Genomic DNA, 139,034 nt, shown 5'->3' with positions numbered 1-139,034 from the left:
GGGTTTAAAGTGCAAAATATCAGTGTTAAGGGTATTTAGGGTGTTCACATCCATACTCTGTGAACATTGTAAGAATATTTGCATGCACCCAATTGGGGGGATTGTTTTAAAGACAGCCTACAATTTAAACACAGTTTATCTGATGTGGATGTAACCCCCCTTAAATTATTTCATTTCAAATCTGATCAAGATAAAACTGTCTAAATACTTACAGACAGCAACAACATCACTAGTGTACTAGTGGACTGTACTGTTTTACAATAAGGAAATATTTGTCTGTAACTAATATTTCGTATTATTTAACTAGTAGTTTAATTGTAGAATGCTTAATACGGATAAATACTGGGGAGCAGCTCTGTGAGGAGTTTAGCGCCGCCTATGATGATTCTGATTGGTTTAAAACTGCCATTAAACAAGAGCACGTTTTCCTCCAATCCCCGAATGCTATGTGGAGTAGCCAGACCCTCCTTCAGCGTGCTTTGGAGGAGGGTCTGGCCAAGCAAGACAGAGCCAGGATAGCTTTTTCCATCTGTTTCCTGTCTTTATGCTAAGCTAAGCTGTTTCCTGTCTTTATGCTAAACTAAGCTAACAGTCTCTTGGCTGTAGGTAGCTCACATATTCAATGGGCAGACATGTGTTATCAATCTTCTCATCTTACTCTCAACAAGAGAGCAAATAAAATGTAGCTTTAGCTTCCAAAAATGTTGAAAGTTTCCTTTAAAGGGATTTTTAACATACAACCCACACATGCTGCCGGGCTGGGAGAAGACTGTCTGACTGTTACACTGACAGGCGCGGCTGACAGGTAGTAAGGTCTGCAGTGGTTGTTCCCTGGCCAGCAGGGTGTGGGTTCACTTCCTTTGCCAGCACTGTGTCAAAACTCTGGCACAGAGCTCCACGTCCTCTGGTGGGTGGAGATTGTGTGTTGCCTGGTGATGAAGTGCCCCGTCATTGCAGATGAATGAAGGAGGGGATAGGAGACTGAGAGTGACATAATAGACATCATTTGAGATGTTTGTAAGCATCAATGGGTGTACACAAATGGAAAGATATCCAGCATGTATGAAGGTGCTTGTATTTGTGTGCACAGGCACATGGGTGTGTGCACTTTCCTTAATCACGGATGGTCCCTTCTATTGTAAATCCCTCCAGCTGACAGGAGCTTCTGGTTGTAGTAATTGTCTTTTTATAGCCACAGACTGAGGCGCCCCTTGACCCAGGGGAGTCTAACAGACAAGCACTTCAAAATCACCTGCTAGTCAGTAAAGAAGAAGCTTGCTAAATGATGGCAAAGGAAAGTGAAAGAGGAATAAGTTCTTTGGGGGGAATTTAGGAATGTTAAAATGTCATTGGTCCCTGAGGCCAATCAGAAAAAAAACTCACACAAGTGGCAGTAGCCACTCAAAACGTTACATAACTTTTGTTTCATTTTGTTTCTCTTGAACTATACTTATCTGACTTTTGGCCCCCGTAAAAAAAAAAAAAAAAAAAAAAAACAGTCTTGTATTGTTACTGAACAGAATAGTAACAAGATTAGACCTGGCTCGGCTTTGTGTGTGTAATAACTCCACCTCTGTGGCATTCATAACACAGGCCTGGGTCCCAGTTAAGAGGGAAAAAGGATAAAATAAAGCAGCGACAGCGCTCTTATCCGACTCTCCCCTCCCTTTGCCTTTCCTTCCTGCAAAATCAGATCTGAGCTCTGGCCTGTCTCTCCACCCGGCCCCCCGAGAGGGTGGCTGTCTGTCCTCAGCACTTCCTTCTCCATCCTCGGCAGCACAAGTGGCGTTAGGGCTGTTGCGTAACTACAGGCCAAAGGCACGATGTTATGAGGTCATCTCCCTGTGACCGACGTTATGCCTGCCTACTCCTCTCCAGCCAGGCTCAAGCTGCTCCTCCCTTCCTGAATGCATCTTGTGATGTAGGCTAGTGAAAGTAGGTCTGAGTCTGAGGTTATGTCCTGTTACAGCTGGCGCACATACAGGGGTTGGAAACAAATACATTGAGGCCGTTATGTCATAAATCAACGCACACAACAAATATACAATTTACCTTCTGACACCGTCTCAACAAAGATGAAAAATGAGAAGTGTCACAAAGTTAGCATTTATGGCAGAGCTATTGTATTAACCTCAAGTATTAATGTTTTAGACAAAGTGCTTGTTGCCTTTGATTTTTGCATCTGATTTTTGACATTTTGGGATTTTAGTGAAATATCTTGACAATTATTTGCGATGAACTTTGGTATAGACATCCATGTTGCTGAGAGGATAAATCCTCGTTACTTTGGTAACCTAATTTTTCCTTTGGTGCCACCACTGTGCAGCTTCTCAAAGCAGCCAGCATGGCTGTAGACTCTTCAGTTTTGTTTTATAATTACTTCTGTCACTTTTCGTACGTGCAGTGGAGTGCAACCCCAGGACTGCTTTTTTTTAAATGTGCAGCATTGTCCACGTTTGTATGATTCTTTGAGATAACAAAAACACACAAGAGATTCCTGGAGATAGGTCCTTGAGGCAGTGTAATGCCACCAGCAGGAGGCTATGACTGTAGGCTTTTTTGCTGTGCATACAAGTATGTCCATTTGGGAAAGGAATTGACTTTAGACGTGGTCTGACGACACGTCGTACAAACTAGCTCATTTCAAGAACATCGAACCCAACTGCCTGCCACATAAATAATAATAATTTTCTTGTGTACTATTTCTACCTGGGCTTAGGTCTGACTTTAACAGGCCAAGAAGAGGAAACATTACATTCTGACACCTTCCCACAACTCACCCTTTATCATATAACTTCTCTGCCTGCAATCTCTGACAATATAAAACGGTGTCTTTGTGCTTATCAATCAAGGCATCAGTGAACTCAAACAGGAAATGCTTTTTAAATGACCACGCTGCCCTTGTACCATAACGCTGTGCTAACCAATTAGCTGCCAATAATTACATGCTTGTGTGTATGTAAGAAATGGACCCTGGCTCTGAGCACAGTTATTAGTTTTGTTTAGACCGTGAGGGGGGACAAAATCTCAAAAGGTCTCTTTGAGAAGCTCCTCAGGTGCATTGTGTCATTGAGGTCTGTGGCCTTATCTGATGAACTGTGAAATAAAGCTAGCATTCTGTGGACCACTTCAACATTTCCTATTGCAAAAACTACAACATTTTGTGCTGTAGATGATCACGACATAGAGTGGAGACCAAGTGGCGCACAGAAATGGCGATAAGCATCAAATTGCTCCCATCAGCGACAAAACTGTCTCTGTTTCTCACAATTTGTGGCTCTGGCCATGGTCCCCAGAAAAAGGGCGTCTCTTGAAATGGAGCTGAATAAGATACATTATGTCAGTAGGCAATAGAGAAAAAGCTATCACAGCATTTAGGTAAGGAATGACAAGTGGTCAAACCATTTAACATCTATCTTGGTATACAAGTTTAATGTGTGAGTGGAGAGTTTTCATAACTTTTGCTTGGCTCAGTTCATTTGCCATATTTTTATACTCCTAAATGAGTTTTTATAAGGATCCTAAAAATGAAGTACCTCCAGAAAAAGAATTCAGTAATGTGTGAGCAAACAACTAAAATCACTTCCAACACCTAAACTGAAATGAGAGAAGCCACACAGAGTTTCTAGTGGGCTTGGATAATGTGGGCACAGCATATCCCATGCATACTCGATGAAGATGCTCCATCAGCATTCTATCACTGGTCAGTGCTGCTATTTTTCTGTCCTGCCACTGCTACTGAGCCACTGTGTGTACAGTTTAAGATAAAAGGCTGCTCCTATCTGTGGGCAGAGGGTGTGTACACCAGATCAGCACGCACATTATCGTCAAGTGAATATTTACTCTCTGGCCCGGTGCCCTGGCTTCTCTCTCACAATGGCATGTAACATGCTTTCTCTGCCTCCATGCTCACTGAATGTGTCCCAACACTTTGATCCGTCAAATGTTCACATTCCTGTTGAGTTTAATTCAATTTTCAGAACATAACCAGAGCTAGGTTGTATATTGTCAAATGGACAAGCTGATACAGTGACAGCATTGATACTTTGTGGAGCCAAGTGTAATAGTATTGCTGGCAGTGTCTACTGTGACATTATAATTTAGGTAACACCCTCATTATGGCTAAATGGGGCTGTAAGAGTGACATAATACTACAGAGACCCTCAGCTCAATGGAAAACCCCCTCAACAATGATCTGTCCTTAACCCACAGTTGTGTTACTGTACGTCCCCAACACCTGCTGCTTTTTTTCACACTTCTAAACATTTTCCACATTTGTCTTTTCTCTTCATGCTTTTCTGCTGCCTCTATGCTGCCTGTATTTTCCCCTTTCTTGTTTGTTTACCTGTTTAGTTGTTATCATTTCAGTTTCCGGGTCCTTCCTCCTTTCGTACAGTGAAAACAAAGTGCTACACTGTAAGAGAGAAAGAAACTAAACCGCTAAACATTTCCATGGAGATGAATTATCTACATTCAGATCTCAGCCTGACTGCCACAGTGAGTTGCGCTCTGTTTTTTTAGCATTCATTTACACCAGCCTGGCACAGGGACCTAACAGTACAGCAACAGTGATGTTGAGGATGATGAAGACAATAATAATGGTAAGAGTAATGGAATACTACTTTCAGGTCTGTAGCGGCTGCTTACGCACGCATCCGAATGAGTCACAGGGAGGGGAGGGTCCTCCCTCCCTCTGCAACTTTGTGGTGAGGTATTAAAATAGTGAGGAGAAAAAAAAACTGGTTTGACAGACAGTTGCACAATCTGGATTATTTGCTATGGAACGCAGGGTTAATCGTGCTGGATGTGTTGATAAGGGGGAATGCATGCACATTACTGCACTGTATATATGAAGAACAATTAAACAGGCAGGAGTTGAGGAGAAAGTTGAAAGAAGAAGGGATAAAAAACAATATGGTGTTTGGAAGAGAGGATATTTTAATCTAATCCACCCTCAGGTTTTGCTTTGTTCTTTTACATTAAAGGGGTATTATTTTCATAGTTGTGACAGTCATTTCAATCACTTATTTTCACATTGTACCCACCAAAGTGTTCACTAAGATCTGGGAACACTTTGATATTTCTACAATGCGTTCAGATGGGGCAAGAAACATTTAGAGATCAGGCAGGTTGTGGACGAGCCAACTGTTAAGCCAAATATTTAAACCACTTTATTTGGAGGCAAAACATACAGCACACTTCAAATGTTGGTAATGTGTCGTAAGTATGGTAGGTATGTTTACAATGGACAATAGTCCAGTTGACTAAACCTAACCTGTATAAGTAGAAAATGTTAGCATGCTAACATTTTCTACTTTCTGTTTTCTAAGATTGTTAACAAGGCAAACATTACTGTATATGCTTAACATCAGCATGTTTGGCATTGCTGTTGTGAGTATGTTAGCATGCTGATCTTAGCATTTAGTCTAAAAACAATCTCACAGAGGCCTCACAGAGCCGCTAGCATGATTAGGTGAGTACAATCTTAATATTACCCATAGAGTTAGCCAAAGCTGGGAAAATAAGACAAATAGACAATAACAAATGTGGTGTTAAAAACTGGAATTGTCTTTTAACTCTTTGAATAACCACAAACATTTGCAAAACATTATTAGTATTTTGTTTTATGTTCAAAATCCTCTGGGGCCGTCTTTAACCCAGATGGGAAACAGAGGTGAGCTGCTCCAAAAATAGCTTTATGTCTTCCCTGTGGTGGTTCCCAGGTCTGTGACAGAGGAGTGAAACTAACACACTAAACTATAATTGTCTAAGGTATATCCAATACACTGCCGTCTATTCATACGTCTCTTTCAGACACACACACAAGCACATGCAGAATGTGGAAATGAGGATACTCATAGCTCCTGGGTATGTGTGAGCTCAATAACACAACCGTTTAGTCCTGACGGCACTTCAGTCACAACAGGGACACACACTGTGGATTGTTCATCTCTTCACCGTGGAGTCATGCACTTGTTTGCTCTGTGCAGGAAGGAGCCCCTTACTTATTTAACAAGAAAACACAAATACAAGGCCGGCTGAATGAGGCCTTTATTGTTAACACTGGTGTGCTTTAAATAGCTAAGTGGCTGTTTCTTGCTGTATGTGAATGTGGTGACACTGGTGCTGAAGCCTCCAAGACAAACAAAAAGTTGTATTTTTCCCTCTGCATTCATAGTGCAGGTGTGCACGAGTGTGTGTGCGCATATGTCTACATTGTGTGCATGCCCAGGTCTCACTGGCTTTTTGTAAAGTTCCATAATATGTCGACATTTCACCACAGCACAGTATCCCGCATCACATTTTCCCTGGGACAGATGTAGCTAGCTCACGTCTGCCATGTATGTGAGCAGGCATACATACTGTAGCTTGGCATTGTGGGGTAGTGGAATAAGTCCACACACAGTCTCACACAGTCAACAAGCTGGACAGCATCCACTCTGGCTGTAAGGTCTATAAACCAACGCAGGGCAACAAGGTCACATAGTTAGAAACACAACTGCTGCGTGAGTCACACTGGTTCTCTTAAAAGGTCTGGTGGCTTGAGGTATCGTTGGAAAAGCACACAAAGCCATCATGTTATAATAAAGCGAGAGAAAAGTTTGATGTGTTTTTCAGATAAGTATCCAAATTATTTCGAATCTGTCAACTGATCAAAGCATTGATTGAAAGACAATTGTAAAAGAAGTGATTTCTCCAACAAAACTGGCACCTCCTCAGGTTCCAATTTGGCGTGTTCACACAAGGAAAATGGCAACTTTACAGCACGTTATGCTTTCAACACTGCAGCTTGTGGAGGCAATGACCAGCAAAATACGTCAACATTTTTTACACTGTCTCATTCACCATCTCACCATGGACCCTCAACTGACATATTCAACAATGGTGTCTGATTACCTGTCTTTTCTTGAAGGTTTTTGGCATCAGTTCCTCATTTAGTTCTTGGGTGTGAGGAGATCCACTCTACTCTGCTTAAAAAAAGGGGGGAAAGTTGAATGAGTACCACTGCCAAGATCTGCTACAGTTACAGCTCACAGTCTCCTCCCATGGCAAATATGCCACTAAACGGACATACCTCAAATCACAATGAGTAAATTGGGCTTGGATGCAAAATTGCAGGCAAAGTCAAAGGCAGACAGAGAAATAAAAGGGGCTTTAGTCACAGTAAATCAATTTGTGGTTTAATAATTTATTTGTCCATCTCTTAGAGAGGGAAACATGTTAATATTGTTAAATATTTGTTAAAGCTTAAAGCTCTAAAGCTCTTTTTCTACCAGTATCATACACATTCATTAGTCTTCCTATGGAAGTAGCTAAAAAAAACAGACAACTGAGGTGACCATGATCAAGTTGCATCCCTAACCCTAACCCCCTAACCCTGCTTTTTCCAATGTTGACAATACATTAAAGAATAATGAAATAGTTTCTACTTCTTTTCTAGGCCATCTTTACACAATTTACCCAGTTTCCCACCAAAGAATATAATAAATAAAATCTGTGGACAAGAAACACACTATTTTGAGTGTTAAAACAGACGTACATGTATTTCCACTGATGGCCAAGCTTTAACAATTACCATGCTTTTGTCATGTTTATGGGCATTTATGTGGAATGTTTTGCCAGGGGAATCCTAATTTAATTTTATAAGAACTTCTCAGTGTTTTTTCTTTTTCTTTTTGCCCCTCTAGCCTATTTGATTACAGGACCATAGCCTACAAGCTGCGTCATGAATGTCATTAACAGTTGGTGAAATTACTTTAATGCCTTTAAAGTGCACTATTGATCGCAGTTGGTATGAAATCAGAAAGCCTCTGATGTCTTTTCAAAAATGCCTGCAAATGAAGAGTGCTCTGCTGATGTCGCACATTTCCCATTTCGGTTCTAAAGAAATCCATGTGAACCTACTAATTTAGTTCACTTCTAACAGCCAGTTTTCTTTTCAGACTCTTTAAATCCGTGTGTCTAATGAACTGCGTGTAGTAGCTCTCGCCTTCTCAGTCTCTGTGTGTGCACGTGTGTGTGTCGTGTTTATGGTCTGTATTGGAACTTTACTTTGGCTCAAACGAATAGCTTGACATTTTTGGAAATAATATGCTAATTTGCTGATACCACTTTTGTACACAATATATGTAGCTGGAGCCAGCAGCCAGTTAGCTTAGCTTAGCATAAAGACTGGAAACTGGGAGAAACAGCTAGCCTGGCTCTGTCCAAAGATAACAAACCTGCCTACCAGCACCTCTAAAGCTCACTAATTAGACTAACTAGTAGTACTTTCTTTCCTGGCAATGAAATAGTCTGCCACGTAAACACTCCTTAGTTTTTAATTAACAAGATATTACTTTGTTTAATTGTGAACTTTAGAGGTGCTGGTAGATGGCTTTTGTTTCCCTAGAGAGCAAGGCTAGCTGTTCCCCCTGTTTGCAGTCTTTTCCAGCCGGTTAGCAGCTAAGCTAAGCTAACCAGCTGCTGGCTCCAGCTACATACATTATTTAGCATACAAGCATTAGGGTGGTATCAATCTTTTCATCTAAATCATCTATGAAAGTGAATAGGCATAGTTCCCAAAATGTCAAACTATTCCTTCAAGGGCATTCATTAGACTATCCTAAAAAGAATATCCAATATAATATCCATTAGAGGTGTGAATCTTCACTGATCTTTTGATTCGATTACGATTATCAGGCCTTCGATTCGATATCTCGATGCATCACGATGCGTCAAAAAACATTTTTCTATTAAAGCCATATAGGATATTTGACTTGACAAACTTGCATTGTCAAGTGCAATGCCCAAGCTGCAATACGTAACTTTAGACTGGAATGATGAAGTGTTTGGGTTAATTTCTTTAAAGTAGCTACCACGAAGGTTTACCTATTTTGGATTAGTCATATACCACCCTACTTTTAGCCAGCAAATCTATTGTGCTGTATTGGAATAACTGACCCCAGACAACCTTTTAACAAAAAAGGTATTGTTTACTGAACAACAACTTAAATGTACAAATAATATTTAGCTGTTAGATTGAATAACAAAAAAAACATAACACAAATCACACCTTTCAAATATGCTAACTGCAATATTTCTTCAAATGATATTACACACAACTACCCCTTTACCAGTTTCTCTATCAGTTTCCACTTAAAACACTCCAGCTACACAAAATGATTCCTGCTTACAGCAGTTTCAATGTAAAACTTACTCAAACCCTGTTAAACCACTGTGTTAACACACACCTACCCACCCACACCTACCCACCCACACACGCCGAGAGAAAAAAAAAAAAGTTGCGTGCCGGATGGTAGCTCATGTGGACGTGCAGCAGGACGTTATCTTCAGTGAAGCAAACACACAGAAATCCAACTTACAGTTAGCTGTTAGTCCAAGAAACACAGCTCAAACAAAAAAACGAAAAACAGTTACCAGCTACGGCAACGTCCTCTTCAGCAGGGAAACACGCTGTCGTCCTCTCCGGTCCAAAATCAGCATCCTCCGAATCAGCAACTCTCCGCCGTTAGCTCCAACTTTAGCTAGTCCGTTAGCTCCAACTTTAGCTAGTCCGTTAGCTCCAACTTTAGCCAGGCACACTAGCACGTTTGTTCTAAACCACTGCTGTTGGACAGGAAAAGTGCCGTAGTGTAGCTACACCTCCTCAGCTTCATTATTCCACTTAGATCTTCTCCAAGCTAACTATTCTAGTGTCTCTCGATGTTTCTCAGTGTTTTCTTTCCTCTTTTCGATTTGTGATTCTCTCCACTCTCCCGTATCTCCGCTTAGCCGTTTTGCGTGTGTGTGTGTGTGTGTGTGTGTGTGTGTGAGTGTGTGTGTGTGAGAAACGGGTTAGGCTACTGAGAATGTTATTTTACATTTGAATGTTTATGCCGCGGCCGGAAAATTAACGAGCGACGTCATTGGGTTATAATCGATTATGGTGGGCCACTGCATCGTTGCAGCATCGTCAATGTCCGCATCCCGATGCATCGATTATTTGATTAATTTCATCACCTCTAATATCCATTAAGTTAGACATGCAAAGATAATGCTTTCACCACTTACTTTCCACTGCCAGCTTTAAGTGTCTTTGTGATAAATGGCATGGTATCCGATTCGTACAATGAATATAAATTTGACCAAATAGGTTAGTTTTATGACATTTCATAGTTAAGTATTTCATTGAGCCAAAATAGCTGTAAATGTAAGAGAGAGAGCGAGAGAGAGTGAGTTAAAGAGTGGAGAGAGGGGGGCTGTTAGTTCATGAGCTGGTGGCCCATCTGCTTTGAGTTACTAACCCCCCTCCTCAATTAGACTCAGCATGATGTCAATAAAATGTCAGACTGGAGAAGCTATCACTTAAATTGGGCCTGTCAAGTATTGTTCTTTCCTCAGCATTCCAGCGGGGGCGATCAGTCTGAAATGATTTGTAGTTTGATTAAGGTTACCACAATGTGCCATTTCTGATTTGATTTGGGCACTTGCTTGAAACGTTGCCATAAAAGTTGTTTGCCTTTTACAGGGGGTTTAGATATATATAGATAGATAGATATATAGACAGATGTAGCACACAACAGTTCCAAATTGTTATGCAAATTATATTTTACACTGATTTTCCTAAATAATCGATGAATAGGCATTAGGGTATAAGTCGAATTTCATTGAACAAACCACCCAATGAAAACAGTATTTTTTTTTTCAAAAATAAAAAACTCAAAATGCACTGTTCCAAATTATTTTGCACAACAGAGTTTCAAAACATTTTATAGGTTGTAAAGAACTGAAAATGGTAATTTGCTGAATTTGCAGCATTAGGAGGTCATATTTACTGAAATCAAAAGCTATTTCAATCAAACACATTTTAACAGGGCAAGTTGCATGTTAACATAGGACCCCTTCTTTGATATTTTGATAGATTCATTAAACTTGTGAGTTTATGGAGAGTTTCTGCTTGAATTTCTTTGCAGGATGTCAGAATAGCCTCCCAGAGCTGCTGTTTTGATGCAAACTGCCTCCCACCCTCACAGATCTTTTGCTTGAGGATGCTCAAAAGGTTCTCAATAGGGTTGAGGTCAGGGGAGGATGGGGGCCATACCATGAGTTTCTCTCCTTTTATGCCCATAGCAGCCAATGACACAGAGGTATTCTTTGCAGCATGAGATGGTGCATTGTCATGCATGAAGATGATTGTGCTACGGAAGGCACGGTTCTTCTTTTTGTACCATAGAAGAAAGTGGTCAGTCAGAAACTCTACATACTTTGCCAAGGTCATTTTCACACCTTCAGGGACCCTAAAGGGGCCTACCAGCTCTCTCCCCATGATTCCAGCCCAAAACATGACTCCGCCACCTCCTTGCTGACGTTGCAGCCTTATTGGGACATGGTGGCCATCCACCAACCATCCACTACTCCATCCATCTGGACCATCCAGGGTTGCATGGCACTCATCAGTAAACAAAAAAAAAAAAAAAAAAAACAGAATAACAGCAGCTCTGGGAGGCTATTCTGACATCTTGCAAAGAAATTCAAGCAGAAACTCTCCATAAACTCTCAAGTTCAATGGATGCAAGCTTTTGACTTCAGTAAATACATTTATGTTTCTACTCTCTTATTGCACTGCAAATTTATTAGGAGTTCCCTGGTTTTAGCGACGGGAGTTTCCCAACAAGATTGTCTCCTCTCTCCTACAAACCATGCATCATCCAGCAGCGCCTATGTGCTGATATCCAGAATTATTATTGTCAATTTAAAATTCTGAATGTTTGCACCGAATGCAGGCATGTTCTCAGAGAGTCAATCCAGGGCCTGAAAAACGGTGATCCATGGAAAAGGTCACACATTCCCCACCACTCCCAGTGGGAAAACAGGAGAGCCCACACCTTCTCAGGAACACAGAGTCCAGTTACCCTGAAATCTGACAACAATTACCACATGAATTTTGGCATATTATAAAGAAATTTTTCTGCAGACCTCCACTCAATAGTGTTTAGGCATTCTGGAGATCATATGTAGGCTATTTTGTAGTTTTAACAGTAAAAACTATCCATTTATAGTATTTAGTCTTCAACTAAATCTGTTGGAGAGCTCAAACTTCACATAACAGAGTGCAATGATACGCAGGCTTAAAGCTCTGTAAATCACAAACTTTAGACTTTACGTTGATATAACTAAACCGCCAAGCCTCTATCAACATTACATCTCAAATTCCAATACGCCTCACGAACATAAAGATTTAATCAAGTGTTTTGAAAATGTGACAGCCACGGTTTAACAGCAGCGCAATGAGAGCATAGACGACCTACTAGCTGCCTTTGAATCAATGCCAGAGCGCTCTTAAAGGTTTAAGAATGCTGGTGATTGCTGTAATTGCTGTGCAGCCAGGGTCTGATACAGACTCATACAGAGAAATAAAAAAAACGTTTATACTCATATGTTTCTATAGGAACCTCTCTTAACATTGTAAAGATGTGTTCTTGGTTTACTGACAGCCAATACACTTAGATTTTATGGTACAAGCGTGACGGTAACAGTTTGTGTTAAATTAGATTGTTCTGTAGCTCAAGTTCCTCTAGAATATAATTTTAGAAGCCATAGATACAGGGGTGGACAAAATAATGGAAACATTTTAAGATAAAGCACTATATTGTTAATATCGTCTGTGGTTACCACATGTTATCATGAGTTTTGAAATTCTTCCTATTACAAATTATTTCTTCTGCACCTGCACTTTAGACACAGATGACTTGGCTTCCTTGGAGCTCTGTTAAGTGTCCCCTATTGCGTCAAAACTTTAAAAACTCATATCAAAGAGCCAGAACTCTTCTATAGCTATATCTGTACAGATGCTGCTGACTGGTAGTTAACCTTAGATGACCCATTTAAGCAGCGTTTGTAAATGTGATTAAAGTACCACAGGACTTAAGTTCTTTTCCATGTTTACATTATGTTGTCTACACCTTGTGTATAGATGGTACACACAGTATCTCTGCCTTATTTATGCAGACGCCTCAACCATTTGGGCTGTGATAATAATAAAACAATAAGTATAAAGCATGAAAAATCAGGTTGAGGGGTTGAGTAACTTTAAGCTCAGCTAATACATTTTAATGAATCCAAGATAACCAGAATTCACAATCTTTTGATTATTTTTCCATTACTAATCCCTAAACACGCAACTTTGAAGTTATTTCAAAATACGTGTTATTAGTAAGAGTTTTACAAAAGCATTATATTTCAGTTTGACATCCCATGGATTAAGAAATGTTATTACCCTCGAGACTTATTTCATCGTAGGGCTGATTCCTCCCTGAATGTGAATCCTGCTTTTTCACAGTTAAAATACACTGCACGCTAAAAATCCAAATGTTCCCAGTTTCGGTCACTATAGCATTGACACAATACAGAGTTAACTTAACCCAGTATCCATGGGTGGAAAACCAAACAACAGTGTTAGTGTTGTTTTTTGATATTACTGTTTTTACCTTAAAACTGCCACAAATGTATCCTGATTTGTACAAAACTGCAAAGGATACACAATAATAAACAACCAGTAACAAATAGTGACATTTAAGTTTAAAAGGAGCTAGTGTAGAGTTTGTGTTCATACCACGTTGATCAACATGTGTGTTTATTAGACATCCAACCAATGGTTTTATGTGTATTTAAACTAAATTAAGGCTGACATATTCTACATGCTCTTCTATTTAACTGACATGTGTCCACTGTGGATGTAGTGAAGCAATATAAATCAGTCAAACATTACAGTCTATGACGTGGGGCTGGTACTTATTTAGCTGGTTGTGAGGTTAGTGCAGATTGAGACATGAACTAGTCCAAGTTTTCTGTATGTCAACAAGGTGAGCTCATGGGAAGTCCCTGATTCTCCCATGTCAGACAGACAGAGAAACACGTTTTCTTCAGCTCTGGCAGCCCAAGTTCCAGGCTTTTACTTTTTAGAGGCTTCTAATCCTGGCAGGTCCATGGTCTGACGTCACAGCCCTCCCCACACCCTCTGTCTGCCGACGTGCCGTACCCACACTCTCATTTCCTCCGCAGCTCACGAACACCAATCTCTGTTCTGGTCCTTTTGGCTTCTGACGTCTGAGGATCTGATTAAAACGGACTGCCTCATCTGGCCAGCTGAGGGGGTTAAGCTTTGGAGAAAGGCGGTGCTGAGTGAATATGTGGGCTGGTGTGGGTATGAGGCAGCCAACCAAGCTCCCTCTACTCCCCTCAATCGCTCTTCCCCACTTCCCCGGTCTCTTAGAGCTGCATCACGTGACCAGGAAGTGTGGCTCCCCTCCATTTCCCCTCGTGACAGAAAGGAAATATTGTTAACAGAGGGGGCCGGCGCTGGGCTCTGTTACGTCGCTGGTTAAAAATAACTGGCATATTTAAGGTTGCCGAGGAATCCCAGGGCAGGCAAAGGCTGGACAGCCTGCCGCCCGGCAGGAGCTCTCTCCTCGCTCCCAGTCTGTTTCTCGCCAACTTCTCTCTCTCTCTCTCTCTTTGTTTCCTCTTCTAAACCCATTTTAGGCCCTGCAACATCACCACCCCATACCTCAACCACATTACCCTACGCCTGTGGAAGCCCACCACTAAATTATATGACGTGATGAATGCCCAGTGTTGGTTGGTTGCATCCCAGCCTGACCCTAGCTCCGTCCAGCTATAGAGGCTCGGCTGGGATTGTCCAAAAAAACAGCCCCCACTGACTCAGATGCATACCATCACACAGCTGAACTGTCAACCTGTCTGTTAACATATTTTACCTTTTGTAAAATAATTACAAAACTATTTTGTCATAAAAATGATCACTATTTCACGGTGATGATTTATATACAAAGCTCTGCTTGCTGGTGGATGTCTGAACCACAGTAACCAGTGTGGTGAGCTCTTTGGCCTGTATCCATCAGGTGTTTTTAGATCACAGAGCGTTTTAGATTATTATAAATGAAAATGTCAAGCAGTCCTGGTCAGTGTAATGACTGTAGAAAGGCACTTAAGTGATGTTTTAATCAACCCGCATCGTTTGTGTTGTGAATGTTGTACATATACTGAAAGTTTCTAACTTTTAACTATAGCTTTACACTACAGCCATACAAAACATGATAAATTCATTCATAAATAATTTTTCAAGCAAAAATGCCAAGCACTCATGGCTTTCCAGTTTCTAAAATGTGACGATTTACCGATTTTATGTGTTTATATATCGCTGTTTTGATTGCATATCTTTTGGGTTTTGGATTGTTGGTCGGACCAAACAAGCACTTCGAAGTTTTCACCATGAGCTCTGGGGAATGGTGATGGACATTTAACTAAATGATTAATTGATAATAAACAATAATCATTCATTGCAGCCCTAGAAGTTTGTGTTGATTTAAAAACCTGATCAACAGCATGTTATTCATTATGAATTTGAACATGCCTTAATATTAGTGTATGAACTTTGAACAGATGTTGGTGTTAATTATAAAAGCAAAATGAGGAGTTAGATAATGGACATAAGGGGAAATGACATGTTTAATTACAAATAGCTGTCTTTAAATTCTTTCTGAGATTAGGAATTATGACTCTATATATATATATACACACACACACACACACACACACACACACACACACACACACACACACACACATTAGAGCTAATGTGAGGTGGAGTGGAGGGAAGTGCAGCATGGAGAATCCAAAAAAGCTTGACTCAGCTTTCATGAATTAAGGAAAGAATGGAAGCTATGTTTTAATTACTGAACAGCATCTGGAAGAGAGCACTGAAAACCTCAATATCTGGAGTTATGATCCGCTGGTACTCATATTCACTTGGGTGCTATCCAGGAGGGGGAACTTTAATGAGAGACACCAGTGGAAACCGTGTCAGTCACATGCACACCAAAATACTCAAGAGTTGTGTGGAGTTATTTGACTACTTACACTCTATTTACATAATATCAATGTTGACAACTGTGGGACTGGATTATCAACTGTGTTTGATCTTGATTTGAATATTACCATAACCACATATTATAAGAAAATGTGACGTCTAAAGTATCAAGTTCGTACTCAAGTTACCCACAACATTACCAAAATCTGTCCACATCGGATTATTGCAGTCATGTCACCAATCGCTTTAACATAATGTCAATATCTGGAACTGTGTAACACCTGGAACTATTTAGTGTAGGTAGGATATTCTCAGCATTGCATCCAGTTAATACTGTAAATGTTGCATTAACATATTCCACACAAGGGTTTGGTGTGAGTTACTAAAATAATCATGACTTCATTGTGTCAGGAAAAGCACACAGTGGTGTCATCTTCTCTTCCTTTATCTCTATTCTCTATTCCTCATCTCTCTCATTATTGCGATGCAAAGCACCTCAGTTGTCAAAGTCAAGCCTTTGTTTTCAGGATCATTTTCAAAACCATTATCTCCCACCATAAAGAATATGGCTATAATGACACAGCTGCCATTGTGTTCCTACCTGATGTAGAAAGCAGGTCTTCAAGAACAAGACATGTAGTTCAAACATTGTAGGTTTAAAGCCATCACTTCTAACCATGCAATTGGAGATAAAGGGCAGTACACATATTACTGTTTGGATACTCGTTAGATTAAGTGTTACTGTTAATATATCAAACAGTTAATAATGAGTTGCCCAACAGGATACACTTTCCATTTACAAAGTACCATTGTAGTCAATAGTTTTTCCCACCAGCTTTTGTTTGCCAACTAAAGAAACAGGCATTCATGCAATTAAAATGTTTGAATGAAGACACAACATATGCTGACAGTAACTGCGTCCTGTTGAAGTGACGGCATGTTTGTTGACATGCCTAACAGACAAGATCCTGATGCAGCAGGATCAGTGGCGAGCGCTTTGTTTGCTCTTGCATTGAACTCTTGAGTCAATGTGTCTAATTATGTTGAAGAGAAAGGTTTGTGTTAGCTCGCTAGCTCTGAGCAAACACTGTCTGAACCCAATTCAAACTCAACACTGAACAGCATTATAATGTTCCCATGTAAGGTACATTTTTTTTCCTCATACAGAATTTGTATAACGATACTGTAGTGTTAAATTAAGTCTTTCTTATGGGGCTTTTGATAATGGCCAAGAGTGCAATTTGCAAGGGAAGACAATAAATATATCAGGGTTGCTTGCTATAATATTGTTGTCCCCAACATCTGTATTAAGAAACATTACACTAAAATGTAGAAACACAGCAGCTCAAGGCCTATCTATGTTTCCTATAAATGTCTGACATTTGTTTCAAGAAAATAATGTGTTCAAGACTAATTATCTTTGAGAATGTTGGCTATGCATAACTGATATGTCTGCTATGTATGTGCATATACTATGCTATGTGCATATACAGTTTGTCTATACAGTACATAAACCTGTATAATGTAGACATATATGCTACTTGTGCTGCCTGCTAAATGATATCCCTAATTAATTAGTAAAACATAATATAAAGATATTATAATAATGTATGAAAACACTTTAATCTTGCTTTGCATCAATAGTGGAAGAGGTATTCAGATCCTTTACTTAAGTAAAAGTACTAATACCACACTGTAATACTCTGTTACAAGTAAAAGTCCTGCATTGAAAATGTTACTTAAGTAAAAGTAAGTATCATCAGGAAATGTCTGCAAAGTATTAAAAGTAAAGGTACTTAATGCAGAAAAATCCTTACATTTTAGAAACTGGAAACGATCAAAACTGTACTGTCAATTACCTAATAGTTTAATCGGCTAATTATTTCAGCTGTAGGCCTACTTGTTGGCTATATTTAGCCTACAATTAGGCTATATGTATCTATATATATTGTTGGGTAGTTAATTTATAATAAAACCTATTTTATAAACTGTTAAACTATAAACTGTATTTAGTATGCAAAAAATTTAATTTGTAAAGTAACTAAAGCTGTCAGATTAATGTGGTGGAAGAAAAGTACAATATTTCCCTCTGAAATGTAGTGGAGTAGAAGAAGAAAGTGCTATGAAAAGAAAAGACTCAAGTTAAGTACAATACCTCAAATATGTATATAAGTGCAATACTTGAGTAAATGTACTAGTTACATTCCACCACTGTTTTCAGGTGCGTGCATGAATTGTATGGGGATTGACTTCTATTGCAATCCAGTGATGCAATGTAAACCCAATGTGTGCCCACAATACTTTGCATAATTACCTATAAGCTCTGGTAAAAATCATTGCACTCATTTAGGACATCACTTGCGGACAAACAAGTGGAGCAAAGGCAGATGAATAACAAAATGTTATTGTTTAGGATGAGTTTTATTTTAAAATTGTTTTAAAATAGCTAATGCAATAGACTACCCTTTTGGCCATCCATGTGGATGCCCATGCCTGCAGGTGACCCTCCCGGCATGATTAAAGAATACTCGCTGTTATCCCCATCTCTGCCACTCTGAAAAGATGAGCTTCTTCACCCACATTTCTCAGGGATCACAGCAGAAAAGATAGGTGCCGTTGCTATGAATACAAACAAACTCTCTCTCTCTCTCTCTCTCTCTCTCTCTCTCTCTCTCTCTCTCTCTCTCTCTCTCTCTCTCTCTCTCTCTCTCTCTCTCTCTCTCTCTCTCTCTCGTCCCAGCCTTCCCCATGTGCTCCCTCCCTCGCACTAATGTTTTTCCGTGGTTGTTGCCGAGCAACGAAGGCGTGTCCAGCTCTAGTGATTTAAGGATACCTCTCACGCGGTTTTCTCAGTTCAGGCTGCCGGTCCCTACATGGCTACAGGCGCAAGGGGTTCCCCCGTACGTCGCCTCTCTGTCTTCCCGTTCAAAATTGCTTTAACGTTAAAAATTAAAATCTGCCTGGCTGCTTCCACCCGGCTCGCCCATCAGTGGCAGCATGTACTGGAATGTAGTATAGCGCGCGACGCGGAGCAGAAACTTTCCCCGGGATACTGAACCCAGTGCAGTCACACCGAAGAGCAGCCGAAAGGACTCCACCAACCGATTCTCATAGATGAGGTGTGGACCTTGAGCAACTTTTGATAACATTTTGTCTGATGCACATCTACTTGTGGACTATAACCGACTGCGCTCGCTGTTCCAGGATCACTCCACAAGGATTTACCATATTATCTGTTTCATTTCAGGCAACCTCCAAATGACGTCGAGATGGCTTTAGGTGGGACGCTTCTGCCATCCATATCCACGTTCGCCAGCGGACCCACTGTCAAGAGTAAATCCATAGGAAGTGCCAATTTAGTAAGTAATGTTAGTCCATGGCCACTTCTTATTACTACATACGGAAGCAAAATAGCCGTAGGCATCAACGAATCTGTTGGGGAAAATATGCAGCTTATTTACAGTGTGGTTGTTTTGTGTCGCTCCCATGTTATTATGGACACAGTCTGGGCTTGACACCATGCTCTACTGGCGCATGCACCAGTTTACATAGGCTACTAGAGAAAGCGCCATGGGACACTGCACCCCTCCTAAGAAAACATCCTGATTATTATGATTATTATTATTATGATATAATTATTATATTTATTAAGAATGGGTTGTTTACACATTGATTGCAAGAATCCTCTGATGGCTGTCTGAGCTTACTTACCTATGCCACCACTAGTGCTTTCCAATGCAATTTCTTTGTGAGTGAGAATAATCTGTATTCTAGGAAGTGCTCTGTGCCAAGGACACTTGCTGCACCAGACTGAGCTCCGGAGCTGAGCTGTCAAAATAATCACTCCATTACTGATCCTGCTTCTTTTCTCCTTGAAGCACTGACTTTTACTTGTATCTGATGTCCTTATATATTCAAAGCAAGCACTTGTTTTTAAGTAGGCCAGGACAAGTATGGTTTTCTTGGCTACTGTTTGTATCTTATAAACGGTAACACGATGCAAAAAAGCAGCTTATACGAGTAAAGCCATTAATGCCTCTGTAACTTTCCTCTAGAGATGGAAGGAGGAGTTGTCCCATCTTAAGAAACCCAGTGTGCCAACCGGAAGCAGCTGCTCTGACCCAGACCATCCCACTGCAACCAGCACAACAAGCCCCGGCATGTCCAAGAAAGACACAGAGCCTGACCTGGACTTGGACTACGACTTCATTCTGTCTAACTCCATTTTGCAGCAGCAGCTGCAGCTGCAGCAGCAGCAGCAGCAGCAGCAGCAGCAGGAGGAGGAGGCCATGGCATGCATCTCTGGCCAGACCCTGTCTTCTTCCCCCAGCTCCTTCTCTTCATCTTACCCTCTCCCCTCCCCTCAGGGCACTGCCAGTGAGCTCCTTTATACCATCCCAGATATCAGTGACGTCTCGCCCTCTGGAGGCTTTGTGGCAGAGCTCATGAGACCTGAGTTGGACCCGGCATACCTCCACCCCACCAGCCTCCACGGCAAGTTTGTGGTAAAGACAACAATGGACATGGGAGAATATGGCCTAGGCGTGAACGTAAGCAAGGCTTGCGTTACTGCTGTGTCAGACCCAACTCCTTCACGTGCCTCACCGTCCTTTGCATGCCACAGGATAAAGCAGGAGAACCCCAGTAACTGCACCATCTCGCAGCCCATGGACCTACACCTGCCTGGGGTAAACTCCCAGGGCCGAGGGAGCCAGCAGCAGCGCCCATGCCAGTTAGAGCTACATGGCTTCCCTGTTGGAGGGAGATCCATGACAGGCGGCAGGTTATCCTCATCCTCTTCCCTCTCCCCAGACCATCCTCTGAGCCGGGAGCACCAGGTTCTGGGACACCCCCACTCTCAGATCCCTCTAGCTCCCCAGGGATACCACCATAGCTCCCCACAGGGCTACACTTCCTACCCTCAGCCATCCTCTCTGCAGTACCAAGGTTAGAGCACATTTCTTTTTTCTCATTATTCTCTTGTAATCCCTTGTGGCTATTGAGTGCTGTAACTTAAAACTTAAAAACTCAAAACAGACTAAGGGATCATACAACATGAATATAAAGTCCACAGAGTCTATTTAAATGCATAGTATATAACCTGTAGGGATTTAATTATACCGCAAAAACGTAAAAGTATTGAAAACTGCATCTCATGGTCTTTAAACCAGCCAAAAAATATATATGACATTACCAGATGTTTAACAAAATATACAGTTATTTGGTTGTTTTCATAGTATTAGTGTTAATTGTCCATTGTTGTGCCCTTTTGCATTAACGTTTACAATATAGTAATTAGAAGTTGTTTACAAAATTTGGTGTTTGTTCCAAGCCTTTTACATTTTTGAAGAAGGCTGATGTTATCTTTTGCATCTTAAAGTTGATGAAAAAAATGATTAAGGACATTCTGCAACTTCTACTCTATATAAAGTTTGCTCTCTTTTATTTTCTCTACACATGTGGCACCATGATGATGACCATGATCGTTTGACCCCACAGAAAGCCTCATGAGCTCCAGTGGGGACTGCTTGCCGGAGGAACCAAAGCCTAAACGTGGTAGGCGCTCCTGGCCCAGGAAGAGAGTTGCCACACACACGTGTGACTATGTTGGCTGTGGGAAAACGTACACAAAGAGCTCCCACCTCAAAGCACATCACCGCACGCACACAGGTATGCAACTGTATGTTAGATTGTAAGATAGTGTTACAAGATAGTGTTTTTTTGTCAGCCATTTATATTTGGTTTGAATTAAATGATGTCACATACAGGTAGCTTTCTGGATTCTCATCAAGAAACATATTTTTTATTTACTGTTTAATGCGTTTCATACTGTTTTCATTGTTCAGAGCTAATTATTATCTACAACAAGCACGTCACAGTCAATTATTGAGTCATGAATGGGGGTTAGGTGGGTGGGGGATGGGGAAGGTGACTTGTTTGGCAGGTGCGGTAAAACCGGTTGATACTGATCCCTGCTCAAATACAAACCCCAGGCTGATTAGCATGGCCTTTATACACCAGCTGTAGGACAGGACGGACCTCTTTTCTCCTCAAGGTGGATAAGGTTGGGCCAGTCTAACCTTGGGGTCAGCACTAACTGCTCCATATGTGTATTGTTTTACCATCAAAAGGGGAGAAGCCTTACCACTGCGACTGGGAGGGCTGCGGTTGGAAGTTTGCACGTTCGGACGAGCTCACACGCCACTACAGGAAACACACCGGCCACCGGCCATTTCAGTGTCAGAAATGTGACCGGGCCTTCTCGAGGTCAGACCACCTTGCTCTCCACATGAAGAGACACTTATGAGACTTGGCGATGGATGAAGGCTCCAGGGAAAAAAAAAAACAAAAACATATGTTAACAAGAACCCTGAACAAACTTGTGACCTACACTTTTTAGAACCATAATTTGCCTTCAAGCTGTTGTCAAGCAACAAGACAAGCTGTGGTGTTCACGGCAAAAACAGCATTACTCCCTCAAGAGCCTAGAATTTCTCTCAATCCCGTCTTCGCACACTGTGCAGGTGACTTGAAAAGACCTCTCAGTCAGGGTTGTAAACTTTTATGAAAGGGACCAAACTGGAATTTGTCTTATTTAACCGACAAAACTTGGAGGACCAGGTGCCAACAACTTTTAACTGGAAATGTATTTTTGTCAGGGAAACCAGGAGCAACAAACATCTCCAGAGGCCTTACACCAGCAACATGCCATATAGGCTCGGTTATCATCTACACACTGTTCAAAATACTGTTTTAATAAATACATCTATATTTATATACACATTTCACCTGCAATGCCATTAATTTCAGGTACAATTTTAATTTATACAAAATGGTGCTGAGTGACTCTGAAGGTTTTTTTTAAAATTAATATTAAAAAAAAGGTACCAAAGATTAAGGAAAATATACAAAAGGGTGAAACTATGAAAAAAGTGCCATATGGTTGTTTGTGTATTTCTTGGAAACATTTCTTCCACAATCTGACTTAAATCAGGTGAACACTTCTAAATGGTGATGGCAATCTTCAATGCACTGCAGTTGCAAAGTGCAATAATTTATGAGACATTCGTATTTTTGTATTGAATGAGTAACTCTGAACAAAGATTTTTTGTTTATAGCCAAAATATGTAATATAATCTTAAAATGTGTACATTTGTAAATAAAAATGCTTTGTTATTGTTTTGTATTTTACACTATAATAAAATAAAACTGTATTTGAAATGAGGAAACAACAATGACCTGTATACTCTTTTTACCCTATCGACATCATCACCCTATTAAAAACAAAACAAGAAAACATTGTAGATTTCCCTGGCAGTGTAATGGAGAAGCACATTTAAATGGCAGCAATATCTCACAGTCAGCTCACACACAATATCCCCCCCCTGATAATAGCGATTATCGCCGCAGGCAAACTAACACAATGTTGCCGTTTTAAAAAGATTTCCAAAAAAACACACCGCTACAATGTCCTGTTTCCATGGGGTTCTCTTTCCACCTGTCAGTGGGAAGAATGGGGAGGATAACTGAGTTACTAGCTGACATTCAAGGGTGACACCAAATCTGACTGCCACTCTGTGCCGGAGCTGAAGCTCTCGGGTGCACCATATGAATAAAAAAAATCAAGATGCTACAGTGAGATAGTTCCTTAATATGTTTTTGCTATATGATTATGCATCATGTATGTAATGTATCCAGCTACATACATTTTTCAAATAAACATGAATGAATGCAATTACAATCCTGAAACCCTGCTTTATGCTTAGTGTCCACTCAACAACTGAGTTACTTACACAACACTGGAAGGTACCCCATACAAAGTTTGTTAACACTGCAATAATTGCATATGCATATTAATGTATGTTTAAAAAAAAAAAAGAAATGTTTTCCCCACAGAATTCTTTACAGTAAATATAAGTCATGATTGCAGTTCATTAAACATGTAGTAAATCATTTTGTAAAAATATGATAGCACTTTTTGATAAGTAATACTTTAGAAGTTTCAAAATTGATTAAAAACTTAATGTGTTTAATTTCCAACTGATAGTTAGAAAATATCCTTTTTTTTGCTCATACCAAGAATGTGTTACACCCCCACAAAACATGACTTGGAATTTATAAATAGTACAAATAATCGAATAAAACAAGGAATGAAATGTTTAGTGACACTTTTTTTTTTAAACATGAGAGCCTATGTTAATGTGTAACATTTGTATTTATAAAAAAGGCCACAAGGTCTTAAAATATGTATTTCAAGTGTGTTTAAAGTCGCCGGGTAAACAAGGAAAAACTATTATTTTGTGATTTATAAAGGCTATTACTGCTATTGGTTACAAGTTATAAACCTTTTATAAAGTGTCTTATTAAATGGGAACCAAATCAGCTGACTGCAACACCAGCATGTACTTGAACTGCTTATTAATACACAGCAAAAGAAGAAAAAAAAAAGCATGCCTGATATTCAGTCATTTTGTGGTTTCTTCAGGCTGGCAAATGGGGCTTACTGTTTACAGTGTTGAAACATGTTGTGGTCTATGTTGCCCCCTATAGGTTCATTCAGTTTTAAGCACTCTCAAGGCTCTTGTCGTTCAACTTTTATTCTTAAATGGAGCATTGTAGAAAGTCCCTTTAAGGCCTTTAAAAGTAATTCTACATTTTGCAGTTCACTATTAAGCCTGAGGTAACCTGCAAAATACAAGAAGTGGTTTAGATGACTGATAAAGCTCACATGAACATGAAATACAGCCTTTATAGAGTAACACTTTTTTGTGTAAGTATATCACATGTATTGCAATACATTATGAATTTATCCTGGTCACAGTTTAGGGTTCATTGCAACAATTTGTTTGCCCTATACAGTTTTTTACGATCGCTATGACAATTTTTTCAATACTTTTAACAACTTTCCTAAACTCTTAACGCACCAAGACACCTACAACACACAATTGACAAAACAGTTTTCATGCTCAAAATCATTGTAAACTAAATTCCAACACTAATTTCCAAAATACAATAATACACTAACACAACACACTAAGTCTACCAAAACACTGCGAACATGTCCCAAAATCAAATAATTCTTCCAAAACACTAACATCTGTTCTCTTCCAACAGGAACATTTAGTCAATCATAGCCCAGTGTAATAAAAACACAAATATCAGGACAGAAACTGCATTATTTATATGTGTCAGGTCTGCTCCTTATACAATACACTATATTGTATTGATCATAGATTGTGCTTTGCACTGCAGTTTCGTTTGAAGCCTCTCTAAATTTTTGTTTTGGTGGGTTTAGTAAATGCATGCATTTTGTTTCCTTTGCTGCAGAAATTCAATTACCAAAGATGAATGACCCATCTCAGAGTAGCTTTATAGAATGTACGGTTTATTACAAAAAAGAGAAGACAGACAGAATTGTTGCAGTAAAGGCTCCATTTGCAACAGACCAAAAAATTATATCATGAGACAATACAAAATATTCAAACAGAATATGCCACAGAAAAATAAAAAAAAAATGGTCATCTTCTAATCTGCCCGGTCTTCCGCATTTGGCCACATATTCTCATCCACATCACACCTGATATCTTCTCTGGCAAGGCATCTTGGGAAAAATCTTTTGGTATGCCTTATCCACCCCTGGCAGTGTTCAGCTGTAATGTCTTGGCATGCAGCATCCATTGAAATGCTTTGCTGTATACCTACTGTATGTCCTATTGTACTTCAGGTTTATAGTGTAGTTTACTGCAAAACACTAGCCTAGAAATCTAGACGCACCAACATCTTGATGTGGGTCTGGCTTGTTAGGCTAGCAAAACACACTATGTATAGTACAGATTGCATAACCTTAGCTAGACGTATTGGTGACGGAGTTCTTTAATGCGCTCACCTTTCCTTTCAAAAGGAACTTTGTAAAGTTGTTTCATTCTGACTCCGTGTTTAGCCAGAGTCCAAGAAATGGATGTTATGCTGATTGCTGCAATGTTCCCAAAGCTACAACTCTGGACTGAATGTCCTTCAGTTTTATTTCATTGTCAGCAATCACCATGTTGACAATAGCAAGTTCCTGTTCTTCATTTAGGAGCTTTCCTCTGCCCCATGAGGGAGGTAGACGTTGAATCCTTAGAGAGACAAAATACAGTTAGGCTACATGTTAGGACCGGAGGCATACGGTCACTGTAATACACGGTAACATTATTTAACCTTTGTAGTAGGAGGAGCCCTTAGACAATATCCTACCTGTTGGTTTCTCGAAAAGTCCGGACAATAGATGCCACTGCGTGTCCCGGCTGAGATTTGGCTGTACTAGTTCACCAGCCTCTCTGTACGATAGCCCATTATGACATGGTCTATGATAGTAGCTCTTATTTCATCAGTTACCCTAGCTCTGGCCCTTCTTTGAGCACCACCACACATTCTGACTCCTCTACCTCTACCTTATCTTTGTCCAGGCATTCCTCTCCCTTGCCCTTGTCCTAGCACTCATCTTGCTCTCCCTCATGCAGGCATTTTACTTACTTTGTTGATGTTGCTCTATATTGTTCCTTTTCCACACAAGATCAGCCAAAATAGATCCTCTTTTATGTACTACCATATGGTCATGCTATTGAAAGAACCTCAACAGCTGAGTGGGTTTCCTAGATGGGAATCAGCTGTGATTGATCTATTTGCATAGCTTCAATCAGCTGTTTCTCAGTAGCAATGGAATAAAATGCAGGGGATATATTTGTGTTTCAATTTACAATATGAACAGCTGTTCACTTTGACTTTAGCCTATAAGTTAGGTTTAGAACATGATGTTATCTGTTCTGACATACAGTGTGAAAGCATTTGCAAATTGGTCAGTAAAAATCCATTGTTTTGGTCTTGGTTGAGCTTGTGTGTAAAAGAAGTTCAAGCATTTTAACTGTATGCATTTTGTGTCAAAGAAACAAGAAATGTGTTAAATGTATAGCCTACACAGACAGATGTGCTAACTGTGTTAAGAGTTTAGGAAAGTTGTTAAAAATATTGAAAGAACTGTCATAGCAATTGTAAAAAAAACTGTAATTTGGGGGTGTGGTGTATCAGGCAATGACAGATTTATTTTTAGGGGGTGGGGTTTGTGGTTTGGTGGACAGAATTTCTGAATTTCCTCTGGAAAAAGGCAAAAACGTACCAATAAAATGGATCAATTCATAATCTTGAGCATGTCAGATTTATACAGTCACAATTCCATGTAAACACCGCAAAATAGACAGCTTTCATATATTTTGAATTTGATTATTCTGTAAAAATGTCAGCCATTGCCACTAAACCCTATCACATATATGTAAACTGTATACAATCATGTTAAAATGCCTTCACATATTATGCATTGCAGTTCAGACTTCTTTACATAGCTCCTGTCCACACTCCCGTTGATTTACATGCAAATGAGGGATGTTAAATAGAAAAAGAACCAGTGCCATACATGTTGCTTGTTTATTGTGCACAGCTTTAATTTTTCAAATCTCCATTACTTGTCAACTTAAAAAAAACAGAACAATAAGAGTGCATGAATACTGTTGGATCTATCCTCCTGAACAAACCTCACTTTCAATGTGACGCATACTGCAAACTATATTGATTAACTAAAGGGTTTTTTGTTTTATCAATAGCACACAGGTGATTTCTGATGCAAAGTTGTTTTACTTTTAATTGTTCCTCCATTTTAAACTGATCACAAACAGCCTGTCCTTGTGCACAGGCTGATAATGACCCAGTGTTATAAAGAAAGGTGATTGTGCTGAATAAATCTTTTTTTTTTTTTTTTTTTTTTTTTGTAAAAGGCTTGTTGTACACATATAGTTAGCAATCAAAAAGTAGAGGAAGAAATAAGAAAAAAACTCAAAATGACGATTTAATCATCATCAAAGTTCTGTTGTAAAAGGAAGTTGGCGGCCAAGTTCTCGTTCTTCTCACAAGCAAAGTAGGCTTGTATAACGAGTCCCTCTGGAAATCCTAAAGCTTTTAGCTGGAATGGGAGAGAGAAGAGTTGCAAATTAGCCAAACATTTCAGTAAGCAAATGAAAATGTGTGGTTCATGTTTAATAGTCTCTACTATGTGAAAATATGTTCAAAAGTCACGATTTTGGCAACATCATTAGAGTTGACGCATCATATTCCAGCACGCCTAGTTAAGCAGTACTGAACTTCGGACTGAGAGTAAAGGGTTAGTGACAGCGTTGGGCTCCTCCTTACCCTCTCAATTGCCTCTTTCTCCAGTGGCGTGACCTGGATGTAGCTCATGTGACTCCCACCGGGTGCATCACCTGCTATCCCTCCAGCCCCCACAGCTCCTCCTGCTCCACCTCCAGCCGGCACTGCCTCTGGGTTGGGTTCATTCAGCATCTGGATGAACTGCTCTTGGTGGCTGCTAATCTCCTACAGTGGTAAATGAGAAGTTTAGGCATGGACTGTGGAGGCACAGAAACTATACACTGTCCCTGTGCACTTATTACTCTAAGGTGAGGCAAATATGTATTAGAAAAAAATAATTGCCTCCTATACAATTTGTTTTTCCTATACATTGGAGACTCATAAGAGACCTTTAAAAAGAAAAATCCAGATTTTCAGTCTATTATGGGTAAAACTCCAAAAACACTAGAACCTACAATTCCCAGAATGCAACTCAGAACTGTCTTTCACTAGACGCCCTGCCTCCTAAATTCTTGTCCCCAACCCACACCTCCAGTTTGTAACGCAGGCTTGTTAAAACGTTTAAGTCCCAAGTCCAAACTGAGATACTTTTTTTTTTCCCAAACTTGGCTCCCTCCAGAGCCACAGAGGACATTATACAACTGTTTTTAAAGGCTGAGTAGTACTCCTTGTGTCGTGTACACTGATCTTTATGTGTGCCTCTTTAAGTGATTTACTTAGAACTGTGTCAAGCACCCCCCACCCACCTGCAACAGCTCAGGGTTTTCCCTGCCGATCTCCTGCAGCAGGGCAGGAAGCAGGGCAGCGTTCTGCTGGATCAGCTGTCGCATCACGTGGAACTGGGGCTGATTTCTTAGGAAACTCAAGGGGTTGCCTGAAAGGACGACATGTCAGTTTAAGCAGCAAGAAGCCAGACACAGAAGGATAAAAACAGAAACAAACATTTTCTCATTGAGACTGCTGCAATATGCAGAATAGTATAGGACACTTACCTCCTCCAGCACTTGAAGAGCCAGTGTTGGCAGGAAGGCTAATACCACCTATGGGTGCAGTAGAAACTCCACTCACTGGAGGCACCACCGCTTCAGGTCCTGATGCACGGCCCGAATCTCTGCCTGGTATACCCTGAAAGAAAAGTCAGGAAATACAGTTATTTTAAAAAAACAAATCACATAATCAACATAATATATGGGTGCCACACTTTGATTGTGAGACACAGGATAACTGTACTTGTAGTCCACTTCAGTTTAAAGTTTGTGGGTTACATTTTGTCATGTACACATTTTAGGATTCTGATTATTTACTGTAGGAAGCAACCATGTAATGAATGTCACTGGCAAGCTAAAACCTACATATTAACACATTCCAAAGGCACGGTAAATGATACATGTACAAGATCCTGACCTGAGCAGGGATACTAAGCTAACCACACAGAGGTTTAACCTATCATGGATTATGTACCAATCCAGCAATTTGCTCGGGCCACAGACTAAAGACTGTTCTTACTGTGAGCAGGTACTCCACAGCTCGGTCTGGGTTGTTGAAGCTAGCTCTCAGAGCTGCTACCACCTGCTCCCTCTCGTAGCCCATGAGCATCATCTCATTCACCATGGCATCATATGATGGGCCCGTCACTTAACAAACACACACACACACACACACATTAACAGCACTATGATTGGCCACATTTAAAGCCATTTCAGAAAAAGTTGTTTTAGTATTGAGCGTAAACATATGCATTATTCATTTATTTTATAACATGGGTGTCAAACTGTCAAGGCCTCCAGAAAGGTATTCATAAATGTGTTTTAATTTGAAGAAAATTAACTAATCTTTGATTTATTGACATGGCACTTCAATTAATGACACATAAAATATCAGCATGCTGTCAAACAGAAGACATCTTGCACAGATGTTTTTAAGGTCACAGAAAACGCAACTAAAATGTATTTAATAGAACAGCATTATAAACAAAACTCACTGCATGAATCAGTTGAGCTTTGACTTTAATGCAAAACAGGGCAAGAGCATTTTAAGAGTTAGCAAACATTAAGATCCATTTCTCTACGGTGTCCCATAAAAATGAACATCTGCTTCAAATTGTGAAAATTCACATCAATGGCTACAGGAGTCATAATAATTAAGACCAACAGGATTTGCTCTCAACACAGCAATATTTGTAAAACGGAGCATATTGGCCATGGGGAACTGTGGGGTTATGTTTTGGCCGCGCCGCAGTGTCCGGCTGCTAATTGATTAAGATGCATCTATGTCAGCATGATATGGATATCCAGAGAAATAGGGTGGATCAAAATAAACGATTCATAAGTGGGCCCACAGATTTATTACATACAAGATATGGCTTAAAGGCATTGAGGCAAAAAAGTAATTTTTGTCTAACAAATTGTGTGGCATTTGTTATAAAGCTCTTATATCAGATTCATAATTACATTTCCCTCATACGTACAAAAGGAAATACAATACTGACTGACAAATTAGGTTTACAAATGCAGCCTTACCTAGATTTGAAACTGCCTCATTAATCAGGTTAGTGTTTGTTGAAGCCTCAGAGCTTCTGCAAGAGAAAACAGAGCTTGGGTGAGGCGTGATCTGCACGTCACTTCTCAAAAAAAAGACACACTGAAACCGGAGAGATAGTTAAAGGCAAACATCTACCCATCTTTACCCGACAGGGGTGGAAGCTGGTTCAGCAGTGGGAGACTGCCTCTCCTCTGGTTTGTCGTCTGTAGAGGTAGGCACTGATGTGTTTTCAGAGCTGGACGATGATGCAGGAGGCGCTGCGGGAGCTGCAGCGCTGGAAGCTGAAGTGGCAGGTGAAGGCTGCGGGGCGGCTGATGCTGTTTTAGCCTGCAAGACCATTTTTAGGATATAAAAATATGTTACATATCCAATATTACTTGAGTCCCAAAGGGTGATTGTGTTTAAGTGGTCATCAATATGTATTTTACTTTGGAGTGTCATTGCTTAAGCAATGTCTTGGTTATCCTAAATGATACTGATAAAGGTCCTCACTCCTAGGACATAACTTGAGTTTGTTTTGAATAGGTTGCTCAATTAACAACTTTTTTTTATTTTTTATTATTAAAAGGTTTATTTAGATAGGGACAAATACAAAAAAACATAGATAAGCTTTTACAGTTATCTGATGTATGTATCATGGTGTTTTTAGCCGAAGCTAATTCACAACACTTGTCCTTAGGGCTTTTGGTTAAAAATAAAAAATACTGATTTACATTATTAAAAATTAGACAAAGATGAAATAAAATGGAATGAAATGAAGAAAGAAAGTATACCGAGAGAGCACAGTGTAAAAACTAAATATGAGAGCAAGATTGTTCCTAAATTAGCCACAATTAATTAACGACTTTAATGATATGCATTAACAGATACAAAATCCCATTCGTTTATTTTTTCCAATGTATTAAAATTGGTGAAACTATTTCAACGGGGACAGCTCTGCATGAAGACAATATATCCTAATCATTGTTTTCTATACTGTCCTATTATTTTTAGTTAGTTAGTGTTACAGCAGGTAGATTTGAACAGGATCAAGACCGCTTCTCTCTTTCTCCAGCATGAGAAAAATACTCATCAAATTCTTATGTGGAATACAGCAATGTCATTCTAGGAAGATTATCTTATCTTTGTTTGGAACAAGTTAACTGCAATGTACAGGAATATATTAGGAGTAAATCAGAGCCAGGCATTGACAACACTGACCCCACTCCAAGTCAGCAGACGTGATCACTTTGTGCGCTACTTGTTCTAGCGCACCATAAGAGCCTGTTCAACAGCTCCCACAGACAGACATAATACAAGTGGTTGGCAGTGGAAAGAGAAGGTTACAAAACCTAATCATTGTTCAGTGTTAGCTCATTTTAATAGCATTCAAGGATTTTGCTGTTCTACAAATCTTTTCAACAAAAAAAAAACCTGCCATTCCCTGAAACAACTTCTAATTCACAAACCTTTGTCACCATGACGACCACAAAGTTCTTTTCATCGATTTTGTATTCTTTGAGGGCTGTGTCATCGCTGAGGACTTTCCCTGTGAAGAAGACATAATTCTATTGGCTTTACCTGGCATGAACTCTGAAACAACATGCAGGGATGCAACAATGGATGGTATCATACTTTATCACTGAATAGAAGGTCGCTGAGTGGATACATCACCTGCTTTTGTCACCACACCTGGGTCTTTTTGTTAGATTGTTTTCAATTGTGTTGTATATATTTCTGAAAAGTTGCTTTAAGTAGGTCACAAAACTCCTGTCTAAAATGCTACAATACGTATACATACTCAGTGCCTATGAAATGTATTCAGCCTCCCTTACGGTTTGATTATTTTAAAAAACGCAAAATACAGTGGTGTAATGGGGAATTTTTAAGTCTGACTAAAATCTTAATTACTCACTACCTGGTTTTCACCATATTCCCCAAGGTTTATCTATCTATCCATCCATCCATCTTTTGAAAGACATAACTGTGACTCTTGCTCAAACAAATGAAGGTGGGCATATCATGGAACACATTAACCAAGCTGCATCCTTTGCTGTAGCCTTAATGTATCTGCTTTACCTGCTAAACAGAAAATACACTGTTAACCAGCTCTACAGCACTGCATTTTTATAGCTGTACAATATTACTGAGGGTCTAACATGACATGGACAAAATAAATTAATTTAGACCTCTCAATGTAAAGGTTGAACCAATCTAGTGTGTGGACATTTACACAATGCACTAGCTACAGCAGATGTGGAAACAGATCCTTACTTATAATTACATCAGTTCTATTCCAACTTATCAAAATTTGACACAACATGATTTAGAGGGAAGCAAAGAGTTGGGCAACTTCTGTCTCAATAAAAGCCATTTAAAGGCTAAATTCAACAGTCAATAGACAATATATTCTTTTTGTTTTTCTGATCCTGTTTAAGGCTTGGCTACATCAGTTTTGTTTTTATAACACAAAAGTAGAACACACTGCATTTGCTTTCATGCTGGATTATAAAGAGTCTTTCAAACATTGAAAGAAAACGTATTTTGCCACTGGTAAGAGATTCCCTCTACCCTCCCCATTTATACAAAACAGTATAGGATATTTTACAAAATATTACAGTAAACAAAACGCTAGAAGATATGTTACAATGTATTACAGTAAACCATTAAAAAGAAAACTGTGATGCACTCAATGTAGGCCCACTTCAGACTTTAAGAGCACTGTGATACAAATCTACTTGCTTGTAAGATCTGTGTTAGCTTTCATGACAAATTTAGGCTCCCTGTGACTGCACAGAATACAACATCCTGTCAAGATGAACGATGATCCCAGTATGAGACAGGAGAAACCACTAGCATGAAGGCAAACTGTCAAAGGCAGCTTTGTAATACACATCTACATCCACCGAGAGAACACAGAATAAACGTCCTTCTCAAAAACAAAAACATTGGATAAACTATCAGACTCACAAGTACGTATTGCGGACCTCCCTAAACAGTGGAATGGGTTGCAGCACACAATACACAAATACAATAAAAACTTTGTAAGTTACTTTTTTTACTTCGACTGACTGAAAACAATAGAAGACAGTGACAAGCTTTTTTTAAATGTGAATTTTTAAGATAAGTTAAATACAGCCATAACATACATACCAGCATAAATCAGCTTTAATCCAGCCACTGAGAAATGTTCCTTTCCTTTCTCCTCTTCAATCCTCTCTTTTAAGGTCTTCACCTGTGAAAAGAATCATGACATTTTTGTGTGTTGTTGTATTTTGAGAGGCTTGACAGCAGTGTGCGTCCCATAGGTGTAAAGGAGCTGAAAAATTAAATAAAAAGATTTGTACCATAGTGTGTAGCTAATGCTGTAATTACATTAATAACGTTAACCAAAATAAAATGTTTAATTATTATTAATTTACTTAACTGCTAATGTACTGTTACAAATGTGTAGCTAATTTTAATGTGTTCCACAGAAAATGAACTGTGCTAATCAGAACTCGTTGGTTCACAAGCGCTTCAACGGTAGTAATGCTGACGTTACCTTGTCATCCCCCCCATCTGGAACGATAAGTGGGCTAAGGCTAAATGCTGACAATACAAACTACTTTCCTGACCAGTAACGTTATTTAATAAAATGACGCTAATCTGTCTCATGCCCCGCGTCAAACAGCGGCTATAACCCGAATAGTTAGTGCTTCTAAAAATATATCCGTCGTGTCTACGCAGACCCATCTATCGATCGTCTAATTTGAAATGGTCAAAAACTAATGTCCTCCGTTCCAGAACATACCCAACTCCCACTCCACCCCCTTCACAAATGCATGGTTTCAACTCTCACCGTCTCCTCTTCATCGATGTCGATTTTGAACGTCTGCTGCTGTAAGGTTTTCAAAGTTATCTGCATTTTGTCGTCAGAGTTTTTATTACCGGGCCTAGTTTAAACGTTGTAGATCCAACTTGCAAGAATCTTGTCTGTTTTTGTTGGCTCATTACAAACTGTCAGCCGCCATGACTTTTCGCCTTTCTTCTTCTATGGAATATATTTAAGCTGCAGCGCTCCTACTGGTCAGCGTTGAAGCTGCAGTGAAAATGCGGTATATACTTCTGCTGGGTAGGACCCTGTCAACTGACAATATCTTATAAGCTGATCATATGTTATTTATTTTATATATATATATATATATATATATATATATATATATATATATATATATATATATATATATATATATGTGTGTGTATATCTTCAAAATAAATAGCAACGTTGTAGTTAATTGTTGATAAATGTAGTAGAGTGTAATACCTGCCTCTGACATAGAGTGTGGTAGAGGTGTGAAGTAACAGAAAATAAAAAATACTCAAATGGATGTATTTAATTACGTTCCACCATTACTTTGATTTTACATAATTAATTAAATCCCTTAACTTGACAAGAGTTAATTTAACTAAGTGCTGGAACTGGAAAGTTTATGCAGTATAATTTCTTTGCAACACTTCCACTTTCAAAAAATATGAAGACAAATACCTCCAACACTACAAATTCTTAGTATTTAAGTATTATATCATGAAAACATAGAAAATATATATTATTTCCTTTAGCCCTGTCCACCCTAACCACCCCTTATAAATTGAATTCCTAAAAAACATTTTGTTGTCACTTATTTTGATCACAATAGTGTATTGCAAACAGGGTTAAGTTATAATGTGAGTAGAGAAACATAATAGTGAACAATAATGTTACTTTACCCTACTGAGATGAAGTAAAAAAAGATATAGCCTTTATTCATGCAGGCTATATTTGTAATGTCATCCCAGCCCCACTCTTACTCTACAGTATAAGAAGCAGCCAGAGCAACAACTCACCCTCAATCAAATACATTGCTAATATTTTAATTACATGTGATAAAAACATTTATTTCATTTTTCCTTTAGATACTGTAAATATGTTGTTGGTGCTTCTTCATCATGTAGGCTATCTCTAAAGACTGACATTGGTGAAATAAACTTGCTTCCCTTACTGAAATTAATTTAGTATGTAATGCTGTTATCACAAGTTTTAACAATCCTAGGTCCTTCAAGCATGGAGGAATTTCAACATTATCCATCCAGCACTCAATATTCAAAGGCTTTATTGACTTCTATCTCACACACTGCACAGTTTTGACTCTGAGAGGACTGTTAAGTGTGAAAGATAATATGCTGGAGCTCAATGGGGTCTCTTCCCCAGGCCACTTCTCCCTTATTCTCATATCACTCCCCCTCACTTTCTATCACTGTAAGTGGGAATCTGTTTATCTCCCACTCCTCTCAACTGTCTCTCCCTGTTCTTCTGCCACTCTTATCTTCTTCTATCCTGACTTTCCCTTCTATTGCTCGACTCAATCCTTTCTTGTCATCCAGTTATTACGACAGAAGCAGTGTCCTTGCCTGTCTTGGCCTGAGCACACATTCATCAGGCATTCCTTATGTTGCTCCACTCAGCAGCAGTGTCCTCCGTTCCCCTCTCCCCACTGTGGCTGTGCCTCTTGCTCCTGTCTCCAGGGGTCGTCAGTCTGCCATCGGGCCCCCTCTGAAGTTGTGAGCCACAGAGATTACAGTCTAATCCCTTGTGATTTAGAGATATTTTTAAGCGATGATGTTAGACATGTGAAATAAAGACATGGCCTCTTCTAAAACAGACAGGATAGGAAAAGCAGAGGCCATGTGTGAAATTGAGACTTTCAATAGAAAGACACTACACAGACTCCTCCAAGTGCTGTTTTTTTAGTGATATGGGGACATGTTGAGAAAATAAAAGGACCAACGTTGAAATATAAAGCTTGCCAATCTCAATGGCTTGTGGTATTTAGGGCGCAAGAGCCGCAGCATTTCATGCATGCACATTTCACAGACACACAAAGACGTTCACAGCACACACTCACAACTCACTCACTTACTGCAGGGTTTGCGGTTTTGGTCTTGCTGGGTGTCGAATGGAGTAGAATAGAATGAAAGAAACAGAGGGGTGGAAGGGTGTAACACAGAGTGAAGGCCACTAAGATGCCTTCTCAGTCCGAAGCTATTTCCTGTGGACAAGCTGCTGGGACTGTTATTGCTTGTTCCAAGGGCTCTGTGCTACAGAGGAAATCCTATATGTCACTGAAAATGGGAACCATGTTGCACAAAAGCTAGACTTGATGAAGACATTTCAAAAAGCATATGATCAACTTTGAAGGAGGGGTAATTAAATGTGTGAGCAACGGCATTGTTATTAGAAAATGCATTTCCACCATATTTTAAGGTTTTTAAAAAAAGTCATAGTATGTCAAAAAAAGTGAAAAAAGGTCATTGTATAGTATGTCAAAAAAAGAAATTGTACAGTATGTCGAAAACAGTCAAGGTATAGTATGTCAAAAAAGTGATTAAAAAGTCATAGTATAGAATTTAGAAAAAAGGTGATTTAAAAGTCACAGTATAGTATGTCGAAAAAAGTGATAAAAAGTCATAGTATAGTATGTCGAAAAAAGTGATAAAAAGTCATAGTACAGAATTTAGAAAAAAGGTGATTTAAAAGTCATAGTATAGTATGTTGTAAAAAGTGATAAAAAAGTAATAGTATACTATGTCGAAAAAAGTTAAAAAAGGCCAAGTATAATACAGTACGTCGAAAACAGTCAAGGTATAGTATGTCGAAAAAAGTGATTAAAAAGTCATAGTATAGAGAATTTAGAAAAAAGGTGATTTAAAAGTCACAGTATAGTATGTCGAAAAAAGTGATAAAAAGTCATAGTATAGTATGTAGAAAAAAGTGATAAAAAGTCATAGTATAGTATGTAGAAAAAAGCTGATGAAAAAGTCATAGAATAGTATGTTGTAAAAAGTGATAAAAAAGTAATGGTATACTATGTCTAAAAAAGGCAAAGTTTAATACAGTACGTCGAAAACAGTCAAGGTATAGTATGTCGAAAAAAGTGATTAAAAAGTCATAGTATAGAGAATTTAGAAAAAAGGTGATTTAAAAGTCACAGTATAGTATGTCGAAAAAAGGTGATGAAAAAGTCATGGTATAGTATATCAAAAAAGTGATAAAAAAGGCATAGTATGTTGAAAAAATGATAAAAAAGTCAGTATAGTATGTCGAAAAAAGTAATAGTAAAGTACGTAGAAAAAAATTGTAAAAAAGTCATAGTATAGTCAAAAAAAGTTATAAAAAAGTCAAAGTATAGTACATCAACAACAGTGATAAAAAAGAAATAGTATATTATGTCGAAAAACTCATAGTATAGTATGTGGAAAAAAGGTGATGGAAAAAGTCATAGTATAGTATGTTGAAAAATTCATATTGTAGTATGTTGAAAAAAGTGATGATAAATTCAAAGTATAATATGTCGAAAAAAGTGATAAAAAAGTCAGTATAGTATGTTGAAAAAAATTGATAAAAAAGTCAGTATAGTATGTTGAAAAAAAGTGATAATAAAGTCATAGTATATATAGTGTGTCAAAATAAGTGATAAAAAGTTATAGTGTAGAAAAAAGTAATAAAAAAGTAATAGTAAAGTATGTTGAAAGAGTAATAGTATAGTATATCGAAAAAAGTGATAAAAAAAGTCATAGTATTGTATGTTGTAAAAAAGTGATAAAAACATCATAGGATAATACGTCAAAAAAAGTGATAAAAAGTGATAGTATAGTATGTCTAAAAAAGTAATAGTACAGTATGTTGAAAAAAATGATAAGAAGTCATAGTATAGTATTTCGAAAAAGGTGATCGAAAAGTCATAGTATAGTATGCTGAAAAAAGTATAAAAAGTAATAGTATAGTATGTTGAAAAAAAGTGATAATAAAGTGATAGTATAGTATGTCATAAAAAGTGATAATAAAGTTATGGTATAGTATGTCGAAAGAGTCATAATATAGTATGTTGAAAAAAGTGTCATAGTACAGTATGTTCACAGACATTTTCAACACCTCGCTGAAGATGTGCCACGTGCCAGCCTGCTTCAAGACCTCAACCATCATCCCTGTTCCCAAGAAGCCAAGGACCACAGGACTTAACGACTTCAGACCCGTCCTCTGTGGTTATGAAGTCCTTTGAGCCTCTTGTGCTTTCTCACCTCAAAGACATCACTGACTCCCTCCTGGACCCCCTGCAGTTTGCCTACAGAGCCACTAGGTCTGTAGACAATGCAGTCAACCTGGCCCTCCACTACATCCTCCGGCACCTGGACTCCGCAGGAACCTACGCCAGGATCCTGTTTGTGGACTTTAGCTCTGCCTTCAACACCATCATCCCGGCTCTGCTTCAGGAGAGGCTCTCCCAGCTTGGTGTGCCTGACTCCACCTGTAGGTGGATCACTGACCTTCTGTCTGACAGGAAGCAACATGTGAAGCTGGGGGAACACGTCTCCGACTCACAGACCATCAGCACCGGATCCCCCCAGGGCTGTGTTCTATCCCCTCTGCTCTTCTCCCTGTGCACCAACAGTTGCACCTCCAGTCACAAGTCTGTCAAGCTTCAGAAGTTTGCGGACGACACCTCCCTCATTGGACTAATCTCTGATGATGACTGGTCCGCCTACAGGTGGGAGGCTGACCACATGGTGACCTGGTGCAATCAAAACAACCTAGAGCTCAGCGCTCTAAAGACAGTGGAGATGGTTGTGGACTTCAGGAAGAACCCAGCCCCACCTGCCCCCATCACCCTCTGTGGCTCCACAATTGACACTGTGGAGTCTTTCTGCTTCCTGGGAACTACCATCTCCCATGACCTCAAGATCTCAACTTCATCAAGAAAACACAACAGAGGATGTACTTCCTGCGGCAGCTGAAGAAATTCAACCTGCCAAAGACGATGGTGCCCTTCTACACAGCCATCATTGAGTCCATCCTCACATCCTCCATCACCATCTGGTACGCTGCTGCCACTGCCAAGGACAAGGGCAGACTGCAGCGTGTCATTCGGTCTGCAGAGAAGGTGATTGGCTGCAATCTGCCGCCGCTCCAGGACCTATACTTTTGACCTTTACTATAGATTGTGGCTGACCCCTCCCACCCCGAGCACAAACTCTTTGAGCCACTCCCCTCTGGCAAGAGGCTGAGGTCCATCAGGACCAAAACCACACGCCACATGAACAGTTTTTTCCCCTCCGCCACTAGCCTTACCAACAAGGCCCGGAACCCACCCTGACTCTCTCCACACTACACCTCTGGCTCTACATGCCACTGTACCTACTCTGCTGTAGCATTCCTTTTTACTACTGCTTATTTATTTATTTATTTTTATCTTTATTAATACATATTGTGTGTATATGTTTATACTTATATTGTTTATATTCTTTTTATCCTTTTTATATTTAGAGAATGTGTGACATGCGCCAACAACACCATGACAAATTCCTTGTATGTGTAAAAAATGTACTTGGCAATAAAGCCCTTTCTGATTCTGATTCTGATTCGTATGTCGAAAAAAGTCATAGTATAATATATCTAAAAAAAGGGAAAAAAAAGTAAGTAAGTTGAAAAAAGTGATAAAAAAGTCACAGTATAGTATGTTGAAAAAAGTGATAAAAAAGTCACAGTATAGTATGTTGAAAAAAAAAAAAAAAAAAAAAAAAGGCATAGTATAACATGTCGAAAACAGTCATGGTATAGTATGTCGAAAAAAGTGATAAAAGTCATTGTACAGTATGTCAAAAAAAGTCATTGTATAGAGTGTTGAAAACAGTGAAATAAAAGTCATAGTATAGTATTTAAAAAAAAGTGATAAAAAAAGTCAGTAACCTATAGTATGTCGAAAAAAGTGATAAAAAAGTCATAGGATATCGAAAAAAGTGATAAAAAGTCATAGTATGGCGAAAAAAGTGGTAAAAAAGTCATAGTATAGTATGTAAAAAAAGTCTGCAACTTCTGCTACTTGGGCGGAGTGATTTGCTCGCAGCACCTGAGAAGCCCCGTGGTGAGGAGCAGAGTAACAACGGTGCTTTTCAGGTTTTGTGCTAATCACTCCGCTGGAGTAGCAGTGCTTCGCCTTCTAAGAATATATAGAATATAGAGAATATAGTTCCCAGTATGTATACAGTTAGAATATGGCTGTGTCTGTATATACAAATCACAACATGTAAATAGTAAAATGTTGGAGTTATTTTGTCACTTATTGGGAGCAGTAGGCTAGATGGAGTCGGTTACCTCCAGGATCTGTGCTAAGCTAGGCTAGCGGTGCGTGCATCAGACAGAGTTACTACACGCACAGAGATGAGAAGGGTATGTATGGACTTATCTAACTCTGGGGGATACGGTGAATAAGCTAAAGTCCCAATAAGTCATAGTATAGTATTTTGAAAAAGTGATAAAAAAGTCAGTGTAGTATGTCGGAAAACATAATAAAAAACTCATATTATAGCATGTTGAAAAAAGTGATAAAAAAGTCATAGTATGTTGATGTTTAGCAGTTATAATGTTAACCACGTTCACCATCTTAGTTTGGAGTGTCTAACATTTGCCAATTAGCGCTGGGCTGATGACAGTGCCATCAGGTATTTGGTCATAATATATACTACGCCATTTGTACAAGTACCAACGTCTACAATATAACTCATAATAATTCTGAGCCTGTAAATAATGTTGATGTTAATAATGTGTCTTTTGAAATGTACAAATAAAGTGATTAAAAAAATACCTGTCTTTTAATCTACCGTGTATGGGCACTGGTTGTTGGAGTATGTCAGGAGACCACTAAAGTCATTAGGATTCTTCATCTGGGCACCATGAATGTCTATATTATACAGTACATAGATATAATATTTCCATCTGTACCAAAGTCATGGACCAACCAACTGCTATCCCAGAGTCATGATGCTTGCATGGTTTAACATGTTTTTTGCTCATGGACCTGCTCATGACTTCCCATGATTTGCCAAATTATACTATTTGTTTGTCCAAGATAAAGCAGCTATGGCAACCCCTTCTTACAGTAAGTATTCTGCACCTGGAGACAGATATTTGTGTTGGCTGGGTATTTGTTTAAACAGAATGAAGCTAATAAAAATGGCCAACACATATCTGCAAGTAACAAAATAAAGTACTAATTTGATCAAATTTGATGTTGGTTTCATAGAAAAATAGACAGGTGATTTGATTGGGAGAATAGCACTTCCTAGTTCTTGTTCCTTTGGCATCACTTTGCCCTTGACAGTGAAGCACTTCACTTACTCAATTTGCTATTCGGAAGCTTGCTTGTCAATGAAATGTTTGCTGATATGCATAATTCAATGATTTAATCATACATAACAGTGATATTATGCGTGATATCAAGTGTATCAAGTCTGAAAAAAATATAAGTAAAAGTGCAGCATGTTCTCACAATGTAACCCTTAACATCTTAGTGTTAAGCAAGGAAAAGTGACATTTCAGAGCGAATTTACACAATGAGTCTGTACAAAGAGGAGATACATGCAATTAACCGTTATCTGATAACTTTATTATCAAGTTAAAAAAAGACAATGAATTACAATATTTACAGAATATCCAGAGATAAATGGAATAAAATTGTAAACAATCATTCTAGGCAACATCACAACCCACCATCAGGTAATCAGATTTATATGGGAAGAAAGGCAAGAAGGAGAGATTCTAGTGTCAAACTATGACGACAACAGTCTGAAAAGAGAAATGCATCGGAAACAAACTAAACATATATACAAGTATCCAGTGTGTTGTCAGCAGAGGCTTAACTTTGGGTAAACTGGGAATATTACAGTCTAGAGACTGCACACAGTGAAGGATTCATAGTCATTTTCTATTAAAATAATCACAGAACAACAAACAATTTTGGGTTGACAGCTTCATTACCCAGATTGTCCCAATTTATCATCTGTTTACACTGGGCTTTCAAGCTGGGCAACAAGCTGCCATACAAAGCTTATTTCTACAACAACAGTTTTCAAACAGTTTTACTTTCAAAAAGACTACCGTTAGGCCTACTTGGAGCAAGTGAGCTGATGCCCTTACTGGAGTGTCAGATGTTGAATTGGACATGAGTCAGCTAGAGCTTAGAGGGATCTATGGATCGACTGAGAAACCAGATTGTGGCTAAGCCCAGAAAAGGACCAAGCAGTTTAGGTAATTGCGCCCAAAGTAACAATTTTTTTTCTTCTTCTTCACAATAAAAGCCATGACCACGAATTAGTAGAGAACTGCATCATTTTCCTTCACGTGTTTAAATATTGTACAACCACACTGCTCTTCTGTTCATTCCCATTACAGTACAAAAAGGAGATATTTTTCATTTTAACCAGACATTGTACAACAGCGTAATAATGTTGGATTGGGGACTCAAAAAGCCCTTAAGGGTTAGCTATCATCTTTAGATTTCTTTTTTTTTCTTTTTCTTTTTTTGAAATGAGAACACCTAAAAGAAAAAAAGGGTTAAAGTATCCTTTCTGAAACACCACGGTTCAAACACTTAACAAGTAATTTTGTTTTCTATACATGGCTGCAAACATGTGGTTTGCCTGGGTTCCAAACCCAAATTTCCTACTTCCATCAATGGTTCAATGTTCAGGAAAGACAATCACAGCAGCAACACAGCGGGTTTGGTAAATGTTTGGTACCAAGAACACAATACATTAATTGTGCTCCTTTACGAATTCGACATTGTAGTTATCAGCCACTTTATTTCCGATTGTTTAACGTTGCTTATTGGTCTTATTGGAATTGAATATAAATATGTCTTAATAATTGCTATTCATTATCTTATAAGGCTTTAGGGCATTCAAGCAGCAACTTCCAACAAATACAATCTCTGCCTTTTGTCAGTAATAACAATAACATGAGAACTTTGTCTAAAAAGAAGCACACATATGCAGGCTATGACAGTTGTGCCAATAAATAATTTAAAGGCTGTTTAAGTTGGGCGATTTGACACCTTTAAAAAGTAAATGTTCAACATACAGTCCCAGTGGCAAATAAACTCTATATATGTGGAAACTATTGGTTTTAGGGCTTTTCGACTTGGTTACACTTGTCTTTTCGGTGTATATTGCGTCACAACTGGACCACAGACTGTAGAAAACATGTCTGTGGCATCAGCCATAAGTTTCTAAAGGGATGTCTTGAACCCAAGATTTGAGTTTAATGCTTAATGCCAGCCTGTCAGTCATTTGAAGCCTAACAATCTGAATTTGGGCGATGTGGAGGGACCTGGATGGAGTTGAGGTAATCACCAGGGCTGACTGTGAAAGGCCGAGACATCTGTCAATCAAGCAAACATTGCTCCACACATACCCAGTTTAGCATGGCATTTCATTTGTGATGCTCACAGCATAAAAAAACAACAACACTCAGCAGCATTTATATTGCTTTCACTCCAGATAATATAGTAGTACACTCAGAACACATTATCAACAGTTTTCAGGGAATATTTATTTAGTAGAAAGTAGTTTCAATGAAAACTGCATTTTCTTTAATGCTGTGAATTAAATTTCAACCACTTCCATTGGACCGACAGAAATCTCAGAGACAGATATCTCAACCCCTTGGCAAATAAACCAAAGCTATTGCCATGGCTAAATACCACTAGACCACATCTCTTTGTACTGGTACTCACTGAATTGCTGCAATTACAATAAAGTCAAATCTAATTTCATCTAATCTGATCTTACTTAAACAATGACTGTGAAAATTGCCACTAAGACCCACATTAGAAGAAGTGAAATTAGATTTTGAGGCTATAAATTATTGTGGGAAAATACTTGATTTCCTGGTTACTTCAAACCAGCTGACCTTTTTTTAAGGCATAATATGTAACTTTTCCGCATTAAAATGTTTAAAAATGACAAGACCTATGTTATATAGTTCCAACAATTTTCAAACCCAGAGAAATCTGTAATTTTAATCAAGGTTACATTTGCGCAGTGTTGTGGTTGTCTACCAGAAGCTGTCATAAAATATTTTTTTATCCAGTTTTAAGCCACATTTTAAATATTCACTTTTTAGATCTTGCTTGTTTTTTTTTACTATATATCTTAACCGGATGAAAGATTTTAGTCATCAGACTAGATCTTCAGAGAAACAAGCTGAGTAAACGTTAGCGGCAGGTCGGCTCATAGTCCCTCCGAGACGTCCTTTGTCGCCAAACAGCTTTAGAGAAACACTGATTTTTAATGTGAAACTGCTTTATTCAGTGTTTTTACTGGTTTTAATCACCTGCTCTGTTGTTTTGGAGAGGAGGATACCTATGAGGATAATTCAGCTCCCGGTAAAAACCCGATGAACACTGAAGAAATCCTAACCGTGAGAAGCTGACTGCAATGACGTGTGGTGAAGACAACAACTCCCCTGATCCCATCCTCAAGTTACTTCATGACGTCTCTAAAAACTCCATCTCTTGATTAAGAGAACCCTTGCGGCAGAAAATTACATATTGTGCGTTTAAAGCAATTAAAGCCATTTATTGGCCATTAGAGGAACTGCATTTTAAGGCACTAGCACACTGGCTTCAACACTCAGCTGTGGTGGTCAGCCTCCTCCAAACTTTGCATTAAATTGTCATTTGTGGATGCACATACAGTATGTGCAGAGCTGGACTCTGGCAGATCCAATTGTTAAATTTGCACTGAAAAGACAAGTGTAATCTCGGTCTATTGATCACAGTGACAGATATCACGTCACTGTTGTAAAATCCTGTAGTTATATGTTCCAGGCTAACCTTTGCTATGATCAGATTAATAGATACCTATGTCAAATGCATACAGTTGTGACACATATCTCTGTTGTTATAATGATCTGCTGAGTGCATAGGTCAAATGTGATCTTGTTTAACCTGGACTACAAACATCACAAGATATCATATCTTACGGGGATGGGAGACTTAAACTAATCCCATTATTTTTATGATTTAATCAGTGAAATATCTGGACGATAAAATAGTACAGTCAAAATGCAAAGGGTGCCACAGGCTGAAGGCTTATACGTAGTATAATATTAAGGGACCTAAAATATAGCAATTTGCTACAAACATTGGGGAAATTGTCAGTATTTCTACAAATGAAGAAAACATGATTTGTGGTTTTACTAAAATAGATAAGGTGCGACTCTTTCTCAAGGAATACTTCTACACAATTAACACAAGGCTAAGATGAAAAAGCTCTACAGTGGGCCACGGTTTAAATGCTTTCATATCTTGTTTATTTATTTTGGGTAAATTTAAAGTACCCCTGTTTTGGGGGAGTGTAAAAGGTGCTTCAAATAATAAAACACTAAATTTAGTTAATCATTTTGGACAACATTCTTTATAAATAGCTTAGTTTTTATCTAGGTGGGATCTTTCACTGTAGATTTGACCAGAATGTCAGCAATAAAGAGTTCTGTTCACTATTGGTTACCAATATATTAAGATCTGTCCTAGGGGACTGCCCATTTAAAGAGCTCAGCCGTTTTATGCAGCACAATCTAATACTTAAATATGTAACACCTAAAATCTAGTAATGCGCCAACTCATAAGAAGTCACTTTTTTTTCAGTTTTAATCTTTTTGTTTCCTTTGACATCCTATTTAAAGATCCAACTCAGTGTTGATCCTACCCAATGTTATCAGTTTCTAGCACAAGAGGCCACAATCAGTTCAACCAAACTGTTGATCATTTTTGGTGTTGAGCATTTCTTTGTCTTCCACATACTGGCTTGGACTTCTCAGTGACAGATCAGCGGGGTTCCCCTCCTTGTTGCTGGACAGGTGCAATCCTGTGTCCATCAAGGCCGAGGCGGAGCCAGAGGAAGATGAAGCTGAGGCTTCTATTGTGGAGGTGGTGCTGGTGTCCATTTGACTGTTGTTTACCATCCTAGCAATGAGGGAGGGAGCAGAAATAAGTGCTTTTAATGTGGAAAGATATGAACAAACATAAGACTAAGGACAGAGGGTACAATTTTAGATATGCATATATACTGAATATATATAAAATAAACGTCCTATCACTTTCAACTGCTTTTATGAACATAACAAAATTCAACTACTAAGAACTAAACTGAACAATGTTTCACAGACATGTGACTAACAGAAATAGAAAAATGTGTCCCTGAACAAAGGCTGGTCAAAATCAAAAGTCACAGTCAGTATCTGGTGGGGCCACCAGCTGCATTAAGTACTGCAGTGCATCTCCTTCTCGTGGACTGCACCAGGTTTGTCAGTTCTTGCTGTGAGATGTTACCCCACTCTTCCACCAAGGCACCTGCAAGTTCCTGGACATTTCTGGGGGGCATGGTTCTCGCCCTTACCCTCCGATCCAACAGGTCCCAGCCGTGCTCAATGGGATTGAGATCCAGGGTTTTCGCTGGCATGGCAGAACACTAACATTCCTGTCTTGCAGGAAATAGCTCACAGAACGAGTGGTATGACTGGTGGCATTATCATGCTGGAGGGTCATGTCAGGATGAGCCTGCAGGAAGGGTACCACATGAGGGAGTAGGATGTCTTCCCTGTAACGTTCAGCAACTTTTGAGTTTGACCATCCTTTGTTCAGGGACACATTTTTTCCATTTCTGTTGGTCATATGTCTGTGAAACGTTACTCAGTTTAGTTCTCAGTAGTTGAATTTTTTTATGTTAATATAAAGTTTTACGCATGTTAACTGAAAATAAAAGCAGCTGAAAGTGAGAGGATGTTTCTTTTTTTCTGAGTATATATATATATATATATATATATATATATATATATAAATGCCAACGTTTACCAAGAAGCCCTAAGCACAAAGTGCGTTAGTCCATATTGTTGGCACAAAGACCAGAAAGACAGGTAACAGGACCTTGGTGTACTGTGCCGTGTGTAAGGAAAGTACACAACCTCACACACAAAATGAGAGCATAGAGAAGAAGAGAAGAAAAAAATACTAACATGCCATGTCGAAGGACATGACGTTCCCACTCGAGGCTGTTGGTAAAGCAGCGGCCACAGAACTCACAGGGAAGACGCTTCTCTGAGTTGCTCGGTGCAGAGCTGCTGCTGCTGGTGGGAGATGCAAGGACCTCTGGGAAATGGAGTTCAAATGATTGGTCAGTCTCAGAATAATTTCATAAGTGTTCATTTCCTATTTGCAACAATATTTGAAAATAATAGAAATATTTATATGAATAATACGATAGAAGAATAAGAGCTAAAAACATTTAAAAAGCGTATTATGCATGCTATGGGACGCTCAATGGTGTTTTAAGCCCCAACGTCGACTTCAAGGCACCTAACTCTATCTTTAACCCTAACCATTGCCTAATCCTAGTGCCTTCCAGGCAGCACTGCCTGGAAGACGACATTGGGGGCTTAAAACACCAAACACCCAATGGGACTTCCAATATTCTGAGAATATGATTGTTTTCTTACTTATGAGCCCATTTATTTGGCTTAAAATGCACCACAGGAGATTTTCACACTGATCACAATTTGACATAAAATTACTGAGAACACAACAGAAAATGGCTTTTCAGCAGATACCAATTAACAATGTAATCCCAAAAGAATTTGTAAAGAAATGTATTGTGCGATAGGCTCATATGCAGCAGGTAAATAGTATTGAGTAGAGTTCTGGTCTTGACTATCTGGGGGGAGGTATACATTTGTTCTTTCAGCAAACATCAGTGTGTATTTGACAGTATAAGGCAAATTATCCTTTGGGTAGGGACTATGTCAACAGAGTAGGGATGAATATGAGTAGATATGTTACACAGGAGAGCAACAAAGATGACTTCATTAGTATTTACCTTGTAGGCCAGGCTTCTCCTCCTCCACCTCCCTGACTTCCTCTTTATCTTCCTCCTCCTCCTCTTCCTCTTTGATGTTGTCCTCTATCTCTTCATCATCCATCTCTCTCTGTTCCTCCACTATGTTCTCCACAATCTCCATTTCATCTTCGTCATCCTCCTCCTCTGCAACTTCTTTCCCATCTTCAACCATCTCCAAGATGTCTCTTTCTTCTTCCTCTTCTGCGCTGCTCCCTTGTTCCTTCATCATCTCCAGCTGTTCCAGGTTGACGCGGCCCATCAGCTCGAAGTTCCGAATAACCTGATCAGAAACAGGAGGTATTAATCAGTTTGGTATAGTGTGCTTTGAGCAATATTTATCTTGGAAAACTGCCTTTTTTATGTGTCTTTTTTTCTTCAACAAGACACCAGAGGTGTATTTGTATCAAAACAATGCAGCATAAGATGATCAGTGAACAAAAATTTTACAAAGATTAAATATTTTGATGACAGAACCAACTCATTCCATTGCCTATGAATGTTGTTGCAAATGATGTCACGCTTTCTGAGCAATTTTCACCTCCCACACAGCTGTAGCTCTGCAACATCCTTCCCAGCATCGACAATGTCTGTTCTTCCACTCCTCCTACCATGAATAAGCTCTCTGTCTCAACCAGGAGGAGCCCTGCTCTCTCATTCTTCCTTTCAACTGCATTTCAACAATGGACATACAAGTTTTACCAGACCTTTTTTGGCCTTCAGCTACACATAAAAATGATCGTCTTCCGATCGTAAAAAAAGTGAGCACAAGTGATTACCAGTGTGTCCGATTAATTTGTTTTAGGGTTTTTCCAAAGAAAGAGTTTTCAATCCAACACATCTGTCTGGTGGGCAGCAACTTTTAAGTGTGACCTTGATCCACAGTACATAACATCAAGATAACAATAGTGATTTCACGATAACACAATAGCACAACTTCTTTGCCAAATGATCTGAATGAGAAAGGTGTGTAATAACACACACATCTTCACTCCTCACAGTCCCTCATGTCAGCCAAACTTAACGATTTTCTTGGATTTTGTTACCTTTGAAATTATGTGGTGTGAATACGTTATTTTTTATTATCTGTATATGCATCATGCTAATTATCCATTCATGCATCATCTATACCTGCTTATTCCTATTTTAGGTAACAGGAGGGCTGGACCTTATCCCAGCACGCATAAAATCAGGGATGTGAAAAGAAAGAATTGAAAAACGATAATCGTGCTGCCCTTTTAAATTTAATGTACTCTAACCTTCTAAAATGCCACATGCCTTCTCACATCATCACATGCATGATCCCTATTAAGACAGACTGAGAGACTAAACCTTTTCTCTCCTCGATATGGTTAGAACATACTGAAGCTCTAGCAATCCGATAGATATGCACCTAGTCATCTTATTCCACTGTATCATTCAGTAGTCACTATTATTTTTGTCTCCTTATCAAGGTGCAGCATAGAGTTGAATTTTTTGCGTTGTTTTAAGAAATCACCTAAATGTGTTAATATTCACTTTTAAGGGCGTTTAAAGGCTCCTGATTGACTTAGCAACCCACTGTAATTGGAATATTCTAATAATTTCTTATCTAATAAAGTTTTATTACACATTTTCAAAAAATTATACCACACACACAATAAATGATAGCTGCAAGGTTTTCCCTGCCTAAATTCAAGGTGGGCTGATATGGATTTTAGTTTTAAACTGCTGCAGGGAATAGCTTATTTACATTTCAGCTCCTTTTTTGTCATCAGTCAGTGAACATGCTCAGCAAAGAGCTTCCAGCACTGAAGTTACAAACCTAAAATCACCAAATAGTCTTTTCCTGTGATGTTGCTGCACTCTACTTGGAAGAAATAGTTGCTGTTTACTTAACTAATTATAAAGATAATTTCTTTTAAAAACTGCTTCAGTTCTTTTAAATAGTTCTGGGTAACTGGGATTCAAATATTTTCCGGATATTAGCTCTGCTTTTTGTTTTACAATCCAGAGCTGTTTAAGATATGTAAATTGGATTTGGGATAAAATCTTGACACTGTGGGAATATAGACAGTTGATTGGCCCAGACTTCACGATTACCTCCATTAAAACCAGCAAAGGCCCTATTGAATTAATTGAATGTTAGGTGTGTAAACTGTAAACATCTCATGTCCCAGCAGGCTGATTATGAGTAAACCATGTTCAATAAGACTCTCTGTCGGACATAAGCCAGAAAGTCTCTTATTATATTGTAAAAATCAATAACGTAAGGTACATCAATTTAAATTCAGTTACACAAAACTCCATGTGTATCATATTTGGACTCACACTGACCTTGTGCTCAAGGCGCAGATGCTCCTCTAGCTGGCTCCTTTGACTGCTATCGTAATAACAGAGCTGGCACTGGTAGGGTTTGATCTCAGCATGCTTCTGCAGGTGCAGCTGCAGGGCCTGGTCACTGGAGCATGTGAAGGTGCATTTGTGGCAACGGAATATGAGGCCCTGCAGGTGGCGCGACAGCTTGGAGCGGCTGACCTCCAACGGAGCCACACGCTCCTCTGGTAGGGGAAGAGGAGAGAGCGGAGTGGATTATTAGGTGGGAGAAAGGAAAGGGAAGTAATGATAGAGCAGGTGAGAGGGAGAGAAGAGCAACAAGAGCTAATGACAGAAAAAGAAGAGGCGATGTGGGAGCGCAGGAGAAATATCAAATGACACACACACAAAGACACACAAATCCCAGTTGCTTGGTTTCAACACAACACTTCCTCCAAATAACTGAGGATAAAAACTACCCATACATATACTGTATGTCATAATTGCAGTTTGTTTGTAATTACTTTGTTTGCACGGTTTACATTTCTCATAATGGAATACAGGATGAATATCAATGTTGTCAGGAGAAACATAATTGTGTTCAGTTTTTCAACCACACAGAAAATAAGTTTGATAAGCTAGCTTTGTAGAACTTCCTTAAACCATTTAGTTACACCATACTACCATTGTCTTTATGAGGTTTTTTTTATTGGACGGTGGTGGCATTTAAAGGAATAGTTTGACATTTTGGGAAACTGCTTTGAAAAACTGCTTTCTTGCCGAGAGTTAGATGAGAAGATTGATACCATTCTCATGTCTGTGTGGTAAATAAGATGTTTGAGTATAAATACTAAAAACAGGGGTAAATAGCTAACATTAACATTAAAATGTTGTTTCTCATGCATTTAATCCATACAAAAATCAAAGCATTACAATGACAAGTTGCAATTTTACAGGAGGTTGTGCTGTGTTCACGTCATACTGTTTAAACCATAATTACAAGCAGCTGAGTGGGAAAAACCATACGAAACTGTAATTCAGAGTCGGATATATTGGCATTCTTTTGGCCACTTCCTGTCCCTCCAGGAAGTCACTGCACCTGGGTATAGTCCAGCAGTAGCTGTTTCCCTGTTCCCAGTCTTTATACTGAGCTTGAGCTACTCATCTAACTCGACAAGACACATTTTTTTTTTTTATTTCCCAAAATGTTTAACTATTCCTTTACAATTTTACTATGTCTCTGGTTCCATTTTGCATGAAGTGTACCTCTGTGCAGGACAATGTGGTCAATCATATTGCTCTTGTGTTTTGTGTGGTAGAGGCAGAGAGGGCAGCGCAGGTCTTTAGAGAAGTGGTCAGGTGCGTTGTTGTTGTTGTTGTTGTTGTTGTTGTTGTTGTTGTGACCGGCCTCCACATGCATGGTGAAGGTATTCCTGAGATAGATTCAGAGACAGAGCAAAGGATCTTTAAATCATTGAGGGAATCTATCCAGTGATTGTCTATCTAGTATCTTTACAGTTGAATACTCTTTGGAAGTGGAAATTCTTTTATTAGGAATGTATGTTACTGTTATTTTATATTAATAAATGTACATAGTTTATACACTGCATAGAGGTTGCAGCATCTATACTCACATAAATTGCATATGACATACTATCTCAAGCATTTTCCTATTTTCCTATTGTCTTTCCTTACTTGTAGCAGGTGAAAAAGGAACAGTCTTTGCACTTGAAGAGCTTCTTGCCACCGTGGCGGTCCCTGTAGTGCCGACGCAGGCTCTGCATGTATCCAGAGCTGAACTCACAGAACTCACAAGTGAGGATGCTGTCTGGTCGATTATCAGCCACTGTTGAGCCACCAGGTGTTGAGCCGGAAGACATTTGACTGCGGGAGGCTAGCTGGTAATGACTAAGCTGCTGACGAACATCCGCTGGCTCCTCTAGGTATGATAGATCTTAGAGAGGGGCAGAGAAATTGAGAGAAACCTGTTTATTATACTGTAACAGAAAAAGAAAGAGAGTGAGACCTCTTCCTGTGCATGCACAGAATAGCCAATAAGAACATTCTCTCTTTGGGAAATGACCTGTGATTGGCCAAAGTCTCCAGTGACTGCAAGATTTCTGAAGCCTGAATACAGACTCAAAAGGAGGTGCAGAAGTCTACTTTTCTCTCAGACCACTTGAATTATACTGAAAGATTATTATAGAACTTTGCCAAACAACATAAAAAATAAAGTGATTGTTTCTTCTACAAAATCTATTCGGTACATATACGTAATATTTAACAAAAGGCTATCAGCAGCAGACAGCAGTTGGGACTATCAGGAATTTAGTTGTGCTCACACAAAATGTCCTCCTCCCCCCTCTCAGATACAGAAGTATAACTATGACTGTCATCATTTGTCGCCTACCTCTTTCCCTCCTCATTCCCTTTCTCAAGAGTCTATAATATCACTGAGCAAGCTCATCTTCTCGCCCTACTTTGAGTCTCCAACACATCAATAAATAAACCACAGTGTGACACTAATAGAATATCTATCCATGTGAAAAATGCCTCATTCAGCACTCGGAGTATGAAGAAGCATGGAAGAAAAAAAATAACCTCTCTTTTAAACTTTTACAGTATAGAAAGCTTGAGATCCAATTTCTCACTTTTGAAGAAGCGGTAGAGGTATTCAGAAGAATCAAACAATGCCACAGTTGATTCATGCTTTTAATATCCTCTCTGCATTGTGGAGATGTATAGAGATGAGATGGCAGATGGAGAACAAATTCTGTCGTAAGGTTGTGATGTTTCTTGGATTTGGAAAGAACGATCAATTAAATCTCATAAATGAGGAGGTGGAAATCTTCTGTGAGGAGTTGGAGAAGGCCTAAAATATATTTTAAGAATGACCTTAATAAGCCTAAAAATGTGAGGATTGGGTTGGCATTCAAAGACCTTGGGTCTTGCATTCATAGTTTTAGAGCCAATCAAATGTTAATCCTTTCAAAACAAACCCTTACTCCACTTCAAATATCAGAATTTTGGACATTTGACTGAAGGTAGCTAGTTTAGCACGGTAGAAAGACATTCCATATGTCAGCTCTGCTCTTTGTCAATGCTTCACTTGTCTTGGTAGGGCACAGCTGACAGTGGTGGTTGGTGCATTGAGGAATGCTGCCCTGTTTCAGCTCCAGGGAAGATTCCACAGCTCCAGCAGCAAGGTGACAGCTGCTGCCAAGAACAGTCTGCAAGCTAAAGCAGCGGCTGCACAGCCACTAAAACACCTAAAACATGGCATCACATCAGGGAAATAGCTGCTGCACCAACCTTCAGTGAAGGTGTCTCTTTGATAGGAATATTCTGTAAAGAAAGGTGTCTTCTTTAATCAATATTAAAGAAGGCCGAGGTAGTCAAATCACAGGAGTCAAACTCCTTAATTCTCATATTATGTATTCAGTATGTACGCACAACACCTTACCAAAGACTATGACACCTAATTGTTGACCCAAACTGCTGATTTTCCATATTCATAGCAAATTTAAGGTGTTACATTAATAATATGAAAATAAAACCACTTTGGATAAAAAGTCCCACCAAATTTTTATTTTACAATTTTTAGTCCCAATGTTGCCTTTCAAAATTAGAATATGGATGAAATAGCTCGTAAATTGGATTAGTCAAGAGCATGATGTGTGTTATATATATATATATATATATATATATATATATATATATTATATACATGCTATATCTGCAATAATTAGTCAATTAAGCAACAGGAAATTAATCAGAAATTTTGATATTGGACATTAATTTTATAAACATGTGCTGGTTTCAGCTTCTCAGATGTGATTATTTGATGCTTTCCTTTGTCATATGATAGTTAAGTGAATTTTATAGGGCAAATTAATTGGGCAAACTAGATATTTGCATACATCTCCTGGGCAGTGGGGAATTATAATGCATAAATGCTATAATGCATTTTTCACTATTTTCTGATATTTTTTTAAAAGCAATTCATTTTATAGATCAAAATATTACAATATTATTCATTATATCAATTAAATAAAAATATCTAGTTGCAGTCCTAATATTCATATTAAATAGACCACATAGACATCACGATATGGGCCTGTTTCTAAAAACTTAATCTTAACTCCAAAGTTATGAAAATCTGTTTTAAGAAATTACAATAGATTGTGCTTTGATGCTCAATTGAGATTTTCCAAATCTGGCCTGACAAGCCTGATATGATCTTATATCTATTAAAATAACATTATGCAGGATCTCATACCATCCGGGGCCAAGGGAGTCTGCTCTGTGTTACTGGCCAGCCGTGAGGGCCTGAGGGTGCCATGAGCAGCCTGGGTAGCAGCCCGGAGTTTGGGGAGGGTCAGGGCCTCACCATGGTCTCTCAGAGAGTGCTCCTTCAGCTGACTGATGGTCATAGAGGAGAAGGGGCACGACAAGCACTTGTATGTGTACTGCTCACCTGGAGGAAAATCGAGAAACAGAGGTCAACAACTTGACCGCGGTATGAAATTACCTGTACAAAAGCAGTATTAGATAGGCAGTAAAAGAAAAATATTCTTTATAATAAACATAGTGATAATAAACACATCCTCCACCACAAACAAAGCTATTCCCATCTGAGCAAATCTGTAACAAATATGTCACTTAGTGCTCCTCTTGGACTAATTAGTGTAATTTTGAGCGTAATTTTGACAGAACTTATTGAGCTGCAGTGTTTATCAGAAATGTCTTGAGGTAACACACATAAACATGATCCACATTCCAACTCCTCAACATATAACTTCCTTGTGGGCAATTTGAAAGTTACAAAGTTGTATGTAAGAAACACAAGTGCTTACATTGTGGAACTACAAATTATTTAGTTGACTAAGTATAAAAGGCTTTAAATGTAAACATGAATACACTGTAGTCTCACACTTCCAGAGGGAGGCGAGTCTGAAGGGGAGGCAAATATTATTAAGGCATTTATTTCCATATTTAGTAGGTAGCTTGTTTGCTTAAATAAAGTTTTGTGCAGGTTGATGAGCCATGAACAAAGGACATTTCATATTATGCCTACAGCTAATTTCTGACTCATAAATTACAGTCATAATACTGACTACTTTCTTTGATCCATGCCGTTACAGTATGTGACTGTTCTGATGCTGCTTCGGCTACTGTATGTGTTTCTGGCAGCTTTGGTGGAGTTTTGAATGTGCCCATGTGGGATTTATAGCATATTGCTTCCTGTAACTGTTGCTGGATATATTTGCTAAACAACCTAATGCAAGCGCCATTCTGAGAAGTGGCGCCATAACAACCAAATCTAATGAGACAGCAAAATATTCTAACCAGAAGGGGTTTTAATAAGACAACTACTTCCTGAGAGACTATTTCTGGTAAGAACATGTTTGGAATAAGACAGCTCCTGAATGTGGCTGCTAAGCTTGCTGGACTGAAAGCAAGGTTACAAAGGAGAAGAACTAAGCCACAATGATGAAAAAAAATGTAATGCTGATTGTTTTCACAAAGTCTACAAAATTGCAAAGCTCCACTTTTCAAATGTAATTGCAACTCAAAATTGGTTTGTGCCAATTATCCACAGCAGTTGTTAACTCTTAGTGCTGTTTCTTGCTCCAATCAGTTGAGACAGTTGAGCGCACTGAAAGGCCTTTTAAAAATTGGTCTTTCTAGTTTGGCAGTTTTGAGATTGTTCTTTTGCTCATGTATTGATTTCCAAGGTGAAGCTTTTTTATGTTTGCTTGAATGTCTATGTCTTTGTCTGCCGCCTAGCTCCCTCAACAACAGAAAATTATCACAGGCGAAGAATTACATCTAACTGAAGACAGCTGTAGCCATTCACCTTTGAGACATGCCAAGGGCTTTATCACCATATTCCCCTAATAACAATATTAACAATAAATAAATCTGGGCTACTTGTGTTATCTGAATCCAAATCTGAATCTTTTGGATGTGCTTAATTAGGTGTATCTAATGTACTCGGTAAATGGTGAAACTGCTCCTCCAGCTAATCCACTGGTTACACTGTGCAGAATAAGCTAAATCAAGCACATCATCTTTATGTGGAAGATAACAAACAGGAGGCTGCTATTCTGGCCCAGGAACACCTTGTTAGTCATGGATACAGCAGTAAGATGTGATTTAATGTATGTATGTTTACCTGTGTGTGCCTTATGCAGGTGGCTCTTCAAGCGACTCACGTAGGCAGATTTAAAGGGGCAGAGTTTGCACTTGAAGGGCTTGTGGTGTCCGTGGTGAGACTGCACATGTCTGTCCAGACTGCAAATGAGACAAAATATACAAAAGGAAAAAAACAGAAGGGAGGGTATGAGATAAGAGGATAAAAAGACGGGAAAACAAATAGATGGATTGAGGACAAAATGATAGCATATAAAGAGAGAAAGTGACAAGAATAGAGTACAGGAAAGAAAGAGAGAGAGCTCTACTCAACAGCATCCACTTTGATGATTTCAACAGCAAGGTTTTTCAGCAGCATCTAAAGCGCTCAATTCTGTAAACCTCACAAACAACAGCCACACATTTCCAATGACTACAGAACAAGGAGCCGTGGGGTGAACTCATCTACCCACAATCCCTTGGTAGGAGAGAGCGTGTGAATGCCTGTGGGGACAGTGGCTGTGTTTTTAATGCCAGCCTCCTAGGTGGCATGGGAATGCAGCTTCTTTCTGGGTCAGGGCACATACAGTACAGAGGGATTACACCTGGGAGCTCAGAGGAGATGAGGACTCTCTCTTCCCCTCTCGCTCTGTGTCTCTGTGATGGATAAAGCAAATCACACTACCAAAATGTCTGCTTCGCTGTAATGTTTGTCTTACTCTCCTAGGAGGCAGGAAGTCTTAGAGAAGATTGAGGATTCAAAGGGGTTGTGAAAGGGTAAACAGAATAAGGTGTAAAAGTGTGCTCTGTACATAATACGTTTAAAATCCAGTTGATTTGCACAACATCTGGTAGAAGACTGGTAAGCTATACATGGGTGAGAGTTTAAAATGTACTGCTACCAGGGCTACATATTGCACACTATTGACTGAATGGCTGGAGGTATTTATATTCTATAATTACCTCATAATATAGTTGGCCATTCTCACACTGGATTTAAATTGCCTCTACATGCATGTGGGATATACAAGATTATTGTTTATAATTTTATCACATTAATATCTGAGGCTCACTGTTTACTGTCCCCTCTCCCAAAGCCATGTCACAGCTGTTTTAAGTTACTGCTAATCCAAGCTAAGTACTTTTTACTGACAGTGCTTCACATTAAAAGCATTCAATTGGCAAGCCATGGGGTAGATTTTATTGTGAAGCTGATGCAGGAAACTCAGTTTGACTGTCACCAAGGTTTGAGATGACCACAAGCGTTCATGAAAATTGCATTGCAAACATCTTCCTAAATGTTATGTCAGCAGATCATCTCTAAGTGTTTGCTGTAGTATTAAACCCCACTTGCTGACACCACCAGTAACTACAACTGGAACTAACCTTATTGAAAAGCACAAATGAAAGAAACTGGACAGTCAGAATTGATGAAAGTTCAATGGAGGATCAATGGATCAACAGCAAAGTTGCCCAATTTAGTCTAATTTACTCCTACACACAGGTATGAACAGTGTTAGAGGTGTCATTCATAGACTCTGCTCCTCCCTCCTTACTTGTGTCTGAACGGTGAGACGAACTGGCAGTACTGGCAGCTGTATTTGTCTTCTCTGCTGAACAGTGCCATGGCTGAGTGGCTCCTCTCATGGGACCTCAGTCCCTGCATGGACATAAAGACTCGGTCACACTGGGCACACGGGTGACCCCCTGCTGCTAATCGCTGCTTCAGTTCGCCCTCTGATACCACGGCCCTCGCTGCAGCCACGAGAGCTGCTGCCCTTCCTTCAATAGCATCCGTTTTTGGTTCCAGTGGCTCAGCGGCAACAGCAACACCACCAGAAGCTGTGGAAACCAAGGATTGACCGACCATCGTAGCCGCGGGTCTCTCGATGCCATCGGCTTCAGACTCAGCTGCTTCATCCCCCTCGAGGTCGCCGTTAGTCAGGCTCTCTGAAGGCAGGGTCAGGGGGACCTCGCTGACTTCCTGCTGCAAAACAAAAAGGAGAAGTCTCAGATGATCAGTAACTTTCTGTGCCTGCTGTTAAAAGCACATAAGCAACAGTTGAGAATCTGTATAACACTGGTTCTAGTGTGCTGTATCAGTGAGATCATTTCAGTTAAGTGTTGGTTACAGCTTTCTCACTTACGCTCTGTAATGTCAACTGGATACATGTGTGCTGATTTCATTGGCCTGAAAAGTATTTCTATGCAACGCACTTTCATTAACCACCTGTCCAAACTACTTTAAGCTGCTGTGTCAGCCTGTAACTGAAAGTGTTTCTGGTCCAAGAACGTATTACTGAAAAACATGACTGGTTCAAGTCCAGCGTAGGCAAGCCTTAACAGTTACCTGAGGCCAACTCCATTCCTGACCTGAAACTCAGTAGTCTACAGGTATTTACTGACACACCATACTTAGTTAATATCGAGTTGATTGCATTATTATAATAGAATGTGACATGATAACTCAAGTCCAACCACTCAAATCTGTCCAGGACCTTTGTTACATATCATTCCCAACTCTCCTCCATGTTTTAAATATATCTCTCAACCGTATAAGAATAAAATTCTTATTAACAAAGTCGATCACAATATGCATCCAGTTTCCTATGATTAATAAACTTAATTACTAGATGATGCTGCTTAATCACCCAGAAAATAAATGGGAGGATACAAAACTGATAAGGACCTAAAACAAGACCTTGCACATTCGCACATCTACCAACAACAACTCAAACTAAACGCTAAACAAAACTCCATATAGTTCCTCTTTCTTCATCTGCTGGAGTACTGGCTGGTTTCTGTAATCGTCACAAGTAGACAGACAATCACCATGACTTTTTTATTGCCCTGAGGAAGCTCATTCTTTCTGTTTAAGGACCTGACCCTGCACTTCATGCAGCCATAAATAAGATGTGGCATCCACAGGCCCAACCTTGCCATCCAGTCTGCCCTGACTGCACTGTCAGCCTGATTCAACTGTATCAGAAACCATTGCAGTTCTAGAGTTGAAACTGTATTCATGATACTATAAAAAGCATAGTATCTACCTTATGGTACCTTGCTCCAGAGCACCATAGCAGTGCCCAAGAGGTGAACTGGTATCTCTCCAGCTACCAATCCACACTTCATACTTTGATCCATATGGGGACTTGAACCAGTAACCCTCTGGTTCCTAACCCAACTCCCTATGGACTAAGCTACGTCCACAAACACCCAGATAGAGCTGTAATCGGGCCTTAAAAGTATGGCCCGAAAAGGCACGAGCCCGACAGAGTTTGGCCCGAGCCCGACCCGGACATTTTGATTGACAGCTTTTTAAAAGCCCGAACCCGTTTACAGCCCGACTGTAAAGGCCGTCTATCAGCATCATTAGAGTGTCGGACACGCGCTTTGCATCGCGAGCGGGCACACGCAACACTCGGCGGGAAAGGGAGAGAAAGAAAAAAGAGACTGCGCCGCACGCACACAGCTCCTTTGTTTTTCGTAAAAAAAAATTAGTCATTTATACATTTTTTAACATAATTTATTCATGAATAACGGAGGCTATAGGCCACTTGGAAGTTGGAACATAGAAATTAATTAAGTCCTCCAGAGACCAGCCTCCGTTTCACCTCCTCAGGATCCATTTTCACGCTAATCGAAACGCATCACCTGACCGCTCATTTACCATGCAGCCCGAAGCGCAAGCCCGAGCCCGGCCCGAGCCCGTGAAAAATAATAGAAATTAAGCCCGAACCCGACCGTCGGGTCCCGTCGGGTTCGGGCAAAGATCTTCAGCTCTACACCCAGAGCCCTGACACATGCTACTTGCTTTACAGGCTTCAATATTTATTCCATATACTGAATGTACCTAAAAGTCAAAGTTACAACAGAATACATATTAAAAACATAAAAGACAGAGTGAGTGTATGATGGAAGAACCAGTCCTTCCCTTCCTTAGGCCTTTTCCCCTCACTAGCAGCCTCAGTCGAATACTAATGTTCGAATAGTTACCCGCCGCTGCCCTAAAAGTTATGGCTCACCACTCTGTCCTCCAATACCCCCCACCCCCTCCCCTGCAATGGGACAGCATTGCTTGTTTTCTCTGGGGGAAGCTGACAGACTGCCTACCCAGAAGCCACCGTCTGTAATAAACAAAATGAGAAACAGAACCCAAGTCCAGTGAAACAGATCACTGCAGAGCTGCGAAGATGAGGAGTTTGTTTACAAGACAGAAACACCAGGGACAGCCAAAGTGGGTCCTTTAAGGATTGTTAAAGAATATATAACATTATTTGGAGTTGATATCTTCAAATAATGCATACTACTACTATGTAAAGCTAAGCTAAGTTTACCAGCTGCTGGCTATAGCTTTATATTTATTTATGGGACAGATATGAAAAATCTTCTCATCTATCTATTCCTTTAATGCATTTTACAAACAAGTAAACAACAGATGCCGTTTTGAAAATATATTTTTTTTAATTTAGCCATAAATAATATAATAATTATTGTTAACATTATTTTACCTAAATATGTTTTAGCAATGACATGCGTGTTGCTAATATGAACATATTTCAGACTTAATGTATCAAAAGCCACAGTTAAATAAAACAAATACTATAATAGTATAAAATAAATGTAAAAATAAATCCAACTCCATTTACCTTGACATGTCCCTCTTTGACCTCTCCATACTGGACGTGCTTCCGAAGGTGGTTGCAGATGGCTCGGAGGGTGGGGTGCATCTCTATGCAGAAGTTACACCTGAATCCTATGGGTGCTTTATTTACAGGGCTTTCCTGTTCAGAGAGAAATATGCCGTTTTATTCACAGTTTTTGTTTTCTTTCTGTTTGACATCTTTTTCAAATGTATTTGAAAATGATTTGAAATTAAGATGTTTATTTAAAATTATATTATTTAACCTACTATCAGTGTATAATCTGCCAACAACCAGCTGATGTATTTTGTGAGAAGGTACTACTATTTCTTCTCTGTGAGATTTATATTTTCTCCATGAAGTTAGAGACAGCCACTGTCCTCAAATATACATTAAATGAATCAATGGTATTTTGAATCAACGTATAATGAAATTATTTAATCACACCTCATTATCACCATTATAATATTTCTGGAGACAGTGAGGGGGCAATTTAAAATATATAATTATCTCTTAATTCCATTTTGGCACATTATAAACACTTTGGATACAACTGCTAAGTCATGTTATGAAAAATTAACAATACTCAGAAATTATGTCTTATGTCTGTGAACTGTTTTCCAAAACCATGAGAACCCATGACTCCAATGAACAGCTGTAGTATGATAGACAGTAGTAGTTCACAGCATCAGAAGATTTATTGTATGCTTTAAGATATTAATGGCAAAAGGAAAATGAAATCATGCCTGTTTTATTCTTTCATTTACAAGCTTTAAGGGAGACTCGTATCTTCACTCACCTTCTCAGGTTTGGTCTCGGGCAGTTCTGCGGCTTTCTGTTTGCTGAGCAGCTGCCTCCTCCTCTCCAGCCTCATGGCCCTCTTCTGAAACTCCTCATTGTGGTTCAATAGATGTTTGGCCAGAATCGGGAGAGCCAGGAACTTCAGCTCACAGTGAGAACACTGGTACAACTCAGAGTCCTCATCCCCGTGATCAGGCGATACCACAAAGTCCCTCTTCAAGTCACTGCTGTGGTGGTCGTTGTAGTGCATAGAAAGCAGTTCGCCTGTGCTGAAGGACAAGCGGAAGCATTTTAGACACTTGTAAGGCAGCCATTCGACCTCTCCGTCCTGCTCGGTTTCAAGCTGAACCTCCAGCACGTCCTTGTCATCCTCTGCTATTGAACTGACAGCAATCTTTTCAGGTTCTTTGGCATAGATAACGGTAAAGTAGCGGCCAAGCTTGCTAGCATGCTGCTTCTTGGGGAAGACACCGGGGTGGCGTTTAATGTAGTGTGAGACAATGCTCTTCCTGCTGAAGGCCTGGAAGGCGCAAAGAGAACACCTTCGTCTCTCCACAGCCAAACGCAACTCTTCACTCATTTCTGAATTGTCCCCTTCTGACGGCGGTGGTGCGATTACTTTGTTAGGCTTTTCGGTCATAGTTTTGGAAGCAGCCAGGCAATGGGTATAATAGGCATCAATATCATGCCGCTTCTGGTAGTGTGCTGCCAGACCTTTGCGTATAGGGTTTGTGTAAGAACACAGAGCACATTTGAAGACATTGTTTTTACCCTCTGGCTGAGCACGGACGTTGTTGTGCTTGATACGGTAGTGACGAGCAATGCCTTTCCTGGTGGAGCAAAAGTATTTGCAGAGCTGACACTTGAATATAGCATGTTTCTCTGTCTTATTGATGGGTAACTCAGAGTGGGCAAGGTCCAATTCACTGACCTCCTGGACCTTTGCTGCGCTTGATATATTACCAGCACTGCATTCAGCTACTGGCTCTGTTTCTTTACCAGGAGAGAAATATGTCACAGAGGAAGAGAACATTTCAGAAGCTGACTGATTGTGATATTTCTCATAATGGATTTTTAGTTTCTCCAGTGTCCCATGTGTGTATGGGCACATTTTGCATCTGTATGCGCCATAGCCTTGCCTTTGAGTTTTGCACTTGTCGTCTCCTTCATTTAAGTCAGGGATTTGCTCTATATCATCAGCAAAGTCTTCTGCAGTGACTTTCACTAATGGGTGTCTCTTTTGATAGTGAGTTAGGACACCGTGGATTCGGGAGTTTACATACGGACAGTGACGACATTTATACACAGAACTGGGGTTGATGTCTGCCTCCTGTGCAAAATCTGCAGCTTTTACTTTCATACCTGGGTGCTTCTTTCCATAGTGAGTGAGGAGGCCATGGAGACTGTTGTACTCTGACAGACAAACAGTGCACTGATAAGGATTGTTAGAGATGGAAAGGCGTGGGTGGGGAGGAGGGGGATTGCTTTCTTGAGGTGTAGTGACAATGACCAGTGGTCCATCATCTTCAACAGACTGGCAATCGAAAGACGCATGTTCTTTGGCAACCTGCTGGTGGATCTTTTCAGCTGAGCCATTTCCTTTGATAATATCCAAAAGCACAGATTCATCCCCTTTAATGACCCAAGGGTGGACTGCCTGATAGTGACTAGTGATGTCCCATATTGTACAGGCCTCAAAGGCACAGTCTCTGCATTTGTAATGTTTAGTTTCCATATTGCCTCCTTGTTGAGTGGTCTCCGGACCAGCCCATAGCTTGCTGGCCATGTATGTGTAATCAACATTGTGCTCTGGATGGCGTCTTTGGTAATGGAGCAGCAGGCCTTGGGGTTCAGCGTGGGAGTAAATGCACCACTCACAGTGGTAGCCAGCCTCTAGAATGCCATCTTGGTAAGCCCAGTGTAAAATGGTCATAGCTGTGGCTTTCACAGTGGGGTGCTCTTTCTTCAGATGCTTCTTTAGGGCATAGATATAGGGGGATGTGTAGGAACAGTGTCTGCACTTCAGGGAGCGCAGGGGCGTAGTGTTTTCAGGGTCTGGTGGGGCTGGGATCAAGGCTGAAGAGACACTGCTTGACTGAACCATCTGTGCACGCTCGCGCTGACTACGGACAACTGCAGTGTGACGACGCACAAGGTCAGCGTTGGCCTTGGTTTCCCTATGCTTCTTCTGGTAATGAATAAGCACTCCTTTTACAGTGCGGTTGCCATAATCACATTGCTGACAAAAGAACAGCTCGTCTTCACCTTTCTCACCACTTCCTGGTTTAGGGCTTGTGTTGTTAGATCCATCGTGACCATTATTTTGAAACTGCTTCAAAAACTGTTTAGGAGCCGCAATTTGCAATTCATCCATTAATTTCATCAAACCAGGGGTGGGGGCGCCATGTTTGATATATTTTGCTGTCACTTTTACTTCTGGGTGTCTCTTTTGATAATGGACCAACACACCAACAACAGATCTGTTGCTGTACACGCAATGTTTACAGTAGTACATTTCTTCATCTGATCCATACAGCTCTGCGCTTGGTTGTTTTGGAGGCGCAGCCATGCTAAGATTATATGAAGAGTTTGCAACAGACTGCGATTGATCCACCGAGATGACCTTCATGGTTTTCTGTATACGGAAATAAGACGCCTTTTGCTCTGGGTGTTTCTTCTGATAGTGGACCAAAACGGAGTGCATGTTGGGGCTAGCAAAAGAACACACATCACAATCATAGACGACAACATTGCCACCCACAGATTCTTTGAGAGGTTCTGTCTCAGCACTGGCTTCAGGGGTCTTAGAGACCGTTTTCAGCACTGGGCTGGAGGATGACCTGGGGGTTGATGTGGCCGAGTTCAAATTCTTGGGGCCAGAGTTTAATATTTCCCTCAGGGTTTGTGATTCACCCGTTTTATGGGACTGCTCCACTACATAGCTGGAGAAGATCATAGCATTGTTGATTTTTACTGTAGGGTGCATTCTTTGGTAATGGGGCATTAGGCTCCTGACATTGGGGCTTGTGTATGAACAAAAGCGGCACATGTATACCAGATTTGGTTGGTTGAAGTTCAGCACATTGCTTGCTTCAGGGTGGTGATCCATGTAGTGTTGGTGCAGATCGTTGTAATTTGTGTATTCGATGTAGCACTCTAAGCAGCGGAAGACCGCACTCTGGTCCTCGGGGTCCAGGATGTACTTAAAGCTGAACTTGATGTAAGGATGCATCCTCTGGTAATGGGTGCTAACGCTGCGAGCTGATTTGTTGTGGTAATCACAGTGTTTACAGTAGAAACGTGTAGTTCCCGGTTCCTCTGAATAATCAGTGTTCTCTTGAATGGCATTGTCGCTGGGTTCAGCAGAGATGTTTTCACTATCATCTGAGAGAGTCAGTGATATAGGAAGGTTTCTAGTTTTTGACTTAGGGTTGCTTTTTCTTTTCCCTATTCTGCCTCCCTCGTGAGAGATCATTGATTCTCTTGCATGAAGCTGTTGTGTGTTATAATTGAAGACATGGTTTTTATTGTCATGGTTTCTACCCTCTTTATCAGAACTGGTGTGATTTTCTCCTGCATCTTCATCATCCATGTCATCTAGGTTTATGATCATGTCCTGTTGGCTTTGGCTTATCTTACTTTGAAGGTTACTGGCAATTTCATCAATTCTAGTTCTCTTCTTAACCGAGGACAAATCCAAAGGCAAGTCATTAATGGACTTCCTGGCTCTTTTCCCTGTTACTAAGGGCTTTTTGGTGGCAAGTCCTAAAATGGAGGTCTGGGTTTTTTGTAGAAAGATTGGAGAAGCATCTATTTCAGAGTCGGTCTGGTCAGTCAGCTGGCTTTCAAAGACAGTGGGATCTAGGTCATCACAGTAGGAATGCTTGTGCTGCTGGTGAACCCTCAGACCTTTCAGAGTGGTGGTAGAGAAGCTGCAGAGCGTGCAGCGATGAGGGTTCTGCTGCTCGTTCGGTGTGCTGGTTATCTTTTTTCCATTGACTTTGGAGCTTACATTACCTCCGTTAACTGGCTCTGTAGCGTTTTCATTGTGAGGATCTGGACTATCGCTTGTTAAGTCCATGGTGTCTAAATCTGAGGATATGTGGCTCTGTTTGTGCGTGCCTAGTTTAAGAGGGCTGGTGCAAATAAACGGGCATTCATCACATTTATACACTGTGGTTTTACCAGAAAGGTGAATGTTTTCAATGTGGCGGGAGATGCTCCGCCTGTGCATGGTGAGGAAGGAGCAGAAGGGGCACTGAAAACGGTTCATGTACTTTCTAAATGGTATTCCTTTAGTCTCCAGTAATTTATTGTCCTCATCAGTTAAAAGCTGCTTTGCATCTGCAGACAGGGTCCCAGTATAGCTAGGATCATCTATGTCGCCCAACTCTTCCTCATCATCATCCTCTAAGCTGCTACGAGAGTCCTCCTCATTAAATAAATTGGCATCCATGCCTACGACACTATTGGAGATGTCAGCTGAAGCAAACCTCTTGGACAAAATGGAGGAACCTGTGCTGTTGGGTGTTACTGCACGAATCTGTGCATATTGAAAGGTAGAGATCTCTGGGACTGTCTTCTCTGACACGTTTTCGTCTGTTTTTCCTACCGGCTCTTCCTTTTCACAAACGTCAGTTGAACTCATCCTTGATCTAGTCGGGCTTCGGGAAGCAGAGGGAGAATCTGGTTTGGGTGAGCTTGCACTTGACTCCCCTTCCAGCTCCGCAATAGAAGAAACTATCTTGACCTTGTCACTGTGTTCCTTCACCACGTGATTAGTCCAGCTGTCCTTCTGGTCAGTCTGATAGTCACACCATTCGCAGGCAAATGTTCCCTTCGTGAGTACAATGGCTGAGTCCGATTCCTCCGTGGTCTCTGCGTATTCTGAAGGATCTCCAGCGCTCTCAGAGGGAACCTTGCTATGATACATTAGTTGGTGTTTCATTATCCTTGCTTTGCGTGGAGACTGGTATGTGCAGTACTGACAAGAATACACCTTTGAATGGTCATTGTGCATTATAACGGTGTAGCTGGACCGCTTAGCTGTCTGGGAGGAGATACTTGCATCTGAATCTTCCTCTACAACATTATGCACTTTTTTGGTGTGATTTTTTAAGAATGACTTCGATCTGAAGTAACGAACACAGAACTTGCACTGATAAAACGGCAGGTGGGTTTCAGCTGTCTGCTTTTGTTGTGTTTGGTTGGAATTGTCAGTAGAGATGGGGCCTAAAAAAGATTTAAAAAAGTATGTGAGATGTTGGCAATTGCTGGAAAACAGAAAATTAGTACATTTAGTTGTTATTTAAACTTTCGGTTGTTTCGCTTAATAAAACCAGTATATAAGTAATATTCTGCTTTTATTAAAACGTTTTGTTGTTTCAGTCAATAAAACTAGCAACAACTCATACATGTTAAGCTCCATGAAATCCTCCTACTATGAAGAGTTATTTGAAACCAAAACAGAAGTGTTTCCTAATCCATAACAAATTAAACTGTAACATCTGATTTCATGTGGTGGACATACTCATTCCAGCTTTAGGAGGCGTATAATCCTTGTCATCCTTGTCCTCATATTCCTCCTCTTCCTCCTCATCTTCATCCTCATCTTTCAGAGAGTCAGACTCATCTGCGTCTGCAGGCTGCAGGAAAACGGTGTGCACTTCCTGAATGTGGGTCTTCAAGTCATCATATGACTCGGCACGAAAGTCACAGCCGTCACACTGCAATACCTCCATTACTGAAAAGAGGGAGCACTCCCTGGAAAATCAGGGAAACCTGCAATGAAAATGAGAGAGAAAAAAATGTATGAGGACTTGTAGCATTTTCCAAAGAGTACACAGCAGAATACATGTCTAATTAAGTGGGTGTGATTGAAAATAAAAATAATGTATGAGACTTGTGTTAAAATATACATATGAGCCATTTTTACAGTGCAAGTTAAGGGGTATTTATTATAGCAAGGAGACCCGTATGTACAGAGCTATTACAATGCAGGCATAATATTAGTCTATAATCCTTACATATTCAGTTTAGTGAACATGCCCTTCAATGGAAAATGAGCTTAGTAATGATCTAGCATGATTACCAATGGCAATTCCTGCTGTGAACAAATACTAATCAAGTGCAGGTTGGATGATGCACATTTTTCACATAAAAGGTATAAGACAATGGCCAGCAAAAGATATAATGCTTTCAAATCATCATGATTATGTGTTCAAAAGAGTCTCATCTGATAGCTTTATAGAGCCTCTTCAAGTTGCATTTGAAATAATTTGGTCCAAAATGTGGTACATTGTTGAAAATTTGGCACTGGAGGGAAACTCTGGATATATGAAGACACAACATACTCTGAATTTATTTCTTTATGGCTGTTTTGATGTTAAATAATATGTGGGACTGATGAGATGATATAATAAAAGCAGAAATGTCACAGAAATAAATACATTTTATAAAAAAAAGTTATATTCCCAAAAATGTACTAAAGAAATATTTGTTCATTTATGCAAAAGCGCAACAAATTCCTGTTGTTTAATTATCAAAACAAAACCACACAGATACAGAATCACAAATTCATATAAAATTGAGATTATTTTCACTGCAGCTGTCCACAAACTCTGATAGAAAGCCATACAAAACATGACAAAGAGAAGAATTCAGCAGATGCTGATGTTACTCAGAATACTAAAAAGGTCTAATTTTTTAGCATAGCATCATTCTAAGAACAATGGAGGACAGAGAAGGGATTATGGCCTGATTGTCCCATTTTTATTACCTTGGGATAAGCAACAGCTGGAGAGCAGCTCCACAGCTCAGTATTTAGAGCAGACTATTCCATCAGATTGTATCAACTGCTCTGAAATAAGATTGAATGAATCAACGGAGAGATGAAAGCTTTATGCAGGCTTCTCTCTTTGCAGTTTGGACTTGGCCAGAGAAATGGAAGTTGATGATGTGGCCATCATTTCACAGCTCTTTCATCATCGCTTTCTTATCAATTGTCATTTTGTCTTGCAAACCATATAATATCACAAATAGCATTTGTAGCTCACGTTACTTCTGAGATGGGTAGTTAAAGGGCACACTTTACAACCTTGGCTCACAAATCAAAACATAATCAATATTACTCCAACACCCCATGAATTTAGCTTTAAAATGCAGTAATAACATTGTGAGTGAATCATATTACTGTTGTATGTCTGCTAATTATACTGTAAGTATATGTCAAGAGATCTAACAAGTAATCCAGCTTCAAGAAAATTAAAGAAATGGAAGCTTAACAGGAATTCAACTAGCACCTCTCTGACTCAGTCTTTACAGGAACTGTTGTGAGTTTTACAAAGCTGATATGTATAACAAGGTTCCCATTCATATCCAAACTGCTCATATCCAAGGCCCATGCAGAAAGATGCAACTCACATGGAGGATCTGTAATGTTATGGGTATGGCTTTGTAGTGGGATTCATTAGATCTGTCAATTGCTCTCCATGGATGCATTATGGCCTAGTATGAGGACATTTTACAGAAGCAAGTGCCAAGTTTTCACATTTCAGGATGATTACATCCCCAAACCTATAAGTAAGTTTAAAAATGGTTTTATAAAAACTATGGAGACCTTCAAAGGTATAATCATATTTGAACCTACGCACAGCTGGGCCTTGTATGACAGCATTTCATGGTGGATTAAAGCACTTGTGAATGCACATGTGGCCATTCTCCTCCTCATTACCTGCTTGCTATAATATGTTTTTTATCATTTCTCCACCATGGACCATGTACCCTAAATAATGTACGCTGTAGAAAAAAAGCTTAAAATACAAGTCTAAAACAACAATAAGGTGAACATATTGAAACCTGTGTGCACACTAGGGTGTGTACACAAATCCAAACACACAGATTGTGTACACTGCATGTCAGTTTGTAACTGTCAGAAACGACCAGCACAGAAGCTGCAGCATGCAACAACTTTTTTTATGTGCCAAACTTCTTTGTGCACTGACAAAGTAACAAACCTTTTGGAATTTTAAGATATTCTTTGCCAATGTTTTGCCTTTACTGTACAACTTGACAATTTCTCGACTTAGGACATCACACATTATGGCCTATGCTGACATACAAGGAAGACAACTTTCATTTAAATGAATCTACTATTGGCATATATATATATATATATATATATATATATATATATATACAAAGAGGATTAATGGTTCACACTGCAAGAATGACTTTTTGTTGATCCATTGTTCTTAATGGTCAAAACTCTACATCACAATACGCCATGATTCATGTCTATAATCCAGTTAAATCCAATCTTACTATAAGCATCAGTTCTCCTTATATTCTTGCTGAAATGCCAGAAGATTAAGAGGTTTCATTAGTGGCTGTAATAATACCCAAAGAAATAAAAACTACAGAAATCAATTATAAAAAAATAATAAATATCATTCTATAAACACTATCATAATAAACTTGTACTGCTTTGATTTAGGCCTCTAAGTTACATTCTTATTATTAAGCAACTTTAGAGCAAGAGTTGCATAAATACAGCACGCCTATGCGTTTTCATTCATTAGGGCAATGAGCTTTATAGAGAACACATATTTGTTTATTCACCCTGATGTTGCAATTAATAGGCCAGAAAACATTTTTTACAAATTTCAGTGCTAGTTATTATGAAATTATTATATACAATATAAAGTCAATAGCAGGTCAATAAAGTATGCAAATAAGTAAAAGGTTGTGATTTCATAGGAAATATAGCACACCATATAGGCCTCTTGTTTTTCAGTTTGTCTACAGATGAGATTTATTTAAAGGTAATGTGACACGTATACTGACATGGTAATTCCAAACTTAAGGTGGAACCGAGCCGATTTTACACATCAAAGTCTGTTTACAGGTATTGGGGAGCACTGTATGTGGGAGATGTAGGTGTCCATTCTGAGTCTGACAATGTTAGATAGAAGTACAAAGCTAAATCGCTGCAGTTCTCTTTTAAGGTCTTCAATTCTGGCCACAAGGTTGTCAGGCTCAAGATAGGAGAAATTTTAAATATTTGCCCTTGCAGTGCCCTAACTGTGCCCACACAAGTCAGGGTGTCTTGCAGCACAATTTTTTAACTGCCACAGGTTTATTAACATGTTAGCTTGAAACAAAAACACGTAGCACGTAATATTTGCAAAGTAGCTCAAAATGTGATGTATTGACATAGATCTAACTAATTCAAATTTTAGCCCTTAGTTTATTTTTTTTTTAAATAATGAGATACTTGTTTTAAAATGTTTAAGTCAACAACAACACATTTTACAGTCTCAGTGTAATTTATTTTCACTACAAAAACCATTGAAACAAATGATGAAATACTGAAAGAAAATTGGATATTGTGTCACAAAACCAGCTTTGGATTTAATAGATATAGTGAAATATAGCTTTAATACAAGGATCAAATTCAGTCCACTAATCTGGAAACTGCAAAAAACAAATTTCAAGTGAGATCCAGCCAGAGACAGTTGGGAATCCCGCCCTGCTTCCCACACCCAACTGGTCAGCCAGTGGAGAGCTCCATGTGAGCCAGCCAAGCTGCCAGTATGTCCCAGAGCAACCAGGGGATCCATTGTTGTTCAGGGTCAGGTTACAGCCTCACCACGGGGCCCCACCCTGCTCTCTTGGCAGTTCACTGTTGTTTTGAACAAAGTTGCCTCCTAATGCCAGGTTCCTTGACATGGATATCAAGAGAATCCTTTAGGAGAGAAGGGGAGTGGAATGCCTGGGGAGGGAAAAAAAAGCCTCCTACACAACCACCATCTGCCTTAGAGTTGGCTGTGTCTTTTCAGCCAGTCGGTCCCTGCGCCACACCAAGTTAATGGGTGCGATTGTGTAACTGCTTTCATCTAGTCAGCTGGGGCTCTAACAGGCAGCAACTGAGCTGCTCAGATCCTCCTCTGAGCCGTGCTTCAAGGGCAGCCATTTTAGGAGCTGACTATGTGCGCTTAGGTGTTCAGCCAGCACACAACATGGACCCACAGATCTGATCCTCTTCCTCAAAGGCAGGCAGCCTGACACTGGAGAGCTGCTGACAGAAATCTATCTGCCATATGTACAGTACTGTACCCAAGCCCTCTGCCCACACAGCTCAGCAGAAAACATCTCACACTCTTGCCAGGCTGACTTTGCCTGGTCCTTTCATTTCTAAGGGACATTATCTCTAAATGAAGGGATTTTCCAGAGAAATGTCAGAAACCCCGTTCCAAAGAAAGGCAGGTCAGAGCGAGCGGTATGCACCGACACTTTGTGGAGGGAAAGTGACAACTAAGTTCCACAAGGGGGTCTAAAAATGTGAGGCATGTCTGAACTTCTTTATCTCAGAGCTCTGAAACCCTGAGGAGAGAGGGCAGAGAGAAGCAGAAGGGGAAAGCAAGCCTGAAGGGAACGGGTGGGAGGAGAAAGGAGGCGGTGTAAGTGCACGACAGAGCCACCTGGAATATCTTCAGTGGTAAGCTACTGAGGACAAAGCGTTTAGACTGGGCTCCCCAGATTCCAAAGTCTACTGACATTTGTTAATCACCAACCGGTCTCTCTGCATCGGCGAGCTGTGCCAGCAGTCACACCCTCTACTGAAACTGGCTGACAGCAGCTGCTCTGTCTGAAAGAGGACCTTTGAATAAGCCAGCATTAAGCTGATTAGGATGACAGAGGTTTTGTCCTTAACTGTTGGTTAGTGCTACCATCTCATGCAGCCGGGGAGAGAAAATATTATATGGCAAGCATTCTGACTCCCGATAATTCAACTGGCAAACAAGACGGATGTGCATCTTGTCAACCTGCACTCCCTCAATTATTAATGGCCCATTGATTGAAAATGACAGCCTGCTTTTTAAGAGAAAATACAGTGGCAATAACAGCTGGTAGCCAGAGCCATGGAATTGATTTTTTTTGCAGAGAAATATCTATTAATTTTTAGTTTCAAGAAAGTTATAATAAAAAAAGCCTTCAAATGCTGATCTATCTAGTCCACATTCCTCACCTGGTTTATTCAAAAGACACAGCACAGAAAGATCTCATTGTGTCAGCTGAAGAGCAGAAAGTGTTTCGTCACAGGACCAGTGAGAATTTGGCCTCTTGCACAAACAGGAGATAGGGAGCTGAAGATCAAGATGGCTACTCCCATCCTCTGATGTCATCAGCCAAGGAGAACTCAACATACCAGATCTGATAGTGTGCTTAACAGCTGCTTATAAACAAATAATACACTGCATAATATAAATGTAGCAGGATGTTTGCAAAGCTATTGTAGTGGATTGGTATATGCACAAGTGTTTGTCTTCCGCCTGCTCTATGGAGACAAATGTAAAAATAGATTAACAAATGTTAAATGTATCACAAAAAATGTGTTACAAAGCAGCACATTTATGATGAGACTAAACTAGTCTAAAAAATCTTTCAAACTCCAGCCAAACCACATTCTAAATATGTAGCTGACATAATGATCATAGTCATCAAGAATGCTCCATGAAATCAAAACAGAAAATGAAAATGATGATTATTAGATTAAACTTAGCTCAGAAAACCTTTCAACCTCACTACAACTGTAAATGTCAAAAGCGTATATCCAAAACAGCTAAACCTGGCTTCAATGTCTAAAAACTTGGCTTCCAAATCAAGTATAGGATCTAGGTAGCAGTACACCTTACTTAGTGCGAGTAGGATTTGTTTACGTGAGTTCAGCTTACATCTTACATTTATAGCAGACACAAGAGACAAGAAGTTTGATGCACACCACTGTGGCAAAGCAAACCAACAGCTTCTGCATGCTGGCACACTGGCTCTCTGTGTAATTAACTAACATTCAGATTCTATGACAATCTCATCAATGCCAAAATCAAAGCATTTACATTTTCTTAGTATTCCCCACAGTAATCACTTACACCTGTCATTTGGGCACAAAAGTAAAGTACTTTCTGCCATGAAATATTCCAACTTGTGACAGGATGCTGCAATAAAAGAATACATTCAAAGGGTATACTACACTGGTCAAAATGAGAGAGCATGAGCAATTAAATGCATAATGCATAAGTTTTTATAAAAATAGAAACTAGCTCTTAAAGAGCTTACAGCATCAGATAGTGCATTTGTAAAAAAAATAAAAAAATAATTGATGGTACTAGAAAAATTAAAGAAGTACAATACTGGCATTAAAGGCTTTTACTGTGAAGCAGCTGCAGGCATGTCATGTACACTGAAGTAGGGCTGCAGCTAGAAAATGTTTTCTTTGTTGATGAGTTTGTCATTCAATTTACTATCAATTCCTCACATTTGAGAAGGGGCATCACATATTTGGTATCTGTGCTAGGGCTGCATGATATGAGGAAAATATCAATTTGCGATTATTAGGGCCAAAGCACGAGTGCCAAGCCCCAACAGTGCTAATTTGTTCTTGAAAATGACCTAAACGATTAATTTGATTATAAAATCATTTGCTGATTCATTTTCTCTCCATCAACTCATCGATAAATCCACTAATAATTTCAGCTCTACACTGAAGTAGTTAGTAGAACATGAGAAAAAAAATTAAGCTCAGGCAGTTTTCTCAGATTTCCTTATTGTGCTTATCAATGTTTTAACGCCTTTGTTTAAAGGTTGTATTTTATGCTAAGAGACAAGAAAGACTTTTTTGACACATCACAACAAATACATCACAATTGTTATGTATTTGAACTACGAGGCAATCCCGTCAGACAGTAACGAAGATGTTGTTGACAAGCACTAATGCAGAGTTAGCCTGTTGTTCAGTTTAATTATAATTTGCTTACTGGTTTGTAAATTCCTGAATATCAAATTGTCAATGCACATTTATTTTAATCAGATCACCTACTGAGATATTGTCTTTCACATGCTGTGTGCGATCCTGCCTACCCTTGTTATCACACTTTTTGTTTTAAGTTTGGTAAACATTTAACTGCACAACCTGCTTTTCCTGAATGTGCAAATAAAAAAAGCCTCTGTGTCTCTGAATCTGCGCAGTGTGCCTTGACTTGAAGTAACATTCAGTCAAAATAATGAGATTCTAGAAATGTATCTGTAACTCAGACTCCTGAAGAAAGACAAATCTATTTAAATATAGTTCTACTTAAGAAAAAAATACATTTTAAATATGTTTCCCATTATAATTGTATTATTATTATTAACATTTGGGATCATGCACCATTTTTCATTAGGTAGTTAAACATTCTTAAAAGGTCAGTTATTTTATTTTCAAAGTAACTAGTGAAGATGCCAAAGTATTTTAGTCAAACTCCTGAGGTATTAAAGAACATTTTTATTTTCTGTTATTTTATATAAATATTACATTGCTCCTGATGAATTTACATCAAATACTACTACTAAAAGAACCATGGCTGTTTTTCAACAATACCTGTCTTCATCACAGTATGTGTATCTGAAGGCTCAAATCATTGTCCTGAAATTTAACATCTGCTGATGCAAGTATGGGCCAAGTCAAGCAACAGCAAGAAATATTTATTTTGGCACCCAACCTTTCATCATTCACTTTACCAGATACAACTGAGGGACTTTGAAACAAGAAAAACTGAGGTAAGGCTTGGGTTTCAAAGTCAAAGTTGTTTTTTTACTCATTCGACACCAGGTGACTGCATCATTAGGTGTACGATTCAGAGCCTATCGATGATATCATTCACAACAGTGCTGGCTTACACTTGCAATATTACAGTTACAATGGTAAAAATGACAGCGTTTGGTAGACTAACAGTAGTCATTTGGCAAAAAAAATAAATATAAATGTATACTTATTCAATGAATTTTTTTATTTGGTGCCTAATGTGGTGATGGACAGTTGAAGATATACTGTTTTATGAAGTCAATTAGTCGACTGACAGAAAATGAATTGGCAAAGCAAAAATGCCAAACAATCAAATTCTAGCTTCTCAATTGTGAGAATGTCTTGCTTTACTTTGTCTTATGTGATAGTAAACTGAATATTTTGAGGCTTTAGACAGCTGGTCGAGCAAAACAAGCATTTTGAAGACATCACCTCTTGCTTTAAAAAAGAAATTGTGATGACATTTTTCACTATTTTGTAACATTTTGTAGACGAACAATTAAACAATTCATTGGGATAATAGTTGCCAGATTAATCGCTGACAAAGACAATTATTAGTTGCAGCTCTACACCAGACTACTGAGTTGTGTGTTCTCTGCCTGAAAGAAGTTTAGAGCTACTTCAGTACCATTTTCCCCACAAGTTTTCCATTTAGACTGTAAAATACATTGAAATAATGTGCAAGCTGTATTAACATTTTTGAAAAAAAATCTTAATCATCAACTTCATATCCCAAGTAAAATCTCAACATGCTGGAGGAAGGGTTAAATCTGTTAAAAAATGACAGTATGTGGGGCTGACAGGGTTCTTAAATTAACTCCTAAAAAACAGGCCTACTGAGATGGACCACCATAACAGTTGAGAGTCACTGACTGCCACTACCATCCCGGCTGCAGTGAGCTGCAAATACAGCCACCACAGACACAGGGTCAGGACAACTGAGTCACTCCTTCCACATCTGTGGAAAATCTTAACATGCAATTTCTGTTTGAGCTGTAGCAAACGTACTTAACCTTAAAGGTCCAATATGTAATATTTGTACTGTAATAAATCCAAAAATGACACCAATGCCTCATCAGATATTAAGGAAACATGTTAAACTGAAATAGTATCTTTTCTGACAACAATGCTAATGTCAGTATTTTTTCTTTTTGAAATTTACATTCCGTGACTGAATTTATGTTTATGTTTTGGTCTGTGTGTTTTTATCAACGGCCCAGTTTGACAGCCAGGCCGGGTTGCCAGATATACCTGTAAAAACGTAAACCCAGCACGCTACAGCTGTAACGGTAGTACAGCCATGAAAGCAGCAAACAAACGATCAACAGAGATAGATTCTACATGACATAAAAAAAGTAAACAGCATGTTTCTAACAGTTGCGTGACCAGAGACGTAACAACCCCCTGGTAAATATTGGAGATGTATTTGAAAGATGGAGACAGCTTAGATCCCAAAAGGACGCAGAGTTGGCTTATTTTCTCCTGAACCGGTAAGCATTAGCTTCAAGCTAATTTATCACAGCTACTAGGGATGGGCATTTTTTGTCATTTCAACATTTGTGTACTCACATTGAATTATATAGCTAGAGTACCCGAGTTGGTTACTCGCAAAAACAATTGAGACAGCCAGTAAAGTGATCCCGACTGGTCCTGGCTAACGCCGCCATGCTAACCCTGCTAACTGTTAACGTTACCGGGAGGACCAGGCATGCAGCCCATGGCTGTTTACAACGTGTAGTTCAGCAGCTGGAGCCGACAATGGTGAGTTATTTTAAGCCACGAGAGGGGGGCTGTAAATCGGAAAGAGAGGACTGTGAGTTTGCAGTGTGTTTAGCGATTGTTGCCGTAATTCTAAGCCAATGAAGTGTGTTCCGTCGGCAAGGTAGTGGTATTTTTAGTGTTTCGTATTGTAATTCTAAGCCGAGGAAGTGTGCCTGACTGGCGTGTGGAGAGGACAGTGAGGTTGTTGTGTTTTTAGCGGTTCATACTGTAATTTTAAGCCGAAAAAGTGTGTCTGTCAGTTGGTTACAGAGCTCTGCGTGAGCACGGGCTTTTATGACTGTCAATATAGCCAGCATCTAACGTTAGCTACTCCGCTGTGCTGTGGAGTAATGTCTGGCTATATGAGAAAAGCGTCTAGCAACATTGTTGTGAATGCTGCGGTCTCAGCCTGGCAACCTCCGTGAACTTCAAGTCTGGGCAGGAGGGGGCGGGGGAGACGACTCTCCAGTATTTTGGATTGGTAGTGCAGTAACTATTTTAACCACTAGCTGCCAGTATTACATACAATATTACATATTGCACCTTTAACGTCCTTTTTAACCACTAAAAAAGTTTGATCTGCAACGACTGATTCAATTTCTGTATATAAAAAGTTTTAATAAACTATTAATTGAGTGAAGTTTTAAGCACAAAACGAGACACCACATTGGTGTAAAGTTGTACATTGGCAACTAACGATTATTTGTTCTGTCTTTAAAATGTCCAAAATGGTGCCAATTAAAATTTCCCATAGCCCCAGGTGGCGTCTTAAAATTCTTTGTTTTATCTGACCAATACCCAAAGATTAACCATTTACTATCACATCATACATGCCAAAGAAAAGCAGCTAATCCTCATATTTGAGAAGATGAAACAGCAGCCAAATAGAAAATGTTTGGCTTTTTTGGCAAATAAAATAATAAAAAGGTAAAATACAATGTCCAGACACATTTACGACACAATTCTTGCACATTCCTGCTGTATTATTTATTGTGAGCAGACACAGGGCTGCTACGGCCACTGAAACCACAGCCAAAGGGTAACCAGGAAGCATAATTAACGTTGGACTGTCTTACTGTCGGCTAACACGCAACCATATGTGCATGTGCCTACAATCTCTTAGCCAAGCATGCACAACATTCATAAAAGAAAGCAAATACACATACATGCACACAGTTACCAGCACCATCACCACATCCAATACACACAAGGGTCGGAATTCCAGCGTCAACTTGTCTTGGATTTTGTTTTGCCTCACCTGAAGGTCTCATCACACATTAAAGCCATGAATATGTCACAGAGCGTTATTCCCTAAAAAGGATCTCCCAAGAATTTTTTAATACATACTTTGGAAGTTATTTTGGTTCAGATTAGGAATGGTGCCCTCAAATGCAAGCCAGCCAAAATAACAGTGTCTGGTTTGCAGTGATTATTTGGCATGCGTGCAGCTCACACTCTTGTTGGCTCACAGTTGGCTTTTATCTGACGGCACTGTAGCAGATAACAACACTGGTTCAAGAGAGAAAAGCTGGTCCGACCTGAATGACCTTCATATTCCAATACTGTGCTTCTGCCTAATCCCTACACTGAAGAATAACATATTGACAGATTCAACCACAACACTTACTAATCTATTATTGTATTAGTAAGCATATAGTCTTGCATGCCAGACCTATCTCCACAGCACTGTTGAGTAAAGTATGGCTACTCCACGGAGACATTCTGGGATAGGAGGAAAAACGCTCTGGGTTTGGGTTTGCATTTCTTTACCAATCACAATCGTCTTTTTCTGGACGCAGCCTCGGTGCCTCTGCAAAATGGTCTTGTTAAGGAACTTGTTTTGGTGGAACATTTGCACCCAGCAAAAAAAAATGCCACATACAATATTAAATGAAGTTGACCGTTCACACAGTACAGTAACGTAACCTATTTAGATTAGCTGGAAACATGGATACGTTCATTAAAAGAACTAAGCCCGCCTGCCTTATTGCACGATTCAAATTTCAATTTTCAGTATGTAGTAAGGTTAGCTTCCTAGCTCGGAGGGTGTTCTTGTTGTGAAGGGGCGAAGCTTGTCAGGCTTATTCTGGCAATGTACTTCCGTTGATCCAGATTAGTAAGCATGTTAAGTGGAGACACTGTAGGTAAGTGCTGATGCTTTTGCTCATCATTTTGGACTTTTACAGATTTTTATGAAAAGTAGATCAATTCAAACTAATTTTCACACTGTTGTTATGTCCCCTTGCACCCACGCCTGTTGGGCTTCCTGCTATAGGAAGATGCCAAAGTTTACAGTAAACAAAGTATTCATGCTAAAAGGAGAGCTCAGACAATGAAGAGTGTGGAAGAAAAGTGAACAAGTGGAGAGACAAATAGGGAGAAAAATGCCAACGAGGTGCAGATTTTGCACAAGAGTAGGGCTACAACTAATAGATGTATTAGTCTGTTTACTTTTTTTCTAAAATGTCAAAATATGATAAATGTTGATCTCAGTTTCCAAAGACCCAATGACATGTCTTCAAATTCCATGTTCTTATTAATTTTAAATTAATTTACTAATTTAATAAAAGTGGGCCAAAGAACACAATTCTCCATGGACTAATGACATATATGCTGTTTTTGAAGAAGTTGAATTGCAATATATATAGCGTTATAATTTAACTTGCAGCATGAACACAATCAGAAGTAAGTTACTTCTAAAACTTTTATAAATATAGTCAAAAGACATTTTGTTAAAACCAAAACTACGAGCTTATATTCAAATCAAACATTATTATGGTCCTGAACTACGGTATATGTTACAGCAAACTTATCGAGAAGTCAGAAGTCGTTGGTGGCTCAGTTGAGAACAGGAATCCTTCCCCTTGCCCTTGAAGTAGGTAGATTTAAAAACATCCAAGAAGATAAAAGGTTGTGCGAACTATGTGAACTAGGAGAAGTTGAGTATGAATCACATTTTATTTTGTATTGTCTGTATTATGATGAGTTAAGAACACCGATCTTACATGAAATGTCTGTCCAAAATGATGATGACCAATTGGAGTGGTTGTTTAAATTTAAAGGTCCCATGGTATGAACATTTTACTTTATGAGTTTTTTTTTTAACATTAATATGAGTTCCCCTAGCCTCCCTATGGTCCTTCAGTGGCTAGAAATGGTGATAGGTGTAAACCAAACTCTGGGTATCCTGCTCTGATTTTGAGATTTTTGGCTCTAGTGGCTGTAATTCTGCACCAAGGCTGAATTTCGGGAAAGAGACTTCAGATACAGTATTAGGGGACCACTAAGGTCTATAAAAAAGCATCCAAAAAGCAGCATGTCATGGGACCTTTAATATACATAATTTGGCGACTTTTGTTTCTAAAGCTTGGTAAAAAAAACTAGAAGGTTTATTTGTTTAGGGTATGTTGTTACTTTGGCATCTGGTCCTTTGTCCTAAGTAATGGTGTCTTGTGTGGGCAGGGCATATTTTGTTTTATGCATGACACAATAATAAAAGTATTCATTCATTCATAATTTACAACACCACAATCTATCCACCCGAATGCTCATGTGTGTGTATACATACATACATATGTATGTATGTATGTATGTATTTATGTATGTATGTATATATAGCATATCTGTTTCATTACAAAAGCCTTTCAGTGATAAGAACAGTGAGTTGGACAGTGACCTTCCTCCTCTCTGTCTGTGATCAGAGCCGAGAGCTTCCTTAAATGATGTCAGAATACACAGAGATGAGACATTGATTCCACCTGGCCGATCAATGGACCAGGCCTTTTCAGAGGAGATGTGAGGAATCAATAATGTTCGGTATAAACATTTTGTCATAAAATTCATCAGACATCTGCTGGAATGGAATGAAAGAGAGGGAATAGCATGAAATATACAACAGAGAATTAACAGAATAGAGCTGAAAATACAACAGTAATGCCATTACATGTCCCTGTTGGCATAACTCACAATATTTAGAATTATTTTAAGCCAAAATTACATCCAAACTTCAGGGTAGGCATACTTTTCAACTCTGATGATAGTTTTTATAGATATTTTTAGTTTTTAATCTCCGATATGCTGAGTAAAAATGACAGATTAAGCAGCAACATTAAGCCAAATCACTAGCTATTCAGCAACAAATTTGGATCCTAATACTGAGACCAAATCATGTTAATAACGAATCAACCAACTGTGGAAAACATCCAAAAAATCACTGGGAGTTGCCAAAATCATCACCGTTGTAATAAAATAATATAAACACTGGTGTTAATCTTCCCATAAATCTGTTTCAGGAAGCATATGGCATTGAAAAAGTAGGTCAACCATTAACTAGCTAACATGGCCAGAAACATTCTTCTATAGCACTCCATCTTAAATCCATTTCAAATATCTGATCAAAATACTTTGCTAACTTATCTTACAATTTAAAAGGTGTATTCATGAGAAATAAAACTCAGTTCGACACAATCACTTGCTGCTAGGGCCTTGCATGGTTTGGTAGCTTATGCTGGATAATGTTAGCAAACTTTAGATAGATATTGCTCTGTATTTTACTCTTCTCTGCGTGTGCTACTAATAAACTACATTTTAGCATTGACTATGATCCAGTGATTGGCATATGTTGCCACTGTTCATCAAAAGTTACATAGAATCGCTTAAAATGGAGCTAAAGGTCTGCCCATGATGCCGGACTGCTCCGTTTGACCCACTTTTGGAGACAGGAAGTGCCGCCCCCCCCATTATATATATATATATATATATATATATATATATATATATATATTTTTTTTCCAGTAGAAAAATTACTTTAAATGTAGTTTCCTTTTCAGATTTGGTTTTAGAAATTTTTCAGGTATTACATTAGACAAGAAAAACCATTTGCTTTTCATACGTGAATTTAGAATATTTCTTTTAAACAACAATAAAACAGCTTCTTTTTTTTTAAAGGGGGGAAACATTTTTCCAAAAAATGTCTTGGTGCCTTAAACTAGTATCTTCCTTTTCTGGTCTACACAACAGCTGTGTAGTATTGATGACCTGTACTCGATGTGCCATTGCTCTATATTTAGGAATTAAGATCAAAACATTCTACATTGGTTTCGTCAGATCACAAGTTCCATTTCCTGTCATGGGAATGGACCACATGCTTCCAAAATTAACATGTGGATTTTGGTGAGAAGTAGTCCTTCCACTCAGCTCAGAAGTGTTAGGAACACATGAAACTCTTGCTAAGCGCATGTTGTGGATAGACTCTGATACAGACCTTCAGTTATTTTTAGCTTGCTGTTGGCCTCTTGGTAGTTTTTCCTTTAGAGTTTCCTCTTTACATGACCATCCATCATAGCAGGATGATGACCTGATCTAGATAAGGTGCCATGATTCCTCTACGTCTTCAAGGCTGTCTTCACTATGTTCCAGAAAAATATTAAAGGGTATTTAATCTTATGTCTGAGTCTTTCGACAGTAACATCTCAAAAATGTTGTGTTGGCTCCTTGCTGTCCATGCTCGTCTCTGTACACTTTGACATAAAATCTCATCAAAAATAATTTAAGAAAATCAAATTATATAACTTTACTAAAGCAAAAGTAGCTCACTTCTTGATTTTCAATGCAACTAACTAAATCTTAACACAATTACAACCCAGAATTAATGAGGTATGTGCATACTTGCACAAAGCGACTACAAACAGTAGCCTTTTTTGTTTAACTTTCTTTTACTAGTTACTTTAAAAGGTCCCATATTGTAAAAAGTGAAATTCCCAGGTCTTTTTTATTATAAAGCGGGTCGAGGTGCTATATGAATACTGTAAAAGTATCAAAACGCTCACGTCATGGCTTCCGTATGGTTATGATGTAATAACTATATTTGTATATAGAGGTAGAAAGTGCAGCTACAGTGCTGATGCGCAGGAGGGGGCTTAAAGATACAGGGGAATAATATGTGACCTTTACCTGAATGAATAACACAAAGTCTGGATTCTTTTTGGTTAACATTCAAGAAACCAGCTCTGTAATCCCTTATTTGCCTCAGAGTACTGTTAAATACAGGTGCACAGCCTATCACACGCTGCAATCCAACGAGCTTTGCTGACCTGTCTGCAGCCTGGCCTTCACTGGTGTCACATTCAGAGGGTATTAAAAAGAAACACCTCACCGCTGGAGGCCCAGGGGACCCTTAAGGATTCTGGGTAACGGAAAAGATAATGTAGGTTTACCACCATCCTATTAAGTTGACTGAATGCAGGTCTAATGAAACAAAATGAAGGAGATGCAGAACTGATTTTTTTTGTGATGGGTGTTTATACAATATTACTGCCCTTTACGATGCTCTACTTATCAATATCATGCTTGGGATATCATCTGATTTAATATCAAAGTTAAAGCATTGCATGATACAAACATGTGCCACCTCAGTAATACAGGAAGAGCAGAGACTAGAGGATTGGAGAATTTTGATCTTTGGACCTCAAATATTCTGCTGATGGAGGCCTTCAAGCAAGACCTGACATCAAAAAGGGAGACAGAGTAGCTGAAAGAAAGAGGGAGGAATGTTATTAGTAATGTTCCCAGTTGCAAAACTATGCTAATCCCAGGAAGAGATGATAGTTTTCTATTTTATGTCTGCATCGTCCATACTGCAAGGTCAGACAGTGCATGTGTCAGTCTGTCCCTGTCTGACAGATGGTTACCTTACATCACCCACATAGTCAGACGGCCTTTAATACTTAATATCGCTGCACTCACTCTCCTCTTTATATGCTGTCTCCAAGACAGTTCATTTCTCAATCAAAGACATCCAACTTGCTAATTTTGCCACATGTTTCTCTCTAAAGAAAAAGAAAGAAAGAAAGAAGCTGGCCATCATGGTACAAGTAACCTTGCTTCAAGGGTAGCCTTTGTGTTTAGCAAAGGGCTCAGATTGTTCCTTCTGAAAAGGGGGACGGCTGCAACACAGAGCACTCCGTAGCAACATTTGCCCTCTTTTGCACAGAAGATAATGACCAAGCAGGATAAGAGGAGACAAGCATTAATGGCCATCTTCCGTGTAGCTACTTTCTTCAGGTTGTCATGGTGAAAACTCAACATATTTTTCATTTATATATACAGTATATATATATATATATATATATATTTTAAATACTACTCTATTCAATATATAGCCGCTTACAGTCTTTTACATCAGAGAAATGTATGTGACCTTCAAGCCTGAAATCTTCACAAAGCAACAAAAACAGAAAAAAACAGAGGGCTGGTAAATCCCTCAGCTAAAGCCTGCTGGGTGTGAAGGTTAGATAATGAATACCCTTACAAAGTCACTCTCTTCATTCCTGCTAACAACACCAAAAATAAGTCTTTTCATCGAAGCTGATCTTGTTTTTAGCCACCACGTGTATGTTCAATGCAAAAAAGCACCAAATGAAAAAATAATGCAGGTAATAACAGATCTCAGAACCCAGGAAATCAAGTAGTTAAATGAGAATAAGAGGTGGAAGCAAGCAGACATGCACGTTTTGATCTCTCCCTCTCTCTCTCTCTCTCTCTCTCTCTCTCTCTCTCTCTCTCTCTCTCTCTCTCTCTGCTGACAGAATTATCTTCTGCATCAGAGCTGAGGCTGGGCCAACGCTCCACACAGAGGACTCCATTTCACGCAGCCAGCCCCACTGTGGCCAAGGAGACACTGCCAATCACGCTGGAGTATCAGTGGCATGGCCATCCACCATTTTGTGCTCCTCAAGGTCTTTGACTGTCCTGCTCAGCTGAGTGGAGCTGCCTCTGCTTGCTCTGCTATCTCGTTACACAGATGGAAGTGTTTAACTTTAAGAGCACAGACCTGAGCGAGCAGCTTCCCCTCCTGTCTGTTCCTCTGCTGACTGTCATGGCAGTCAGCAAAAGCAGAAGTGAGATGTGTGGTTTTTGTTCGCTGCAAAAGATGGCCACCTAGAGTGCGGCTCTGCTGTTCTTCACAAGCTGAAGACAACGTCCTCGAGAGATCTGAGGATCGTGTCTCTAAATACAGAGCTTTCATTCACACTGCCATACAAAACATTCTGAAGGTATAAGCATCTGTAGATTACTTCAAATGCAGGTGATCCAACATGTTCTACAGTAAACATGTTGTAGTGCTTCTAAGAGATAGATAAAAAAAGACTGAAAAGCATAAAACTTTGGGGCAACCCTTTAGCAACATGATTAAATATTCCATCCAAAAATGATTAAGTGCACAATTTAATTAATAGCCTTAGGCATGATTATTTTTACAATTTTATATTGGAAAGAATAGGTAGATATATTTGGTTTTCTCAAGAGGTTTCTTCCCTCGAGCTTGAGGAGAAAAATTCTCAGAAAACGGATTCTATCAAGTACTGTACACAAGTAGGCTACTGCAAAAAAAAAAAATTATTTTCTGCACCACACACAATACATAAACGATAAATGTTCACAGTCAGAGATTCACAGTCATATATCAAACATGCTTCATTCAGATGTTCTCAAACTGAAACGCACAGGTTCATGACCAAAATAAACACAGCGGAAGAGTCGGGCAAGTAAAGGATGTCCAAGGACAGATCTAGGAGAGAAACCAGGAAGTGTTTTTCCACAAAGACAATCACTCCAGGAAACCTTCCATTCCACACGGCCTTGTAGTCCATCTATCCGAGGAAACCATTTCCTGGCGTAAATCAATATGCTGCTGTCTCAAATAAATTCTGTATAATCTAAAACAACATATATGGATCACTGGGAACACAGACAAAGGTCAGATCTCAAACCAAACCAAGTATGACTATGACATGATTTCCATCTCGCTATGAGGAAAACCACCTTCTACCGAATGCTTCTACCTCATCTTAATCACAAGTCTAAAACCTTGTTTTCATTCCTGTTTTCCTTTTATCTATTAAAATGCCTTCAGCAGTATCCAATTCCACCAATTCACCAAAAAACAGATTACAAGAAAAGGCTGTGAGACGCACTGAAGGGTTTCTTGTAAGCAGTGCTCAATGGACATTTGCCAGAAAACACTGCAATGCTGACTTCCTTGTAAGCCTGACATGGCAGTTACTACAGTTACAGGGAGTGGGTGAGGTTACAAGCTAGTCAGGAAGGAGAATTTCAGAGTGACCAAAAGAGGACACAGGAAGCACAGCCCCTGAAAAGTCAAACTCAGTCCAGTTTGTTCACGTTGGAGGAAAAATTATCTTTTTTGGATATATTTTTAAAGCTACTGGTAAGTTTATCTGATAAAAGAGGTGAGGTTTCTCTCCAGGTTCTCCAAACTGACCTCTTGAGGCAACTCAACAAGTTTGAGAAGGGAAAGATGAGAGACCCATCAATATTAACTTACCACTGAGACCTCCTTTCCATGCTCTTAAATATTTAATCGTCCTTGGACAGCTCTGTTGCTTCGTAGGCCGAGCCAGTGTGGATCCCTTCTACAAGACCACTCCTGTTCCTGCTCAATGAAGGCCTTGTCCGGTGGCACCACACTGCCCAAGGAACGGGCGTCTCCAAAGAATTCAGGATTTTTTTCCACCACAGGCAGCTCGAGGCTGACAGAGTTGGTTCACTGTGTCTTATAAGAGAAGGGCACAAATTCGGAATTTAGGCTAGAAACCTGCAGTATAAAGCGTGGATGGCTTAATTTATCCTCATTTTCTATAAAAACAAGCCCCCTATATCAGATAGACACAACTGTGAGCTATACTGAGCTACAACCATTACGTGTTCCAGGAGGGGAAAGGTGACATTGAACTGTTGATGTTCTGATGGAAGAGAGGAGGAACCAGTTATGCAGCAGTGTAAGGTGGCAACTGAAAACAGAAACTGGAATGACACCTCTAGCAAGCCAATTCCTTGTTCCATTTAAACCCGACATGATGCTGCTGTTAAGTTTTTCAAATAGGGATCCCAGAAGATTTTTACTGTAACAATGCCGTGCTTTCATGTCTAAATCAAATATCTAAATCATGTGTAAATAATTTGTTTATGGAGTGAGGAAGGGTATGTAAGCAGAAAGTAGTGAGGTTTTTGCTGTGCTATAATGACTATAGTATTTTGGATGTTGGGCCTGTGTGTTTCAGCACACTTACAAGTGTAGCAGCAGGGCCCGGCTGCATCTCATGAGCCATGCATCATGTCAAGAAAGCACTCACTGGAGCATTTCAATTTGCTTTTGTGCGTCTCCCTGGCCTTCTTCACTGCCCCAGGTAGAGAAGAATGGAGGAGTGCATCACCCAATGTGAATGAGTGAATGGGGGAGAGGAAGGGGTGTGTGTGTGTTTGTGTGTGTGTGTGTATGTGCAAGAGTATCAGACTGAGTGATGAGCTTCACAACCACTTCCTTCCAGCGTTCAAGCCATCACAGAAGTCTCTCTTGTTAAATCCTCTGTCCTCTCTGTGGAGCTTTTTAAGCGTAATCCTGAAATACCTTGCAAAAAAATCCAGTTATGTAATTCTTTTCTAAAAGTATCTACCATAGTTCTGTTCTGCCCTGTCACCTTAAAGCTGAACTGCAAAAAAATGTCTTATGTGGAGGTCATGTTCAACCAGTTTGATTTGGAAAGCCTTTAGCAATTCAGATACGATATTAGTATTTCGCCAGTCACTAATTTGGACCATGAAATTACAATTAAAGCAACAAGGGTCAATGTAAAAACATGACAGCATCTGATAGCATGTTGCAATATACTATACTAAATGTCATCTATTTAATAAATAAATGAAGAGTAAATATATTATACATGGGGTATGCTTAACCAATTACAGCTGTTTTAGAAATATGAAGATGTAGATGAAGGGCCGGTTAAACAATGTGGTTTGCCTAAAGTTCAAGAAACCAACCAGTATTTCTACTCAGGAAAACAAAACCCATGTTGGCTGTATGTGAGTTAGTTTAAATTAATTAAACACACATTTGTTTAAAGATATGCATAATGTACTGTATGCAGAATATTAGCTAAAATACTTAAGATACTCAATCCAATTTAGTAGGGCTGCAATTTATGATTATTTTCTCGATTAATCTTTGTCAATTTTCCACAGCCCAACGCCACATATTCATGTCTTGTTTTGTCTGATTAACAGTCTAAAATCCAAAGATATTCAATTAACTAACTTATTATATGACAAAGAAAAGCAACAGTTTACAATTATATTAGTTTACAATTATATAAAACAGAAAAGAGCAGCAAATCCTTAATCGAATAATCATTTTAACTTTAAAATTTAGACACAGGTACTCTACAAAACAGGGCCTCAAGATACAGGAGCCACCTTAGGGCCTTGTGCTTTTCAGTTTTTAAATTACTATTAGTGGTGTATATATATATATATATATACCAGACAAATTTGTAATTAATCTAATTACAACAGAGTAATTGCTACACAAAGAACCTGGGGACTTCGGGGCCTCTGAGAGTCTGGGGCCCCTGTGCAGTTCCCTACTTTGCCCTGTTAGTAATCCAGCCTGGGTTTACTATACCACTACAACACTACACTATAAAACTAGAAATGCCTTCTCCGCTACAGCAAGAGCAAACAGGCCTGACCCACACAAACTTAGCTGGTGAGTTGAACTGAAAACCTGAGCACACAGATTAGCTTCTAGCGTAGCACCAATAAGCATTACAATTGAGAAAGAGTCAAGAATGTGTTGAAGGCTTGTGAAAGTTACAACAGGAACTCTAAGTGCACAGAGGCAGCAGGCATTGAGACAATCTGAGTAGAAAGAAACATCACAATCACATCCAGAGTTAAATCACTGGGCTCATTTGCAGAACATCCACCAGACTATTTCCATTGCACCCGTCTGTGAGACAAATGTGTCAACCGCAGCAGATTCCTGCCCCGCAGTCCTCTATCAGCTCCTCCTTGAGAACCTGTTTGCCCAGCCACGCCAGGGAGAAGGAGCATTGCCACCATTTTGAGTGCTCTTCTCAGCCCCAGCATTGTCGCAGCACAGTGTGTCAAGCTCACAGTCTCCTTGTCAGCAAGATTTCACACAGTGGCCAGGGAAACTGCAGAGTGTAGCACAGCCACACACACAGACACACACACAGACACACACACACGCACACACTCTCCTGACAGGCTGGTCAACAAACACCTTAAGAATATAACGCGTGAAAAGTCACCTAAGGCTTTACAGTGGACATAGAGTGGATTACAACATGGGGCTTGTTAATAAATGACAAATCCATTTGTCCAAATAACTTTTAAAGTACTGTAATATACTTGAAACAAGCAAACAAAGTAAGTACAAACTCGCAATAACAGTCACACGTGTCCTCCAATAAACATCAGGGTCTACTAGCTCCTGTGTAATTAATGAGTCTACAAATTATGAGTAAGAAGACTTTAAAACACTTTACTTTTGCATTTAAAGCCATCACATTGTTTGGTTTACAGCAGCTGAACCCTAATTTCACCAAAACACTCATCCAAAACACAAACAAGAATCATCTTGAGAACTTCCATTTAAGAAACTATCTGCACCCTCACACTCTCTCTCTCTCTCTCTCTCTCACACACACACACACACACACACACACACATATAACAGTAAGTGTGTATGTGTGTGTGTGTGTGTTGAGACCACTTTGTTGAACATTAACTACCTGCATGGCCAAAACACTGCATTATTCAGGATTAAAATTCCTATCTCATCTACGTGTCCCCCAGACAGCACAATCACAAACACCAAAAAAATCCCAGATATTTACAATCCAAACTGCGTTTAATCATGCAAAATGAAAGCAGCAAGTTCTATGGAGTTAACCTTGAAAGCCCCACTAAAGGATCTAACCTCACTTTTCAGAGTTCTTCTGCTTCCTGTAGCAGGCTCAACTTCCGAGCTGAAAAAAGCAGAAGAAGAGGAAGAAGCAGAAGAAGAAGAGGTTATGGCCGATTATTTACGTATGAACACAACCTTTGTTCTGGCGTGAGAGATCCTGCCTGTCTGACTCCAGGGCTCTCCTTGGAGACTCATCTGCTTTCCTCCATTTTATGGTGAAGCCCTACTTGTTTGACATACCTGACTTGAGACCAGTGACAGCAAACAGGCATCCAAACAGTGCAGGGGACACGCGGTTAACAATGTTGCAATAACAGCAAAACCAAAACATTAGAATACAAATATATATAAAACTACAATTTCACAACCATTAAGATATATCTAGCTCCAACCCTGTGGAGAACCGACTCAAAATCGCCACCAGAAAAGGTTTCTTTAAAAAAGAAAAAAAAAAAAGAAAAAGAAAGAAGAGCAGGGGAGGGGGAGAGCACATATAGCTTCCTCACACTGGACATGGCTTTCATAGTGTGTTTGTGTGTGTGTGTGTATGTGTATGTGACTGGACCAGCGGCTATGCCAGCTCCTCTGTGTCGCTAATGGAGGCTGGTTGGGAGAGGAGAGCAATCCGTGCAATGGCTTCTCCATGAAGCTAACGCGCAACAACACGCACGACCGGAGAAGGGACGCACAGTCGGGGCCAATAATTCCCCTGACCAGACATGTCAGAATAACAAAACACTCCGCTCCGGTGCTGATGAAACACGCAGGCGACCCTCTTTACACCGCCGCGTCCATTTCCTTGTGTCACTTTGACAACAAACCGAAGGCGACATAGCGAGGTAGCGGCAGGGTTAGGATATTAACTGGGAAGCGAGAAGACCCACTTGACTTTGGCTGCATGGGTGCCAGCCGGAGCACCCACCCGACTAAAATCTCGCCCCGGCTTCCTCTCCCAAGTCGGCTGGACCTGGACTAAAAGGAGAAAAGGTGGTGGTGGTGGTGGGGGGGGAGGATCAGCTCTTTCCAGGTCATTCACGAGGCGCTCTCCAAATTATATCCCATGATCTACCATACCGACGTTCTCGCAGACCTTGAAAGCCCAGCCGATATCTTGGCGAAACTGGAAATATAGTGCAAGAGGAAAAAACTCACTGGTACAATCTTCTCCTCAAGCGATCCTCCCAAAAGTTGTCCTCGTATTTCATGCGTGCGCCCGGTCGGTCTAATGGATGATCGCCATCTTTCCTGCTTCTCCTTTGCTGCAGCTGCAGATGACCTGAGATCCGTCTGTCTCTGAATAATGAGCAACCACACAGACAAGGAAGACAATCTGCAAAGCAGGCTACACAAAGAAGTTTGGGAGACTAGCAAGCACCAGAGGGTGCACAAGAGTTTACGATGAGACGAGGGAGCATCAGCAGGATGGACAACGTCTATGTATGAGAAGCTCATCCTTCATCTAGACTAAAAAGTCAGATAGCCTGCAAAGCCTTATCAGCGGCTCAGACCACCACTAGATACATGCGGGCTCTGTGAATTTTATATAGGCTTTCCATACTGTGTCTGCCACGTCATGGGGTTATCTGCAGTTCACTTTGGTGGTGATGATGCTGTTTCACAATTCAACCAGACAGAAAACAAGATAGATATATATAGTTTGATAGATAAATAGATAGATAGAGTTAAAACAGTCAAATTTTATAAAAAATATCAAAATACATTCATAATAAAATATATAAATATAGGCTATGTTTAAAAATCAACAATCCCATTCAACACTGCCTCCATCCAATTATCATTATCACACTCCCTCAAAGGTTGATCATCTTTATTCAAATAAAACCAAAACAATACATTTTTACATAATTTAATACATTCTGTCCCTCATTCAGAATAGAAAAAAAATGGCCGATGTGTTGCAGTATGTTGTCATTACACTGCTGTAAAGTAGTCATGATGCTGCTGCTGCTGCATGATGCTGCTCTGTCCACCAGCTGCTAACAAAGAGGGAGCCCAAGACAAAAGGTGCAGGGTCCTGCTCAGATGTATGTCAGTAAGGATGGGTGAGTGGGAGGGGGTTGAGCAGTAAGAAGGGGCACGCATGGGAGGGTGGGTAGTGAGGAGAAGAGTCTACCTTGCATGATTGAGCGACCATAATGTCATCTGAGAATGTTTATGTGCCTTGATGGTTTTTGTTGAAAAGAATTTACCATGGGTTGGTTATGCTTATTATACCGTGAACGGTGCACTTCAAAATATTTTTATTATTTACACAATGTAAGGTTTTTTTCACATCACTGCTGTAAGATATTTTTGATATGATGCCAGTTTCATGAGAAATATTCTATTGAGTTCTTTTGTCAAAAGCAATGTCATTCAAACCGAGTTAAGACTTAAAATTTTAATGCATTGAATGATGTGTAAATAATGATGTAAAGCTTACTTTTTGTATAGCTGACCTTAGATGATCTTTAACTCTTGCAGCTGAATGCATGATTTTAAGTTCACAATAAAGCTTAGTTTAATTGAAAGTTACATTGGTCCTAGGGTGTACTGTATTTATTTGTCTTGCAGAAAAAATGGGAAAATATAATAAAACACAATCTAATACATAACACATTCATTTAAATGCCATATTTAAAATATTTGTTATATTTATACATAGTAATTACTGTGATCTGTACGATGTACACAGCTGTATGAGTTAGTGTTTTCCTTTTGTCTTTTGCAGACAGTAGATGGCAATAACATCTGGCCTCATTATGACAAAAACATATGAATTGTTCTGCACAGTTTTCTTTTTTAATTAAACAGCAAGTTTTTATTCATTCAGAAAAAGTTGTTTGAATTCCAGAAACTTTGTTTTCCTCTACCCAATACTACGGTGACACCTGAAAAACTTCAGCCACAAATCTTGTGAGCAGGCTCGCTAGTGATTGTTCGCTGAGACACAGAGAGGAATTAAATTTGTGTAAGATACAGACGTAGTTAATCATGTTTGACAAGTGTTGGTGTTGCCTCTTGCGAGATTCCTTTATGAATTATGGATTGTGGAATACATTTTATATTTTGAGTGGAATTTAATAGAAAGCTTCAGATAAGAAATGATATTCAGTCAGTCTTTGTATCAGCAACTTCCTATCATGGTCACCAATGTTAATACAAGTCATAGATTCTCAACAATGCTGTTAAGCAGTGTGATACAAACAGTGTCTAAAATATGGGACACCATGGGATCTGAATCATGTGAGAATATAAAATATATAATGTTCTGTTAAGCATAAGGTGACAGATGGAAACAGGAATCAGCCTTTTTTTAAATGCAGGTCCATAGTGCCAGTTCTCCTGCTGCAGTGACGTACAAAGCCCCATGTATTTACAAAAACACTGTGGCAAATGATCACTTGGCCCAAAAATGACTTCCTCCCCCTTCATGTTTACCTCTGATGCCTTTTCTTTATTTTCTTTTTTACTCAGAGCATCTTCAAGATAATTTAAAAAACACCAAAATTACTTTTTTTATTTATGCCAATTACATTTTGATGTCTCAACAGATCTTTGAAGGATTGTCTACGGAGGAACGACGTGTGAAATACACACACCCATGCAGTCACACACACTGTGTTGACAGCGCGTCAAGTGGGTGCCAGGTAGCAGCCGGGCTTTATCATGCTGCTTGGACATATGGTTGCTGCGGCAAATCTGATTAATATGGGATGGCCAGGAGTCCAGCGTACAGCAGAGGACAGACTGCACCAGGACATCCCCACTGGTCCGGCCTCCCCCGCACACCGTGCCAGGCCTCCGTCCAGCACAGCTAAAAACAGACCAGTCGTCAGGGATTCAGATGGTCTAAGCGGTGGGAGATCAGGAGGAGTGGGGGTGCTGTACAGATTTAGAAGGTGACCGGTGACTTTTTGGATGCATTCATATTCATAAATTACTATTTCACTAGGAAAATCGTATTCCTAATTAAAAACAAGCATCTCCAGTTAATTATTTATTTAGTATTTAGCAAATAAAAAATTTAATAGGAAACTTACTGCATACCTTTCCTGTACTGTATGCTGGTGAGAATTAAAATGCACCACCTTGAAAACTTTCCAAGACTTTAATTGAGTAACAACACAGTCCTGTATGGGTCAGCAGACATTGCCAGAGGTCCACTGTGTGCCAGTGGAGAGGGGACAGAGGAGATACAAGGAGATAAAATGATTGTTGCCATGACAGTGTGAGTTTTCATGGACAACCATCTTCAACTACAAGTCTGATTGTGCTGCATGTTGTCTTGTTCTTTTTTTCATCTCTATGAATTTCCCCCCTCATAAAACACAGACAACCCCATACACACACAATGAACACATAAACATTAATATGAATTGTGTGTGCCAGTTCACTTCTTATGTCATTTTTATATTATCAGGTAAGACAGACAGCAGCATGAAGGGATTCCTCAGACATGTCTTCTTAATTGAAATGGATTTTTTTCTATGAGATTATGATGAAAGAAATGGCAATACATATTATTGTTTCTTTCATCAGTATATACACCATCTCCCCAGAATTGCCTTTTCTCCAAAAAATTACATTGCAGCTCTACCGTATGAGAGATCACTTGAATTACAAGACACAAGTATAACAATGTGAATAAAAATGGAAATAAAACCATTGGCTGTTGCCTCGGAGGACTTTCAGACAGAGATGTTACATCCAGAAAATTGTCATGGCATGTGCCTAAATGGAGAAATGATCATGAATTATTAATGGTTCAATTACTATTTCATTTAGATAAGCCCTTTAACTCATCAGAAATGCTTCATAAATGTCTTCAGAATTAACAGAAATGGTTGCTCAGGCATCTGTTCCGTTGGATCTCGCCGGTTTTGTGTGAAATTTGCATGTTTGCATGTTCTCCTTGTGCTCACATGTGTTCAACTGTCTTCCAGCTGTTTCAAGTTGCAATGCGGGTTGGTTCCAGCTCCCCATGACTCTGAACAGGAATATGCAAATATGGACAATGAAAAGAATGATAATCTGTAAAGATGTTTTACCAAAAGTAATGACAAGATATAATTACCAGAATCCGAGGTGTATCGAACGAAAACCCTATTCAGTCATTCAGGTGTCTCTGAGTCTTTATTTAGCTGGGATTTTGTAGCACATGTAGTTTGAAGTGAAACTTTCCTTCAAATCCAAAAGAGAACAGGCAGTACAATCACAACAGTGACACAGGGTATATCACATTTACCTGCTGTGTAATCTGAATGCAATTTTTATCAACCTGAACTTAAAATATTCTTTTGAATGAGAGCACTTGCGGAACAATTTGTGATGGCAGACAAAACAAGGGAGCATTTCATTTTTACTTTCAAGATTTAAAACGCTGCTGTTTCCCTTAAAATATAAATACATACATTTTGATAAATACTCAAAATGTTCCTAATCATCATATTTATAGAGCATCTTTAGTTATTAAGAGCAAATTGTTAGAGAAGACAATCAAAAAACATTTTATGACACTACAATTCTTCCCCACTGACCTTCAGCAAAAAGCAATCGACAAATATGCATTTTCATTTACTTCAATCAGCACCTAACAATTGCAAAGCCATTCATTCACATATCAAGGTAGATAGAAGTCATTTTAACATTTGAACCTTGATGCAGTCTTGTGAATACAGTTTGCAAGAAAGTCCCTGATGTCAAAAGAATAGGCCCAAACAGGACAGAATGGCTTCAGGCTACCAGCAAACTGCCGCCCAGTGATTTGCATATGCAGTCTACAGCTCGTTTAGCTATCATATTCTAATCTGTAGATATCGTCAGTGGATGAATCGCTTTTCTAAAGAGCTGAGGGATTGCTCTGCCACTCCCGCTTATGTCTCGTCTCCCTCATGGCTGCCTGGCTGTGACTGCTTCTCTGGTGCTGATGGTACTGATGGTGCGTACGAGCAATCTGTGCACTTGGACTGTATGCAGACAAATGGGTATCTCTGGATGCTTTCTTTTTTTCTCAGATCATCAAAGTCAACTCTTGACATTTCAAATTTAGGAACAAATAAAAATAGTCAAAACAGCTAATGTTAGACTCAGTACTGCCTTTTTTGTATTGTATAATTAAAACATTTAAGGGAATACTCTTCCACATTATGCTGAAATACATTGATATTGATTTTAACACGACTAAAAGTCTACAGCCATGCTTGCGGCTCGATGAGGCTGTCCTAAATTAGAGCTAAATGCCAACGCCAGCATGGCAAAAAATGCCCACACTGACAATGCAAACATGCTAATGTTTAGTAATATATAATATTAGTTATAATGTTTATCATGTACATAATATTAATATGCACATTAGCATTAAACACAAAGTACAGCTGATGGGAATGTCACAACAAGTCTTACTAACCATACAGCAATATAGGTAATTTATTCCAATCTTCTTATACAACCCACAGGAGCGTTTCATAAATTAGCACCGCTAGCGGTGGCAGGAAATACAACATACAGTAGCGCTTTCCGTCCTCATATCTACGTTACGTTTAGGCACAAAAACTACTTGGTTAAGTTTGGAGTGGTTTGGATTAAAATCACTATTGGGTACGCATGTGACACAGTACACGATGTAGCTCTGTTTGTTACATTTGTTTGTAAAGTTAAAAAAAACGGGACATGAACCCCGGTCTCCTAAATGATCTTCTGGGTTTGTTTGACACTCCCACCACTCCAACCTCCTTACGAGGAACTTGGTGCTATTACTCCACTGCCTGCTTTGCTCCCATCACCACTAGAGGGCGCTGTCACTATCAACATAATTTGTGTGGTTGTAATTGCTGCTTGACAGACAACTTATGTGGGCGTTTTTTAATGGAGGACAGTTTCAAATGTCAGTAGTTTTACAGGTTCTTGGTTATAAACCAAAAGATTGGACCCATTCAAGACCTGGTGATGGTGCTATATGGCAAGAGGGGATTAAGGGACCACCATATTACATTTCATCCAGAGGGAGCCATGAACCAAATTGTATGGCAATCTATCCAAAAGTTGTCAAGATATTTCATAAACCACAAATGTCAACCTCATGGCGACCTCATGAAGTCATTAGGCTATATCTTGAGATATTTCACCGGATAAGTGAACATTTTGACCCACTGGTGCTGCTAGATAAAAAGATCAGGGATCACAAAATCCATTAGGATTCATCCTTTACGAACCATGAATGTCTGTGCAATTTATTAGGGAGCCATGCTGTTGGATGTCTAAAAATGAGTAGCACTTACTAGTCTTTTGTTTATGTTTTTTATTCTGCTGTCGCTTTCTGCAGTTGAAAATATATTTATGTGCAACTTGTAAAGACACAGTTCTCTGCAGATTTTATAATAAAGTGCTTTGCCATGTGTTTGTGCACAATAGAAATACCATTCCATGTGCACACATGTGTGTATCTGTGTGTGTGCTGGTGGATAATTTCTCATCATGGGGGAATTTTATTGCTTTCAAGTCCTCATTCCCTGACCTCAGTGAAGTGATTGCCTCTGATAATGCCATTAACCACTGTCCTGCAACTCTCTGGGGCGCAGTCAAGAGACTGAGAATAGAAAATACAGAAATTTCAGAGAGAGTTGTGGATGTTTCTCTCCCTGACTCATCAAGAGGACAACATTGACCACATTTATTTGCTTCTAACTAACTGAATCATACATCGATTGCTCCTCACCTACTAAGCCATTTGTATAACAGTGACCAAGGTAGAGAAAGATGAATGAATGAGCAGTAACAAATCACACTCTTTTGTTAAAAAGGCTAAGGCCTTCTTTTCCACGTTTATTGTTGTAAACAGTAAGAGAATAGAGCATGATAATTATATGAACCTTTTGAGTTTGGTATAACAGAAAGAAGAGATGATGTCAAGTTTTTTCAAATTGCATTTTATTACCTCCACCAAGGAGGTTATGTTTTCGGTTCGGTATGCTTGTCAGCAGGATTACGGAAAAAACTACTGCCCGATTTTCATGAAACTTGGTGGAAGGGTGTAGCATAGGCAAGGAAGAGCCCATTCAATTAATCTGTAAAGATCTGAATCAAATCGACCAGTATCGGAAACAGAAACAATTTTTCTCTTTCGTTACCATTGCAAGAGAAGGCATGGCCTTGGTGGAGGTCTGCACTCTCTAGTCCCCTTCTAGTTTAATATTGTGATATTTCTTCTCTATTGATATAGGATTTTTCAAACTGAGTTTTGCACACAACGTGGTAACATGTTTGTATGGAACCTTTTATTCAGCTTGGATGTTTTTAACATTTTTAGCCATGCTAGTGTCCACCACTTTGGTCCAGACTGAAATAGCTCAACCACTATTGGATGGATTGCCATATGTTTGGTAAATACAATCATGTTCCCCTCAGGATGAGTTGTAATAACTTTGGTGATCCCTGACTACTCACTATCAGATACACATTTTAGAAACTAATGATGTTCCCCTCAGCTACACTTTGTATTTAGTGCTAATAAATAGAAAATGTTATTATGGTCACATTCAAAACTAAGAGAACATGGTTAACAGTATACCTGCTTAGCATCAACATGTTAGTGTTGTTAATGGTGAGCATGTTAGAATTTAGCTCAAAGCACCTTTGTGCCTAAGTACAGCCTCACAAAACCACTAGCATGGCTGTAGACTCTTGGTCTTGTGAGTTTTACATAAACTTTGAGCTGCATCTTATGCAAAAAGATGTTATGCATGCAAGGTTTATGTATTTGAATTTGTATCTCATAGTTTTTACTGAACCATCTGATTCTCCTCTGTCTCTCGCTTCCTTTTATCTATATTTCTGTCTGCAGGCGGCGTCCTAGGTGCTCAGTCTTTATCCCCATCTAACAATAAATCTGCTCTGCCACAGGAACTAAAAAGTCCCCAGGTGAAGGCTGTGCAAAGAGGCCCTCATATCAGGGAACAGCCAAGCATACAGTGGACAGTGGCATCTCTGGGATTAAAAACTGCTGCATCCACTGTTCCCCTGGCCCATTGACGGATGGATAAAGCCTTGGACTTTACCTTATTGAAAGAAGGAGAGCGCCCGGGGAGCCATGAAATCCATAGACCCTTCTTTAAATGGGTTTGTAAGAGGCTTCCGCCTAGCAAACCACGGCTGAAAGAGCCCATTAAATAAGCCCAGCTCCTCAGCAAGAAGCTGGGGCAGATTCATCAGAGAGGAGGAAGCAAAGATAATGATAGCTCATGGCCAGATGTGAGACGTTGGCTCCCCTCACATGTCATGTGGGACCATGTCAATAACAATAACAACAAACAAACAAACAAACAGTTTCTCACTTTCTTCTGTCATCGCTCTTTTTGAGAATTGTGTTTGCGAATCAGCTGCATATAGACATAAACATCAACATATAATGTACACACACGTTTGAGAAAGAAAACAAGAGTTAATTCACCCAGAGGATGGAAAATGTTCTTATTTAAACAGTCTCACAATCTTTTATTAACCACCTTCATCTTATTCTATCACAGATCTTAGGCCACTGCACTGGGTGTGAGTGCCTCAGGGGACCACCTACAGCATATGCTCTGTTATTTTTATACGTATAGCTGTGAATTAAGAATCAGGGTGCGGACATTAGTCCATCTTCTTTCTCCCTTGGTGGTTTGGCGAGACCTTCACAGCGAGAGAAGGTGGGATGCAACCTGGGCAGATTTGAATATCAGTGTGGTCAGATAGAATGGGAAGGTGCTGAAAGGAGGGAGGAAGAAAGGCTGAGGAGGGCCTCTGGCAGGACAGTGGGTGAGATGGAGAGAGAGGGAGAGAGATATCCAGGGAGGGACAGAGAGAGAGATTTGTCATTTGCTCTCCGTTCCACCTGATCCCCTGTCATGCATCCTGCCAGGGGGGGAAATACACCCAATGTCTGAAGGAGACAGAGGGAAAAGGATGAGTGAGGTGGCGCGGGGTGGAGGGGTGGGGGAAAGCAAATAAAGGAGGGGAAAAGATGGACAGGATTGAGAAGGAGACAAAGGAAGGCAAGATAGAAAAAGAGAGAGACACAGTTATAGAAAAAAGGAAGAAAATATATGCATACCGTTGCGTATTTGAGGTGCCAAGTCCTGAAATGCAGGAGCTAACTACAGGGGCTGGCAGGTATGCAAATAGGAGGATGTACCAGTGCGCCACCAGATTACTTTTCCTGCATTTGCTATTCATATATTTGCAAGGTGACTCACTTCAGACAAAGCAGGTGATCAAGAGCTCTTTCCTTTTTCCCCTCTTGCCTTTCTCCTTCTCTCTTCCTTCACATCTGAATAGCAAGGAGCAGAGGAGAGCAGGCAAGGTATGATGGATCCACAGCCTCAGCAGAAGTCATAAGCCTGGCAAATGCCGCAGCCCACAATTGCATGCCCACAGATTTTATATGCATTCCGTCAGCAAACCCTGTTTAATCCATTTTGCTGTCAGCCCCCCTTAAAAGCATCTCAACAAATATAGGGACAGTTAAGAGTGCAGGAGTGAGACAAACAAGACACCAACATGCATTGCTTACAATCACACCTGAATCACTAACATTAGAAATGTCCGTCATTTCCCTTTCCTCTGACCAAATCTATTCAAATCGCTCTCTTGCTGTCGCTATCTAACAGAGATTCACACTCATACATAAAGGGCAGAGTTAAAATTGTGACTAAAATGCTTTTTCAACTTTGGGAACATTCTTGAAAATTTGACCTGCCTCCTGCTGTTTGCTTAATGAACATCTTGTAAAGCAGAGCTCAGCTACAAATATTATATTGTGTTAGAAATGATATGCATCTTTCTAATGCTTGGTTTTCTACTAGTAGTTTGAGGGTTCTGCGCTGTATCTTTTCTGTTTCTAGATCTGTGCTTTTCCTTGACAATGATTTTGAAAGTTGTTCCTTAAATCTCTTGAAACCATTATCCCAACATTGAGATCCTGGCCCCCAAGTGCTTCCATCATCAATGGGACCACTTCAGTCCTTCCACATCCTCTCTAGTTCCTGTCTCAGCTCCTGTTTTTCCTCCAGCTTCTCATATTACTTCTTCTTGATGTTGCTGCCACTTGGGACCACTACATGTAGCCTATTTCCTAAGCTGTATTTTCTTCGTGATCCATCATTGCGCTGACCGGTTGTGTGGCCACTACTCATTTATCTAACCGGACCTTGAAGTCCCACAGGATCCAAGCTATGCTATTCTCAACCTGTTGTGTTGTCTCTCTCATGACACCTTTACAGATGCAGCTACATGTCACATTAGTCTGGTTACCTCTGCCAAGGAGGTTATGTTTTCGATTAGGTTTGTTGTTGGTTTGTTTGTTTGTTTTTCTGTCAGCAGGATTATGGAAAAACTACTGATTTTCAGGAGACTTGGTGTAAATGTGTAGCATTGGCCAAGGAAGAAGCCATTAGATTTTGGAGTGGATCCGAATTACAGGGAGGATACAAAAATTTGCCTTAAAACAGGTCAAACTTCAAGTTTGTCTTCTGACAAATACATGGTCGTGCTAGAGGAAAATTCAAGAGAGCACCAAACTCTTTAGGATAGTGTCTTTGAAGCATGAATGCCCTTACTAAATTTCATGGCAATTCATCCAATAGTTGTTGAAGTATTTCAGTCTGGACCAAAGTGCTGGACCACCCAACAGACCTACATACAGCACAAATATTCAGTGCTCACATACCAAGTGCAATGGTCAGAAAGAGAGTCAGTTTCCACTAGTCAATGGGGGATCTGCAAAGGCATGAGCAGACATATGACTCCAGATATAGCTTGATATATAGGTCTATGTAGCCTATATTCAGCATATTGATCAGGATGACAGATCCTGCCAGGCTCTAATCAAGCCACTGTGGGCTTTGTCTTAGTAAGATCTCAGAAGTTCTTCCTTCCAGTTTTATTTGATGTAAGCCTTGTAAGCTCTCATTAAACACAAGGGAAAGTACTGCGGGAATAACATTTCCTTTATAAAATCATGAATTCAAAACATTCAACCATCATATTAGGATGGATACAGGACATAAACAGGATATCTCTGAGCACACACAGCGCTACAAGGTGCCACACTCTCTTCAAGGTCACACTTCATCTCTCCACCAAGGCTGTCATGCAATCACAGGAAATAAATGAAAAGCATGTAGCATCCTGAGGAGGGAAACCACAAAACACTAGGCTGTGGTCATTTGAAGGGGATTTTGAAAACCGTCCATGTTTTATAAATTATAATAATATTTAAATCATTTAGTTTTTTTTATTTTCTACTTTTGGCAAGAAAACTGCCAATCATGTCTGGAAATGTCCATGCGTGTTCAAGATGACAGCCCCAATATTTGTGAAATTCATTTTGAGGTGAATCTCTCCTTTAGGTTAAATCTCAGGAATCAAATCCAAGGCTCCAGGCAACATAGTGACCCATATTTCTTTCAGTGGCCAGATCCCTCACATGACTTGTTTCACTTCACCCAGTTCTGCGTAATGCTCTGTTTCCCCCCTGATCTTTAATGTCTCTGATCTTGCAATATGTTTTAATATCAAGCATTCCAGTAATAAAATACACTGTGCCTGAAATTATAAAAAGCAGATTCATGTTGCCATTCTATGGCTGCAGCTTCTCAGAAAGACAAATTCTTTTTAGCCAGGCAAAATAAGGGATAGTACTTAAGAGTGCTTTTGTATACAAGATTCAGAATCCTCAACAGAAAAGAAAGAAAAGATTAGACAAAATAGAATTTGTTGTCAGTACACCAATGTTTGGCAAATTTCCTTGATGAGTGAAGAAGAGGAAAAAAACATTTCTATATAATTTGTAAACATTGCAGAGTAGAACAATTAACTGGTGTTAATTGAGGCATCCAGACTGTGTGACACATTAATTTTTCTCTCAAAAACTAACAGCCTGAATGGATATTTGGAAAATCCAATTTGCTCTCTATTACTTCAGGATAATTAAAGTGCTCTCCACAAAAATGAGGACACTTTGTTATGTTGTCTTTTGCCTTGATTCCCCAAACCCAGTTCTAGTAAGGTCATAGTTGCCAATAAAACGATATGCAAAAAGCAGGTATGAAATATTAAAGCCAGGACATAACTCCAGGAAGCACAGCATTTAATTTCACTTCTTTGTTGAGGTTTCTTCCTGAGACAGTTGGTGGCGTCAGCAGATTCACCCTGCTGGCACAAAATTCATGGGACAAGTGTCCATGTCAGCACTTTCTCCCCCCTCAGCCAGTGTATAAAAGGACATCACACTTGTCAGTCGCAGTAAGCCCGAAATTATAAGGACAAATAAAACGGTGCGTATGTGAGCGGGGCTTTTCAAAGAGGATGTCCTTTTGGCTGAACGATATGATAACCTGTATAGGTTCTCACATGGGCTGACAGATTGTGTAGCTTCCCTGTGTGTGTGTGATTGTGTGTGTGTGTGTGTGTGTGTGTGTGTGTGTGTGTGTGTGTGTGTGTGTGTGTGTGTGTGTGTGTGTGTGTGTGTGTGTGTTGATAGGGTGCCTTAAAGTTGAACTGAATTCAAAGTCTCCACACTTTTTGTGTGAGGAAATATAAACTATAGTGATACAGCAGCTATTGTGCATATTTTTTCATTTGTCGTAAGAAGATAAAACTTGTGGAAAATGTGTATGTCCAATGTTTACGCCCACTCACACCAACCTCCTCCCTACGCATCCGGCCGCGTTCTTATAAAGCGGCTGTCAATGTAGTGAATACAGCAAAAAAAAAAAATAGTGGAATGCTTACGAATTACAGTGCTTAACTTTTTGTAGCTTTTTGAATGAATGGTTCATGAGAACAGGCTGATACAGTATGTCAGAGATCAACTTCTGTGCACTACTACCACCAAGGATATGATAAGGAATCTATTTTAATTCCAGTTCAAGCTTAAAATAAGGCAATAACACCTTCCATGAACCTATGTCATGCAGCCATGAATACACTGATACTCAGTGCAACTTTGTACAGTAAGTGAGTGTGAGGTAAGTCAGGTTAGGCATTAGTAGCTGGTAGGTGTGGATTAAAGTTTGTGCTTATTAGACAGAGCTAGCAGAGCTATAATCCACATCATCATATCCATCCAGCATATATATACACACACACACACACACACACACACACACACACACACACACACCCAGCCTACATACAGTACACAGAAACAAACACCCAGCTCCATTAATAAAAAAAGGTTTACATCCATTAATGTTGTATGAACAAATGGCAGGATCCTTTCAGGTTTTACACATAGAGCTGCTGATGTAACTGGGTGGAAATGACAGCAGGGTTGCAGCAGGTATATAGGTTGAGATTTTATCTGAGAAAACTGTGAGAATGTCTGTAATGTTGCAGCGACTGAATTTGGAAGTTTATGGCTGTGGTCTTTTTCTGTGGCTTCTGAATCAGTAAGATGGAGCGGAAGCAGAGGTCTGCACAAGTCTAATCCCCCCCGTTCTATCAAAATCCTCACAGGGCATTATTATGAGGTTATTGATCTGACGACCGGCCATGCTGAATGTCACAGCAAAAATAGAGGTAATTTTCTTGGTATCAGAAGCTATCAAAATTGTATGTATTGTAGTTTGCAGAAAAGAAAAAAGAAATAATCAGGTGTATGGTATGATGAGATATAATAGCCAGGAAGTGATATGATATAGGACGTGACACTTACTGTGAGAGGAGGTCATAACAAGGGCAGACATGGGGTGTAATCCATGATTATTGTGATGTAATCTATGATTATTATAGGTAAACAATACTTTGAACGATTGTAAGAAAAGTCCAAACTTTACTTTAAAGCTTCACCTTTGCATTCGATAACATTAATCAAGAATAACACACACACGTTACATAAATTCTGAAATCTATTTTCCTGAGTCAAGTCATATAAGCATTAAATGAACCAGTCAAAGAACAACTTTAATGGAATTTTTGCTCATTTATATCTCTTTCTATATATTCCTATCCCTTTATACTGATGTGTCACAGCGACACATATTTTGCAAACTTTTGCCAAACCTTTCAGGCTCATTCATTCCCATTTAATTTCATAAATAATAATTCATGAGACATCTGATTCAGCTGGTAAAGCCTAGCCATTAATCTGTCAGTTGTATCAAAACCTTTCCATTCTTACATATTTGTTTGTTTAAATAAATGCACATTTAAAAAAGAGGAGGACCCAGCAAGAGCTACAGTATATAATTAAAATACACTTAAATAGCCCCCCTTTATAGTAATACATTGAATTAAAATAAAAAACATGAATTAATCAGTTGCTATATAATAATTTCTAGTTGTGCATGACAAAAAAGGTTCTCTGTGTACACCAGTGAAGACCTGTTCAGAGATATTCCTAAAAGGAATATGGTGCATTGCCACAGTAAATGTTTTCAATTCCTACAAACTGCTATGATGATAAAGTGTGATTATATATGTTGTAGTGCTGCTATGTTATTGATTTTAAAGGCTTGTGTGGAAGTGGCCTTTTTTCTATTTCTCCTGACTGACCCCTTTTATAAAATGTTTGGAATAAAACTTTAGAGTACCTTAAATTCCTGAAAGTCTATTATATATTCTACAGCCACCTTTTCCCATAGGCACTGTATAGAAAATGTTGAAAACAATCTGATAAGCATTTGAAGCATACAGTAATTGGCTTTTTGTTGCGTGGAATGAGATTTGGAAGAGCATGATGTCAATAACAGTGCAGCAGGAGCGAAAACAACATCTTAATGATCCAGTTGGTTTGTGAACTAATTGGTGTACTTTAGTAGTGTAGGTGGGTACAACTCAGTGGGAAGTGTATGTGTCTGCATTTGTTAACATTCATTCCCTGCTGTTGATGGACATGTTCTTCCTACGTGTGTGTCAGGCCACATTACATGATGATGTCATGATCATTTTCATAACCAAAATGTTTGTGTGAACTGTACAGAGTGAGTTCCCCAGGTATTTGTCACCATTACTGACCATTTCGGACTGTTGCTGTTCTGTTTTTCATTTTCCTCTATCCTGTGCATATTATCATGTGGGAGGGTACGACAGCTCAAAAAGCCAGCACCTTTGTAAAAAACTGCATCTGAAGGAGATCTACTTTATCTCAGAAACACTGGAGGCAGCTTGTCAGGTTTCTGGTGTTTTATATTCAGGGGTAATATCCGGATTCAGATGAACAGAGGAACCCAGGTGTATCTAGCCACTGTCTGTGCAGAATTCAATCAAAACCAAGCCACATCTGATCCATCTCCTTTCCTCCCTCACTATTTCTCTTAATTTCACTTCAATTCACAGTGCTCTCTGGCATGAATTATAGATGAGCGGTATTGCCACAGCATCTACTAATAAACATTTGTCTTTTTTGACCATTTGTATCTGTGTATTCTATACATAGTATATATATATATATATATATATATATATATATATATATATATATATTGATATATTCAATTTATTTACAGCTGGCCTCCATCTTCACACAGATATTTAACAGATCACTGGAGCTGTGTGAAGTGCCCTCCTGCTTTAAATGCTCAGCCATCATCCCGATCCCCAAAAAATCCACCATCACAGGATAAAATGACTACGGGCCTGTCGCCCTGACGCTTGTGGTCATGAAATCCTTTGAAAGACTGGTGTTGAGCCACCTGACATCACAGGACCCACGCTGGAGACAGCAGGTGAAAATCTCATCCAGCACCATCAGTACTGGCACCCCCCAGGGATGTGTGCTCTCCCCACTGCTCTATTCCCTCTACACCAGAGACTGTACCTCAGGTGACCCATCTGTTAAACTCCTGAAAATGTCATTGTCGGCCTCACCTGGGACAGTGACAAGTCTGCATACAGACAGGAGGTTGAACAGCTGGCCCCTCTGGTGTGGTCAGAACAACCTGGAGCTGTGGAATCCTCCATGTTTCTGGGATCCACAATCTCTCAGGACCTGAAGTGGACGTTCAACATTGAACACAATCAGTAAAAAGGCCCAGCAGAGGATGTTCTTCCAACTCCAGCTCTGGTAGTTCAACCTGCCTCAGGAGCTGCTAATCCAGTTCTACAGTGCAATCATCCAGTGTGTTCTCTTCATGTATATCACTGTGTGGTTTGGATCAGCCACAGGAACAGACTGCAGAGAAAATCACTGGCGCCAACCTGCCCTCCATCCAGGACTTATACTCTTCCAGAGTCAGGAAACGGGCAGCAAGCATCACTACAGACCTATCTGTTCAATTCTGTCAACACACTGTCATATCCACCTACCTCAGATATATATATTATAAGCAACCTGTTACATAAATAACTTTTTTCTAGCCCCATTTGCAGTTTTGCATTGCCCTTTGTTTACATGTGTGTATGTATGTACAAACTTATGTGTATGCATAAGTATACACTTGATTTAGTACATATTTCCTCACTTCCACTGCCATGTAGATAGTTTTTTTCCTGTACTGGAAATAAGTTCTGCCAAAGAAATAGTCCCCATGAAAACCGTTCAGTGTTTTTCTTTGGATTATTTTTGGTACAGAAATTGAGACATTGTTTCTGGGGGGACACTTTAAATGTTGTGTGACAAAGTAATCTGTAAGCTTAAAGATCCACTTTCTAGTTTTTCAGAGCATTCATTCAAACACACCCACCAGGTGTATGCTTGGTCTAGCTAAAAGCTAATGTGCTCATGGTAGATCCTCCAGTAGTGACTTCTGCATTTCCCCAGGAACTTTTACCTTCAGTGAGGTGCGTGAAGCCTTTTTGGTGTTTTTGACAACGATCCCTGTGTGCAGAAACTATGCAGCTCTTTTTGCTTTTATGTTTGTGGACTGTGTCTGTTGTATTTACATCCCTGTGTTATCTGCTCTGGTTATGCTTTACACTGCTGTTAAAGGGACAGGTTATTAATTGTATGTGGACTAATAATGTGTGTTGCACTGTCCATAGCTCTTTTTATTTACTGTTGGTCATTTCTGTTTAAATGTCTTGCTTAAATGAGTTCTGTCCTTTAAATAACAAGAAGGGGGGGCTCTGTGGTGCACATTTGCTTCTGTGTGTTTGTGATCCCACTTTGTTTGGCAGGGGATTGGATTTTTTCTCCATTTGGGCCACCAGTGATTAGATGAGTCTATGTCTGAGAGCTTAATCCTTGTTGGAAGGAGCACCAAGTTGCATGCGTGCACACACACACACACACACACACACACACACACACACACACACACACGATACATTCACACTTGCAATTTAAGATCAGATGTATCTTTTTTTCTTTTTTAAGTGGAGCTGCATCTGCAGGGAGGCTTGCTGCCTTTATGGCACAGGCCCATGCTGCTTATTGATGGGCAGATTTAGCCATTCATTTCACTCAGACATTCCATTGTCAGACCCCTCACCCTTGCTTTCTCTCTCTCACAACATACACACAAACACACACACCATGTGTCAGATGAAGCCAGCAGGGGATGGAGACTTTGTGCAACAGGCCAGAAGTTAAAGAATTGATAATGTCTTTTTAAATCACCATAGCATAATCCTGTATTTAGTTTTCTCATGTCTGCGCTTTTTCTTTCCTTCTTCAACCTCTGTATTTTAAAAGAAAAGTTTATGGACTAAATAGACAGTGAACTGTACATCAGTGCATTGTGGTTGTAAATTTGCCTCAGCCAGAAGGACAGAGTGGTTTTAGCATAATAATGCAGCTTCTCTACTGTACATTAATATTCATATTTACAGACTTTGCTGCTGCTCTGACAACTTGGCCCCTCTTGCACCTGCCAGACATGTGTCACAGCAACAGAGTGTATTTGCACATATGCACATTTGTGCATACATAATCTGCAACAGTTTCCTGTAACTTTACATTTAACACAAATGTACTGTAGGCAGTGGACAATGTTGCTTCTTCTCCATTTATAGTAATGTTTATTTGGATTAAGAGGTTATAGTTAAAATTAGATAAATAAATGCATTTCACTGGTGCTATTACATCTTTTATCCACCCACCTTTATCCAGCCGAAACTTTATCTCCCTCTGTTTCCTTGAAAATGTTGATTTGTATTGGATTTAATGGCTCCTAAAACACATTTAAAACACTTGAGAGGAAGGCAGGGGCAACTTTTGAATTGGGGGCACAATTGTCAATAAGTAAAAATGTGGTAGGACCTTATTTTTTTAAGTTGGACTCACATTTAAAGCCCTGGTTGTTGGCAATCAATAACTGTACAATACAAATAAATACATTGTCAATAAATAGCTGCAGCTATGATTATGAGACAATGAGCCCTTGCACACAGACATGTAATTGTTTTGCATCCATTTGTGGTCTTTTTATCCTTTTTGCGTCTCTTAGTGGTTATTGTGCATATTTGGAGTCATTTTGCATCTTGTTGTGCACTTTATTTAATATCTATTGAAATCAATCAAAGTGTTTCAAACCTGTTGATACATGGTCTCCATTTGTGCATAATATGAGGGGCATAGAGGCCTGCTGTTAATTTCAGCTCAAGGGTTCTGGTTTATTTTAGTTATATAAAAGGTATAACTGTATGTTAAATGAGTAGGTTTTTGTTTAGTTTTTATGACCATGTGGATGTTGTTGTTCTGTGTCTTTTAAGTCCATATAGGCTGGGCATCATGTAGTGGAAGATGCTTAAATCAACCAATCAAATCAAATAAGACAAATACAGAAGTATGTTGATATGAGGGGGAAAATCATGGCCTATTAAAAGTGTCCTATTAAAAAAAGAACGCATTTTAATGTCCTGGCTTTTACTTTTTACTATGAGGATTCTTTGTATGCAACTCTGTGATCATGCCACAGCAGCTGCCATTTCCTCTGTCCTTCAGTGCGACTCATGCATCCTCTGGCTCCAACACACATCATCATGTTACTCATCCCAAACCACACACACATCATCTTACTCATTTCATCCTAAATACAAGGCCTGCTCAGACCATATTTCATCACACACAGTATCTATGAAATTCATTGAGAGGCCCATTCTCCTTGAGAATTTTCTCCAAGCATTTAATGAAAAGGCCTGCAGATATAATAGACATGAGATGCAGCTTCTCTATCTCTACAGTTCCACCCTGCAGAAGTCTTATTTGTGCATTCAAATGTGATCTTTTTCTAAGTTATTTGAAAGGTCTGTCCCTTTACCAAACCGTTATCCAAGTGATAAAACTGTGCATGTGTGTGTGTGCTAGAGACACATCTGGGGTCCGTTTCAGAAAGCAGGTTTAGTGAAAACTCTGAGTTTGTTAACCCTGAGATGAGGGAAACTCTGGGTTTTCGGTTTCCGAAAGGGAGGTTAATCAAACCTGAGAGAGAAGGTTAACTCCAGCCCGTTTCAGAAAGAGAGGTAACTTAACCTCAGATTCACTTACTATGGTAACTAAGCCTGTGAACCTAACGAGGTCGGGAGCAGGTTTTCTTCCATAAACCTCTGACACAGCACTCTTTCATTTCCTCATTCATTCATTCAGTCTATATCAGGCGCATTTTAGCGCAGTTTGTTATCTAAAATAAAAAAACAGGGTTGGTTTATTAACTGTGTTAGGCACACGATAAAATGTTTTTTTCTCAAAACATGGCATTTCCTTTTGTCGACGATCCTGTTGATGAAGAAGTTGTATTACTTCGCAGGGAGTTAAACATACGTCGGGAGATGATATTGAGGCCCCGACTATAGATGCATTTTCATTTCCAGATAATAGCCTACCTATTTGAGTGGTATCGTTTTTCTTCCCAGTCTATCAGTTATGTAGCCTACATAACCTTATCCGTCCTCATATCACTAATGTCACCCATCGTGGACATGCTCTACATTCCAGCAGATTCTTTGTTTCACATTACGTTTTTTTGCAAACAGCAGTTTTCTTTACAACATTGGTGATGCGGAGCATATTAGTAAAGCCACTGTAAAGCAAAGCGCCGTCAGAAGAGTGTGACTGGCTCTGAAACGTTTTTTTAAACATTTTTGTAGTGTTCCCTGGACACAAACCAGTAAGAGCCATTAAAAAGGAGTTCCACAGTATTGCAGGTGAATGATGTAAACCCTTTGAAATAAAAGATTATGAATTATAATTCTGTTAATGATGGTGCTGCAGCCTCAGAATGGTATTAGTGACCTAAATGAAATAGATTATTGGTTCAATAACATTTCACCAGCAATATTATACTTATGATTAAATATATTAATACACTATGTTGGAACTTACGCATTTACTCTAGCAGCAATTTTCTCCCACTTTTGCAGCAGCCTCTGTGTTGCTTTTTTCACGAAATATATGTTCAAACTCGCTGTATGTGCCCATGAGCATTTCTGCCGACCAGATCGTTTGTGGTTGTTACCATAGTGAATCGTAGTATCATGGCTCCATTCATGCTACCTTTTCATAGTGGCGGTGCACGCGCTTCACTCTGAATTGATTGAACCAACTCAAATCAGCTGTTCTGTAACCAAAAACTCAGAATTTCCCATCTCAGGGTAAATTATCATCTTTTTTCTCGGGCAGGATGTAACATATCTTACTTCACAACAATGGAAGTATGAAGGTTGAGCGATGCATCAGTGAAATCTGATATATTTCAGGGGAGAAAGCAAGAGGCTTGTTTTTGTCATTTAATTGAGAAACAAAAGCAAAGGTGATTGAGATGGAAAAAGCAAAAAATTGCCGGTGCAACACGGATGTCTTCTACTTGATGAATTGAAAAAAAATTGGGTTTGCAGATGAAGAAAGCCAGTATTTATATTGCCATGTAGACTTTTGGTCCCCAAACAATCACATTTCGTTTGTATTTTGATCTACACCGGTTCTCCATGGATGACGCTGAATTAACTATTCGGCAACCTGTTCTGGATGATACTTTTTATTGCGACAGAGATAGTGAAAAATAGTTGGTTCCTTGCATAGACGCCTGGCTTGTTCTCTCTGAGGTGAGCACTCCGCAATTAGTATGCAACAAAGACACCTCAATGTGGTCGCAATCTGAATAGAGAAAATGAAAGTTGTGGAAAATATGATGTTTTCAGAGCCTTGGGAGAAAGGAGCTAATATGCATGTCAGTCAAACCTACTGGCAGCAGATAAAGCCGAGCAACCATTTAATGCCTGAGAGTGAATAAGATATTGGTGTGAACTAACTGACCGGACGCTGTTTTCAGAGTCAGTGACCTCCAAACCCAGATTTATGCAGAGCAGGGGAGTGAGGGAAAAGGGAACAGTGATTCTCATTTGTCTGAGACGTCATTCAAATCGGAAATGGAGTGACACTTCAATTAACTCCCGTCCTCAACAAAGTTTACCTTGGTCTTCAGAAAGGCACAGTATTACATTTCTTCCTGCAGGATTAGCCAATCATATTTCCAATCTCAGACCTGTCACCATGGTGTCGCTGCGTGGCAGCTGGTAGTCATAATGACAATCTATTCTTCAGGCAGTGAAGAGCTGTTTTCCCTGAATTTTCACAACCAAAAAGGAACATTGTGTTTTTATTCCCTCATAGCTCCCTCTCAAATTTTCTTCTTCTTGATAAATAAAGTTTTCGTACCATCTTTTTCATATGTCCGTCTGTCTGTCTACCTTGACTTGTTGCACGTCTGTTCATCTGTCCATCAGTCCCTCCATCTGTCGGTTATTATTTTCTGTCTGGCTATTGCTCAGTTTGGAAATATAGGCAGACATGTTTTCCTGAAATGATACATTGTCCCTAGACTATAAATACAGAAGAATATTGGTCAAAAAAGGCAATTTACTCTTTCCCAGCATTCCACCTTTAGGCTGGGTCACACCAGAGGTTTGTGTCTACATCACAGATAATGTTGGCCCAGGCCAGCCAGCAGCAAAAATATTCCTAGCATAAGTCCACAAGCCTCCTCCACAGCCTGGAGAAGGTTTTCTGCAGTCTAACACCTTCCACTCTCACAGAGAAGAAGACTCAATCATGGCATTAAATAATTGGGATTAGGTTTGAAGACACATGCTTGGGGATTGTCAGGATTTCAGTGGAGCAGCAGTTATGGACCTGACATTGTTCCAGATGTTGTAGCAGGACAGATCTAGCCAGCATCACCTCCCCTCTGCTTCTTGGAATAAAGCACCAAGAGACAACTGAGGAATGCAAGCAGATGTTTAGCATTACTGTACATGGGTCTGGATTGGCTTGCTTGTCCCATGATGGATTTCATGATGGCTGACTAAGAGTGACGCTGCCTCCGCTGCAACCAAGGACGTCCACAATGATGCAGTGCATTCTCTGCTGCTTTAAAAAACATACATCAGAAAAAAACATTACTGCTGTCAAAACATTATTGTAAAGCAGAACAGATCAGGATAACTAGGCCATCATGCAGCCTTCAACAGATGACTCTAGAGTTGGCTTACATTTCTTAAAGGGGCACTACACCGATTTGACATGTTAAATTAATAGTCATGGGTGTCACTAGTCAGCCTGTGAAAACTGCTGTATAATGTCTTCTGTGACATTGTTCAAGTACCTCAGCTTGGTCAGGGAGACTTTTAAAAGAAGCCATGCATTAAAAACTGGGGAGTGTTTACCAGGTTGGGAGGAGGTTGTTGTTGTTTTTTTGCTATCTGAAATAGCCGTTATATTTCGCTCGTAAATTAAATTTTAAAAGTCTCTCGTCTCCCCGTTTGTCCTCTTATATCTGACATTGTTGACACCCACAATGTCTGCAAAGAAACCTAAAACTTCTTTGTTTTATAGGTTGCAACCATACAATGACCTAAAACGTATGTGCATTTCATTATTTATTCGGCAAATAACGTTTCCATCAGCGTTTATCGCATAAGCTGTTTACGAGATTGAACGTACAAACAACAATCAATCGAATTTTACTGTTTTCATAAGGCATTTTTCATTCGATATTACTTAATTCGCATAAAAATGTGTGGATGGAAAAATGGTTAGTAAGTGTATTCCCATTCACCCATTTTTATGCACGGTTTAAATTTGCACAAAAAAAAATATGAGTGGAAACGGCAGAAATTTGGAAAAAGTCTAAACGTCACAGACATGTATTATGCTTAGCTGAGGTGGAAACCTTGTCATGACAATAAAAACAAAAAGGGACCCTTAGTGAATTAAACATGGCGTGCATAAAGCACGTGACAGCAGACAAAAACATCAGTGTGGACGATGAAGAGACTACAGCGTTTTTCACAAAACAAACAATAAATGCCATACTTTTGGTTTGTTTGAGGCTTGGTGCTCTGTTAATTATGTCACCCTGTTGTTCTGCAATGATTTAATGACGCTGACTGGAGAATTAGCATCAGCAACTGTTGATCTTGATGCGACAAACTCCTAATATTTGCACAACAGTAGTGGCAGTGGTGGTTATGTGCCTAAACCTAACCAAACCTTAACCTTAGTGTTGCCACATTGTAGAACACATTCATTCTTCAACAGTGATATGCACCGGATTTGTAATGTATTTTGTTGTTTTATTTGGAGGACTTATTGAATTGAGTTGGTAGCAGGAAAGAAAATCTAAATAAGTAAAGCTTGAAGAATGTCTAGTCACTAAGCTTCATCACATTAAATATTATTTTGAAAACAGTCATTTTATAGAGAAAGAGCATTTTACTTTTGTCATTCAAAAGTTGTCGTTTAGGGTTAAAATATTCACTTGCTCATTTCTTTGAAAATGCCTCCATCCTCTGCAGCTCTCCACTGTATTACTTGTGAGTAAATGTCACCACAGAGAACAGATGTATGTTGACAATGGCTTTTTCTTTTCTACCACCATCGGCTATTTGTCCCTCATTTCTGCAAAAATTAGAACTGCTGTGTTATTGTCTCATTTGTACTCTCTCTGCTGGTGGCATCTTTTCATTTTTACACCTTAAAATTGGTGATTGCACAATAAGTTTGAGGACTTAATGTTGCGTTGTAATGACTTGCGATTTGTATATTGAATGACAAAACATGAGATCACAACTCAGCTAAAGTGTAAAACTTTTGCTGTTTTGTTCATATAACCAGCGTTGGTATATTAGCAATTGTGTGAAAAATTTAGTATTTAAGCAATTTGAGCAGAGGATTACTTGTATTCCCTAATTTATTAACTGGCTGTCATAAACAAGACAATCTTGAAGTCTTACATTTATTTCCTCTTGTCTCATCCTCTCCCTCCTTTGTCTCCACACTCCTCTCTTCTATTCAGCTGCATTATAATCCTACAGCTCAGCTAACAAGTAGCCCTAATTGAATTAATATTCAAACATAAATATTAGTCCTTCCCTAGCATCATGTGGTAGGACATGACGACTCTATCAATACACACCTCAGAATGTGCATCCATGGTCATGAATATAAATTCAACGCTCCATAAAGAAATAGGTCTCAACAACAGCATCTAATAAGAATATTCATACTGTATGCCAAGTCATGCAATAGAATTGAGCAATGTTGTGCAAAGGCAAAAGTGAGGAAATGACAGACATGAGAAATAAGAACTGTGAGCTGAATGGTGAGCTAGTTGGTTGAAAAGCAAAGAAAGAATAACGACATCAGGCAACAGTTGTTTACTGTTGCAGCATGACCTCTGAGCCTTACACATCAATGTTAATTTTTACTCATTTTAGGTAAGGCACGCCCTTTTGAAGATTAACAACCAAGTAAAAGTAACACCTGTTGTGTCACGACCTGTGACACAACAACAAAAGTAATTACTCATTACATTAATTTCCTTACGGTTCAGCTCCGTCGACTGTGTTTCTAAATAACTCCAAGCCTCCACATACATGCGCCTTGACATATTCTGTATTTAACATGTAGGAATACCTAGAAAACAAAGCATTATGGTTTAACCCAGTCTACCTTTTGGGATATTTCTTAGCCCCATTTGTCACCTCAGCACTTCATATCTCTGGGGAAAAGTTTACCTTTAATTCAGCAACGGTTTGCATCCTCAATGTTTTTTTTGTGATCTCACAGTTGTATGCTTTCTGTCCAAAATGATAAAAGATTTCCCACGGGGTGAAACCAATATTTAAAATCCAATATTTCCACAGAGTGTGCTGCCACTCTGCTCTTCTTCACTGATAACAGTCTGTTAAATTTGCTGGCACAGTCTGTAAAAGTATTGGATTCAAATGTTGGTTTCACCTCGGTCAAACATTTTATCTTTTCGGGCAAACAGAAGACATCTGGGGGTTTAAAAAAATCCTTTGAAGATACGACTATTCCTAGATAACAGTTTGAAAAAAATAATAATTTTGACTTTACCCCATGAAGTCTGCGTAGGGAATACTATATGACACGGCAAATCATCCACTAGATCACTGCTCAGGATGCCAGCTAAGAAGACACAACATGGAAATATGACAGCTTTTGGGTTGGGCATTTCTCCTCTTTTTGTAGAAGCTAACAGCCTCCTTACACCTCCAGCCTGAACCAGTCTGTCCACTGTATGCACAGAGACCAAACGGATATCAACCCTCCACCAAACTGCTGTTTAGACGGCAAAGAAGCCGACCCCCAAATTGTATAACAGAGTGTTCCCAGGTATAGTAACTGTCATGTAATTACTGAATTTCAAATTGTAATCCCTTACACTACTCCTTGCGTCCAATACTGATCACAGAACATGTATAGTGCCACTCGCATGCCTAAAGATGCCACCTCTGAGTAGAATAACGTGTTCTGAAAATAACATCTGGCAAGCCTGGCTGGAACATGTAGTGACGCAAGCCTAGAAATAGAGCAAGTGGAAAAATGGCCTCAGGGTTAAGCAGGCAACAAATACTCTTGGCTGATGGCTAAATTAAAAGAATAAATAAATAAACCTCAAATCTTCTTTTGTTGTTTGTCTCCATTATAAGGTAATAATGTTATAGTGGTTTCATAAAGTCTTCAAGCAGACAACAGCCAGGGCATGTGATGAACTTTCCACATACTTTCTGTTTCCAAAACACAAATTCACATTTGATTGATAGCATTTTCATACATCGACCACTTACCCCATCAGCAGCATTTCCTTTCCAACTAATCATAGTTACGATTCCTGGAAAGGTTACAAGGTCAACAGAGTTTAGTTTAAGAAGTTGTAATCGTCAGCCAAGTTCAGTTAATTTTAAAAGCAAACAATTAATAGTTTATAACAAACTAATGATGACAGAAAACAGATATTGTTCTCATGTAAAGCAACCATAACACAATGAATAACATAGCAAGTATTAATTCATTAAATGCATTAATTATTCTTATTTTATTAATTGTGTGTATTATTAAAGTACAGCTTTATCCACTAAGACGGCCACAGACCGAAAACTCTGGAAGAAATCTAGAAAGTGGACCCTGAGAATACTTTTTATACTATTATGAAATCAACCCCCATTTTTTATACTATTTATGGACTGCACTTTTTCTGTAATAGCCATTCAATGTACTTACATTCAGTAATTAACTCACTATTTAGTAGGTTTCATTGTTTGTGGTGGAGTCTGCAATTTCAACATTGGATTCTAGTTGGCTTCACGCACACAACAGATTCACAGGAAACATGTATGTAATCAAGTGTAATTTTATTACAGCCTCTCTGTTTACCGTTAACTTGCTTTAATTCAATTCGATTCAATTCAATTGTATTTATAGTATCAAATCATAACAGAGTTATCTCAAGACACTTTACAGATAGAGTAGGTCTAGACCACACTCTATAATTTAAAAAGCCCCAACAATTACAGTAATTCCCTCAAGAGCAAGCATTAGCAGTGGCTATTGCGACAGTGGCAAGGAAAAACTCCCTTTTAGGAAGAAACCTCGGCAGACCCAGACTCTTGGTAGGCGGTGTCTGACGGGGCCGGTTGGGGGTGTGATGGCGATAATAGTCGCTTTATTATTAACAACATTTGCCTATGGGGTTGCTTTCATTGTGAAGCTGTCACAGGAAAACACTATGTACTTATGCATTATATTTAACTCGCTGTTACCATCATAACAGGCGTCACTAATGTTTGTTCTTTTTCAAACTATTTCTAAGTTAAAGTATGAACTGTCAAGCTCAACAAATAAATGCTTAATATTGGGGTTAAAGTAAAGTGTTACCTTTTGGTCTTTTATGTTATTGGTGAAAGCTATACTATTTTGAGAGGAGGCTCAGACGAGTCATCTCTTTTTGCTGGGTATCAGTCTTTATCAAGTTTAAATGCATAAGTTTAACACCACTGACCTTCCCCTAGCTAATGACCCTTCTTATCACACGGGCTACACCCGAGCACTTTACACCAAGGAGACAGTATAAACAACAGCCTCGGTTGACCAGTCTTCAATCACACCTCCATAATGGCAGTTACCTTGGCACAGTGATATCCGTCATCATCATCCAGCATTAATTTATCAAAAGGGATGAGGCATTAGAAACTGCAGAGGGACAAGACATGGCAGAGCAGTGGCAGGGGCTCCCTCTGGTGTGATGAAAAAACACTGGGAGCTCCATGCTGTGCTGGGGCAAAATAGTATGTATGTCACAGATGTGACAAATTATGTTTTGGGAAATTGAAGTGTTTCAAAGAAGATTGCCAGAAAATTATAGTAATTTGACTTAAAATGTGCTGGCACTCTGAGAACTATTTTTGTTTGTTTGTTTGTCTTACTATCTATGTATCTGTCTGTATCTATGTTCTCTGTTTCTAAGGCACACACTGGCACTCATCTGTCACCAGGGTCTTCAATAGAGCCCAATTAAATTAGGCAAAATATATTTAAAAAATAAAACAATCAGGGCTGTGGCTACCATTGAGAAACAACATTTAGAACTTTATGTTCGGAAATTAAATAGAAATAAAATAGAAGCACTTTGTTTAAACAGGTCCATTATATTATATTTTAGACTTCAGAGGTTAGTTAGTTCTGTTTATGTGGAGTTGTTGATTTTTAGTCAAATAAATCCTTCTTTAAATAAAACCTAAAGAAAATATACTTGAACAGCTTAGTCACTGAATGGAATCTGAAAAACCCAAATAAATAAAGTTCCCCTCTTGCAACTTACACAAGTGTGATGTAGGAACTTGAAACCTCCAGTGCACATACGCTGAGAATGAACTTTAGAAGTAGGACATTTCAAAATTTCAATTTTTATGTATTTTTAACATGTCTGGGGGGGGGTGAGGGAATCCTTAAATATTTTTACTTTCTTTTTGGATGGTTACAGAGGGTGTTAGAGACACTCTTCAGTAATTCTAAAATCCTGGCGACGGCCCTGTAGACAACTACACAAAAATCCACCTTCAGTATTTGTTGTAACCAGGTTGCAGGTGTAGAGGATGTATTTCTAGTAATCCATAAAACTGGAGTGTAATGATCAAACTGAAAAGGACAAAATACATGATTACCAAGCATTACAGAACATGAACAACCTGCAGACGCTCTTCACAGTCTGAAACAAGCTTTGTTTTACAGTAAGCAGCATGTTAATGTAACCGTGGTAGGTTTACAGGCAGTTCCATAGGGGGCTGGGAAGAGGAGGCACTGTATCCCACAGGAAGGGTTTTGGAGCAGATGGTTGCCTTGGTGTGCAGGCTCGGTGGCAATCCTTCCTGCCCTTTTTTTGTATGTAACCCTGGCATCACACAGCTTCTTCATGGAAGGCAGCTGACAGCCATTCACCCAGTCATCTGCGGAAACACCATGTTCAGCGTGTCCTTGGTGTAGGAGGCGGATTAGAACCAGATTGTGGTGGAGGATTTGAGGATGTTTTCAATCACTGATTTGTAAAACTGTAGCAGGATTGGCGAGGAAAATGCTGGACTTCCAGATGATGTGAAGATCTTTTTGATTTAACTATTAAATAATAATAAATAAAAATAAACAAAAAATAAACTCACACTCCTACAAGAGGACGAAGAGCTGATGCTGGCTAAGATGTCAACCTCTGCCATCGACTGCAGCCGGTCTGTGTGCACCTCAGGTGGGACAAGGACACCTGACGCCCGGTCTGTACTCCCTGTATTGAACCACCCTCTCTCTGAGCTTTTCGGGATGAAAATTCAGGACATGATAGCCAGCTGGGCTCTCATCACAGCCCGCAGAAGCAATCAGAGTTAACATTAGCTGGGTTAGCCTTGCCGGCTCTATCATCTCCACGGCTGCGCATGTCCCCACACGGTCCGTATCTTCATGGATGTATTAGCTCTTAGCGAGCTCATAGACTTAATCAGTGTGGACTGGAGCGTGTGAAGGCATCGTGCAGGTAAGAGCTGCCAACCTACCAACGACACAGTCGACACCTGCCTGCAATTACATCTTAATGCTGAAGCTGCCACTAGAAACAACCTAACTCAAATCTTACGGACAACAACTTTAACATTCTTACTTTGGCTTATATTTCTAACTATTATGGTTAATGTAAGGGAAAGGTAGCCTCGTGAGACCGTCCTGATCTTGCGAGCTCCAGTTTTCTTGAGATAGAGAAAATTTGGGGCTGTTTGCCAAATGACCGACCAATCAGTGTTTAGGTGTGACGCAATGAGAAGCAACTGTTCAGTCTAAGCAACATGGCAGCTTCCACGGATGAGATGAGCGTAGCTATCGCGCAAGTTTTATCCAAATTAGAAAGTATTCCTTAATTGAAAGAAGAGCAAAAAACGGCACTGGAGGCTTTTCTCGGAGGAAAAGATGTTTTTGCTCTTCTCCCGACTGGTTTCGGCAAGAGTTTGATCTGATTGGTTGATTTGGCCCGTCTATCACCAACATCTGTGGTGATAGACAAATGGCTTATCCAATCAGCTAACCAGTATATTCACCCCTTCCCAAAAGTTTCCAATGGAAAGTTCCCAGATGGATATGCCGAGCAAATGCGAAGCCATCCATCTGGCGGAGTCAGGTTAAGGGAAAGGTGGTTGTTAAAAATATGCACTCTGGTCTCTTTCTTTATTGTTTTTAACTGCTCTTTAATGTTTTATGTAAAGCATTTTGAATTGCCCTGTTGCTGGAATGTGCTATACAAATAAAGCTGCCTTGCCTTTCTTGAAAAAAAGCCCGTTCATCTACACAACTTCCACATCCGGACTTTCTGCCTTGCTTCATATAGAAGGTCACACTACCTCTTGTGTTTGCACTGAACGTTAGCATTCACTCTTAAAACTATCAGGAGAATTCTTGTGTATTTGTCTGAATTTCTTCAGACCCCTGACTTTGACAAACCAAACTCTGTAGGAATTCAACTTATTTGGGATTCAGCCACTAATAAAGGGTTAATGACCAGACAGATATATTTAGAGGACAATAATCCAACAATCTCAACTATTTTGAGGTTGCTGGCAGTGCTTCCTAGAAGCAGCATTCCTCAGTCGGATCGCCACATGTTGATCTGTGATCACAATGTACCGCTACTCGGTTCCCCGTCCTCGCCTTTGTGTCGTGTACTTCCGCTTCCTGTTCTTATCATCCTTCTAAATTCAGTCCTTACTCCTTATTACTATCCATTTCATCCCTCTGCAAACTCCACTTTTTGAAGACACCACTTAAAGAACAACACAAATATGCTTGCCCCAGTTTACAATCAAGTTGACATGTGCAACAGTTATAATATATATAATAATAATAATACCACATGAAAAGCTCTCTCTACCTCTGTCTCGCTCTTTTTCTCCTCTCTCTTTCTGGTTGGTTTCAAATGTATTCAACCCCTTTGGTGGCCTCCAGCCAGCCTCGCTCTTATGTTCTTTAACAATGGAGAGGGAGGAGGTCACTTGATGCCTCTGCTAAGCTCGACTCTGCTCTCTTTTGCTCTCCTCATATTCCCTAAAATGCTGTTTTCCCATCTCTCCTTTCTTCTGCTTTCCTTGCCTTTTTTCTGTGTGCTCCCCTCCCCTTTCGTTTTCTCTAGCCCTCTGGGTGAGGTTGTCCTAGCCAGGACTAAGCTCTCTCTCTCTCTGGAGAAAAGAAAGAGCTGATACGAGGCACATTACAGCAGACAGGTTTCTTCAGAGGACAATGTGACTCTTGAACATATAGAAAAACGTCAGGAATGTGAGGCCCATAGAGGGCAGATGTTATAAAAAAAGTTCCAGTGGACAGAGACCATTAATATTTTTTTAAAACATTTGCAAAAATAGCACCATATACAACAACAGCCAGATGTGATTAAAGGACAACAAAGCAATTTGGGTCAGAATTAATCAAATACCACCATTGTGTCAGTTTGAACCCTGTAAATGTACCGGGTATTTATTTCAAATACAGGTATTACGGTATTGCTGGTACATTACAATAAAAGCGTACGGTAGTTTTGTAAAACATATTACTGGTATGCAGAACACCAGTTTCTGATTAACATTAGACGGTAGCTATAACCACCATGAACATGAAAAAAAATCATGTTTTTCTCAGAGCTACACATGTGTTCATATACACGTGTGTGTAATAGGCCTATGTCACATCATGGCATCCAGTGTCACAACATGAAAGATCTGAGGTAACACTACTGCGGATACCAGCAGCACAGTCAACTACCGGTATCTAATTACATTGAGCTGCAAGCAAAATCCGAACAAAATAAAAGGATATTGCTTAAATATTAACATCGTCGCAGCTTACCTTGATAAATGAAACATGTGCAATTACCTATAACAATATTGGGTGGTCAGTCCTCCTCCTCAAAATCACCATCCTCACCATCAAGAACTACAAGTTCATTGTTAAACAGCTCCTCTTCATCTTCCTCCTCCTAAGGTGCTTCGCGCCGGTTCTCCTGGCCCTGCTGTCAGACCTGAGATAGCACATTCCGTCCAGCGCCGTAATGCTGTTCCTCCCTGAAGCAGAGGATGAGGTCATCTTCGCTTCCGTCAGTTTTCACAGACAGTCCACAAACTTTTAAAGACTTTTTGACGATATCCACATCCAATTTGTCCCAGGCGGCTACCACCCAGGGGGTATCCTGCTCTGCCTTTGAGAAAATGAAAGCTCAGATGGGCCGATCTGGAATCTTGCTCCTTATGAGAGAGAGACATCATGAGAGAAAGACATCATGGCTTTCAAACGAGCAAAGTGGCAGTTGGTCAAGGCCACACCCCCAACATCCATCTTGCCCCCCCCCCTCTCCTCCTCAATAGCTACAGACACAGAAATCGCACATACTAAGGAAAGCTCATTGTGGGACTGGCTCTAGTGGCTGTAATTCTGCACCAAGGCTGAATTTCGGGAAAGAGACTTCAGATACAGTATTAGGGGACCACTAAGGTCTATATAAAAGAGACTTCAGATACAGTATTAGGGGACCACTAAGGTCTATATAAAAGAGACTTCAGATACAGTATTAGGGGACCACTAAGGTCTATATAAAATATAAAAGAGACTTCAGATACAGTATTAGGGGACCACTAAGGTCTATATAAAAGAGACTTCAGATACAGTATTAGGGGACCACTAAGGTCTATATAAAAGAGACTTCAGATACAGTATTAGGGGACCACTAAGGTCTATATAAAAGCATCCAAAGAGCACCATCTCATGGGACCTTTAAGTTACCTCTGGCTGTGTATTCCTTATCTGCATCCCCAGACATCCACTGATCGTAGGCATCGTGCAGGCTCGCCTTGAAGGGCTGGTTCCACATCACATTAGGGGCTTGGCTATATTTAGTGCAGCCTCCCGGGAACACCGCTGTTGTGATATTGTAGCCACATTTCAGTTCAGCTTGGTGGCAGCACTGATGTGGTAGCGGTATGAGTCCGACGCCAGTCTGCCGTGAGAGTGTCATTCATCCAGCCATTCACAGAAGTGGCGATAACTGCGCCAGAGATCTGCTGCTGCATCGCCTTCACTTCACGAATAGCCCCTTTGAAAAAGATATAAGGCTTCAGTTTGGTGCCGTCGGCCTTGCCAACAAGGACAACAGTAAGATGGCTTTTCTTGTGTCCTGTGGTTTTCATAGCAACACTCTTTGCTCCTCTTGTGTCAACAGTAGTGGAAGATACCATGTCAAACTAAACTGTAGCCTCGTCCATTGCAATGATGGCCTCTAAAATATTTTTAGAGCTGACAGCCTTGCAAACGTAGTCAACATACAAAACAAGTTTCTCAGCAGATTGTCCAATATCAAGCAAGTTGTTTTTTCAATGCCAAACTCAGACCCCGTTTTGGGCGTAAGGGCATTGCAATGTTGAAATAACAAAGGGCCCCACTCAAATTGTTGCCACAAGTTTGGAAGCACTCTGTTGTCTAAAATAACATTGTAAGATTTCCCTTAACTGAACCAAAGGTCCTTGCCCAAATAAAAAAAAAAGTCCTTCAGGTAGTTTAATAAATTTAAATCTTTCATTCTACCTGGAAGTAAAGTTGTAAGGTAATCATGATCAGAATTTTGGCAGCTCAGTCTCCTTCTTACCACCTCTCTTTATACCATCCATGGGAGCCACATCAGGAGACAGCAGCTACTGCTACTACAGCCTCATTCACTATATGTGGAGTCAGCAGAGGAACTTGCCATCAGGTCCTGATCGACCTCCCCTCAACCCCTCCGCCCCTCCATCCCTTCATCCCGGTCCTGGACCCTGCTGGCGGCCATGATGAATGATTCATCCTCCTAGCAAATAGAGCTGACTCATCGCTGCATTTCAACTCCATATATTTCCAAAGTGGGCAGGAGCTAAATGGCTTTACCAATAGCCTTGCCTTCTTACCAGCTACAGCTACTGTACCATCTTGTTCTGCTGCTGAAATTACAAAAGAAAGAAAAACAGTATTGAAATGTAGTGCTGTACTTTGAGTAGAAGCCATAAAGGCCTATTTATCTCACTGGGTTGCAGCTAATTACAGTGTAGTGTATCTATATATTTTTTAATGCACTGTAGGTGTTTTGTATTTAATGAGCTGACTCATAAGGTCATTTCTCATTTCAAATGTATCATTTATTAAATGGTCATCTTGAAAGCTAGGGTCGCTAAATCAACAAAAATCTGACTGGAGTCAATGTCTGTCTCTTTGAAGATATTGGATTTAAGGAGTTGGTGCACACAAATATTCATACACTCAAACAGTGTGACATTCTGAGATGAAGGACATTTTAGTTCTGCTCTGCTGCAGTGAGCTAATGGTCAATAACAGATTCATTTTCATGATTCGTGTGAATGGGCTGCGTGTTTGTGTGTCCTTCACTTCCTTCTACGGCAGAATTATGGACATTTGAAATTCTGTACCAGCTTCTAGATCGAGCGGGGGGGATTACTCATCTGCCTCAGATATTGTGCTCCTTGGTGGTGCTTGGCTTTGCGGCTGACTTAATGAGAGTGGAAGGCTTTGTTGTTGTGAATTTCTCTATTCAGTCAAAAGAGGAGGAAAGGTGCTCCACTGAGGAGAAAGAAAAAAAATAAGGTAGTTACTCTCAGCTGCTTTTCTCAGTAAAAAAGGAATGACAACTAATACCTGAGGGCACTTCCTTATCTCCAGCCTGTCAACATAGACAGGCCATATCATTCAATGGGAGCTTTACTCAATGGGAAAAAAGCCATCCACCAATGGGAATAAGCCCTTTCTTGAAAACAGTGGTGCTCTATCTCTTACTGTGACTCGGTAACCTTTATCATACAGTGTTTATGGAAGAATGGTTCCTCACTCGGCCAAATACTGAGACGCTTTCATTTCCTGATTTCAAAGCAAGGCTGTGATGTTCTCGGCTTAGAGGAAACAGGATGGGGTGAGAAGGCAGGAAGTGCATTGTGGGACAAAGATGAGATTATGGAGTGAGGAGAGAAGATCAGGTCGAGATTCAAAAGCTGTGCTGACCGCAGGTGGTGTTATTAATGTGAGTGCGCCTGTGAGAACGTTGCTCTCTCAGACATTTTTTCTTGATCCCGTGTTTAAGGATCACATTTTAACTGATGATGCAATTTTAAAGCTTTGCTCCTCTTTCCTGCTATTTTGTGCAAAAGTGGGGAAATGGAGGAATAGCATCACTGAATGAGATGATAGACGCTAGAAAAAATACATATGAGAAAGGTGCATGATGCCACAAGGCTCAAATGAACATACTATCCTGAGAAAATGAAATTGACTCTTGTTGATAAGGGTTATAAGGTAAAAATGCATGTAACAAGAAAATGGAAATTGTAATTTTCTCTAGGGAAACTAGATAAAGGTGTACATGGCTGTGCACAGAGAGAAAGGGACCTAAAAAGAACACTTTACATTTTGTGTAACCCCAGAACAAAACCACTAAAACCACATCCTGCAGGCCCACTGAGACTAAGCTAAAGAAATTAGTCCTTCACACGCATTGTGGGAACTATCATAAATAGAAAACTCACTCAAAATAGTCATGTTAATTGGAGACCACCTTTAAAAAAAATAAAACGGCACTCAGTGTTGCTGAGCTATGGCAATTTCCTGATGAAAGACCACCCAGAGTGCCCCCCTCCACACACACACACAAAAGTGTCTCCCAAGAAGAAATCGATGACCTTCTGTGGGAGGTGGCGATATGCCACAATCGACTGCACAGCCCACTAAATAAGCAGCCCCTGGCAGATGATCTTAAATGATGGTGGGAGGAGATAACACACGGTCACAGTGTTTCGCTGGTCACTTGAGAGTGTAAGGAATTCAAAGTTCAAAGATATGAGGTGAAAAGCTAAACAGTCATATGTGTCCTTCCTTTCTGTTGAACGACTGACAAAATTACATTGCCATTCATTTGAAAGACCAAAAATATCTAAATATGATATTTTATTTAAAAAATGATGTACAAATATAATGCAAAATGTCAAAAATGCAAAATATAGAGATTTTATGTTCTGTACAGCACACAGATATTGTCTAAAAACCTTCTTACCTTTCCTCTCTGATACTTTCACTCTCAGTTCTCCCCAGTAACACCAAGTATGGTCTACGTCTGATATTGACAGTGATGATGAAGTATTGAGGACCTGTAGTCTCCAGAGTTCTGAGTGGCTTATATCCACTTCCATCTCTCTCCGATATGATTGGTCGCTGAGTTAATTGTGGAGGTCACGGATGGATGGGGAATTTAACTTCTTCCTTGGAGACCACAAAAACTAGATCACTCAGAAGGAGACGGCATCATTAAAAGTAAACTATTGCTATAATGATTGTGATCTTTTCTTTGTTCTTTGTAGACGATCATACCGTGATCAAAATTTAAATGAATATCAACCTTAAGTCATTGAGGGTGGAAAGACGGGCTGCACACAACATGATGTTGGGTGGTATATACAGCTAAATTCCTGTCTGCTCTCTGTTTTCATGAGGAAAGGTTTATTTTTTTATTTTTTAGGTATTCCTAAATCTTTTTCAGGTCTATTAGAGCACTCTGGGCGAACAAATACATATCACAATTGGCTTGTGGATAAACAACAATAAGTTATCAGTTATCCCCACACCGAAGACAAACTTCTTAAAACATAGTTATGTACAGGGCTTCTGTGGAATGGTTACAAAACACTATTAGAGTGCTTACACTTTTAAGGGACAAATGCAGATTATAGTTTTAAAAAATTAAAATGATTAGCTGTTATAATTACAATAAAAAAAATGTATTAGCCATAACGTTTTCTGTGTTTCTTGTTTTGTGTGTTCAAAGTTTTAAGTGGATTGGTTACAGTTGGAAAAAGACTGCCATGTACTTCCAAGCACCAATCAAAAATCAGGAGCACTTGAATCAAACTGATGACAGGTGTCACGATTATTTAGTGTAGCCCACTCACTCAATTCTAAAGCTTAACTATAAATGTCCATATCATTACCGTTTTCAATGTCCGTACTGTTAGAAAAATCTAACGACGCATGCGTTGGATTTCTGAGGAGGAAGAAGAGGCTCGGGTCCAACTGAAAATGAAGCAAAAGATTTAATAAAACAGAATAAGGACAATGACTTGACAAAAAGCAAATGTTACACTGCAGCTGACAGTGGACTGAAACATGCATCTCCCTTCTGGAGTCACATCAATCAGACTTGAATCTTTCTCAGTATTCCAAATTTATCTCAAAGAAGTTGAGGGTAGTTCTTCAAATGACATCCTATTGGTCAGATGTTTCTCACAATAAGGTCCCACTTCTGAATTGTCAGGTTACTCCAGGTCAAGATGAAAGGTTTGTAACATACGGAGCCGATAATCGGCTGATGGACAGTCTGGTGAGGTCAGTGACTCGAGTCTGTTCGGTGTGTCCCGTGCCGTCGTACGGCCCGAGGGGCCGTCGTCCGTCCGAGGGGCCGTCGTCCTTCATTTTGGCCGATTTTACATGCATAATCGGCAGGGTGGGCACTGCCGGCAGTCTGACTCAAATGACCCATCTGATTGGTAGAGTGCTAACCGGAAACGGGGAGCGGAATGAGCGTGGCTAGCGTGAGTCTCTCAAAATCTGACGAAAATCTTTTAAACTGACCTTTGTTGATCTGAAATGAAGACAGATTCAGCAACTGCATGGCCTATTTCTCGCTTAAAATGTTTTCAGAAACACGTTTCGGTGAACTATTTTAGTACAATATGAAGTCGTATTCTGAACAAGCCGCCATGACAGTCTGTCTTTGAATTTCCGGAGAAACAAAACTCATTTGACGCGTTCGTCTAATCAGCTGCCGGTGTACATTTTTGGGGCGACAATACGGATTAGCAACCGCCTGCTGTTATGGACACGTACTCCGTCTCGTCGCTTTAGTGTGTTCCGAGGCACTTTTTTGACCAACTCGGGGAGACTGATCAGTCCAACCGCCTTTTCTGCCGAAGATCAGCCGTCTGGTCAGTGTGTCTGCAGCTTTACAGAGATAAACATTTCTATTGTCCTAACCTAGTCTCAACACAGCAGGGGCGGCTCCCAAAAGGCTGAGACAGAAGTAATCTGTCCTGTGAGGACAATGAGTCTCCTCCAGTATGCAAATTGACAGTCATGACCTTATCAACACCACACATTGCAAGCTGCAAGCTGCAAGCTTGCAAGTGAATAACTCTGTGAATACCTCAAAACATACAGTATAAGTACAGTAGTATCAAATATTTAAAAAAAAATTACTTTTTAAAACCCAACAATACTCACTCAGAAACTTGGTGGCAAAGTGGGTTTCAGCAGGCACATGGTCTCTTCTCCCAGCTCATGAGGGTGATAGTTAACTAACTAGCTTATTAGCATCTGTGCACACGTGGCTATGGCGTTAGCTCCACTTCAGTAGCATTACCGTTACCAATTGAAACAGCTCCAAACTTAGTTTACTCTCCCGTTTTAGCAGGGTTACACACTGACATAAATCCCTCCGGTCTTAACTTATGTGAACAGTAATTTAACAGATACACTGAACCTAAATCCAACTATTAGCGTTTCTCTCCCTGTTGCCCACATAGACAGTATATAAGAATGGACCAACAGATCCCGTTGCTCTGGACGGAGACCAGTGAAGGCTATTAGAAGCACTTTTCCAGTGAGCGCTGAGCGTTACTGCGCAGCCTCCAACTCAGGCCCTGTTTACACGTACATGGTTATTTTGAAAAACTGAGACATTTCCCTTTGTTTGTGCCCTTTGTTTACACGCAAACAGAGAATTCGCCTCTGAAAACGAGTCTTTCTAAACTTAGACTGTTTTAGGCAGCCGAGAGAGAGAAAGAGGAAGTGATTTGTTGCTGTTGTTGCTATTTTTGGGATTCTGATTGGCTAACGTGGGCTGGAGCTTCTCGTTACACTGCCACCTACAGGTTTGGCATGCTCTTGACGGCATATATACACGGGTACATGTAAACGAACACTTTTCTGAAAACTGACAGCTGTGCACGATGTTATTTTTGAAAAGGGAGAGGTTGAAATGTCCGTTTATGAAAATAACCGGCCACGTGTAAACGTAATATGAGAGCGACGAAGTAAATGTGACGTGAGCAACCGGTCTGAAAGTTGTAAGTCTTCTGGTAGCTGTACCAAGAGAAATCTCAATCATTCCCAATCTTGCAGAGACGGAGAGTGTAGGTATATGTAAGGAGATAACATGGGCACAGGCTAATAATTGCTAACTAAAATGCTAGTTAACATTAGTAATTAAACCTAAACAGCTCATGTAAGTCGAAACTGCCTGCGAGCTTCTCCTGTACTATACGGTAATTCCTCTACTATGTGACACAATCGTTAGCCTATTTTTACAAAAACGCCTGCTACGGAGCCATAACGTGAGGTACAAGGTAATGGAGCCTTTTATACATTGTTGTGTTTCTTTAGAAATAAACAATGGACAAATAGAGTCTTTAAATGCTTCAGATGTAAAGTAATTCGCTGTCAAAGTGAAGTCAAAATGAATGGCAGTCAATGGAATGCTAACGGCAGGTGATCGTTTTGCAGCATCAAAATGCTGTACCTGATGATCTTATACCATACACTCCCTGTTGAGAATGTACAATAGACAACATGTTACTATACTATCTACTAAAAAAAGAGATACAATTTACAAGTATCATGAACACTAACATATCATTTTAAATTAGTTAAAATCAATTCAAATCTATAAATGCAACTGTAAAGGCACTCCACCTGACAAGATACTTTTAAAATACTATTGGTTAACTGTTCATTCCATGTCATTGGCTTTCTTCTATTTGATCATACCCAGACTGACTGGGTTTAATTCAGCGTTTTCCTGCATATCTGCCTCTATATTGATGCCAGGGAGAGCAGCAAGATGAAGAGTTCCTTCAGAAACACAAGCACAAAACTGTTCCTGAGCTAGTCAGGTTCATGATTGAAAACAAGTGGGCGAAACTGGGAAATAACAACTACAAATACCGATGCTTTAGAGAGCTGGGATCAGACTGGAGCCATGTACATCAATAGGAGCTGCTCTACCTTTACCTCATTGTATGCAGTGAAAAGGAAAGTGAAAATGTTTTGCACTGCTTTGAGACTATAAATGTAAGTCATTCTGAAGGTGAAATTTAAAGGTTACAGCACCTGACATTTGTCCAAGTGGTAATTTTTAATTCGAAGCACATCAGATATTTATTGAGGGCTGTAAGGCTTAATATGAAGTTCTGACCTCCGTTCTTTTATGGACATTGAAATGAATAGTTGTAGATCCATTTAGCACTTCACAACCACAAGACCATTTTGTGCATTATTCATGGTTGTCCAGTAGAAAAAAGAAAAGAAAAGCTTGGTCTTAAAATAGCAAAGACACTTGCGTCGGGCTTTGCGCTGCGCTGCGCCAGGTGCATGATAGGGCCCTAAGTGTTTGTCTTCTTTGACAGTGGTGTTTGTGCAAACATCTTGTGGTTTACCCTAAAGCCACATTCAGACCAACTTTGGCCCTGTTTGTAAAAATATAGCCATGTCATCATTGCCAGCGTCACAGCAGGGGTGACATCCAGCAAGGTGTTGCTTTTGCATTCCTGGTGGATTACAACGCCTTATTTTTACTGCTTACCTTGCGATCATTGTGACCAAAGACCTTTGCATTCTTTTAATGCATGGCTATGTGTGTCAGTCAGAAAGCCCACGAATGTAAGAAATAGTTTTAGTGCACTGTCCTTGGTCAAGCTCAATTTAATCTGGATTTGGGTAGACACAAGGGATTGAAGGTAGTTCTACCACCTATTCCTACTGTAAGATTCAAATTTATAGTTCAACATTCAGTACTATTCTGTGTATATTTTACATTGTTTTATTCACTGTGGTGGAGAGCTTGAGTCGCTGTTTGTAGTGGAATTGGCTTTGCTAGATGTGTGTTTCTGAAAAGCAAAAGGATAACTGAGCATTTTTTTTAAACTCACCTCATCTTTACTCTCAACAATCTCCAACAGCATCAGAAACTTCTTAGATAAAACACAAGCAGCCCATGTTGACCAATCAGAGTTTGTGAGGTCACCATGTGGTATACGCTAGCTATGGAGCCTAAGCACGTAGCTGCTGTATTCACTGCAGAAGTAAAAATGAAGCTTAAGTTACCAAAAAACACATCTAGGTTATTGTCTGAATTAGTATGGAACACATTGCTTTGCAGATGTGATACTTCCATCCATTTTGTCACTGCAGTTCCTCCAGGAAACACTCCTCGGTTGCTTCATATGTATTGAAAGTTCTTGCCATGCCACCAGGCCTTATTCAGATCAAAAAATCCAACCACAGTTGTTTCTTTCACTCTTGTTACACCTCACTCTGGAACATCCTCCCACAAAGTCTAAGAGAAGCGAAATCAACACATATCTTTTAAAGGCCTGTTTGGTTACTTTAGCTTTTACTTGATTTTTATAACTTTTACTTAGTCCCCTGAGGAATAAAAAAGCCAGAAAGAATAATAAGTCCTTGTTTGTTGCATGGCTGCCCACAGTCGGTGCTCACACTGGCTATTTGTAGCACTGGGAGCTCATCTGGTCATGCTTTTTTTTAGGAGACATTGTTGGTAGTGTGTGAACGATTAACTGGTGCAACGCTAGCAGTACTTTGGCATGACTGTACTAGATTCTTATGTGAAGTATTCAGTTGTTCACCTGTCACAGTGAAAACAGGTTCTGCCAGATCTTCGTCCTGTGCTGGCAGTGAAATCACAGTGTGGAGATCTGTGGACCTAACAAATACAATGCACATAAGTATTAAGTTAGATAAAAAACAGCTGGTGGGTATACACAACTGTTAACATGTGTGCTGCAGCAGTGACACTGGATAGTTAGATGTTGTAGCGCCGTCCTTTGAATTGGTGTTCAACCTTGTTTTGCAGCTCTCTTGGTCGGACTTGTGCATTCCTTTCCAGAGGCAGGTCGGTCTCAGTGCCAGGGTAAGCTGGAGTAACAGATGGTTGCTGGAGCAAGTCTGGCCTTTCCCCTGGTCTCTCTCCCTCTCTCTCCTCACAATAACCCCACTGCTGTTCTCATGGTAACACTATCTGTCAAGTCTGAAGGATTGGATTTTTACGGGACACATGAGCTCAGCACTGTACCAGCAGTGGACACTCTGCTCCCACTGTCTCTGTCCTTCCCTCCTGCACCTTTATCTTTCTTTCTGTCTCTATTGAATGTTTCATTTCTACCTCCCCCGCTGGCCCAGGATCTCTTTGTCTCCTTTATCTGTCTCCACCTCTCCTCGGCTCATCTATCATCGCTGCTTGTTGAGTCAACGGTCGCTTCTCTTCCTCCTTCTGGTTTTTGTTTCATCATCCAGAAATCCCAACCATGACTGAGCTTTATCAGTTAGCGTGTATAAATCTAACTCCAATCTAATCTTTTGCATCTGCTGCGCTATTGTTCCACTTTTCTTTGTTTCACTCTATCTTTAAACAGCTTGCCCCTACTGTATCATGTTCTCCAGACTGTGCTGATAGTCCTATCACAAGACTGATGGTTTCATCTTTAGAGACGATCTCTCACCTTAAAAGAATGCCACGCATTTTGGTGGCGTAAGGTTCTTGCGTTGTGGCTTGGTTGCCTGTTGGTGCTTTTTTTGGGAAGGCAATCAGCAACACATACATGCACAGACCCATACAAACACACATAGTAAGGACATTAGATTTAAACAGGCACAACATCGTGTAGGAAAGCTACAGAGCCAGCTGCTCTTTGGACTAACTTAGATTTCTGAAACAGTGGCCATCTGTGGCACGCCGATTGAGGGGGTGACCACTCTGAATTCAAAACATCTACAAATCAAATGCAAGACCACACACACACACACACACACACACACACACACACACACACACACACAGAGACACATTCAGCTAACCCCTGCTCCATCAAAGAAGAAATTCAAATCAAAAGACTTAAGAAATGGAAGCTGGCTTTCTGTGTGTCTTGCCATCTTTCCATCCAAAAGGTGAGCTTGCCTTGCTCTCTCTACCTCCACTTTCCCTCTTTCTTCCTCTGACGGCATTGTAAATGGAATGAGTCTGGTTGCATTGCTGTATTATGGTGGGATAAAGTATCAGTGCTGGTAATCTTCCGTGGATTAATGGCTTCTTCTTTATCTGCTGCGGCTGCTCCGCTCAGATGTCTGGCCGGGCCAGGAGCCTCCTGCTGGAATACTAATGACAGACAGACAGACAGACAGCTCCTGCTCTCCCTGTCCCCAGCCCAGCCCACGGGAGGTGTGTGTGTGTGTGTGTGTGTGTGTGTGTGTGTGTGTGTGTGTGTGTGCGTGTGTATTTGTGTGTTTGAGTGAAAGAAAGGGAGCACATATGTGTGAAGTGCATGTGCAGTGTAGATAGAGAGGGCACACAGCAGAGACAGAGGAGACTGCACGTGTTAAGCGCGTGTGCGTGTGCGTGTGTGTGTGTGTGTGTGTGTGTGTGTGTGTGTGTTGCCCCCAAGACCCTGTCGCCTCCTTTGTGAGGTAGTTGCTGTCCTTCTTGTCCTGGCTGACACCTGCTTTGCATACAGGAGGGGCCAAGCGGAGAGGAGGGGAGGGGCAATGATGGTGAAATGAGGGTCCCCCAGGATGTGAGAGAGAGAGGGACACAGAGGGGACCAAGGAAGGGAGGGAGGGAGGGAGGGAGGAGGAGATACAGCAGATTAGTAGAAGAAAATAAAGAAGGCTGATGGAGCGAGAGAAGGAACCTGAGAGAAAATTGAGAGAGTAACAATGGAAAATATGAACAGATCCCAGCGCTCATGTGAGCCACTGACAGAAACCTATTCTGTAGTAAATAACCTGCTGTAGGGTGTAGTCATTGTGGCGTGGTAGCTCTACTTCCATTCCCTTAGCAAGGTCACATTTATCCCAAACAGACCCAGGGCTAAGAATATAGGTCCTTTTATGAAAAGGAAAAGGACCAACGCTGAACGCCATCTGCTTCCTCAGTCGAAGAAGAAAAGAAGAGGAGGAGGAAAGGAAGAGGAGGGGGAGTGACAGAAGCACACCATGTACCAACTACTGGCCATGCTTGCGAACAGAAATACAGAGGAGAACAAAAGAAGACTGTATGCCCTGAGCTTACCTCATTTCCAAGGTGGAACAGGAACCAATATAAGAGCAGAAGCACCAGCAGAGCATCCAACCAGAGTTAAGTGAAATGCCAACATCTGAGGAAACTTCACATCAAACTGTTCTCGAGAAATGTGGCCATATTACCATAACTTCATGAAGCCAAGAAAATAGACTCTTACAATTGTTTTCTCTGAGCAGATTGTAGTTGGAAATTGGAACAGCAACATATGTGTGGTCATTTTCATTAGTGTGCTGTTATTGCTCAGTCCTGTCATACACAAATGTACAAGTTTTTCAGGCACACCTGTTCAGTCTAAAGCAATCCAAGACAATGGCCCTGCCTTAATCAAATCTTTGTGAAGCTTCTAACTGTCAGGTTCGGTTGTCACTGACTCAGAGAGGTGTTTATTTATCAGTGGCAGTACACTGAAGAAAACTACCAAGAGCTGTTTTATACTTCTTTATCATGTTAATATAAAGTGATATGCAAAAGTTGGCTCATTTAAGTGCAAAGTAAGTGACAAATCAACATAAGCTAACCCTTTCATTCTCCAGTGTTTCTTTTCTCACTCTCTAACACACACACACACACACACACACACACACACACACACACACACACACACACACACATACAAGTGGAGCAGTCTCTTCAGAGAGCTCTAACTGAACGCATAACCAAACGGCCATTGCCTGTCGTGTTGACATTCTCCTCACAACTGTTCTTTGCAAGTCAGATCTTGAATGGTGACACGACAGGCAATGGCCGTTTGGTTATGCGTTCAGTTAGAGCTCTCTGAAGAGACTGCTCTGTTTGTATGTGTGTGTGTGTGTGTGTGTGTGTGTGTGTGTTTGTGTAAGAGAGAAAGAGATGTCATGCATACAACACCACAACCTTGTCATGATGCCTTGATGCAACTCCCCATCACCCCCCCCATACACACATTTTTCTTACTTTCCTCCATTTCGTATTTCCTCCTCTCTTTCTTTCTTGCCCTCTATCTGCCTTTCTTCCTTCTGCCTAACTTCCCTTTCCTGTGTGGTCCCAAGCAGCTCTCGCCTTACTTTCGTCTTACTTGAAGAGATAATGAGTTTGATTGCATCACCCCCAGAGTCATTTGACAAAATTTTGGATTACAAAACACGCTTTGATCATTACAAAAAAAAAATCCCAAAAGGAAGAAGTTGTCAGTGAAAATAGTTATTGCTGTTACTGTATGAAACTTTTTATTCCATGTCTTTCCCCACTCTTTTAAAGTGAAATAGCATCCATGTCAGACATCAGCTCAGAGGGTGCACACAGCCCCAACAGAGATCACGTCAGTGTGTGGTGAGAAGCCAAACAACGTCCAGAGACATCACGTTTAGACACCACTGAGTTGGAGCAGGTGCACAGCCACAAGCCAGTAGATTGCAGCTGGTTTAACACATTCATACTTATTTTAATGGAGTGATGGGAGGTCTGCAAAATGTCAATGAGATCACGGAGACTGACTGGAACCAAGCAAAACAAATCACTAAAATAAAAAATAAAAAACTATAAATCTGGACAAACATTGGCTGACCATGAACAAAGATGCAATGCCATGTGTGTTGGTCATGTTTGTTTCTTTGGAGAAAGAGAGGAAAACAAAGGGCCTTAGGCTCACTGGTGGTTGGAGGGATTTGGTGAGAGAGCGCATGTTGGCGCATGTGTGTTTGTAGGTGTGCATGAGTGTGCCCCAGAGCTCTTTGTGCCTTTTTGATAGACTCAGCCTTTGTTGCCACTCTACGTGTCACATGCACATGCAGCGACACAGAGAAACTAAAGCACACACTCATATCTACATACATGTTGACTGGTTTTGCAATACTGAAGAGGACTGTAGGAAGAGCACACAGAAGAGTCCCTGAAACCCTATACAGCTTTTTTTTATTATTATTCTCATTTGACCTTTAAAACATCTAGGAGGTAATTTGGATGTTTTAAAAGTCATTTTGGATTATGGTCCATCCAAAATGCCCTTACAACCTAAAATGTCCTCACAAGAATAGTAAACTGTCTATAGTCAATCCTCACAAGCACAGCTAAACCAGACCACACACACTCAAACACGTGCAGGCAGCTACCATTGGCTCTGCAAAGAGGGTCCCCTCCTGTCCCCATCCCTTCTTGCCTGCAGCTGCTGGCCAGCCTGTCAGTTCCCAGGCATCAAGCCATCTGAGATGATGCCTCCTCACGCCACCAAGTGGTTATCACCTGTCCTGCACCACTCAGCAACAGGGGCTCTATCCTCCAGGCAGCAGTGGAAGTTAAGATACTGCCAAAAGTGTTTATAGCTTCATTGATGGAGTTTTAACTCAATGTGTGTGTTTGAGGTAAGAATAAAGATTCAAACTATGTGATAAAGCCACATAATGGAAATAAATATAAACTGTAATATAAGTCAAGTTAGTTGCACCATGGAAGCTTTATTACCCTGTGTGACATTTTTTGTAAGTCCACTTTAAAAGTCATGAATGTTACCTACCAAAAAGTGGTACTAATTAGTAATATTTTGCCCCAAAATCCTGGGGGTAAATATATTCTAATAGGAGAACACGAGTCAGTGAATGAACAATTTAAAGGATAAGTCTGGCATGGATCAACAAATTCCATGAAAAGACAAACCAACCATGCAGTAGTCTGTCTCGCAATACTTTCTGACTTTCCCCAAGCTCATTCTAAAGATGTAAATCTTTAAAAACAGGTCACATACATATAGTTCAAGGAAAAATAAAAAAAAGGATAAGTAATTTCCTGAAATGGCTGGGCACTGTAGTATTTCTTTGCAAAAATTACTCAAACACAAGTAAATAGTGTATTTATTGGGGGACTATTTCAAATGCAGATGCACTAGAGAGCATTTATGGCAACAGTACAGTTTATATGGGGTTGCATGAAAGTTAACTAGAGCATGCATGTGTTAATTATGATGAAAGATCTTGTTAGTGGCATACACCCATTGTTAGTTTTGCTCTTTTCATGGGATTTGTTAATATTAAAAAAAATAAAGAATATATCTAGATTTAACCTTTGGGTCAAATGATGAGAGACAAAATAAAAAGCAACAACAAAACAGGTCACAGACACAAGCTGTCAGTGTCAGATGCATGTACCCTGGTGGCCTCCCAGTATTTAGTCTAGTCTTGTGTGTGTGTGTGTATCTGGTTTGGGTTTGTTTGTAGGTATTATGCCATGGTCTTGGTATGTCCCTGACCTCTGCTTAGACTGTGGGTTCAAAGTCATGTGTGGGCATACTGTATCCTTGCGTGTGTGTGTGTGTGTGTGTGTTTGTAGGGGGGTGCTGCTCAGTTCAGTGAGTAACTGTGGTGGGGGTCACACAGGTCTGGACCTCATTAAGAGAATTATCTGGGAACTTTCAGGCTCTGAGCTGTCGTCATGTCACCTGCCTTTTAGTCATGGGAGTAAGGAGGCTTATTAACGTGTCTTTCATTTTCCAGGTCACACAGTTCACCATTAGACTCAGGAAGATCAACACACACGCTAACACAAAGCAGTTTTGCAGCAAACACTTTGAGATACAAGCCTATACCTGACACGCACACATCTGACATCTGTGGACTGTGGCGTATGAAAAGCAGGTACATCATCTCAGCCAGTATTTCTTTTGATCGTCTTTGAACGTCTTCTCTTTTCTCTTGAACGCCCAGCCCCCCCTCCTCTGTTCTTAATTTGTATTCACAGGGGGGTTCTCCGCCGTCTGAGGTTACATAGATGAGAATTGGGGGGGATTTGGGGGATCTCT

At 39.8% G+C, this 139,034-nt stretch overlaps 3 protein-coding genes across 4 annotated transcripts; 1 reads left to right on the top strand and 2 right to left on the bottom strand.

The window, feature by feature from the left end:
• The first annotated feature begins 18,714 nt into the window (after positions 1-18,714).
• Positions 18,715-23,503, top strand: klf4 (Kruppel like factor 4). Its single transcript, XM_028601523.1, has 5 exons — positions 18,715-18,990; positions 19,119-19,230; positions 19,927-20,818; positions 21,371-21,541; positions 22,003-23,503. The coding sequence occupies exons 1-5, from the start codon at positions 18,986-18,988 to the stop codon at positions 22,176-22,178; spliced, it is 1,356 nt and encodes a 451-aa protein (XP_028457324.1). The 5' UTR covers positions 18,715-18,985; the 3' UTR covers positions 22,179-23,503.
• A 3,809-nt stretch (positions 23,504-27,312) lies between these two features.
• On the bottom strand, positions 27,313-34,631 carry rad23b (RAD23 homolog B, nucleotide excision repair protein). Its single transcript, XM_028602318.1, has 10 exons — positions 34,410-34,631; positions 33,722-33,803; positions 32,038-32,117; positions 30,735-30,916; positions 30,568-30,623; positions 29,555-29,682; positions 29,041-29,173; positions 28,795-28,922; positions 28,091-28,273; positions 27,313-27,863 (listed from the first exon to the last, which is right to left on the bottom strand). The coding sequence occupies exons 1-10, from the start codon at positions 34,473-34,475 to the stop codon at positions 27,750-27,752; spliced, it is 1,152 nt and encodes a 383-aa protein (XP_028458119.1). The 5' UTR covers positions 34,476-34,631; the 3' UTR covers positions 27,313-27,749.
• A 7,374-nt stretch (positions 34,632-42,005) lies between these two features.
• znf462 (zinc finger protein 462) lies at positions 42,006-91,750 on the bottom strand. Of its 2 annotated transcripts, none has more exons than XM_028601032.1 (13): positions 91,512-91,750; positions 67,715-67,965; positions 62,183-67,416; positions 61,390-61,524; positions 58,297-58,727; positions 56,784-56,902; positions 54,885-55,082; positions 52,301-52,559; positions 51,872-52,038; positions 50,627-50,850; positions 48,293-48,593; positions 47,436-47,568; positions 42,006-46,386 (listed from the first exon to the last, which is right to left on the bottom strand). In XM_028601032.1, the coding sequence occupies exons 2-13, from the start codon at positions 67,923-67,925 to the stop codon at positions 46,170-46,172; spliced, it is 7,629 nt and encodes a 2,542-aa protein (XP_028456833.1). In that variant the 5' UTR covers positions 67,926-67,965; positions 91,512-91,750; the 3' UTR covers positions 42,006-46,169. The 2 variants fall into 2 exon arrangements, with proteins under 2 accessions (XP_028456833.1, XP_028456834.1); XM_028601033.1 differs by lacking the exon at positions 91,512-91,750 and adding an exon at positions 90,495-90,737.
• Positions 91,751-139,034: the final 47,284 nt, after the last annotated feature.

The sequence above is a fragment of the Perca flavescens genome, chromosome 16 (genome assembly GCF_004354835.1).
Source record: "Perca flavescens isolate YP-PL-M2 chromosome 16, PFLA_1.0, whole genome shotgun sequence".
Taxonomy (NCBI): domain Eukaryota; kingdom Metazoa; phylum Chordata; class Actinopteri; order Perciformes; family Percidae; genus Perca; species Perca flavescens.
The sequence above is the reverse complement of the archived record's forward strand: the minus strand, read 5'-3'. Positions and strand labels throughout refer to the sequence as shown.

Coding starts and splice junctions, on each gene's coding strand:
- klf4 (XM_028601523.1), top strand. Junction 19,231..19,926: donor CCATAGGAAGTGCCAATTTA/GTAAGTAATGTT, acceptor ACTTTCCTCTAG/AGATGGAAGGAGGAGTTGTC. Junction 20,819..21,370: donor ATCCTCTCTGCAGTACCAAG/GTTAGAGCACAT, acceptor TTGACCCCACAG/AAAGCCTCATGAGCTCCAGT.
- znf462 (XM_028601032.1), bottom strand. CDS start 67,925: ATGGAGGTATTGCAGTGTGACGGCTGTGACTTTCGTGCCGAGTCATAT. Junction 67,417..67,714: donor GCCTCCTAAAGCTGGAATGA/GTATGTCCACCA, acceptor AATCTTTTTTAG/GCCCCATCTCTACTGACAAT. Junction 47,569..48,292: donor GGAGAAGCCTGGCCTACAAG/GTAAATACTAAT, acceptor TCCATTTCCCAG/AGGTCCTTGCATCTCCCACC.
- rad23b (XM_028602318.1), bottom strand. CDS start 34,475: ATGCAGATAACTTTGAAAACCTTACAGCAGCAGACGTTCAAAATCGAC. Junction 30,624..30,734: donor CCAGCTTCCACCCCTGTCGG/GTAAAGATGGGT, acceptor TTTCTCTTGCAG/AAGCTCTGAGGCTTCAACAA. Junction 29,174..29,554: donor CTGTGGAGTACCTGCTCACA/GTAAGAACAGTC, acceptor CTTTTCTTTCAG/GGTATACCAGGCAGAGATTC.